The following is a 144,179-nucleotide window of genomic DNA, read 5'->3' as shown; positions in this document are numbered from 1 at the left end:
TGGATAAAAGAGAATCAATCACTGTGTTTTGTTATAGCAGCAAAAAATATGCTAAGACAGCCTGCCCAATCTATGTTTGGAACTATAGCCGTAGTTGTGACATTTTCTTTCAGTGACATTATGGGAAAGTCTTCATCTCTCTAAACATGACCCCTTTGTGAGTCAGTTTTCTTTGTTTGTACCAGGGTATTCTACTATTCTCTTCAACTCCAGCTTCCCTGCAGTTAAAACTGAATAAAAAAATAGTCTTTTCGTGTTTACTGTGTCTCAGAGAGGGCAGACAGGCATGTGGCCAGAGCTTGGATTTATAGAATTCTCTCTAAGCAGCCGCAATCAGTTGTCTCCTGAAAGCTTAGAGAATCTCCAGAGGACTGAAGATAATGAATGAGCTTTTGTCACTCTGGTAACTATTTTACAATGTATGCCTTATTCTAAGAAATTGTATAGGACTCTTTCCAATAATTTTTTTTCATGATTTATAGAACTGTGACCATCTTTGTGCAGACAGTGTATATGTGTCTTTCTCTAGGTTTGTCCTGCAATTTTACAGTAAGAAATTAGGTTTGTATGTTCTGGGGTGCCTTTGGTTTCTGTGCTTTTTCAAGGACATAGCATACACTTTTGAAGAATTCCTATTCTTCACTGGCTTGAGATTTAGTGGATCACGACTGCCTCTTTTCTCTGCCAGCATTGTGCCTTTCACTCCCAAGCCAACTGGTCTGGTCGGGGCTAGAGGTGATAAGGATTGTGGGTAAACTGAGCTCTAATTCTTCAAGTTCTTGCCTTCCTTTAAAAACAAACGTGAGAAAACTCCGAAGAAAAGAAAAAACATGGACTGACTTTCCTTCCTTCCTTCCTTCCTTCCTTCCTTCCTTCCTTCCTTCCTTCCTTCCTTCCTTCCTTCCTTCCTCCCTCCCTCCCTCCCTCCCTCCCTCCCTCCCTCTCTCCCTCTCTCCCTCCGTCTCTCCCCTGTTCCTTCTCCCTCCATCCCTCCCTTCCTTCCTTTAGAATTTAGCATTAGATAGTGATGAATACATGCACAAGATTTCAGAGGCTGGGGCAAAAGGGAAGAGGCCATTATACCTCTGTTTCCTCCTCTTTCTTGCCCGCACTTTCCCAAAGGCTGCGTGGTTTGCTATGGTGCCTCTGCATTTGTCCAAGGACAAGTCTGCCTTTAAGAGAACTTGTCATGGAGTACTGTGACAGAGGGCTCTCTGTTACCTGTGTGGTAGCCTTATGAAGCCAGCCTCCAGCCTCTGGAGCTCTTTCTCCTATCTTCTTTGCCAAAGTATGGTTGATTCCTTGTTTGCAAAACTCTCTGATAAATCTGGCTTTACAATATCTTTTCTGAAAAAAAATATGAGTTGTTTGGTGAGTTTGAGAAGGCTGGGGTTTTGCTTATTTTAGTCTTATCAGAATACTTTTGCCCCTGTTGCCTCGGAGGTCTGACATCAGAAAAAATGTCAAGACCTTAAACTCCATTCCTTTCCCAAGATCTGATACCCAAGATCTGATACCCAAGATCTCTTTCTGGGGGACCCTCTGGACCCAGCCTTTGACATAGATATTTTTTTTTGCTACTCCTGGGGCTTGAACTCAGGGCCTGAGCACTGTCCTTGGGCTTTCCTCAAGGCTAGAGCTCTGCTACTTGAGCCACAGTGCTACTTCTGTTTTTTTTCTATGTATGTGGTACCAAGGAATTGAACCCGGGTCTTCGTGCATGCTAGGCAAGCAGTCTACCACTAGGCCAAACTCGTGGCTCCCGTAGATGGTTTTTGACAGAGTGTTGTCTGCCATTTGAACTTGAAGGAAAGCCTCCCAAGCAGGCTGATAGGCCCCCCTCCCCCATTTTGTGGAAGCCTCAAGAGCTTGGCAGCTTCCCAAGGCAGCCTGAGAACTGTGTGTATACAGTTGGTTTGGGAAGGCTGGGCCTTGTTTCCTTTGGGGGAAATGGCAGCTCTGGCCAGTGTCCTGGTTGGTTCAGACAGAAAGTGGATGACTAATAGGCTTCTTGCTATTCCTTGTTTATAGTATTAATAACCAGCAGTGGAGTTCCATCAGAGGGGAAATTTTTTTTTTAAATGAAAGTAGTCACATTAAGCTGGAAGAAGTGGCCAGGTATGAGCTGTGTGGGGGGTTTGTGGCACAGGGCCTCCTCTCTGCTCTGCTCTGCTCTGCTCTGGCCTAAGCCAGGATACTTCCCACTGTGTCTCTACTTTCTTGCCTGTTGAATGAGGAGGACAGATCAGGGGTTGCCAGATGGGTAATTTAAACTAGTGAATTGGGTCACTAGAACATTCCTCTTGACTAGTTTCTTTTCTTGTTTTTAAGAAATGATTTTTATTAATACTGAGTTTTTTACATCATATTTCAAATGTCAAGTTTAACAAACAAGTATTCAAGAATGGAATCTCTATTTATGCAATCATTGGCACATACATTTAAGAATAAAATTAAAATTAAGCTGAGAGTTTGCATGTCATAGGTACATACCAATCTATATAGTATATCAATATGTCTATAGACTATATATCCCATCATGGATTTATGTGTCTATATAGTTATATCTCCAAGTTCATGTCAATGACCTTGAGTACTCGATTATGGAATTATCACTCTTGTACTATTTGGATCTAATATCCACATATCAAGGAGACCATGCACCTTTTGTTCCTTTGGTCTTGACTTACCTCACTCAACATGATTTGCTCTAGTTTCATCCAATTTCCAGCGTATGCCATTATTTTAGCTTGTCTGTAGAATTCCATTGTATATATGTACCATATTTTTTGTATCCATTCATCTGTAATGGGTTGTTTCCATTGCTTGGCTGTTGTGAATAGTGCAGAGATGAACATGGCTGAGCAGGTGTCCTTATCATTATCCTGAGTTATGGTGCTCAGGGTAGATTCCTAGCAGTGGTATAGCTGAGTCATAGAGAAGGTCTATTTTTACTTTTTTGAGGAATCTCCAGACTGCCTTCCCCAGTGGCTGAACTAGTTTACATTCCCACCAGCAGTGCAGTAGGGTTCTTCTTTCTCCACATCCCCACCAGCAATTGGTGTTGTCTGAGTTCAGAATATTGAGCAATTCTGATTGGGGTGAGGTGGTATCTTAGGGTTGTTTTTATTTGCATTTCCTTTATGACCATGGATGATGAGAATTTTCTCATTTTTACCTCTTCCTCTGATAAATCTGTCATTAGTTCCCTTGCCCATTTAGTGTTTGGTTTGTTAGGTTTGGTGGGGTTAGTTTCTTGAGTTCCCTGTAGATATTGGATATTAAGCATTTGTCTGATGTATTATTGATAAATATCTTTTCTCAGTTGGTTGGCTGTCTCTCTACTTTAGTAGTGTCTGTGCAAAAGCTTTTTATTTTTAGGAAGTTCCATTTGTTGAGTCTCTCTCCAATCTGTTGTGACCCTGGGACTCTGTTCAAGAAGATTTTGCCTGTGCCTATGAGTTTCAATGTTTCTCCTACTCTGTTGTATAGTAGTTTCAGAGATCAGGTCTTATATTGAGGTCTTTGATCCATTTTGAGTTAATGTTTGTGCATGGCGACAGGCTGGGATCAATTTTTAGTTTTCTGCATTTGGCTTCCCAGTTTTCCCAGCACCAGTAATTGAAGAGGCTGTGTTTATGCCACTCTATATTTCTGGCTCCTTTGTCAAATATAAGTTGACTATAGGTATGTGGTTTAATTTCTGGATCTTCTGTTCCCTTGATCTTCTGGTTTATTTTTGTGCCAGTACCAAGCTGTTTTTGTTATTATGACTCTATAGTAAAGTTTGTATTGTAATACCACCTGCATTGCTCTTTTTTTGCCTAGAATTGCTTTGGCATTTCTAGATCTTTTCTTGTTCTGTATGAACTTTTGTGCTACACCTTCTATTTCAGTAAGGAATGTCCTTGGGATTTTGATGGGGAATGCATTGAAATTGTATATCAATTTTGGCAATATGGCCATTTTCACAATGTTGATTATCCCTATCCATGAGCATGGGATGTCTTTCCATTTCCTGGTTTACTCTTTGATTTCTTTCTTTGGGCTTTTGTAGTTTTCATTAAATAATTTCTTTATATCCTTGGTTATTGACTAGTTTCTTAAAATGCATTGATACTTAACAATTCCTGTGCCTGAGTCAGGCCCATTATTTCTATGGTCTTGAAAGAATGAGTTTATAGACACACAGAGAGAAATAAAACAGCAAAGACCATTAAAGAAAAAGAGAAGCAGAGCCTGCTGCTAGACAGCAGGGGTTACAAGGGAGGACACCCTCCAGGGTGCATTTTACAGAAGTTTTTTTAATAAAATGTCTCTAGGAGAGAGCCCTGTGACTCTCAAGATCATTGGCTAGTCTGTGGGCCATATCAGTCCCAACATCCAATCAGAAGATCCATAGAGCTTGCCTAACCTCTTCGTTCATTGTTTAGCCTTTCTGATTTGGTGCCTTTTCCAGCACACAATCAGTCTGCTGTTTATGTCTTAGTCTCCTGGGAATAATAGGTCTTGCCATGTTTCGGGTTTCTCAAGATCATGAGGATGCTGTCTAGAGACCTGCATACAGGACTGCTAAAGGCCATGGTGAAAGAACTTGCATGTGATGGGAGGGGAGGGGGCCTTTACCTTTTGCCAAGCTAGATTCTTCTTTTTGTACTTCTAGTGTCATCCTCTGAATACCATAGTAACATGAGAACAGAGAATTATATTTCTACCACAAGAAAAGTTTCCAGCAGCATATAATTTTGATACATGGTCACTGCCATGTGTCCACTGACAGTGTTGAAGCCTTGACATCCAGTTGGTTTGGGAAGCCATCAGGTCTGGGGCCTAGCTGGATGAAGTACATGAGCAGGGTATGTTCTTAGGGCTGTATCTTGTCTTAGCCAGTCCGGGGTTTGAACTCAGGGTCTGAGGACTGTCCTAGAACTTTCTCAGGGCTAGAGCTCTACCACTTGAGCCTTAGCACCACTTCCAGCCTTTTTCTATGTATTTGGTATTGAGGAATCAAACCCGGGTCTTCGTGCATGCTAGGCAAGAATTCTACCACTAGGCCAAACTCATGGCCCAGCCCTGCCTTTATATTACTGTTTCCTGGCCATTATGATATTAATATCTCTGCTCCCCTATTCCTTCTACACTATTAGGGACTGAATACACAAAATCTTTCTTCCTTTTAAGTCATCTAGACCAGATTTTCTGTCACAGTGTCCAGAAAGCTAACTGATTCAAAACACATATTTGGCAGGGTATTGGGGAATGTGTGATTCCTTCTGTAAAACCACTACTTAGCACCTCCCTTCATTGGCATTCAGGGGGAAAAGAGCTCCCATGTCATGATAATCCGTAAAATTTTCTCAATTTCTAAACATGCTGTGAAGATCTAAGTTAAAAAAAAAACTTGTGTATGAACAGACTTTGAACAGTCTTCTGTCTTTGGGATCAAAATCATCTTGGCATTATTGTTTCAAGTTCAGGGAGCTTCTGCTTCCTTAACCTTTAAAACCAGACTGTCTACTCAAAGCGTGGTCTATGGGCTGCCAACTCAGCATCTCCCGCAAAGTTTCAGAGAAATGAAGAATTTCCAGCCTCTGCACTGACTTCCTCTACATTTTAACATGAATCCTGCACATTTCAGGAAAGCTCCTTATAAGATGTTCTGGAGCTGGGGAGACTGTTGGCATACCAGCATGTATCAAGTCTACAGATTAATTCACTGACCAGAAGAATGAACAGGTCAGAATATATGAAGATTAAACTTTTGTCAGTCCTGGGACTTGAACTCAGGACCTGAGCACTGTCCCTGGGCTTTTTCCACTCAAAGCTGGTACTCTACCACTTTGAGTCACAGCTCTATTTCTCATTTTCTTGTGGTCAATTGGAGATAAGAGTGTCATGGACTTTCCTGACCAGGCTGAATTCAAACCACAATCCTTAGATCTCAGCCTCCTGAATAGCCAGGATTATAGGTGTGTGAGCCACCAGTGCCCTGACCATGAAGACTAATTTTGATGAAGAAAATGAGATCTGAGACTTGATTGCAACATTGTTTGCATTCTCTGTGTGGCAGAATATGTGGCCAGCAATCTTTGAGCTTGTAATTTAAAGTCATTAACCTTACTAAGAATTTTAATCACCTACCCAATGGCATATTTTCTTGTAATTTATCTCAAGCGCTGGCAGCCATATGCTGTTGGAAGAATTTTTCAGCTGATTTTCTTTTTTTTGGATGATTCTTTCCCCCAAGAGAGAGAAATCCCAGAACAGTTGAGTTTATACTGCATTAGGCCAAACGTTGCCTTGATATGACTTTGCTGGTGGGTGAGGAGAAGAGGGACATTTGCAGATTTATTTGAGTTTGCCAGGTGAAAACGCTATTTGTAGAATTTTCAAGAATGAGAAAAACTAAACCACTGGCCTTGTACTGCTCCTCTAAGTTTGTTCATTTTGTTTTATTCTATGGATTGGTTTTTGGAAGAGCCTTTTCATACATCTTCAGTAGTGGATTTACCCAATAAAAAGTGAGAGCAACTATAAAATCAGAACTATTTGTCACTTCATAAGGACCAATTATTCTATTTTAGTAGTTGTTTCCTGCATTTAATCCAGAAAGTTGGTTTCTGATTTTGATTTTGAATTAGCATTTCAGTGGATAGCAAATTGGGAACATACATGCATTGCAGTCTCAGTGTTGAAAGGAAACTGAATGAGTGTGAATTTAAAAAGCATGCTCATTGTGCACCTTTTAGGAAAAATAGTCCTCTGTAGGGACCTCTTCACTTTAGTATTTAACATTTCAAAGGATTTTGAAGGACTCTGCTTTCTCAAAAGCCACTCCAGATTTTAGTTATTGTCATCATTAGATTTCAAAGCAGAAACGGTGGATTATTTTAGTGCCAATGCTTTTAATCTTAACCTTTATATTGAGATTAGGAGCATAAAAGACAGCCACAAGGGGGTAAGCTGGAAGTTTTTTTTCCCCTGTTTTGTTTTGTTTTTCTTTTCCCCAAAGAATTACAATGAAAGCTCCTTTCTCTGGAGTTCTTCTTTACTTATTGATAGATTTTTTTTTAAAAAAATTGAGATGAAACCTACACAGTGGTGTCTTGTTGTTTAAAAAGAAGCAGCTGTCATAAATAAAGACCTATAGATAGAACAACATCGTGTGCTCACAACCAGTTTCCATAAAAAAGATAAAGAACGCATAGCTCTCACATGATATATGTCATTATTTTAGTATTTAAGCCTAGACATATTTAAGGGGTTTTAGGGATTGATATAAATTGGCTGCCTCAGGCTGTCCTGGCTTTGTCAAAGAATCTTTCTGGAATGTTCTTTCTTACCACTTCATCCTTCCCCACCTGTGGACTCTGCCTATCACCTCTTACACAGCTGTCTCCTCTCAGTCACGTGCATTTTTGCCATGTCCCACAGAACAGAAACTCCCTAGAGACCTCTCATGGCTCTGTACTCCCATCACTGTGGAGAAATCAGCAAAGTTTTGTCAATGGGTTTCTTCACAACTGCTGGGATGTCTGGCAGGAGTTCAGATTGCTGTTGGATCTCCTTGGAGTTAGTCCAGCTGTTCCTTGCTATCCATAGCAAGGGGGGTCTACCACCCCTGAGGATACCAGAGTCTGGAGACACTCAGGTCTCTTGTGTCAAAATGACATAGTATTTGCGAGTCACATTTTCTCGTTACACTTTACGTCATCTCCGCGTTGCTAATATTACCTAATGCAATATAAAAGCCATGTTAACAGCGGTCATTGTGCTAGTTAATTCTTCATTGCTGTGACAGGATACCCGAGAAGGAGAAATTTAGATGTTTGTGTGCAGCTGTTAACTGTGTCTCATCGTTTGGGCTATTCATACTGTGGATTCCCAGTGAAGAGAAGCTGGAAACTTTCTCCAACGATAGCAGACAAGATGTGGTCCAGATTGCTGCAAGATCCTTTCTACCTTCAAGAAACTAAAGGGATTGTATTTTCTGAGCCCCTGGGGCGGATGGAATGACTCCTTAGCTCCAGTATTGTCACCCTAAAAATGTTAACAATTTAAGGTAGTGTTTAAGCTGAGTTCTGGAGTCTCATGCCTATAATACTACATACTCGGGAGACTGAGAGCCAAGGATTGTGATTTGAAATCAGCCTTGGCAGAAAAGTTAGTGCTACTCTTCAGTGAACCAGCAAAAAGGCTGAAATGGATGGAGAAGCTCAAGTTATAGAGCACAAGCCTTGAATAAAAAAGCCAAGCAAGAGCATGAGGACTTGAATTCAAGTACTGGGAATAAATAAAGATGGTGTGCAGTTAGCCAGGAAAAGTGGCTTTCTTATGTTCAGTCATGTGATGCTCACCCGCGGTTCCAGCCTACTTCCATGATTTTAAATTTCGCATCGGATTTAATTATTCTTGTGGTATATGAGCTATCAGCTCTGCGGCTCCACAACACCAAGAGAAAATGCGAAGAATTTTTATAGATCAAGATATAGTTGAGCATTATTCTAGGAGTGACTCTTAATTTGAACTAACAACTTGGAAAAATAACCTATTTTGGCTGCTTTGAACTAGAACTGACCTAGAACGGAATTATTACATGTAATGAGGGTCTCATTTTAAGTACCATTTTGTAATATGTTTCATGACCAATGGTCTGAGGATTTTGAGTGGTAGCCATTTACTGTTTTTTGTTTGTTTGTTTGTTTTTTAATATTAGTCCCTAAGCTCTTCTGCTCAAGGGTAGTGCTCTACCACTTTGAGCCACAGGGCCACTTCTCGTTTTCTGGTGGTTCACTGGAGATGAGAGTCTCACAGGCTTTAGTGCCTGGCTGGTTTTGAACTGTGATCCTCCGATCTCAGTCTCCTGAGCAGCCAGAATTACAGGCATGAATCAATGGTGCCTGGCCTGGCATAGCTATTAACTCTTTGGATCTAATATGCATAACTATGTACATACTACAAATTGTGCTGAAAATTCACAGTGAAAATGTTTTTCTTATCACCCATTCTAGCCTGGTTGTTCTTTATTTTTTTTTTTCTTCCTCCTCTTTTTTCAAATGAGAGTTACCCAATAGAATTTGGGAGTCTGAATCCTGAAGTGAAATGCCATTTCCTGATTTTAATTAGATCCTTTCCTATTGTTCTATTTGTGGAATTTTCTATTAGTTGACCTCTGACTTAGAATACCAACTGGTTTTTATGGGTTCCTGAGTGTTGGGTTCCCACTTTTTGAAGCAGATATAAAAGAGAAACAGATCATTTTCCAAACATAAAACAGTTTCTCATTTCTCAATGGATCAGTTAATCTTGGGGATACTGAAAGAATTCAACAACACCTAATGCAGTTAAATCCTATAACTCCACTCTGTCTTTATTCTGGAGTATATTTCTGGCTACATAAAGAGAAAGATGGGAATTTAGTCAATGTCAGAAAAAATGGTTCCTCCAATATTCAGGTGTGAAGTTTTGTTTTTGTAGTTGAACAAATGTACTATCGAGTTTTTGCAGCTGTTAGGATTTAGTATGCCTGAATTGCACTTTAAATGCTTGTCTGACCTATCCTGCTGCTTATTCTCAAGCAGGCTTCCCATTTCATTGAATCTTATCACTGGAAGAAATCTTGAACAACTTCCGGTCTGATGCACTCATTTTATATGAATTAAACAATGAAGCCCACAAAAGTTAAGAGACATGCTAATACATGGCAGTGCCAGACTAAGAACCCTAGCTTTCAAACTTTTGCTCCAGGACTTCAGAGAAATTATTTCTAAATAGAATCTGGATGATGTCTTTTACCTTGGTTCATATTCTTAGTGGAAGAATTTTTAAGAAGTACATGCTATTACAAATTTAACATTTAGATCATTTTGTTGTCTTGCTATGACTTTTTTCTTTTTATTATGTTCAATTTCTAACATATATAAAAGCAGAGAGAAAAACAAACCCAATAGCCAGCTTCAACTGTTTTCAATTTATTGCCCATCATATTTTATCTGTATTCCCATTCCCACTTCCCCCAGTTATTTTGCAGTGAACCCAGATATTATATTATTTGCTTCCTAAATGCTTTAATTTGCATCTCCAAGAAACAAAGATACTTAAAAATAACTACAATATGATTAACCTAATAACCCAAATAAATTAGTAGCAAATTGATTATGCTATTAAGTAAATTAAAGTCATTCTATTCGATCTATTATGAATATTTTATAGCCACTTTATTTTCAAATATGTTTTTCCTCTCAGAGGAAAGGCAAACTCTGTTAAGAAGAGTGAATATTTTAGGTCAGTGGAAAGAGACAGGCTCTGTAAACACTCATCAATATCAGTGATAGAATGAATTGTGACTTTAAAATTGTGGAGGAATTTGTTGCATGTAAAGTTTTGGAGTATTTTAATTATTTCTCCCTAAGTGAGTAACTTTTAATATTGATATTTTGCTTAAATGCTGTAAATATTTGTCTTGTTTTTCTTTGAGCTGCCAAACTATCAGTATATTAAAGAAACTTGTCATCCCCCAAAATGGGAAAATCAGGGTTAGTCCTGCTGGTGGGTCCTTAACTGACTTGTCCTTGGAATGAGATGATGTGGATATCTTGTGCTTCCAGAGTTCAGTTAATTAGCACGAGAGATAATGCACTGTAAGCTTAGAGCCGTGTTCATTCAGTACGAAGTATATTCCAAGAAGCATTTTAGGAGACACTGACCTTTGGTGAGGGGTCACGGCTCCCATGTGTTTCTTGTTACTTCACCTTCCTTTTAGTTTCTTCTTGGAAGCCAAGAGTGGATGCAAACAAATATCACATATCCTTAGTAATTTCAAATTGGTGTAGACTTTTGTGTTACTGAATGTGGAGGGAACAGAACAGTACTTCCCAAGACTGTCTTGACATACAACAGTAACCCTCATGCTCAGGAGGTAGAGACAGGAGGATTACAGTTCAAGACTTGCCCCTGGCAAAAGAGCAAGACCCTACTGAAAAATAAGCTAAAGCAAAAATATGGTATGGCTCAAGCTGTAGAGCAAGCACATGTCTAGCAAGTGTGAGGCCCTGAGTTCAGAATCCCAGTACTACCAAAAAAAACCCCAAACAAACAAACATGCAAACAAATAATAACCTTCTTCATTATTGGTCTACTTAATGTGAAAGCTATACATTTTGTCAAGTTGATTAAAACCAGAAATGTTTACCAAGATGTTCTTCCATAGATAAAAGTTAGGTCCTTGAGAGCAAGAAGCAGAAGAAAACAGAGGGGAAAAGGAAAAAGTGGAGGGGAAGGCAGAGGAGGGAAATTGCTTTCTCAATAAAGCTCACACATGGCTGGTCCAGCTGTTTTGTGACTAGGACCAAGCCCAGGCATGATAGGCTGGCTACATTGTGGCCTTTCTGTACCATGTGAGTTATGGTGAGAGCAGCTCCTGGTAGAGAGACAAATGAAGCTCTTCCTCGAGGGCTGTTCTGGGGCAAGCTGGGCACATTTGCTTTGTCAGAGGTGCTGAGAAGGAAGAGGAAATGATCGAGCTTCTGGAAGCTAAACAATGTGGACCTTCAGCCTGATGGATGAGACTGATTTCTGTATCTCCCTTTGCTGAGAGTTCATTTATTCTAGGATCTGCTCTGTAACTCCACTGCTGCTCAGCCAGTGCTCTGATTATGAGTGTTGTAGGAACTCCTTCTTTAAAATACCTCTGTGTTTTAAATTGCAGTGGGCCAGTAGGCAGATGGCTGAAACCAAGGAAAAATGATTTCAGGGTTACTGTCTCTAATCCTCTGAAATGCTGGGCAAAAAGATGGAATCTCTGCCTAGCTCCAAGAGACAGAAGGGTGAGTGACAGGATCTGCTAGGAATTGGGATTAAGGACCAGGGTGCAGTGGAAGGGATCCTACAGAGTATGAAGGTGAGAGAGCTCATGGGAGACCTTGAAATGATTGAGATGGCGGGGACAGATGCAAGAGAGGGCACAGCAAGTTTACTTATTACAAAACAGAAGGGATGGACCTTTCATCTGCTTTGTAAATGGAGTGTTTCTTTTGGGGACGACTTGGCTTTTTGAGAATAAATCCAGCCAGTGTGACTGGGAGTTAACTGTGGGCCTTTGTTAGAGTAGGGATGTATGTGGCTCTTGGCATTGCTATTATTCATCCAAGGTGCAGAATGAAGGAGGTCCAGGCCAGAGCGAGGCAAGTATTAACTAGGTGTGTTTCATAGCATGTGGCGCTTTCTATTTCTGGAGGCATTGTTGGAGCTCAAGAAGATGTAGGTTTTGGAGCATTTTTTACTTTTGAGTGAAGGGTAGTCCCTTTGAACTAACTCTCATTTATGGTGTTTTATCTTTTCTCAGACATGGTGCTAAGCAGTTTACATGTCACAACTTATATGTACTTGAGATTTCACAGTGTCCTCACAACCTATACTGTTACCTGATGTCACATTTGAGGAAACTGAGGCACAGTGCTACTCAAGACCTTACTCAAGGGCTGATCTGGCAGGCTGCTTCCTGGTTCTGCCCCCACCGTTTTCCTGACAATGCTGGATACCCTTATTCAATGAGCCCCACATGCTATTGTGCAGTTTCTTGAAGCCTGGAAGGAGCCCCAAGGAGGGGGCCTGGCAGCACTGATTCAGGGTAGCTTAATTGGGGTCGGAATGCATTCTCTCGCATGCTCCTTGCCAATCCCGTGGTTACTTCTTATTCTGACTTGCTTGTTTCTGGGCCCTGGGGCTTGGCAAGTAAGAGCGGGAGGTTCACATGGCTGCACAGGAATGAAACAGACTCTTGCTCCTGTTAATGAGTGTTAAACATCCTGAGAGCCACTTTCCCCACCCTTCTCCACTCCATCTTGCTGGATAGAATTCAGACCACACTGAGATGCCCAGTGGCAGTAGGCAGAGCTGCTTTACTGCATGTTCTTTTGGACTTGCTGGGCTTTGTGTAAGGAAAAGGGGCAAATTCTTTCTTTTCCTTCAACACAGAAATCAAGTTGGTGTCGTCCATGGAAGGGTAGTGTAGCTTTACTTTTACAAACTTGGGAAACAGTTGGTACATTACTTGGCTGTTTTCTAGCCAAGTAATGGGCTTTGATATAGGAGTCTAGAAAAGCCGAAGGATTGTCTTCCTTAACAAAATGGTTTGAATTGGGTGCTTCAAATTCTTTTGTTTAAGTCCTGAACACAGGAAGTTTGTAAATAGGATCATTGCTGGTTTAATGAATTGAGTTTATACTGTAGTACATTGGTCCTGATATTACATGACTGATGCCCCTTTAAAAGGGGCCACTTGGATATAGGTATGCAATGCCGGATGATACCATGTGAAGATACTGTGTGAGAAAAAATGATTTTTATAATTGTTCTAAAAAATGATTTTTATAATTGTTCTAGAGTACAAAAAATAAAAGGTGGCCTATTTGCTTCCATTCTCCCCAAATTAATAAAACAAAAATCACTAGATGACTTCTGGGTGAAATATTATGTGGTGGCATTTTTAGGTTCATCTGTTTCACAGCACACCAGTGCAGGTTTGTCTGCCTTTCAACACCATTAAGCTGGTGACTTTAGACCCAAGGGCACAGGCCTGTTTGCGCTGTGAAAAGGAACTTGTAAATGCCAGTAAATCTTAATAAATGCTAGATTATTTAAAACAGTGATAAAGAACTGAGGGCTGCGGCTGACACATGTAATCTAAGCCGTTCAGGAGACAGAGCATCTCAGTTACTCAGGAATATCAGGGTTTAGAGCTAGCCCAAGAGAAAAATTGGCAAGGCTACATTTCAACAAAGAAGCTAGGCATGGCTACATAGTCCTGTAACTCTGGCTACATGGAAGGTATAGCTAGAACTGAAGTGTAAGGCCTTCACTAGGGGAAAAAAGTTAGACCCTATCTGAAAAATGACTAACGTATAAAAGGATTGAGGATATGACTCAAGTGGTAGATAATCTGTCTAAGCTCAGGTCAAAACTCAATGGGGGGGGGGGAGGCATATATATGCATATATACATACAAATAAAACAACAGTAGGTAGAAGGAAGGGAGCTAGAAGATAGGGAAGAAGGAATGAAGGGAAGAGGGAAAAAAGGGTAAGGAAGGAGAAAAAAGGATGGAAGGGAGGAAAAATGTTAGGAAGGGGAAGAAAAATCAGAGACAAAAAAAAGGGAGGGAGGGAAGTAAAGTCTTGGTAGCTTTAATTTGTGAGTCTCTCTGTGTGTGTGTGTGTGTGTGTGTGTGTGTGTGTGTGTGGTGTGTGTGTGTATGTTTGTGTGTGTTCAGAATTAAATCATTTCAAAGTCTTTGTATTATTTGAATGATGGTAGAGATGATGATTAATTAGTTTTATGTTAAAATGCTTATAAGGCAATAATTGAAAAAAATGAAGAAGAAAAAGATTAGGAGGAGGAGGAGGAAGAGGGAGGAGAAAGGAGAAAGAGAGAAAGGAAGGAGTGTTTACTCAATATGACCAAATGTTGGAAGCTTTTTTGTTGGTTAACACCTGACCTGACAGTCAGAAGGTGTGTGTTCAGCCCCAGATTAAGTGTAATTATAATTGAACTTGAAAACAATTGATTATAAGCAGAGTATTCACTACTTACTAATCAGCTACTGTAATCCCTTTACATGTGTGCATCTCACTTATCCTGAGACTAACCAGAGGAGGCTGATGCTTCTGTCTTCTGTCTGTGGTAGAGGAGGGAGGGAGGGAGAGGGGAACAGGGTGTGTCCAAAGTTACCTGGCTAAGTGGTAGAGATATTGAGTTACACATGTCAACAGGGGTGTTTCAGAACATTCTCTTTAGCCTCAAAGCTGTACTACTTTAGCAAAATCTTGCAGGGGAATTCTTGCCTTAGTATAATTCTGAAGGAGATGTCAAGGCTTCCATTTCCTCTCCTCTGTGAGCCTTAAGAACTTGGTGTCTTATACAGCATAAGAGCAGAGTCCTGTGACGACCTCAGCAATGCCCACTGTTTTCCTTCCTGAGCCCTGGGAGCTCCAACGAGTGTATAAAATCACCTTCTGTTAAACTTCTGCATTTTTTAAATTAATTAATTAATTTATTTATTTTTGCCAGGTCTGAGCCTTGAACTCAGGGCCTGGGCACTGTCCTTGGGCTTTCTCAATGCTAGTGCTCTACCACTTGAGCCACAGCCCCACTTCCAGCTTTTTTTCTATGTATGTGGTACTGAGGAATCCAACATGGGTCTTTGTGCATGCAAGGCAAGCACTCTACCACTAGGCCAAACTCCCAGCCCTATTTATTTTACTTTTATTATTATTGTAAAGGTGAGGTACAGAGGGGTCACAAGTACATAAGTCAGGTAGTGAGCATTTTGAACAGGGTCACCCCTTCCATTGCTTTCTCCTAGTTTTTCCCTCATGCCCCCCTCCCCCCAGAATTTGTATAGCTCACTGCTGCATTTGTTCAGCCTTTGTCCTGCGATTTCTCTGTTCCTCCCATACCCTCCCCCAACCAGACAAACTTACATACATGGCCAAGGGTGCAGAAAACAGAAACAGTGACAAAGGAGAGAGGAAAAAAAAAAAACCCAAGTAACAAAAAACACCTTGTTTCCATTTTTTAGAGTCCATATTGATGAGTATTTTATATGATTATATGCACATAGTCATGGAACCTTTGTTATCCATTTTTTTTTGGTCGGTCATGGGGCTTGAACTCCAGGCTCTGTCCCTGAGTTCTTTACCTCGAGGCTACTGCTCTACCTCTTGAGCCACAGTGTCACTTCCGGTTTCCTGGTGGTTAATTGGAGATAAGAGTTTCACGGATTTTTGCCTGTGCTGGCTTTGAACTGTGATCCTCAGATCTCAGCCTCCTGAGTAGCTAGGATTACAGGTGTGAGCTACCCTCACCTTCTATCATATCCTACTTTAGTTTCACTGTGTGAATGTCCAGGGTACTGTAAAATTGATCATGTCCAAGCATATTTTTTTTTGACTTTTTACCATTCAGTGTGGTTACTTCTTCTCACCACAAATGAGGGAAACCATGCACCCCATGCTTCTTTGGGTCTGTCTTACATGACTTAACATAATTTTTCTGTCTTTCCATTTTCTTACCAATGGTACAGTATCATTCTTTCTCATGGAAGTGTAGAATTCCATTGTGTGTGCATATATATATCACATATTCTTTATCCATTTTCCATTGGGGGGCATCTGAGTTGATTCCATATTTCGGTTATAGTAAACAATACTGCAGTGAGAATGATTGTGCTGGTAACTTTTTTAGTGTTTTATTGGATAAATAACAAGGAGTGAAATTGCTGGGTGATAGGGAAGCTCTATGTTTAGTCTTTTGAAGAACCTCCATACTGCTTTCCAGAGTAGTTAAGCAAGTTTACATTTCCACCAACAGTGTAATAGCATTACTTTTGGGCACATCTCCTCCACCATCTGTTATTGTTAGTTTTCTTGGTTAATGATTCTAACGATGTGAGGTAGAATCTCAATGTAGCTTTGATTCGTGTTTCTTTTGTGGCCAAAATGTTGAACATCTTTTCATTCATGTGTCTATTGCCCATTCTTATTTCTTATTCTGAGAAGTGTCAGAATAAGTTTTTATCCCATTTATTAATTGGGCAGTTATTTCTTTGAGGGTTTATTTTTTGGGAAGTCAACTTCCACATTTTAGTCACTGAGGTGGTGGCCGTGTGAAACAATATACTATATGACACATAAAAGCGTTCTCAAAAAAAAAGTGTTCTCAATTTTTTTTTTTTTGCCCGTCCTGAGCTTGAGCTCAGGGCCTGAGCACTGTCCTTGGACTTTCTCAAGGCTAGAGCTCTACCACTTGAGTCTCAGCACCTCTTCTGGCTTTCTTTCCCCTATGTATGTGGTACCGAGGAATTGAACCTGGGTCTTTGTGCATGCTAGGCAAGCACTCTACCACTAGGCTAACCTGCCGGCCCACATTCTCAATTTCTTCTCATACTTAGGACATACTTATTATCCAACACTATTGTCTTTCCCTTGTTATAGGATCTAGGTTTGTGATACAACACATATAATTATTGCCTTCTCATTAGCATATATGTGGTGACTCTATGCATCTATTAGTTTGTCAAAACCAGCCATGGGTAGATTCTCTTACACCTAAAGCTTAAGTCATTTAAGGTTGTATGGTGATTTGAAAAATCTTTGAGAAACTTGCTCCAGTGGCTTGGAAATATGTAAACAGAGTCTGACAAGCCAGGAAGCCAGAACAGACATTTTCTGAAAATAAATACCTGAGATTTTGCAACAAAACTGTGTCCTACTGAATCTCTGTACTCAACTTTCTCCTTTTCATTATTGTCATGTGTCTTTGTCATGGCTTCAACTTCAAGCTATGCCTTAGCCCACTTCTAGGCTAGGCTCCCTCCAGTTTAAACAGAAGCACAGATAGTTTCCTTGGTGGTACAGAAGAGGGAAACCCATTCAGCCTGAGACTAGGATGAGCTGAAGAGCTAGTCTAGATTGTGTTGGGAAGAATGTTCATGTGAGAAGACTGAACTCTTGTCCCTTTCCTCTGCTTCTGGGTGCCCTGGTGGCTTGAAGGAAGTCATTGGCTTTCTTGGAACTTTACTTCCATAGTACAAGACCAACTGTGTGTAGATTCCCTTGGTACTGTGGTACCAAAAATTAACCAGTTGCTGTAGGTATTTGAAACTATTCTTTCTACTTGGGCTAGAGAAGAGTAGAGGAAATTCCTCCTAAACAACTAATCTTACTTATTAAAAATATAGTATCTGACCTGGACTTACTCTTGCATCCCTACTTGGATTGACCAACTCCCCTCCCCTCCCCTTGCTTCCCCTCTCCTCCCCTCCCTTCCCCTCCCCTCTCTCTGTGTCTCCCTCTTTGCCAGTCCTGGGGTCTGAGCATTGTCCTTGGGCTTTCTCAAGGCAAGTCTTGTACCACTTGAGCCACAATACCGCTTGAGCCATAGCACCACTTCTGGCTTTTTCTGTGTATGTGGTACCAAGGAATTAATCTCAGGGCTTCGTGCATGCTAGGCAAGCACTCTACCACTGGGCAACACTCCCAGCCCCCCCCTCTCCTTTTCTCCTTTTTCTTGATGCGTTTTACTTATGAACAAAACAGATTTTCAAACTTGCTTCTTCTTATTTTAAGTAAGATAATATCGTGTTCATTTTGCCCAGGAAGATACTGTCTTAAGCATTTTGTTCTAGACTCATCAACATCATCCTTTCAAAAAAATGATCGTAGTTGAACAAAATACAGCAATCCTAACAAAAGCTCCTGTGAACTGAGCATGACTAGCTTCTGTATTAGAACAGAAATAGAATTTCAACTGTATTTTAATATATCATATAATTAATAGTAGGAAGATTAAAATAGTTATCCATAAGGCTAATTACTTAAACTGCTAAATATTGAAACAGAGTGTTTAAATGGCTTTAGCAGAAGTTATTAAATAATAGTATCACTGTGTTAAATACAAATTTAAGCAGTTATAACAATTTGATAAGGTAGGAAATATTTTTATTTTCTTTTTTCTTTTTTTTTTATTATCGAGGTATTGCACAGAGGGGTTATAGTTACATTTGCCAGATAGTAGATGCATTACTTCTCAGACATTGATACCCCTTTTTATGTTTTTGTCCCCATTTCTCTCCCCCACCCTCTCCTTATCATCTTGTTTCTTTTTTTTTTAATTTTATTTTTTGGTAGGTTGTGGGACTTGAACTCTGGGCCTTGGCTTTGTCCCTGAGTTCTTCAGTTCAAGGCTGTTGTCCCACAGCACCAGATCGGGTTTTCTGGTGGTTAGTGGAGATAAGAGTCTCAGATTCTTTAGTGCCCAGGCTGGCTTTGAATTATGATCCTCAGATCTCAGTCTCCTGAGTAGCTAGGATTACAGGCATGAGCCACTGTGCCTGGCAATTTGTTTCTCTCTTTCTTTTTTTTTTGTTAGTTGCCTTTAATTGTTCTTGTATAACATTCCTCTAGGTTGCAGGAAGCTGCAAGTTAGATCAAGAAGCCATCCTTTAAAATCCATGTGTGTTGAAGTGTGGTTTCTCAAGCCTTGGGAAACAGTTCTATAGTGGCCTGTAAACAGTGCAGAAAAGAAAACTTTCAAGATTGATTAGTCTGAGGGAAGCATGTGGATTTAATTCTCCAAATTGCATGTACCATCTGGGTGAAAAAGCAAAGGAAATCAAATCCATCATGGATAAGTATGTCTTACAGTGCCATGCACCTATGTTTATACTAACTTACCACTAAGGCAATAAACATTCAGAGAATATTCTAGCAAGACAAAGATTTCTATGAACTTCATACTATATCCATGATGATGAGCATGAAGAATCTGAGATCTAACTACTCATATCAGACATCAGAGAAACAGTAGGGATAGAACAGGAAAAAAAATCTCAGACTAGGAATACTAATAATAGAAGTCTAGTTTTTCATTCGCTGTGTAACTTTGAGCAAATTGTTTGCTGTCCCCTAACTTCAGTTTTTTTTTTTCCATTTTCAATTCTGGTAACAACCCCTGCCTTTGGTTAGGCTTAGTAAACTACAAAATTATGTGTTAATCAGCTCGCAGCCACTATGACACATGCCTGAGACAATCAAGTTATAAAGGTGACAGATTTCCTTTGGTTCACTGTTGGGAAGTGCCAGTTCATGACTGATGGGCCCTGTTTTTGACCAGAAGTAAGGTAGCACATCGTGGCACTACGCTGTGGTAGAGCAAAACTTCTGCTTCCTGGAAAGGAAGGGCAGAGTGGAAGAGGCTAGGGCTTCCCAGTCCAACTTTGCATCACAACCTCTGTGACCTGAAGACCTCCCAGTAGACCCCACCTATTAAAAGTTTCATTACCTCTCAAAAACCCCTCCCTGTAGACAAAGCCTTTACACAACATAGATCTTTAGGAGACATTAGGATCTGAGCTATAAAATGCCCTATGCAAGCAGAGGGATTTTTTTTTGCCCCTTAAGATTGCAGGCCGTAAAGAAAAGGAACTAGACATAATATTTGTTCCTTTATGATCTGAAGTCCATGGCATCTTGTATATCTCTGCTGGGAATACAGGAATACAGAAGGCCTAAAATTAACTCATGGACGTACACATTTTTGAAGGTCTACTTTTTGGAAGACAATAGGCATGATATGATTAGTTGAAAATTAAATCTTCCCTGACTACTTGCTTCTTCCATAGTTGTTTGCTTTTGTGGTACTAGTTTTTGAATTCAGGGCTCTCGGCTTGCTGGATTAGATCTATTACTTGAACTGTGCCTCAAGCCCTTTCTCCTTTTGATTGTTTTTCATGTAGATTCTTGAACTTTTTGCTCTGACTGACCTCAAACTGCAATCCTCCTATCTCTGCCTCCCAAGTAGGTGGGATTAGAGGCCAGAGCCAATACACTAGGCCTCCTAGTCTCTTTTTTCTTAATTGCAAACTGTGTATTTCCAAAATGGCATTATTTTCCATCTCAGAAAAGGGCATCACTTTCTTTCATTATATCTGTCTTTCATATTCCATATAATTTGCTAAGTTGTGTACTTATTATTGCTTAGTATTGTCCCCTTTTAATACTACAGAGACTCTTTTATAACAGAAGATTTTGTTATTGTGGTTATTCTCTTGTTTTCTTAAAAAAAAACTTTTGCATTCTGGTACCCATAACCATTATTAACCTATAACAAGTGTCCAGTGAACATTTGGTCAGTAAACAGGTGTTGAAGGCATACCCAACCAGGAAAGCAAGCAGACATTTTTGTCAGGCATTGCCATATCTGACAATGAAATGAGGGCTGTGACAGAGTTTCTGTTAGGGAAACATACTGACAGAAAGGCTTGTGACTGCAGAGAAATGGAAGGCCAATGAGAGGGAGAAGCCACGTCTTTCAGAGAACTGAGCATCATTAGCTCTTCAGAGAATTCCTGGGAATTCTCCAGAAAGTCAAGGATGCTATAGATAACCTAAGCACACTTGGCAGTTTCCAGAAGGCTTGAGATGGGACATGACACTTTTGGGGATGACCATATTTCTACACTTCGTAAACATGGCGACAAGTGCCCATTGTGCCCTGTTGGAGAACCTGTGTTTAGAGAGATCCCTATATTTCATTGGGGGTAACTGTATTTATAGTGATCTTTTCAATGTCTACAAGAACTGAAGTCTTCAGAGTTGACACGAGGACCCATGCTGGTTGAGTGTGTTCCGTGGCAGTGCATTCCATAGGAACATGTGGGTGTACCCCGTGGTGGTGTGGCTTCTTCTGTGTGGCCCTGCACATCTTGGGGTCAATCTGTGGTCATCAAGTAGACTCACAGCTCCCATGATCCTCTCTGGGTTTTGCAGTGAGAGAGGAAGTAACCCACTGGTTAAATATTTAATGGCTTGTTCAATGGCAAGCTAAAGAATGTGTTTTTCTTAAAAAAGAATGAGAGTTATATTTTTCTTTCTTTTTTCCCTTTTTCTTTTTGCTAGTACTGGGGCTTGAGCTCAGGGCCTTGGCACCATCCTTGAGCTTTCTCAAATCTAGCACTCTACCACTTGAGCCACAGCACCATTTCTGGCATTTTCTGTGTACGTGGTACCAAGGAATCAAACCCAGGTCTTTGTGCATGCTAGGCTAGCATTCTACTACGAGGCCACACTCCTGGCCTCTGTGAGTTACATTTTCACTCACCTTTTCTGACTACTTCTAGTTACAGTCATCTGAGAAAACCATTCATGTTTTGGTGTTGGCTCATTTTGAGGTGTTATTTGAGTAAGCTACATTACCATCTTATGTACAATGTAACCCTAAAGTGTACATTTAAAAAAAACTTCTTCCTTAAAATAATTGTCTGTCATGTAAATCAGGCCACTGAATTCTTCCTTTTCCTCCTACACTTGTAAAAAAGTTTCATTACCTGTCAGATTTTATTTCATTGAGAGAAAGATGGGATTTCAAGAGAGGAAGTTTGGTATCTGTCTACTTGCATTTCAGAAGAGCATGGATCCTTGTAGAGGAAGCCTGTGTTCTGTGCTAGTCTTTGATTCATTCTGGCATTGTAAATGATCATGTATTCTGTGTTTTCTGTGTCTACTTGAAGCTTGGTGATGATAACTTTAGGTTCTACAAATGAACTCTCATAGCTAGAGCATGCATTATTTGCAAGGACAGGATTTCGGAATGAGACAGACTGCCAGGTGATTCACGGCTGGACTTGCAGTCTTTATACCAGGTCATGGTGGGTTGCTTTCTTTGACTTGGATTAACAACCTGATGATAAACTTCGGATGTTTCAGAAAACATTTAAATCATTTGAAAGACTTGGAAAGCTAGTAAAGAGAAGCGTATGATATTTTCTCAAGGAAGAAGACAGAAAGATGATTACATACATATGTAGTAAATAGGACACAGAAAGAAAATATTCCAGTGTTTACTTCCAGGCTAGACCAGGCAATGAGCAAGACTGTATTTACAAAATAACCGGAGAAAAAATGGCTGGAGAGCTTAAGGGAATCCTTTAGGGCAGAAAAAAATGAAAGAATGCTACACAGTAACTGAAAGCTGTAGGAAAGATAGCCTCCCCTTCCCCAGCTGGAAATAGGTAGTATCTGTCTTCTCCAAGTTACTATTGGTTTTTAGCCCTCATCTCAGATCAAAATTGGGGGAGTAAGCCTACATAATTTAATTACAATGATGGTAGATATGTCCACTTGGTAAAACACCTCCATGCCACTCCATAATGAGTATTTCCTCTTTGGGAAGGTAGTAAGAGGAAATAATTTCATCTTAAATAGTAGTTTAGCTCTTGTTCTCTCCCCCCTCCCCGCCCCCGTCATCCTAGGGCCTAAGCTCAGGGTCTGGACACTGTCCCTAGCTTCTTTTGCTCAAGGCTAGCACTCTGCCATTTGAGCCACAGCGCCACTTCCAGCCTTTTCTGTTTATGTGGCACTGAAGAATTGAACTCAGGACTTCATGCTAGGCAACCACTTTTTTTTTTCCCCTCATAATATTGCTTTCCTAGTTCCATCTCAGTTCACTACTTATTAGAACTAATTCAAATAGCATTTTCTTGCAGTTAACAATTCAGATGAATTTGATGTTATAGATATGATCAGATCCCGTCAACTGAACCAAATTTGACACTTCTAATAGTTCTTTCTATGTCTATAAACATTCAAGTACCGGGCAGGAATTAGTGCTTTTCTTTAAGCAAATTTCAGTTTTAGAGCTACCGTGACAATATTAGAAAGGCAAGAGCTACAGGAAAGGCATCAGCAAAGATCATAGGCCATGTTGCTTCTGAAATAAGTACCCAATCTTTGCCTTCATTGCCAGTGATTACACTGAAAAGAAAAAATCTCCCACCTTAGGAGTCTGGAAATGAAGGACAAAATATGTGCTGATGCTGTGGTCTCTATGTCATTTGCTGAGTTATCCTACCTAAATAGAAGTAATACATATTTCCTAACAAAGGGTAAGAAAAATTAAAGCAAGCTGTTTGCTCTGGAGGGTAAAATTTTGCCCTTTTCTCTGTGGATGAAACTGAGTTTACTTGAAAATCGAGAGGTGGATTATTGTTTGAGTCTTAGACCATCATGTGTCTGTTTCATCTAATTTTCCCTTTGGCTTGGATAAGCTCAACACATAATTCCTTTTTAATATAAAATTCATAAGTTTTACTTTTGTTCAAAGCAAATCACAGTGGTGCTGATTGTGATAACCACTATTGGGGAAAGTCCCATCCATATCCTGCCTGTAGCCATGCCAGTGGAGTGGCAGAACTAGTGACACCTGTGCCCCTTGTGGCTGGTGGAACACCACTGTTATGCGGACACTTTGTACATCAGGGGTGAGGGAGGGTTTTCTAGATTATGGGAGGGAGGGTAAAATTGGGATTTTGTTTTGTTGTTCGTTTTTGATGGGGTGTATAGTACTCAGTTTATGCCCTAAAATAACATGTAAAAACCCCTGAAGTATTGTATGGGTATGGGTGTGTGTGTGTGAGCCCATTTGTGTATGTCTGGCAATTAAACCTTTGTCTTTTGAAAAAAAAATCACAAAACAAGTTAACTGGATAGAAAAGTATAGGCATCTGCATCACTGTTCTTTTAGTTGCAGTCCTCTTTACCCTTGGCATATTTTTCATAAATCCATAACCATGAATATGATAAAAATAAATTCACTCTAGACTGAAAATACTATATTATTACATTACAGTGAAGAATGCAAACAGTAACTAATATATGTACATAATACATATATATGCACATACACATATGTATGTGTGTATCTATCTATCTATCTATCTATCTATCTATCTATCTATCTATCTATCTATCTATATGTATATATAATGGCTGGAAGCATGGCAGAGTGCCTGTATAGCAAGCATAAAGCTCTGCATTCAAATCTTAATACTAGAGGGTGGGAAGGAATCATTTTAAGAGGAGAGAACAGGCTTCAGTGTCAAACAAGAAATTATATGAGGATGGAATTCCTGAATGTATTTGGCAGGGAAGAGATTGCCATTTTTATTAGCCAGGAGAAAAAAGTATGTAATTAAGAAAGTTCTTTTTTTCATACATTTTATTATAATTAATAGAAGGGTTACATTATATTCACCAGATAGAAGGTACATTACTTCACAAATATTGATACCCTTTCTCATGTCATGATCCCCATTTCACTCTCCCCTCTCCCCAGAAAGTTCTTTTTTAAAGTATTTCCTTCCAAGATGCTTGATTTCTTTTGCAGTACTTTTTCCTTACTTCCCTGGCATTTTTCAATTGTATTTAGTGTTTTAATAAAGCAAAAGTAACCAACAAGCAATACAAATACTATTTCTTAAGACTGAAAAATAGTATGTAAAAACAGTGTCAAAAGTAAGTAGCCTTAATCACAGCTATTATAACATTCAAGATAAGGAAGGACCAAAATGTAATTGGCTTTCCAGTTTCTTCTGTTCATGAAATAATCTGTCCATAAGATTGGCAGTCTTGCTGACCGTGTGTCTTCTGTCCACCCTCACCTGGCTCTGGGTCTGATGACCTCAGAGGTCTCCAGGTTCTAATCCATCTCTTGTCTCCATTCTTTCTGTTGGAATTCACATTCAGACGTGCATCACCTCAGGTGAACCCTCTCACTGGCTAGGTGATCTTCTGCATTGTGGCCTGGTCATTTTTTTCTCACACAGTCCTATTGAGTCCTAACTTTAATGTTAACACCACAAAATTCATCCATTCACCCATCACAGTTTGATGGTTTTTTTTTTTTAAATACATTTCTGCAATTGTACATTTATCATTCCAGTTCGGTTTTAGGTTTCATTGTGCACAGATTTCCTCCTGACCGTGTGTTGCTGGATCCTATTGGATGAAAAATTTTAAGTATACATCCAGTTATATCTTTTCTTTGCTCAGTATTCAGTCTTCCCCTTTTCCTTTTGAAATGGGCCTCCAAATACCGACTTCTATCTGAGAAAGAATGATGTGGTTGAATAGTGACTCTTGATGTTTTGGAAGCCATTGGGAGGTAACAGGGCCAGCTGGGTTGTAAAAAACAAAAACAAAACATCAAGAAAACCCAAAGGGAAGCAAATAAAACAATCCTTTCCTCTCGCTAGTACTAGGTCAGAGGCCATAACTGTGGCCTGCTGACATCCTGTGTTGTCAAATGAGATCCCAGAGGGCAGATGGGAGAAGATCTCCCACTAGCAGGCATGACTCTCTGGTTGTATGAATCTAGGATTGTGGGAACTAGTGGGCACACACAAGGGGAAGAAGAGAGGATAGAGTTAAAATACTCTATGTAAATGTGTGCAGATGGAAAAAGGTAACTCAATGGGATTGGAGGACAGGGAGTAGGAGGAAAGGATGGGAGAGGTAACTGATCAAGATGCATTGTGTCCACAAACGCACATGTTAAAATGAAACATCTTTGTACAACTAATTGAAAATAATTGAAGGAGGAGGATGAGGAAGAAGAAAGAAGTAGGAGGAAGATGGAAGAAGAAGCAGCCGCAACGAGAACAAAGAAAATATTGCCCACAAGATCTTCAACAACAAAAAAGGATGAAAATCACCAGTCAGCCTCAATTCCGTTTCCATTGGCTGCTTTAAATCCAAAGAAGAGTAGTTAACATTCTATGAAGTATCCTAGATATTGCTGCTCTCATTGTACCCCTGTGTATTTTTCCTTACCAAGTCCTGGTATAGGGAAATGAGTGTCACCTGTGCAGATAAGGTGACGGACTTCCTTCCCCTTACACAGAGATTTAGGGAACTGTCTCACTCAGCAGCACACTTGTACTCTGTAGTGTCTGCACTAGGAATTAAGCTTTGAACATGTGGATGATGCAAGGCTGAGCAGGTTATCGGCTGCAGATCACAGAGCAGGACACTCTTACAGTTAACCTTTATCCATCTGGAAATGTGGGAGGGATTAGATTGGACCAGTACAAGTGACAAATGGGCCTGTCTGCAAACTCATAAGTGGGGTTGATCAAATGGGGAGGAAAATTTGATTCAGGTCTTTCAAGTCAACTAAATTTTAATGATAAATGTTTAGATTTATTTTGGCTTTTAAGCTGAATTAAGTACAGAGTAGATAACACTGCATTAAAATTTCAAAGGAGGATGCTTAAGAGACTTACTTCTTGAATTTTCCACTGTCCCCCAAGAGCTAAGTTGCAGACCAAGACTTTAAACACATATTGCCAACCCAACTGTATTAGGCAGAGAATACAAGTCTCCTTAGCATTTTATACTCAGCTTATTCTAGTTGTAAGTTTGATATTATAAAAATAAGAAACAAGAACCATAACTCTTGGGGTTTTTTGCAACAGCATTTGAAAGTAACTCAACCTGAAGACTAAATTCTCTTCACTCAACCATTAGGCCTATTTAGATACACAGTTAAATACATTATTTTAAGCACTTCAATTGTATGTGTAAATTTGATGTATTTAATTTTTAAATTTAGTTTTTATTAAGGTAAATACATATGACACAAGTTTTGCATTCTTAACAATTTTTAGGGTTATAGTTCATTGAAATTGAATATTCAGAATAGTGTGCATCTCTGAGGTCCATCTTCATCTGGCAATAACGAATCTCTTTTCCAACTAAACAATGCCTCCCATACAAACTACAGGCAACCACCATACTATTCTTGGTCTCTATGATTTTGACTGTTATAGATGTTGCATGTATTGTATTTTTTGTGTCTGACACTTCATTTAGCACAAAGTTTATTTCTCTTGTTGCAGTCAGAAAATCTTTTTGTTTATTGATTCATTCATTAATGGAGATTAGGTTGCTTTATATTTAATTGCATGTAAGGATGCTATCAGCACTGGTGTTCAAATTTCTCATTGATACCTTATTTTCATATATGTACCTCTATCCAGAAGTGGAATCAATGGATCTCATAGTTGTTCTAGGTTTAACTTTTTGAGAACTAGCCATTACGTTCCCCCAATAGCCATATTGCTATTTTGCATTCCTGCCCAACAGTGTAAAAGGCCCCAGGTTTTTCACATCAATGCCAATACTTGCTATTTTCTTTTCTTTTCAGTAATGATCACCTCAGTGAATAGTAATATTAAAGATTTTCAAGTGCTTGCCAGCCATTTGTGTATTGTCGTTACAGAAGTTGTAGCTGTGACAATTGCAAGAACCATGAGCAACCATAAATAGGACAAAGTGTCCCTAGCCCCATAGAATTCACATTTTTTTGGTAGCAAACTCATTTAATCATTAAAACTCTTACTTACAAAGTCTTAAGAGAATTTCAAATACAAATTTCTTACATCTCCCAATTTAAGATCACAAGTCTTAACTCAGTTACACAATTGAATTCAAGTTGTCAAACCAGTCTGCCTTATTAGCATCTTTAATATGATAAAGTCCACATATGCAAAGTGTCCTTAAGCCTGATTTAAAATTATTAATAGAGAAACCCTGATTTCTTTAGTAGTAAGCTTTCCTAGTATTGGATACTCAAGTCACAAGACTGAGATTACCTGATGGATAGTTTATAACCTGCAACTGAACACCTGATAGTCTCAGGTGTTAAATGAGAGGTGTCAAATGAGGACTTGGGGACCAGCGTTTCATTTCCTAGGACTGCAGTAAATGTTCTCCTAATGTGCGGACATGCTGAGTCAGTTTACACCTCCTGTCCCCATCCACTAGATTCCAGTAGCATTGACTTTACAATACACTGCCTGCTAGATGTCACCCTTCATAACTACACACCTGATTTGAATGAATGCATTTCTTGACTGTCCCTGCCTCCCTGCTTTACCATATCATCTGCTCTGATTCTTCTGTTTAGCCCATTGATGCTGCCCTTATTTGGCTTGAGCAGGATCACTTCCCTTAGGTAAGGTCTATTTTCAGAATTAGCTGGGAACAGCTGTAATTGTCCTCTCTGAAATGTTCAAAACAACGGAATTTTTTTTTCTTTCAATTTTAAGTTGAGTGATTTAAACAGCCAGATGTTGGAGCTTGTAATCTGAGCTGTTTAAGAGGCTGGGATCTGAGGATCCCAGTTTGAAGCCAGCCTAGGCAGACAAGTCTGAGATTCTCCTTCCTACCCTACCCCACTTCTCTCTCCAGTCCTGGGGCTTGAACTCAGGGCCTGGGCACTAACCTTGGGCTTTCCTCAAGGTTAGTGCTCTACCGTTTGAGCCACAGCACCACTTCCAGCTTTTTCTATGTAGTGGCACTGAGAAGTCCAACTATCACTTTTTCTTTGCTTCAAACCTTGTAGTGATTCAAACCGCGCACACCGCACTTGGAATGGAATACAAAGCCTTTAAATTCAGCCTGCAAGCCCTTGCATGCTCTGACTCTCCCTTTCCTCCGTGACCTCATCACGGACCTCACTCTTATTCCAGCCACACTGGCCCTTTTTGTTTTGTTTTGTTTTGTTTTTCCATTTCTTCTGAAGAAGCCAAACTCTTTCTTACCTCAGGCCCTTTGTACAGGCTAGTCCCTTGTACTGAAATCCCATCTCCCCCACTCTTTGCTTAAGTAGCTCCTTATTCTGTCTGCCTGTTTCCCACAGAGGGTTCCCTTCATTGAATTGAGCAGTCTATGCACTTACTGTCTTACTGTATCCCTTTTCTACAGACCACTAGCTTCAGAGGGCCAGGTATGGTCCCTGTTTGGTGAGTATCCATGGCTTATTCTAGACAGTGAATAATTACCTGCCAAACGAATCTCACCACAGCTATCACCAGTAGCTATAAAATCATAACTATTGTCCGTGGTATAACCGCTTTGGCTCATGGGAAGTTCTGAGTAGTTGTTGGTTTGTTGGGGTAGGGTTGTAACCTTGAGCGAAAGAGCTCAGGGACAGTGCCCAGTCCCAGAGTTCAAGCCCCGGGACCGATTTTATGCCTGTGAGTAACCCCGCTCCCTTTCTTCTTGGCTCCATCTGGAAACTCTTTGCCCTTCTTCCCTCATTCAATCCTTGGAACAGCACCGGATTGTACTAGAACCTTCCAAATCCTAACCATTTAGAATCTCCTGACTTTGAAAACATTTCAAAATGATCTTTGCCTAAGTATAAGTCTATCAAGCCTTAATGCCCCTGCCTCTGCCTCTTGAAAGCAGTATAAAAATGAGTGTGAACGTTGCGTTGTCACAGATTCCCTCCTCCGAAAAAATGAAATAAAAGATGAATATGAAATACGATATAGCATCGGAATGGAAATCAGATGTATGTTTACTTGTTTACAGAGCGAAAGCATTTTAGGCAACCCAAATGGGAGAGATAAGCGGTTAGGAGAAGAAACAATATGGCAGTGGCGGAGCGTGGTTGGGGTTCACAGTCGTGTGGCCCCGCGCCTTTAACTCGAGTGACCCAGGTCGGGGCGGCGGGCGGGCGCCCGGCTCGCCTTGCGCCTCGCTTGCCCCGCGCCCCGCTCGCCCCCTCCTTCGCGCCTGGCGCGCATTGTTGTCCGTAGCGATTGGCTGCTGGACCGGAGACCGCCGCGCCGAGCCCAGCGGGGCTCCGGGACTGGGACCTGCCGCCTAGCCGGCTGGCCGTGACTTCCACCCGGGACCGAGGGCGATCCCCTGTGGGGTGCACTGGGCGCCCCCCGAACGCGGCGGTCAGGCGGTCGGAGGAGCTCGCGGTGGCGCCCCGCCCTCTGCTCGTGGCTTCCTTTGGGGTCGTCGCAGGTGGGCCCGGCGGATCCCTCCGTTCCCACGGAGACTCGCCTTCCCCGCGAGGGGAGGGGCCGTCCTCACATATGTAAATCACCCGAGCGCTGTCTCCGGGCTGAGGCGCCGGCCCGGGTCCCCGGTTCCTCGCCTGCCGCAGAGTGTTTTCCCTGCAAATGAAAGCCTGACAGGATCGGCGGCGCTCCCACTCCCCGCAGATGGGTGATTAGCCGGAGCCGGGGCGGCCCTCCTGCTTCCTGCCATTTCCGCAGCCCTTCTCCCGCGCGCTCGCCACGGAGCCGTGCGCGGTGCCGCCGCCGCCGCGCGGGGGTCGATCGGCGGGTTCTGCATCCTTGGCAGCCATGGCTCCCGTCGCCGCCCGGGTCAGTAAGTAGGAGCATGCCGGTGGAGGGGGGCGCGTGCGTGTGGGCGCAGCCAGCCAGCCACCCGCGCATCCACGCGCACCGCCCGGAGCCTCGGGAGGAAGGAGACTGACGAGGCGCCGCAGTCGCCAGGACGACTCGGGCTCTTCCTGGATTCCGCAAGGAGCCCTCGTTTGCCGGGTTGCGGCTGCGATCTAAGGAGCCCGGCCGGATCCCTGAGCTTCCCCGGCCCCCCCTCCCCCCATCCCGGCCTCGGGAAAGGAAGATCTCCGCCCTGGGACTGCGGGGGAGGCCCAGCCGGTCGACACCGGGGCTGCTGCGGGCCGCGCGGCCCCTAGGCCCGGAGGGACACGGTTTGGACACTGTCATCCCCACGCCTCGGCGCAGATCGCCTCCTGGCGCAGTGGGACTGCCGCTGCCTCCATCGCCGCCGCCCCTGCTCCTCCGGCTTCCCGGGTGCCCGATCCCGGGTCAGCCCCGGAGGCCTCGGTTTCCTCATTTGTTTGGGTCTTTTGTGCCGTGGCTCACACAGTTGGCTAAGCACTCCTGCCGCTGAATCGGGCCATTGTCTGCGCTCCCATTGCTTTCACGCTGCAAGTCTCCGCGCCCCCACCCCACCCGCCCCCTCCCCGCCTCCTCCCGGCCGCCGAGTCTCCGAAACGTGCCTTTCGCCTCCCCCCCAGGAATCTGGAAGCTATAAGCCGAGCGGATTGCAAATGAAGTGTAATGCATTGTGGGACGTGTGTAAAACCGGAGCCTTCGCCGTGGGGGTGTGGGGGGGCGTGGGGAGGGCCGGACCCGCTGCTGGCGGTGTAGACGCCGACGACGAGGAGGGGCTGGGAAAATGTGCGCAGAGTCCGCCCGGGTCGTGCCCGCCGTAGACGGATGAAGCAGCGCGCTGAGCCCCGGCGCTGAGGCCCCCGGATCCGGGCCGGCAGGTCGCCCTCCGCACCATGAAGAAGACCCGGAGCACAACCTTGCGGCGAGCCTGGCCTAGCTCGGATTTCTCAGACCGGGCCTCGGACCGCATGAGGTCCCGCAGCGAGAAGGACTACCGCCTGCACAAGCGCTTCCCCGCGGCCTTCGCGCCCCAGGCTTCGCGGGGCTACATGACATCAGGTGGGTCGCGGCGGCAGGGCTGCCTCGGGGCCGGGTCTGCGGGGCGCGCTCGGTGCGCGGCGGCTGGGGGGTGGGGGGTGCTGGAGCCGAGGCCCCGCGGTGATGGATGCGCTAAGTTATGGGGAAAGCAGGGGAAAAATGAGCTCACATCCACCATTTTGTACCTCTGCAAGATCCACAGCAGGCCCTCTCCATATGGGGTTGGAGTGCTATTAGGTAAAATCGGGGGGTTGAGGGGGAGGGTGGAGGCGGGCAGGGAGGGGGCGGGGGATGAGCCAGGCGTTTGGGCTGCGGGGAGATAAATGACTGCAAGCCCCAAGGCAGCAGTAGCCTCCTTGGGCATTGTGCAAGAGCCCCAGTCTAGGGTCGCCTGCAGCTGCAGCAGGCTCGCCGGCTCCTGCAGTGTGGCCAGTCTCACCTTAGTGGGTATTTAAGCAACCTTCTTACCCCCTTTAGTAATAATAACTAATAATAGGAGCAGGTTCCATGCGCCATTCTGGATTCGAGTCAGGGTTAGAGGGGTGCACACAGCTATCTCAAGGCTGGTCGGATTTGCAGGCAGGGAACTAGGCTGGAGCCCATTGAATGCATTCTGTGGGGTTAATGGTGTGGATTGAAGACCCCGCCTGATTGTGCGTGGATTGAACCTATGTGGCTTTGAATTCGGTTGCTTGCAAAGAATGGAGGTTGGGTCGTGAATCTGCATGTCAGACAGGAAGGACAAACAAAAACGGTCAATGGAAGTGGAGGCCTCAACCTAGGTTTCGTCTTAAAAATGCAGAGCCCTGGAAAGCCTTTCTGACCAGGCCCAGTTCCCTGTGGAAATACGACAGAGTGGCTTTGGTTTGTGATGTGGGAACCCAGTGATGGTATATTTGAGATGCTGGAGGAGGAAAATCCAGGAAATCTTTTATTGCTTCCCCCCTCCCCCTTCCTTCTTGGTAACCACTTCTCTGTCATGATAGGGAAGATTTCAGACTTCTTTTTTTAAAATTTATTTTTCATTGTGAAAATAATTGATTTGCTTGTAGATCCAGTGTAATGGAAGAAACAAGGTTTTATTTTAAACCACATACTACACCAAATCACTCTAAGCCCTGTCTTCACTGGAAAGATTGTTTTAAGCTTGTGGTTGTTCTTACAGGCAAGCTTTTCTATCTGCCTCCTAAAACAGCAAGTCCTTTTAAACTGGGGTTAGTATCTCATGCTTTATAAAATGTCTTGTGACCACAGTTCCACGTATACAAAGGTGAAGTAAAATAACTTACCTTTTTTTTCTTTTAATTGAAAAATCAGGTGACATAAGGATGTTCTACTATTTTGGCAATAAGGCTTCCTTGATTTTCTCTTTCATGAAAAGCCAAATTTGTAAGGGAAGTGACAACTACAGTTTATACTTCAGTAATTTAAGTCACTGCTGTGGTTGCTGTGTTCTTTTGACTCGTGTCAGTAAATTCCAAAATATACATCGATCCAAATCTAACCGCAAAATACAAATGTACATAGATCCATGTCTGTACTGAGTGTTGAGTGAATCCAGGGTTCACATACTTAGGGGTTGAATGTCTTCATTCCATTTTGATCAGCTCCCTCCACCTCCTTCTGTCCCTCTTAAGTGCCTAAAGTAAGCATAAAGCAAGTGGAGGGCAAGTGGCCACCATTTCTTCAACAAATCTGCAAAATTCTTGGTAATTTCAGGCACATTCCCATGAGCCTATTTTTAATCTCTCTGGACATTGCTTCATTATGATCACATTTTCCATCTTTGCAAAAGAACTCTCTGCTGTTTCTGGTGCTGCAAGGCAATTTTTGAGAGCTTGAGGAAGATGCTTTTAATTTCATCTGCTTCTCTGATTTCAGCTCTTGACCTGTATGTGGCGAGTTGCTCTTTTGGTGATCATGAAAGTTAACCTGTTTCAGGTTGGTTCATCTATGTAAGGTTAGTGCTGAGAACACAAGAGCCCCTTGAAGAGCTTTGTCATTCACTCAGCATTTTATGAGGTGCCCTCTCAGGGTAAAGCACTTTGCTCTACATCCTTATGGGATCACCAGGTTGGATAGAATATATGGGTTTTATATAGGGAGAGAGATTATTTATCCTTTATTTTAGATGACAGTTAGGACATGGAATAAAGAGCAGGTGTTGCTGTTAAAATAGTAACTATGAGGACAAACACTAACAATGAACATTAAGAAGACTGGATGGGATCTTTCCAAGTTTTGGAAAAATGTAGCTTTGTGGGATGAGTATCCTACCTATTTTCTTTTAAAATAAAGTATCTTTTCAACATAAGAGAGTTGATAGAAGTCAATGCTGTATTGAAACAGTTGGAGACCATTTATAAGTACTCTTCCCCTTAGGAGATGTAAATGTATCAAATTAGTCACTTTGGGTATGAGCAGAACCTTTGACACATAAGATAGAAAAGAAGAAACTGTTAATTTTTTTCCTTTCTCTTTGTCCAGTCATATGATTTAGCAATTAATCATGTTTTCATACTTTGTTTTTTAATAGTCTTTCTTTTACTGTGGAAAGTATTTCTGTTCAAAGAAAAAGATAAACTGAAACCCAAAGAAACTTCAACTGAACCAAGAGAAACTTCAGCTAAGATTATTTCTAGAATTCCCATAGCAAATATTCCTGATCATTAAGAAGAATAAGGATTAAAAAAAAAGAACACTTGGTAAATGAGAAATCCTGAGGAATTTTTAGAAAAAGACATGACTCGCTTTCTCTTGGTACACCTATGTAGCACACAGTAGATGCTTTAGGCAGAATTGTAGGCATGTGTACGCCCTTGTTAATGAGACAGCACTATTTCTACCTAGTAATAAGTAATTACCAGTATGAAATGTGATTTATAGCAGTGGGCTTAACCTTTGGCCTTTAGCTCAGGAGGTAGGATCAGACAGCCAGGAGACTGAGGTCTTGCATGAGGCTGGTTAGATGGAAATTAGGAGGTTTCTGTCTCCAGGCCCATGCCTTCTATGACCATTTTTAGCTCTCCACTCCTGCCACCAAATCTAAAGTAATCCTAAGACTCCACCAGCCTCGAAGCAACCTAAAGGTGCAAAGAGCAGGAGAGGACCCCATTGTTCCTTTGGCATATTCATTTCCCAGTGATAGAAGGGGGGGGGAGGGAAATCTTGCTTTTTGTCTAGATTAAGATGAATAATAGAATCACGCATGGTATTATATGAAGAAGAAAAGGGATTGGTAGCGTCATTCTTCCACATTTTCTTAAACTAGAAAAACAAAAGAGCTATTAACAGTAGATTAAAGTAAAACTTCCACCAAGAGGGAAAGCCGTGTTAAAGCCTAGTACTTTGTAGAAGCTAGCCTAATGGTGTATCTCTTTGAAATGAATCTCAGGGCTTCAAATCTTTTGTGGATGAAGCCATAGCTCTGGTACTTTGGGAATAGCTTTGCTTGAGTCATTCATTCAAATGATGCTAATTCCTTCAAATGATGCTAACTTCTTCCTTCCCTGACCCTCCACAGAACTGGATTTGGAGCTTCTTTGTGTTTAGTGGTGTCTCCTTATTGATCAAGATTGAAAGTCAATTTTTCCAGTCTGCAGGTTCTATAGAATGTATTTCTAAAAGGCTTTACTTAGGAACCAGCAAGCAGAGTCCCTGGCAATTTGGCTTTGATATTTGTTATTTTCAGTAATGTCTGTTAAGGAATGAAGCAGGCATTAAACATATACTGTGGCTTTAAAGAATTTGAAAAGAAACATAAATAAAAGCTATAACTTATTTTTTTCAATTATTTTTTAAAAAGATCAATTTTGTTTGTTGCTTTAATGAAGATTATCAATACAAATGACCAGAAGATGATTTGATGGGTTTATTAGTTTTCATTTTATAGAAAAAAATTCTGGGGCATGTGTCCTCTTATGTTAAGGAGAGTTAAGATTTTTTGGGGGACTAGAAGATGAACCCTAAGCTCTAGTGTGGGTCTTCCACGAACCTCGTTTGACCTTCCTACATTTGGGCTCAATAATGGCTGTGTAGTGATTTCTGAGTGCTAACACATAAATGACTAGAAAACCCCTTTTCACTTTTCACCTTCTTGGGGTCACAGGCTTCTGTGTGTGGGAATAGTGCTCTGTTGCAGTGGGATTCTGTTTCCTGTCATCAAATTGTACATTGAGTGTTTGCATCTCAGGACTTGACCTGGTGGCTAGAGCAATGGGGCGTGGGGGTGAGGGGAGAAAAATGATAGATTATGGTCTTATAGGTTATAATCAAATGCCAGTTTTCATGAACAACATCCTGTCTCCCTCCTTTTCCCTCTTCCCAGAGATCCATTTTCAGCTTAGCTGCTCCAGCTGAGTTTTAATTTGAAACTACTTCTGTTGACTTCTTTCAGGCGACATGGAAGAGGAATATTACACTTGGTGGTGAATGACTTACTTCTTTATTTCCCAAGAACTTGAACATGTTTAGTAAAGGTCACCTCTCTTGGTATTTCAACATGTTACACTCTTTGTGAATGTTTTTATTTGGAAGTAGAGGTAAAAGGAATATGAATGTGACTGTATGGGAACCTAAGGGGTTTTAACATCCTTAGAGTGATTTGTGCTTTAACTTTCCTCACTCTAGAAAGTTAAAGCAAATCAAATAATGGAATGTTCTTTAGTACATATAACCAAGGAGCAAAAACTGGTTAGATGCTTGCCGGTGGGATAATTCACCAACTTCTGAATTGAACTTCTGTAGATCAACCATAGAGATGGTGAGATAGCTAATCTTTAGGGTATACAGTTGAGGTTCTTATGGTGTGTGAGAATTCAGATTGCAGTCAACTGTAAATTAACTCTAGATACAGTAACACATGAACTGAATGACATGGATGATTTTTAAAGTAGGTAATAAACTTTCTCTTAAGTAGTAAATCCCTAGACTATTTTTATTTGACATTGGAATGCCCACCAGTTGGCCAGAAAATCCTATTGATTTCTGCCGTCTAAACATCTCTTCATACCAGCAGCTTGAATCTTTTGTTCTTCTAAGGGAATCACATCTCCAGCCCAGTTCATCCTCTTGGTGTCTCCTTTGGCCCCAGAGATTTTGTGTGGTTCCTGTTATTTAATATCTTCTAAAGAAACGTTTGGTGTGTTGCTTCCTTTTTTTAATGTTTCTCAATGACATGAATTAAGTCCTATATAGATTATTGACCATGAACGTTTTTGAGGTATCACTTTCCCATTGGTTCTACCTCTACTGCTGTCTTGGGAACTCTCTGTACCTTCAGCTCTATCTTGTTGCCTTTGTCATTTTATGTGACACTACTTGGAAGTCTTAAAGGATTCCATTAAGCATTTCAGACAGCTGATAGATACACTCCCCTCCCGTGTCACTCCCCCCTCTCTCCTTCTTCCCCTCCCTCCTTGAGGTAGGGGTCTTGCTATGTTTCTCCAGCTACCTTAGACTTGGTGATTGTTCTGTCTCAGCCTCATAGCAGCTGGGATCACAGGGGCGAATCACCTTGCCCAGTCTCCCCCTTTCTCTTTTGGTCTTCCTTCAGATCCTTACAAGTGAATCACTCCTGTATGGTTTGTTGTATGCTGATGTTATAGCATCACAGTCACATTGTATTGCACTACCAGTTTACTGGTGCTCTTGCATGGACAGAGGACTCCCCCTTAACAGTACCTGTTGTAGTCATGGATCCATTTTGCCAACATCCACAAAACTTGGCATGTATAAGGACTCAGTAAATGTTTATTGGATGAATGACTTCTCTTTAAAAAAATAGTTGGATGCAGAGATGTCTTGAAGTCTTACTGTGAGTCATTTTTAAAAATAACTGTTGAAGTTATAGATATATCCCCTAAAATCTTCCCCTTGCAGGATCTCATTCTGGGATTGGTATATTGGACTGCCTGTCTGGGAAAGCAAGAAATAACAAGACATAGTGGAGAGTGAAGAATGGGTGTTTGATAGAGTTGGCGGAAGTAGAATAGCGCTCAGAGAAGAGAGGGATGCCACTTAGGAGAGGTGACTTGGAGGAGGATTTCTGAGGCCTTGAAAGAATGGGTAGGATTTGAAGATATGGAAAAGGGGAAGAATTTGAAGAGGAGTGTGGAAGTCATATGAGCCAAGGCATGAAGCTAGAAATAAAAATGCATGTGAAATTCCTTACACTGCAACTTGGAGAAGTAATTAGAAATAATATATAGCTAGGCAAGCGAGGATCTTGAAATTTGAGTGGAGTCAGGGATTATGGGGAAGCAACAGATTGGTGACACTTTGGGATGGAAGTGATGAAAGGGAAGGGTAGCTAACTGTGGCTTACCCAGTAGGTGACATCATGGATATTGAGCACTATGACATAAGACCCTTGTAGACCAAGTTTCTGAATGGTATTAGGCATTAACACAGTTCCCTAGGGATCATTTTTTTAAATCATGCTCATGTTCTCTCTTGTGGTAGACTGCTTTGTGCTGCTATAATAAAATATCTGGGCTGAGTAATTTGCAGAATGGTTTATTTGACTTAGAATTCTTGTGGCTGGTGGATCTGAACAGTGTGGTGCATGTGCTGCTAGAGATCATCCCACACTGTGCTACAACATGGCCAAAGGGCTGAGTGCAGAAGGAAGTGCACACAGGTTCTTTATAACAGCTGTAACACCAGTCCGGTCAGGTCTAACCCACTGCCCCTGGATGGGCGTTAATCTCTTTCCAGGAGCAGTCATCTCAAGATCTAATAATTTCTTAAATCCTCAATATCTTTCAGTACTGTGACAGAGACCTCCAAGCTCCCATCTAGTACATGAACCTTCGGGGAACAAACCTCACCCAAACCGTAGCATACCTGTACCCTGTGCATCTGTTATTTCCTTAATTTTTTTTCCCTTTAAGGTTGACCTACTTCCTGCCAGAAGTAGGGTAGCTCATGCCAACAATCCTAGCTACTCAGGAGAATTGCAGTTTGAAGCCAGCCAGGGCAAAAAAGTTGGTGAGACTCCAATGAACTACTCAGAAAAAGCCAGAAGTGGTGTTGTGACTCAAGTGGTAGAGTGTTATCCTTGAACACAAAGAGTCTCAGGGATAGTACCTAGACCCTGAGTGTAAGACCCAGGACTGGCAAGAAAAAAAAAGAGGAAATTCCCTTCTGTGAAATGGTGTGTTTCCCTTGACAAAATTATATATTTTCCCAAATCCTCACTCAAATGAATGTATGACTCAAAGATATTTAACTAGCCAACCTCCTAAGATGAATCCTTGGATTGATTGGAACCACACAGTGGATATGTGGGCAAGGAGGGCATGATGGGGATTCTTTGCAATTGTTTGAGTTTAAGAGGTGAAAGAGGGCTGGGCATGGTGGGATCATACTTATAATCCCAGGAGACGGAAACAGGAAGATGTTGGTCCCAGACCAGCTAGCCCAAAGCAAAATTGAGAGACACTATCTGAAAAACTAAAAAGCAATAGGACTTGGGGATGTGGCTCAAGTGGTAGAGCAGTTGTCTAGTTGTCTGTTATCAACCCTTAGTACTGCTTAATCGTGTGTGTGTGTGTGTGTGTGTGTGTGTGTGTGTGTGTGTGTGTGTGTATGCATATATACATGCAGGTGAAAGAGAAGATGTTGGAAAAACAAAAGAAATTCTGTGGAAATTAGGTAAAGCAGAGCAAATGATGAGTTCTATTTTGAACTAACAGATATATTGTCTGAGCAGGGAGGTGGGGAGACTGTTAGGCACATATGCATGGTAAAGGTTAGAGGCTGAGGTTAAAGGTCACTCATCCATAAAGCCTTGCCTGCTAAGAACATGAGAATAGCTTTGCTTGTTGTACTCTATGTTCCACTTCTTAGAGGGGAACAGATGACTTAGGTTATTTTTATTTCCAGCAGATGGAGGGTCAATTGCATTCCACCGACTCCGAGTTCTTAGGTTTTGAAAAACCCGGAGAACAGTAGTTACGATTGCTTAGCGATTGCTCTTCTCTTCCTAAGAACAAAGTACATTTTAATTTTTTTAGATTAATTTTACTCATGTTTGCATTGATTTCAAAGCTGTTTATTGTTTTGTTGGTAACAGGAATATGCTTTTGGTTTCTGCAGTCAGGTTTGAAACGAGTTAGAACTATGAAAGAAATTGCACAAAAGATGAGACCAGCTATGTAAGTAATGTATATTTCAAACATCTGTCATATACCTATTCAGTGAGAAAATTATGGCTTAGGTAACTCATACTCACAGTTAAAATCTCCATTTATCTTCCCACTTTAATCCATGATGGCCCCTCCAGGCCAAGTTTTCTCTTTTTGAAGATAAAAGGGAGAAATCTGGCAGGTGCCCATGGCATTAAGGGTGGCAGGATGTATGCCTGGCCTTAGGCTTCCGATGGCCACAAGTTTTTGAGGGAGGAACCGTCTAGCTTTGCAAGTAACACCCCCACCTCACCCCTACTGCAAATTCCTGTCTGGTTGGTCACCCTATGAGGGCTAATTGACTTTTTATGGCTTTTGGGCATATCCATCTTTTGCTTTGAAATAATTTAATTATTAAAGTGAAAGCCCTCACAGCGATTGGGGTTCATTAGATATTTGCCATTTTTCTTCATTTTTTAAAAAAAGATTCCTAGCAATGTGAAACTTCTTATGTTGGTGTAAGTTTTACCTCTAAAAGATCCATACAGACTCTAATGCCTGGTACTGAATTGAAAGAAACTTCACCAACAGATATAGTTGAGTTTTGCTTGACAACTATGTTGCCTTAATTTTTAAGAGAGTTTTCAGGGCTTCTTTCCCCCTCTTGTTCAGTAATAGCCTGTTCCCCTCTACTTTGCATTCTAGCTCCTAGTTAGTGTTAAAAACACAAGGAAGCCTGGGTGCACATCCCTCGTACATGTTTAAGATGATTGACACGACTGTCATCATCTTGTTTGACCTTCCTCTAAGACTGGAAACTCATGTCTGCCTTAGCTCCATGTTCTTAGTGTCTAGCAGGTGCCAAGAGACTTAACTATATGCCTGTAGGGACGGTCTTCTGGATATCCCCAAGTCCTTACATTGAGGTTTCTGGATTTCACTTCTTTAACCATAGGCATAGTTGGTGTCCTGGAGTGTTGTGTAGAGGCTTCTGGCTAATTGTGAGGAATCAGTAACCTAGCTGAACTCAACTTGGGCTGGAGGAGCAAGCTGGTGAGCTAGTTTGGGTAGCCACTGGGTTATAAAGATCTGGATTGTGCTTCTGTCTTAGGCATTTACAGAATTCCAGCATAGATCTTTGGAAAAACTGTACAACTATTTGATTCTTTTGAGTTCAAATGTCTAAAGTGAAACCTACTTTTAGATTCAGTGCTAGTACTTGTAGTTACAGGGGAGTTTCCAGGCAGACACATTGATTCTATTATTCCTATTAGTTGCCAAGTAATTGAGAGAAGTATTATATATATATATATATATATACACATACACACATACATAGAAATATACATATGTATTTGCATATATAACATAAACATAGAAATACATGTATGGATGGATATATATTATATTTCCTGTTTGTAAATATGTAGATGGAAAACTGATGTTGATAAACCTTTAGAAATGTTTATAGAAAGTCTGCCAGAGAGTGAACAATTCCAGAGGAGCAGAACACTGATGGTGGTTATTATGTCACATTGGTAGTAGTGAAGTCCTATGGCTTAGAGTTTGGAGACCAGAAAGTAATATGTTGCTGTCCTGGTGTCCTGTTGATGGCCATGGTATAATTGGCAGTTTATCGATCTAGCCTCTGTATCCCTGTCTGTAAGCTGAGAATAAAATAATACCTCACATATCTAAATTATGGTCTTTATGTGAAATTAATGACTAAATGAATGTGAAATAACTAGCACAATGATTGCATGTGGTAAGAACGCAATACATCTTTGCTATTATGTTATTATTCCTTTACTATGGTAGTATTATTACCATTATTATTATTGTATTACAATGTGGGATTGGGCATTATGGATACGAAAGGAGGGTTTTCACAGGCAGCCTGCCAAGGGTCGGATAAAGTTTAAAGAAACTCTTAAGTTGGATTCTGGTTGATACTCATTTAAACAGAAATCGAATATTCCATTTGTTATTGATTTTGATATGTGATCTTCTAATAAAACATGCAGAATTATTCCTTTACCTAAGTGGGCTTACTTTGGGTTGAGTTTCTAGCTTAGGAAAAGGATAGAGAATCTATGTGCATTCAATATTACTATGAAATATAAGTCTTAAGAGAATTTGGCTTCACTTAAAAATAAAGGAATTGTACACCAGGTAACCAGACACAGATCAATTTGAGATGCTTATTTTGACTTTTTAGTTGAAGGCAAAGGGAAAAACAAAGTTTCTTCAGAATAGAGAGTCGGGCTATATGTATGTATTTGTGTATGCGTAAAAGATGGATCTCACACACCAAAAGAAATATGTGAAACTAAGCGGCATCCTTCAGGGCCAGTTTTCAAAGTAAAACTTAGTGGAATCTCTTCTCTAAACCAAGAAAATTTCTTCTTCTCTGATGAGGTTGAAAAAGTAGAGAAGGCTGGACGCCACTGATTCATAGTTGCAATCCCATCTACTCAGGAGGCTGAAACCCGAAGCTAGATGTTCAAAGCTAACCTTGGGCTGATTAATCTAAGAAACTCTTTATCTCCATTTAACCAGCAAAATGCCAGAATGGAGCTGTGACTCAAGTGGTAGAGCACCAGCCTTCATGGAAAAAGCCAAATGAGGGTACAAACCCTGAAGTCAAGCCCTAGTGCTTGTACCACTGGAATCTCAGAGCTATGTAAGACTTAAGCCTTGTGTGCTTCAGTGTATGGTCTACTTTTCATAGGTTTTAATATTTCAGATATTTTCCTGATGGTAGATGGTTGGGATCCAAGTTGGGCTCCGAGATGACAAGAAAGCTGAGAAGAAGGGGGACACAGTTGCCAACTCATGTACTCCCAATCCAGCCAAGGTTTGGAAGCTCAGAGCTACCAACTTTTGCTGAAACCACTTGAGGTTCCTTTTTGTCTAGACCTTTTAGCCTGGTGCACTGCCTCAAATCAAGGGGGAAATAGCTGAAGAAAAGCCTAAGAGGTATAAGTAATGTATACCCTGTTTTTTATGGCCAATGAATTAAACTTCTAGCCCAAGTATACATATGGCACCCCAGTCCTAGCTTATGTCAGTGAAAGCAGAATTTCTGTGGAATTCAGATCTTGTCTTGCACACGTTGTACCCCACAAAGCAGCCAGTAATTACTATTTTAAGCAGCACAAATGACAAGAACTGAGACATTATGCACACATACACACATACACATACTATCTCCTACATATATTTGTAGCCATTACATGTTTGACTGTTATGCTCCCTGTTAAACATCAGTAAAAATTAACTCATTTTTTAGTAAAACATTGACTGTTTTCTTTCATTCTCCCAGTGATATTTCTGCCTTATCCTGAGGCGGGGGAATCCCACATGAGAGATTTGGCTTGAACAGTGGAGATTTCAAACTCCTCTGTATATTTCTAGTGAGTCTCACTTTAGCTATCACTGCATGTTACTTAATAGTCTCAGCCAATTGAAGTTCTTCTAAGGATTCTGTGTTTTCCCCAAAGAACAAGGTGGGAGTGGGTCACTGCAGTATTTCCTAATGCTATATCTTGTCCTCGTTGTTGTCACTGGAGGCTGGGTATCTTCTGGCCTGTTGAGCTTCTCTGCATTTTTTTTTTAAATTGAAAATTTGTAGATATAATTGCTTGGCTTAATATATATGTATATATAATCTTTAAATAGTTGTCACTTAATAAAGCTGTTTATAAATACACTGTGCCTTGATCTATGTCATCCCTTTCCCCAGCTCAATTCCATCCCTTCTCTCAGTTTTCTTGAATTTGTAGAATACATATTTTCTGATTGCATCCTCCCCTCTTTCCTCTCTTCCTTCATCATCTACTCCCCTTCCTATGACTCCACCCTCTCCTTTTGAGTGGCCATTGTAATGTTTGTTTGGACTTCTCTACATTCTTAATGAGCTGACCTTCGCATGCACTGACAGCCATGCCCGAATACTCCTGAATCTGAGAGGAGACCAAGTTCGAGGTCTTAACTTGCACAAGTTCTAGGTCTTAAACTTGTGTACTACAAGGATGTCTGGCAAAACGCTCAACTTCAAATGAAAAAGAAGTCTCACCCCAAAACACACAGTTTTATTCATTTGCCAGTTATTCTTTTCTTCTTGTGTTTACCTTGGCTTTTTTTAGTCATGATAAATTGCCAAATAATTGTTTGCTTTCGTGCAGTCTGCTAGTGTTAGAATTGAGGATTTTAGAATTTCTTTTTCCAGCAAGGCACCAGTGACTCAAGACTGTAATCCTAGCTACTCAGGAGGCCAGACTCTTCTCTCCAACTACTCAGAAACTGAATGTGGTATTGTGGCTCAAAGTGGTAGAGTGATAGCCTTGAGCAAAAGAGCTCAGATCACAAAACAAAAAACAAAACAAAACAAAACAGAGAGAGGGAGAGAGAGAGAGACAGAGGGCGGGGGCGGGTGGGGAGAGAGAGAGAGAGAATATTATGGTATTCAGTACCTGACTTATAAAATGGTAACCCCTCTATACATCACTATTGTAATAACACCAGATAGCATTGTAGGGGTTGAGAGAGGAGAAGGACTTGTTTGTAGCTCTGTGTAAGATAAGATTAAGTTAAATTCAAGGTCATCAGTAAATGAATAAATGGGGAGTTTTGATGAATGTGACAATGAAAAGTAGAGATGGCTAAATTGGGTAAATTAATGATGTCTTTAATAAGAATCAGCTAACCAGGTTAAAAGTGCATTCCAGTAAATATGTGTGGGAGGAAACCTGGTCCCTGTGACTCCCCTGGGAGGGTTACTTTATTTGAGCAAAACCCTTTACGGTTCCCTCCGGCCTTCCAGTCGTCGGGAAGGGTAAGCTGAGTAGCTATCCTGCCATAGTCAGTAGTCAGTGGGAATAGTGTGAAAGCAAAATCTTCATTTAGTTCTGCTAGTCACACTTTCAAAGTCTAGCACCTCCATAATCCCTGCACTTGGACAAATACAGCAAACACCTGCTCTTTCAAACATATAGGAAGTCATAAAGATTTATGGTATGTAGTATATTTTCCAAAAACCCCAACTTGCTTTTAAATAATATTTAATAGTTAAAGATTGTTTCTGATTAACCCTGGCCTATTACATGGCTGATTCTTAAATTCGGTGTGAGTGAAGAGCAAAAATACTTAAAAGATAGAACATGAAATTAACAACTCCTAAGTATAAACAGTGTGACGTATGTTGGTACTGATTGCTCATGCCTGTAATCATAGCTACTCAAAGGAGGTTGAGATCTGAGGATCACAGTTTGAAGTCAGCCCCAGCAGGGAAATTGTGAGGTTTTTTTTTTTTGTTTTTTGTTTTGTTTTGTTTTGTTTTGCCAGTCTTTGCAGCTTGAACTCAAGGTCCTTGGGCTTTTTCAAGGCTAGAGCTCTATCATTTGAGCCACAGCATCACTTTGTTTGTGGTACTTAGGAATAGAACCCAAGGCTTTGTTCATGCTAGGCAAGCACTCTACCACTTGGCCACATTCCTGGCCCAAAGTTGTGAGATTCTTTTATCTACTAAAACTATATTTTAAAAAAATTACCAGAAGTTGAACTATGGCTCAAATAGTAAGAGCGTGCTAGCCTTGAGCAAAAGAAGCTTAGGATAGTACCAGGGTCCTGAGGAACCAAGCAAAGCACCAAAGCAAAGGGGGGAAAACATGGCATAGTTTTTCTGCATTCTTAACTTTAAAATCAGGACATCAAAATAGGTAAGCCCACAAAATGTTAAGGCTCAACTTCAATTATATCTGACTCTGCGATTAAAAAATTTAAATTATCTGCATCTCTATTGCTTCAGCTTCCTACTTTCCTCTTTAATACTTTTTTTAAAAGAAAAAGTTGAACTATCTATAGGAAATTAAATGTATATTCATCTCAGAGAAGACATAACTTCAGTATCCCAAGTCCTTTGAGAAAATGGTTCATTTCTCAGTTGTAAATTTAATTCTGTAGACCTATTCCTTTTTTCTCATATATTTTTTATTGTAATTAATAGAAGGGTTACATTATATTCACCAGATAGAAGGTGCATTACTTCACAAACATTGATACCCTTTCTCATGTCTTGGACCCCATTTCCCTCCCCCCACCCCTGCCCCTCATCGTGTTTTCTCCCCTTCTCTATCTGATTTCTAATAACCAAATAAGCATATATACAATAGATTCCAATTTTCCCTTTCTCCTAGGCATTGGCAACAAACATTTAGTCTCAGTGAATCTGACTAGTGTAGATGCTTGTATATGTGACTGGCTTGTTTCACTTAATCATGCTATTATCGTTGAACTTCATGTGTCAGGATTTTCTTTTTTCTTAGGGCCCCATAGTATTCCAATGTAAGTGTACATTTCATGTATCAGTCAATGGACATTTGGGTTCTTCTTGACTTTTGTTTCTTGTGATGAATACTTCTATGCACATGGGTAGACAGATAATCTATTGAGACCTTGGCTCTGAGGCTTTGGGGTATGTTTCTAGAAATGGCTTCTTCAATAATTCTGCACAACTGAACCTTTCTATATTTCTCAGTATCCCTGACAACACTTTGTTATTATCTAGATTTTTTTGATAGTGCTGACCCTTAAAGAGGGCCGGACCACCCTGTTATTTCCCGGTATAGAGAAGTATCCCACATAAAGAAATCTTGGAGACTTTAGAAGAAGCCTATACTTGCCCAGTAATAACCACTGTGCAAGGTCATGGGTGAACAAACACCACAAAAGGCTTCTTAGTTTCTTGTGCTTTTACTTGAATACTGTTTTCTTCATACCAGTTTTTCCAAATGAGAACAACATTTAAATATGAACAAAGTCAACTTCTCATTACTCAGGATGTAATGATAAGAGCCCACAGACTGAAGGGCTCATAAAGAAGAGCACAGACCCTTCTTGGAGCTGAGCAGCAGAGGGAAAAACGTTGTGTTTGTCTACAGCTACAAGTTCTAACTCAGGGACTATATGCCAGGGATGACATGAAGTTTTTGGGTTGCCTTAGACAGGGTCGACATTGAATTGTTCCTGTCCTTCCATGCTGGATACACTGTGCAAGGGGCAAGACAGCAATATGTTGTGGAGACTGGAGTTCCTAGACGCCATCTGTGGACCAGCCTTGAGTAGGATCCTTTGTCAGAATCATCCAGGGAGCTGTGAAGCAGCCACACATCTTGGCTTCATTCCCCAAGTATTTGTAGACTTGGGACAAGGCCCAGAACTTTTAAGTTTTTTACAATTCTCTAGGTGATTTTGATGTATAGTGAGGGTTAGTAGCCACTTGTTTGTCATTGCCTAGGACAATAAGGCTCTCCATTCATCCACTTACATTCTCTTCTTCACACATCCAAAGAACCGGTATGCAGAGAGCCCATTTAAGGGTGTTGACATTTATGATTATGTTAGGGAGTTAAGGGCTGTTCTTGCTGAAGGTCTGATCCACAAGCAAACAATTGCCAGGCAATGGGATGAGTAAGAAGTTCAGGGACTCCCCAAAGCAAGAGTACTCTTCAGAAACTGAGGTGATAGGAAAGGATGTCAGGAGAGGTGTAGAGAGCCTGGAGTGGAGCCACCCTTAAAGCTTCAGTGGGAATCAGCCTTGCAGAAGGACAGGAAAGACTGAGGAAAAGAGGCTGAAAATGTCCCCGTGGAGGCTAGATAAATATATTGAGAGATCAAGACAGAAGAGAGAGGAGGCCAGGATCTAGAAGGGCCTTATGCTTCAAGCTGAGGAACTGTAGTTTTGAGCATAGGAGTCACCCTTTTTGTATATATTATTTCATTGTCATTATAAAGGTGATGTACCAGAGTGGTTACAGTCATCTAAGTCAGGTGCAAAGTATATTTCTTTTTGGATGATTTGCATTAGAGAAATTATCTTGGCTCAGATTAGAAAATGGGTTGAGTTGCTTAGATGAGGAGGTGGACAGGTACAAAATGGATATGGATGTGCCCAGTGGTGTCTGTGTTCTTCTCGGAGCATGTTTCCTAGGAAACGTGGAACAGGGGATGGTCAAGATGGCTAAATAGAGTCCAAGTAGTCATCAAGGGGACTGTATAAACAGACTAAGGGGCCGCATCAAGCCCAGCAGAAGTGGATACCAGGACTTTGTGGGGGCACCCAGTTCTTACCATTGACCCATTCTCCTAAATAATGCTTTATGATCTCAGTGTAAAGGAGAGAAAAACTTGGCCCTTGCATTTTTCTGGGGTTGCTGCTTTGCCAAGCAGAAGGATCGAGAACTATAAGGAAGCAGAGGCTGTTTCTCTCCACATACTGTGGCCTTCTACAGAAGCCAGGGCTCATGGGATGTCTCCTTTGGGGTTTGTTCTTGATGAAAAGATAAAGCATGTCAACGTGCAGGTGGATAAGGAAGTGATCTACTGATTCCACACAGTTTTCTGGATAATTCTCTGAGGATAATTTTCTTACTATTCAGTGAGGACAGTAGATGAGAAGGGAACGCAGTAGATAAAATTTTGTCATAAATTTTGCACAACTAAGTCCTACAAAAATCACTTTTCAAGTTGCATTAAGAATAATTCAGATCTAAGTCTTGTGCTGGTGGCTCATGCCTGTAATCCTAGCTACTCAGGAGGCTGAGATCTGAGGATTGTTCAAAGCCAGTACAAAAGTCTGTGAGACTCATCTCTAATTAATCACCAGAAAACCAGAAGTGGTGCTGTGGCTCAAGGGGTAGGGTGGTAGCCTTAAGCTAAATCAGGAACAGAGTTCAAGTCCCACCACTGACACAGAAAAAAGAATAATTCAGATTTGTCTATATCATTACTCAATTTCTTAAGGACAATTGGTGTTCAAATGGTGAAGAAAAATTGACCATCTCAGCTTTCGTCAGATGTGATTTGGTATATATAAAATGTCCTACTAGATAAGGTAATAAATATAAGTTGGACTAGAATTGCACTAATTTGGGATAATTGGGAGGAAGACCTGTCTAAGTTAAAGATTTAAATCCTATACAATGTTTAATGAAATGGAGCTTTATTACTTTCATGTCCTTGGGCTATCTAGTGAATGGATAAATTATTTATAATTGTCATATCAATTGTTGCCTTATAAGAGTTTGCTCCTTTAGCATTTAAAACCATGTTATGTTTTTAATCTTCAGTAATTGACGTAGTTCACTGAAATCTTATTTATACAACTTAATTGTAGTAACTAAAGTAAAAGTGATTTTAAACCTGTCGCTGTCTCAAAATTCTTAAATTCCAAATGGAAGATTTGAAATTAAAATGGAATATTGTTACATGAAAGGAAAATTTACATGTTGGACATTTTTTCTTCAAAAAAGGAAGTTATACTCATTATCGTTACATGAACGGATGAATTTTTAAAAATTGAAGATGACTTCGTACACAAACATTGAAGATAAATAAGTACCTATAACCCCAGGTACTCAGGCAGTAAAGATAGGAGCATCCGGCTATGAGATCTGGGCCAAAAGTGAGTGAGACTCTGCCACCATACTGGGAGTGCTGGTAAATTTCCAGGAATAAACAATAACAAATAAAAGCATATTTTGCTGAAGATCTATTAGTTGTCAGCTACAGCCTTCCTTTCTTTTTTTCTCCCTGCTTATTAATTAGTTAATAAAGTTTTGGTGCTGGTATGAGACTTGACTTTTGAGCATTATACTTTCATTTAGTTTTTATTTGCTTGTGACTGGTGCTCTACCACTTGAGCCATCCTTTCAGTTCTAGTTAATTGGATAGAAGAACCTCTTGGATTTATCTGCCAGGCTGATTTCAAACCGTGTTTCTGAGATCTCAGCCTCCTGAGTAGCTAGGATTATAACTACTTCTTTCATTCAGTACAACCAACCAGTCTTATAGGGTTGTGACTATGTGTATATCAATTTGCTGGTTAGGAATTCCTGAATAAGTACTAATCATATAAAAATAAATATCAAATAAATAGCAGAGCTAGGGTCTGAATCCAGAATTGTCAAATTTTCTTAGCACATTGTCCTATAGCTCAGCATTAACAGTGAAGCAGATCTGTAAGAGATCTCAGAGGTAGAGCGGGGACCACTAATTAAAGATCAACCAGAAATAAACAAGATAGGAATGGAGATAGAGCAGAAACATCAGTGTTCCTTGGGGATTCAAGCAACAATTCACAGGCTCAACTTGCTTTTCTGATTCTTTGCTGGCCTTTCCAGTACTTTTCTGAAAGTACAGCCAATTACTGAATAGTGGCTGGAGTTGGTTGTGAGAGAAGACTGCTTAAGTTGGAGTGCAGGTTCTGCCCATAACCACATGTATACAAGGGACCACAGACTGTATTGAGATTGTACTGAAGATTCAATGTAAAAACCTTAAGGATAGTAACTGCATGCAATGTGTATTACAGTAATAGCTCACGGTTATTATTATTCATATACTCATAGTCTGAGGTTGGCAATAAGCGGCTTCAAGGCTCTGGACAGGGGTCATTTGTTTGTGAGAACTTTTTTCTTTTATGTAGAGGTAGAGACTTATCTGCCTGTAATTGCGGTGGCCCCCCTGACCTATAGGAATGATTTGAAAGAGCAGGTTTTAAATAGATTGGCTTTACAGGATAGATGTTAGGACTCTTTTGATGAACGTGTTCCTGATCTGGAAGTAGCAATTAAGACTTAATAGTCATGAGGTTGCCAACTGATTTTTTTTTTTTTTTGATAGGAGGTAGGAGTGTGCGTTGTGCTGGTGTGACATCTTAATTATTGCCTTGTTTCTGGAACTTAACTCAGGGCTCCACATCTGTGAGGAACTACTATCAGTCTTCTCTCTTTCTTCTTAGGAAATACTCTGCTTTCTATTTGCAGATAAGTGGGCAAACCCTTCACCAAGGCCTGGATTTTCCTGCCAAGTTGCCTGGAAATGAGCTTGGTTCTGCACCTCTTCTTGCCTTGGATGGGTTTTCTTGTAGATGCTGTGTGTTTCCAGTTGGGTAGTGGCATTATGTTGCCCTCAGAGGGCATTGTACTTTCCAATGTGCTTATTGGCTCTGTGGAAGCTCTCCCCTCCCAGCCTCCCAGATTGTTTTTCAGTTCAGGTCACCTATCTTCAGTGTATTTGTTAGAAAAAGGAACAGCTCTCTTGGTGAAGCATTCTTTTTTTTAATGTTAATAAATTGTTTAATTAAAAAATAAAATAAAAATAAGCAATACCAATAAACCAGATCAACTGCAGTTGTAGTCTTTTCTGCCCAGGCTGCTTTGAACCATTATCTCAGCTTCCCAAGTAGCTAGGATTATATGCATGAGTCACCAGCACCCAGAAGTATCTCCCCACCCCCTCTCCCCCCTTCCTTCCCCCCTTGGTGAAGCATTCTTATATCTGATGTGGTCCTTCTATTCATCTCTACATCTTCTTAGAGTAGCCCAATAGCTTAGAGATTGGGATTGAAACCAAACACAACCATCTCATATACCTAAAGCTGCTTCTGTGTCTGCAGGAGTTTGGATTTGGTCCCTTGTAAGTCTTGAGAAATCCATCTTCCAGTTGGAGAATCTGGGGATATTCAGAAATTTATGAGAATTCATTTGTCCATGTGTGTTGGGGAAGGAGGTCTAAGATGCACTTGCAGTTCAGCTAAAGTACAAATGTACAAAATTAGCCTGTGTCTTCTCAACATGAGCCTCAGTGACCCACCCAGTGTGGTTCTGTGGGCCAGTTCTCAAAGGTTTCTAAGAAAGGAGGATTCAGAAAGCTTGATTCCCTCCCTCCGTCCCTCCCTTCCTTCTTCCCTTCCTCCCTCTCTATTTATTTATTTAGCCAGTCTTGGGCTTGGGCTCAGGGCCTGAGCACTGTCCTTGGGCTTTCTCAAGGCTAGAGATCTACCATTTGAGCCTCAGCACCATTTCTGGCTTTTTTCTATCTATGTGGTACAGAGGAATCGAACCCTGGTATTCGTACTTGCCAGGCAAGCATTCTACCACTAGGCCAAACTCCTGGCCCCGCCTTCTTTATTTTTGGAAATGGTCTTGAAAGAAAACATTGACCGCTGAATCTGGTGGGAGGAACTGAGAGACTGAAGAAGTCTGAGACAAAGTCGCACTTCTTTATTTGGAAGAAAGAAGCCTTGGATAAAGTTAGATGACACAGAATTTGGCTCTGATTTGGATTACCAGGAAAAAGTAACTTTTTTTTTAAAGATCAATATATTTATTTACCATACTAAGTTTCAACTAGATAACTCAGATATGTGGAGGTAACTTTCTAGCTGTGGGAAAGTTGCATAGGATATAGTAACAATCAAAAGCTTGGATGTTTAGCAGGTCTTGGAACCCCTGTGTTTTAAAAGGCTACTTTCTTTTTGTGCAACATAACAGCTGAAAGTCAGAGAGCTCAGAGCTGTGCCCTGCACATCAGGTTCTGAGCTGTGATTCAATCAGGTATGTTATACTTCTTTTTTCTTTTGTGATGGTACTTGCCTTCCCTTGAGTAATGTTATTCATAACTAGATAAATGTTTTGGAAATTCAGGGTAAAAAATAGTCTTGGTCTGGTGAATTTGGAAGAAGTAGGTATTTTCTCTTCATACTACAGAAGTGTAGTAAAGAGATTGTTATATGTAGATGTATTAGGGGCATAATGTATGTCAAGAACCAATTAATTGTTGGGTATAATTCAAACACTTTAAGTGAGACAAAGAAATTGAATTTCTAGCCAAAGATCTCACCAAATTCTTCTGGTTCTTTTGTAAACATTAAAACCCAATGCACAAGGAGGCTCTTGGTAAGGATTCCTAACTCTTATGCATACACCGAGCCCCCCAAAAGATCAGGTAACAGCTTTGTATGGTGAAGCTTATAACATGGCAACAAGTCTGAGGTTCAGCATTTTTTTCTGGTATTATGTTCACTGTTCTCTGATTTTTTTCTTCTTTTGCACAGCTAGAAAATGTTGCAACTATTTATTCTAGCTGTGTAACTTGTTTTAAAGAAGTCAATGAAGCCAAATCATAGTTTGAGGCCATCCTGGGAAAAATGTTAGCAAGATATCATCTCAACCATTGATGGTTGGGTGTGGGCCATATACCTGTCAACTCAGCATCATGGGAAGCATAAGTAGGAGGATCTTGGTTCACACCTGCTCAGACATAAACAGGAGACCCTATCTGAAAAATAACTGAAACAAAATGGGTGTATGTGGTCAGAGGTGCAGCTCAGATGATAGAGACCAGCCAGTGAGTGATAGTGTCAGATACTGAGTTTGAGTCTCAGTGTCAGCCAGAAAAAAAAAATGTGCAATTTGAGTGATATGGGACCTGCCTGGCAAGTGCAAAGCCAAGAGTTCAAACCCCAATAAGGAAAAAGAAGAAAAGAAATGAATCTTCAATATTGAGTTTTAAAGCTTACTAGACCAATATGATACTGTATTTTCCTGTTGGTGGGAGTGGGGGAGTGGAGGGGGACGTCATATTTTTTGGATTCTGAAAGTCTTCTCTTGTTTAAGTAGTTGAACAAAGGTGTTTCATCCCTACAACTCAGATTATGAACACAATGCATGTTGATCTGCGTTACCTCTTCCATTGTTCTCTGTTTCTTTTGAGATAGGGTCTTTCTATGCAGCCTTGGCTTGCATCAAACTACCCTCCTACCTTTATTTCACACATTCTAGAAAGTACTTTTATTTATTTATCTGCCTATCTGCCTGCCTGCCTGTCTGTGTATGTATGTATGCATCTGTCTGTCTGTCTGTCTGTCTGGTCCTTGTGTATAAACTCAGAACCTGGTCATTGTTCCTGAGCTTCATTTCCTTAAGACTAGTGCTCTTCCACTTGAGCCACAGCTCCATTTCTGGCTTGGGGATGATAGTTTCTTGGAGATACTGTTGATGCCCTCAAATCATAGAGACTGAGCATAAGTCATAACAATAAGAATAGAAATTTCTGTGGGGGAGGCTAATGAAAATGGCTTTATCAATGTCAGAATAGGCCTTTATAGAAGTACTCAGCTAGGAATTATAGAGTTTTTGGTAGTGATTGTGAACTCAAACTCTAACATAGTAAGCAGATTTTCCCTTTTTACCCCCTCAAAATATCTTACCATCCATTATAATGGAGTTACAATCTTTTTGATACTCTCTTGCACCGATTGTTTCAATGATATTCTAGAGTCTACAAGTAGACACCCTTCCAGTGCTCCATGATGCAGGACAGTGACAGACACAAGCTTCCCAGTTTTACAGAATGTAGAGACAATGGAGGGAAATAGCAGTGGAAAGGAATTCATGGTGCCTGCAAGGAAGTGATGTGTGAGGTAAGGAGGAACTGGAACTGAGACTGGAGAGGAAGGCTAGGAGGGAGGCCTTGTAGATAGGTGACCTTGTAAACAGGAACACCTCGATAGGGAAAATCGGGCACTTCTTAGTAGCAACAGAAGAGAAAGCACAAGCTGGAGCCGTCTCAGATTATGTAAGTCTATAGACCTCTACCTGCAAGCCTAAAGACTTGGTATACTATTCAAAACATGATAACCAAAAAACCCCAAGAGATTTTAAGTCTACAGAGTGACACCATAAAAAATGGTATTGTAGAAGACAGAGATGGATTGGGAGGACAAGAGGAGACCCTGGGAAGTGCTTGGGAATCCAAGTCTGAAAAGATGACAATCTAGAGCAGATGGGGGTACTAGAGGAGGTGAGAATGGAGACATACTTTAGAGAACCAGCTGATAGAGGATGGTGATTGACAGGATATGGCAAATGAACAGGAAACTGGGAGACAGGTGACACACAGTGACTGAATGAATGAGAGAAGTGAATTTACTGAAGTGTCTGAGTAGGAGCACTTTGGGGTACAGGACCAATTTGGGGTACAGCATTGAGTTGGCGGTACTTGTGTATATACTGAAGTGGAGATAGCTGATGGATTTTTTTTCCCTACATATCCCAACACTGTTGCTTATGATTTTTAATCTCTATAAAGATCTTGAGCACATAGATTTGCCCTGATTCACAGAAGAGCTCATGTTAGTCTTGAATAAATGGTTACTTTTCAGCTTGGTGAAAAATAGTGTGACTGCTCTTTTTGAAGCAGTTTAAATCTGGGTGACAGAGTGAATCCAGCCCCCTACAGCAATAGAGTTTCCCAGAACCAGAGAAGAGATGGCATGTATCCCCTGCTTCAGGATTCAAGAAGCACCCCACATAAGGATCCTCATCTGACCAGTATTTATAGCCTCTCACAGACTAGCACTTCAAAAATACCTTGTGTTTAATAAAGCACTTATTCTAAGTAGTTCTGTTTTTCCACTTTTCCTTAGAATATAATAGGAAGTTGGCAAGAGGTAGATTTGCATTCTTAATGACAATGGGAAATATAGGAATGTGACACTGTTTTATAGATTAACGTTTATATTAGCTGAATGCTGACATTTTAATGTACATCAATAGAAAAATGTTATCTACGCTCATGGAAAGTTTTCGAAGCAGATTGCCTGGTTCAGATCCAATATTTATTTGAGTTTGTAGACAGATACCTATCCCAATGTGTCTTAAATGATACTAAGGCTTAGCCAAAAAAATTATTGAGAATGGCTATATTTAAGCATGCCTAAGTCTTTCACAAGTGTCTGCATAAAAATACCTATAAAAAATACACCAAGGAAGTTATATGGTATAAAATAATGCCCAATTCAAGTGCAGTAATAATGATTTCAAATTTGAATGGTAGTTTAAAATGATAATATCATGTATTTGGAAGAATATTTATTATTTAGGGTGTGTGTGTGTGTGTATGTGTGTGTGTGTGTGTGTGTGTGTGTGTGTGTCTCGGACGCTTTGGTACCTAGTTTGAACTCAAGTCTTTGGACTTTCATTTCTCTTGTATTCAGGGTGCGGTGTGAGATAGGCAGTCTAGTAATTGGATTCAAGCCCTAGTGTTCTTCTTCTGTGACCCAGGAGTGTTTCTTAACTTGGTTGATTTGCCAAGTGACATCATGGTAAGGAGACACAGTATTCCTAAGAATTCGGAACAGTGGTGATCCATCAGCAGAAGGGACCATAGTTACAGATTGTAATACCGTTCACATTTGATCCTATTTGAAGTGAAGCTTCCCATCGAAGGCCACCCCTGGCTCTCTTACTTCGTGGATTCAGGGTAGCCTTCTGTGACTTCATAACTTTGTAATGGCACTGACACTTTGTAATAGCACTGACATGGCAAGAGAACTACTTAGCTGTTCTGTTAACTGACCAGGAATACCTGACTGGGTAAGTATATGTGTACTGCCAGCTCTTAGGCAATTGAGAAGTCTTTTATTATTATTTTTTTTTCTTTCTTTTTTTCTTCAGTCATGGGGCTTGAACACAGGACCTGGCACTGTCCCTGCACACATTTTGCTCAAGGCTAGTGTTCTGCCACTTCGAGCCACAGCTCAAGTTCCAGTTTTCTGCACATTAATTAGAGGTAAAGAGTCACACAGGGACTTTTTTTTTGCCCTGGCTGGCTTCGAATTGTGATCCTCAGATCTCAGCCTCCTGAGTAGCTATGGTTATAGTGGTGAGCCATGGGCACCTGGCAAGTCTTTTTATTTTTTGATTGGTTGTGGGGCTTGAACACAGGGCCTGGGCACTGTCTGTGAGCTCTTCAGCTCAAGGCTACCTCCCTACTCCTGAGCCTAGGCATTGTTCCTGAGCTCCTCAGCTGAAGACTACCACCCTACCCATTGAGCCACAGCACCACTTCTGGTTTTCTATTGGTTAATTGGAGATATGAGTCTCACTGACTTTAGTGACCCAGCTGGCTTTGAACAGCTATCCTCAGATCTCAGCCTCCTGAGTAGCTAGGATTACAGGTGTGAGTCACCACTCTGGGGTTGACAAGTCTTTTGATTAAGTACCTCCAGTTACTTGCTGAGGGACTGGGCCTACATTGTCATACTGCTAAACCCGAGAATTAGAACATTGCCGTCCTTTTTCCTGTTGCATACTGATTTTTGCACAGTACAGATTTTTATCACAGGAACCAAAAGCCAGCTTCACCAAGATGTTGTCATCAAAAGAATATAGCGTGGTCTAATTTGGAATGCTGAGACAATCAAAGGTGATTGTTTCCGTGATGTCCAAAAAAGGTCAAGTATCATTTCTTTCTAATTTGGTCCTACTGAATTTACTTTCCAATCAGCAATGTCGGAAAGTCTGATTTCCTTTTTTTTTTTTTAAACAAATTTCCATGTCCTCACAAGTGAATATTTTGCATGTTAGATTTTACTTGCAATCTACTGCTCTTTCTACAGTTAACAATTGCATTTATTTGAATACTTTAAAGTTTCATTTTCTAATTCCTATATAATGGTCCAATAAGTACTTTTTTTTTTTTTTGCCAGTCCTGGGCTTGAGCTCAGGGCCTGAACACTGTCCTTAGATTTTCTCAAGGCTAGAGCTCTCCCACTTGAGCCTCAGTGCCATTTCCAGCTTTTTTCTATGTATGTTGTACCGAAAAATTGAATCTGGGTCTTGGTGCATGCTAGGCAGGCACTCTACCACTAGGCCAAACTCCCGGCCCCAGTAAGTACTTTTTATGAAAATACTAGCAAGCCAACCACATTTCATTGAAGTTGGCACAGAGATGATACATTCAGGAGACATAAAGCTTCATGTGTATGTTGTTGTAGACATGTTTGTTCTGTTTTGTTTTGTTCAGATGTGTTATGGCTAATCAGATACTTTATAGAACAAACTTAGTTAATTTTTTTTATGGTCCTGAGACCTGGGTGCTGTCCCTAAGCTCTTTTTCTTTTATTTTTGTTTTGGTCTGTCCTGGGGCTTTGACTCTGGGCCTGGGCACTGTCCTTGAACACTTCAGCTCTAGGCTACTGCCCTAACCCAAGGCCTAGGTGTTATCCCTGAGCTCTTCTACTCAAGACTGCCACCCTACCTCTGGAGCCACAGAGCCACTTCCAGTTTTCTAGTGGTGAACTGGAAATAAGAGTCTCACTGACTTTAGTGTCTGGGCTGCCTTTGAACCAAGATCCTCAGATGTCAGCCTCCTGAGTAGCTTGGATTACAGGCATAAGCCACCATGCCAGGCTCATAGGCTCTTTTTCTCAAGGCTAGTATTCTTTATTGTATGTCAAATGCTCTACCAGAAAGGACACAAGTGGAATTTAAATGAAAAACTTGAACCACAGCACTATTTCCAACTTTTTTTTAGTGATTAACTGGAGGTAAAAGTCTCACAGCCTTTCCTTCCTGGGCTGGCTTTGAACTACAATCTTCAGATCTCAGCCTTCTGAGTAGCTAGGATTACTGGTGTGAGCCACCAGTGCTCAGTACTTCAGAATCTTTTACGTTGACCAGAGTAAAGAAAGAAGAGTTTAAAATTTTCATTCTTTAGCTCATCTCTTATGAAGCAACTAATTTACTGTTAGAAGATCCTGAGATGGAATTATACATTCCAAGTGCTTATGGAGTCTGTGGGTAATATGTTGTTCAGTTGTAATAGTCAATTTTACTTTTCTTCTGGTCTCAAGCCTTGTCCTTTATTCAAAAGCATTTCTTAAATACCCCAGTGTATTTGCACAAATTTTACATCAAGTACATTGGGTATATGGGGATAACTGAAGTATGGTACGTGTACTAAGTGCTTAAAGCACTTAATACAGTGCCTGGCATATCTTCCATCAACACGTGGTAGATGAAATGAATATGAATATTTCTAGGTACCTGTATTTTATGTCAGATGTTCTACCATAAGGAACACAGGTGAAATTTAAACAAAGAGTGGGGATTATTTTTTTTTAATTTACTGTACACTTTGGCTAGAAGAGGGAAGTGAGGTTTCTCTATGACAAGTGACTATCCTTTTGTTGACATTTCTCAAATCATCATGCCTGCCAAGCTATTCTGACTGTTCAGCTGTTAGCCTACCCATGTGTTGAAGGATCTGTCCTCAACCCATTTAAACTATGTCTGGTCCTTAGGGGTAGGTACTTAGTGCATCAAACATGTTTAATACCCTCAAGGATTAGTAAGTAATTAGCTCTCTTGCCTGGCATGTAAGCAGCACAGGGGTCTTTGATTTGGGCTCAATCAATGCAATTTTAATGTTAACAGCTCTGCGATCAGCAGCCAACAGTCAAATAAACTTTGACACCAAGAGCAGACATGTCAACAAAGGCACAATCTAATTTACTATTGATGGATGAACCATCTAATTTCCTTTTGGTTTAGACACTTGTGAAGCATTTATCTTTCATGTGTTCTATACACCTGTGAAAAGTTTCTTGTTTTTATTTTTTTATTTAACGCGCAGGGTTCACACTGTCAGGGCTGACTTTTGGTTACCACTTCTTGAGTTTCCTGTGGCATCAAAGGATCGCTAAGAGGCGCTTCTTTTCTTTCCTTCTTCATAACCTATAGACAAAAAGCCTCTAGTAGTCAAGTTCCCTTCTTTTCAAAAGGAACAACCATTCTATATTACACAATTTAGATCTGTATATTACTTTTGACACTCTAAAAAGAGATTAAATGGTATTCTTTGTGAACACGGGCCAGACTTCTATTTCAGTTTGAGAAAACAAATGACAGTCAAGAACTTTGTAAAGCTACATGACCAGTTCTCATAGAAAAGAGCAATAGGAGCCTACATGGAAAGCTTTTCTTTTTATCATATTTAAAATGCCTTTCTTAAAAGTTTGAAATCAATTTTTATGGACCTAAAGTAATAAATCTTTCTTACTCTTCTAGCCAAATATTTTCATTGCATAAGAAAATAGTCCTATGTGCTTTGTGTTGCTCTGTGGATGCCATTTATTGGTTGATCAATTTGATGGGTCTTTGAATTCCCAGTTGTGGCAGTACTGAGTCTGAATTTTTGTGGAAGGTCAGGATGCAGTCAACTTTCAGATTGACAGAAAACATGAGATTCCAAAGTTAGTAAAGTTGATGCTGAAAGAGCACTGATGGTTCATTAGTAAATGTATTTAACTATTTGGCTAGTATTAATTGTTAGTGTAGATTGTTATGTGACAAGTAACTACAAACTTCTTCATGAACACAAGTCAGTTGTTTAGTTGATAAACTTACTAAGGCAAAGACTTAATTTTTTAAAAAAGTATTTCAGGTATTTTGTCTTAACAGAAACCATCTTTTTGATGTAGAGCCAAGGATTCTCTTTTGAATATGCTTGTATAATTTTTCTGCATTAAGTCAAACCTGCTAAGTATCAACTATGATATCTAGTTTCGTTTCTATAAAGAGGGTTCACAGTGAATTAATTATTAAAGTTTCATGATAAACATCACAGGGTCAAGGAGATGATTGTGTGTTTGAAACTTCCCATGTTCAGACGTTTTCTAAAAGTATAAAAAAGAGGAAAGAGATCAAGAATTCCCAACATCTGATGAGCAGTGAAGTTCAGAATCATATTTGAGGTGTGTATGGTGTTGAATGCATCTGTCCAGGGAAAGCCTCTCCAGAGATGCTGCTATGGATTCCCAAGTGTCTAGGGGGAAAATAAGTATGTCCTTTTTGAGAAACCCAGGGATTGATATACAGAAGACTAACATGTGAATATAAAAACTTTATTATGTTTCACGAATGGTTCTCTTGAGTCAATATGAAAAGAGGAAAGAACTAAATCTTTGTAAGAAGTTGAGGAGTAGAATGGTTGATGGTACTAAGCCAAATTACAGTTGTAGTGATTAGTTGTAGTGATTTGCCTTACTGCTGAGTTGAGTGTCTTGGCCAGGTGTACAGAATGAAGATGGGTGTACTACCTTTCCATGTCCTGGAAAACACATCTTTTTGGGAATCTACTGCCTAACTGGACTAGTTCATGGACTACTGATTTCTGTTCTGTTCTGTTCTGTCAGAACTGGGACTTTATCTCAGAATCGTGAGCTTTCACTTGCTTTTTCTGCTCAAGACTGATGTTCCACCTCTTGAACCCTACCTCTCCTTCTGGCTTTTTGCTGGGTTAATTGGAGATGAGTCTCTAATTTATCTGCCCGGACTGGCTTCAAATCCGGATCCTCAGATCTCAAACCTCCTGAGAAGCTAGGGTTACAGATGTGAGCCACTGGCACCCAAAACTGCTCCTCTCCCAGTTTTCTCAACTCTGGTGAATATTATACTGAAGTACTACTTTAAGAATATATTATTAGTCATTGGGTATTTATTGAGTACACATTTAAACCACACAGATGAAAAAGTCATTTAGGTAAAAACTATTTGCATTTGAATACATCAGGCTGCCAAATAGTAAAGAATATTTGGAAGAATATATTTATTCAGCAAATTACAGAACTTCCTATTATAAACCTATCTTTTATTCATTCAACAAATATTTATCTTAATATCTACCATGTCCAAAGTTTATACTTAATACCACATGAACACAGAATGCAGACACGGTTGCCGAATGATATATTATAAAATGCTATTTATTTGAGACTTAGATTACACAGCTGTAACACCAAACATCGTTTGTGTATGCATTTACACATGTCAGAATGCTTTGAAAAGTTTTGGGAAAGATCAAGTTCATGAGAGTGATTGCCTCTGGATATGGAATGATAAATGTATTATCTTTACCCGCCCAAAAGGTTTCCTTTCTTCTACAGAGAAGACTATGGAAAACTTTCAGCATTGCTTTAGGATGGTAGCTGGGCAGATATTTGGTACATATATGTATACAACATTGTACTGATATTTGCTTATATTTAATTCTTTAATATTTAAAGTTTTTTTCAGGGACCCAGAGTTTGGCCTACTGGTAGAGTGCTTGTCTAGCATGCATGAAGATGTGATGCTGTGGCTCAAGTGGTAGAGCTCTAACCTTGAGGAAAGTCAAAGGACAGTGCTTAGGCCCTGAGTTCAGTCCCCAGGACTGGCAAAAAAATAGTTTTTCAAAACACAAAAATAGCAGTGACATAATAAACTGTAACCCCTCTATACACTATCCCAACAATAAATTATAAAAAAAACAATAACAGCGACAAAAAAGAATATCTCACTTGTAGATTTTAGGATGCTGGAAGTGGAAGAGATACAGACTTGTCATTTTAGCATGAGATCATGCTAAGGAGGGAGCTGGGGTAACATACCTATCTACTGGTGAGAAAGAAAAGAGATGTATTGATTATTGTTGATTAGAAATAATTTGTTTAGTTGGCATTGTACCAATAAATAAGTCCTTTGGATTCATAGGTCATTTTCATGTTGTCTTGTGTGTTGGAGAAAAATTTGGTAGGTGCTCAGGTCCAGGTTGGTGGATCCAACTTGTTAGAATGTCTGTGGACTGCATTTGAAATTCAATCTATAACATTTCTCTGGAGAAAAAACTGTGGGGGAAGTGGATTCTGGTTTTTTTTGGGGGGGAGGGGCTATTACAAATGTAGCACTGAGTTGGGGAAATCCAGTTAACAGAGTGCATAGTAAAGTTGTTTTACATTCCTGAAATCGAAGCATGGCGTTTTAATGACACTAAACAACACTTGTAATTTAGGATTTGAGTAAAGCCTCTCCGGAAGTGTTGGCTATCCTCATTCAGTTTGCTTTGGTAGGACAAATTGTTCCCTCTCTCCTTGCTAAGAACTGCAGTGTTCCTATCTTCTCCAAGAATAGATTTCTTTAAGCTGTTAAAAAAAAAAAACAGTCATGAAATGCTTAATGTTTTCAATCTGAATAAAACCATTTTGAATGTAGTTGCATAGCTACCTTAGGACCACAGTTTTTTTTTTCTTTTGTAATGGAACAATTTAAAATATTTTCTATGTGGATGAGCATTAGGGTAAATGATGCAATGAATGCAGTACTATTTCCTAGGTATAACTGGCCGATTCTAAAAACAAGTAAATCCAAGACTGGTAGGATTTAAGGAAACAAACACTTCCTAATTGTCTCAGATGACTTCTCAATATTTAATAAAAGGAATTCTAGTGTGGGAGGTATTTTACTTGGTTTCAAGTTCTGAATCCAGCATTTATTAACAGTGTGACCTCATGTCTTTACTTAGTCTTGATTTCTGGGTTTGTAAATAGCTATTGTAATAATAACTGTATCTGGAATTATTTTTTAAAATGAGGAGAAGATTGAATGAGATGATGAGTATGAAGAATACCAAACACATGGAAGAATTTAATCATAAATAATACTTATTGGCCATGTAATTTACTATTAGGTGAATTGTGTAGTTAGGGAATAAGATCACCCCCGCTCCTCCTTTATCTTTTTTTTTTTTTCAGTCCTGGGCTTGGGCTCAGAGCCTGAGCACTGTCCCTGAGTTTTCTCAAAGCTAGAGTTCTACCACTTGAGCCTCAGCACCACTTCTGGCTTTTTCTTTTTTTTTTTTTTTTTGGCCTGTCCTGGGCTTGAGCTCAGGGTCTGAGCACTGTCCTTGGACTTTCTCAAGGCTAGAGCTCTACCACTTGAGCCACAGCACCACTTCTGGCTTTTTTCTATGTATGTGATACCGAGGAATCGAACCCGGGTCTTCATACATGCTAGGCAAGCACTTTAACCACTAGGCCAAACTCCCGGCCCCATGGCTTTTTCTTATGTATGTGTTACTGAGGAATCAAACCCGAGTTTTCATGCACGCTAGGCAAGCACCCTTCCACTAGGCCAAACTCCTAGCCCTTTTGTTTTCTTTTTTTTTTGTACCAGTGTTGGGCCTTGAACTCAGGGCCACTGTTCCTTTGCTTTTTCCACTCAAAGCTACGACTCTATCACTTGAGCTACAGCTCTACTCCCAGCTTTTAGAGATGGAGTCTCATGGACTTTCCTGCCTGAGATGTTTCTGAGCTGCAATATTCAGATTTCAGTCTACTAAGTAGGTAGGGTTACAGGTGTGAGCCACTGGCACCCAGCAAAGTTTGATGTTTGCCTCTTATACAGCCCTCAACCCTGAACTTCCCTGATTTTGCTCATTGGTGTTGCATAGAACTTTACATTTCTAATAGGTATATGCATTATTTGATTTATATTTCTATTTCTTATCAATGGAAGGTTGTTGTATTAAAGTAATAGCTGTTACTCTTTTTTATACTTAGTATTTGGTTGTGTGTGTGTGTGTGTGTGTGTGTGTGTGTGTGTGTGTGTGTGTGTGTTTCTGCTGATTTCTTTGTAAAGCCTACCTCACTCCCCTTAACTCTTTCCTGAGTCCTTTTCCCCCATCACTTTCTCTGCTCTGTTTCTCTCCGTTCTCTCTAGCAGAGTATAATGACTCCCACTCTGTTCCAGTACAGTTTGCACATACAAATATTATTTCAGTTGGCGTATGGCATTATAATCAGATCGTTTTGGACTTGATTCTTGGCTGAGCTACAACAAGGCTCCATTGTAACTAACTTCTTCAAGAGTAAGTAGTGAAAGACTTGTGGCAAAATATGGAGGCTTGTTCTTTTTGAAAAGGAGAAATTAATAGAATATTTTGAGGTCAAATATTCATTATTCATCTTTAAAACTAATCCATTGCTTTCCCTTCTCCCTGCTCATTCCCCCAAAATGAGCTCCAGTCACAAAAATTAAGAACCAAGGTATGAAACAAATACGCAGGCAGATTTTAGACCAGTTATAATTTAAAATCTTTAGACACTGAAATGAAAGTTTGGTTCTTTTCTCTGTTGTCTTTTTCAAGAATATTGTGGCTATTTGAGGATCTCTTATAGTAGCAAAGTTGCAATGGTGGCTTTCTTCATGGTTCCGAGTGAATGGGAGAGGACAGACAAATTCAAGCATGAAGGACCTGCTTCAGGCTGGCACCAAATTCAGGAGAGTATGTGACGACCTAGGCTAGACAAGGTGGCAAGGAGGAGGTTAGTGGGTCTGAGTAGGCTAAGTGGGTAAACATCTCTGTACTGTGAGGTGGGATAACATGAAGCTAAATAGTTGGACAGGAGATTTGGCATCTCAGGAGCTAGGTGTGCTGGAGACCCCAACAAAAATAGTGCTTCAGCACTGTGCAGGTTGTAACAAGTTCAGGACTGATTTCAGAGTTTTGGGGAACAGAGTCTAAGGACTGGCAGCCATGCACTTGGAAAGTGGTAGTTGGGACAGTGCACCAAGGCCTTCAATCCATGTTGAAACGGTATTGGCTTCCAAAATGGCAGAACAGTATAGCTGGAAGTGCACATGATGGCACTTGACAAACTCATGTTCTCTACAGGGCAGGCCAAAAATTGGGGTGACTTGGAAGAGGAATAGGTCAGAAAAAGGTAACTGCCATCGTACCTCCTTATAGATATGATAGTCATGATTTAGAAGAACTGTCTCTTTTTCGATTTTTTAAAAGTAGGTAAGCAACTGTCTTCACCATTCGATGCTTTCTGAGAGCTCTTTTTAGTTTTTACACATTAAAGCAATTTGGTTTTTTTTGTGTGTGTGTGAGATAAACAACACCGGGCTTCCAGACTCTCAGAAACTCTAATATAGAAAGGATGTAGTTAGTAGTTTTCCCAAAAGGCAAGAGAGGCAAGTGAATATGAAATAATCCATGCATATTTCAAAATGGGATAAATGCTGTAAAACCTGTGTGCTTCTGGTTTTAAAAGATGTTCCAACAGAGAGCTTAGGATGTGAAATGTACTGCACTAGTTTCTCATGATTCACAGTATTCTGAATAAAAGAGTGAAGAGTCTATTAGTGATATTTCATTTGTTCTGAAAATCCTTAACTGGAGCTTTTAAACTTTTGTTTCCCGAACCAGCTATGATCATTTTCCAAGGTATGTACAAATCTCATTGATATGTTGTAGATTTCGTTTTACCAAAATAATGTAATTGATGAAGCTTTTGACCAGTTATCATTTTCATTATAAAACTTTGGAGGCCTTATGATGATGGGTGCTGTAGCTAATGACTATAATCTTAACTGCTAGAGAGGCTGAGCTAAGGAGGATTATAGTTCAAGGCCCACCCAGACAAGAAAAAGTTCTTGAGACTCCTTCACAACCAACAAAAAGCTGGGCCCTTTCTGTGTGAGAAGCCAACCAGGATGATGACAATCCAGACCCACCCTCAGGGTGAGGGGACTTGCTGATACTGAGGCCTCTCTAATGAAATAAAAACAGGTTCATGGGGCTGGGAGTTTGGCCTAGTGGTAGAGTGCTTGCCTAGCATGCACAAAGACCTGGTTTGATTCCTTGGTACCACATACATAGAAAAACGCCGGAAGTGGTGCTGAGGCTCAAGTGGTAGAGTGCTAGCCTTGAGAAAGTCCAAGGGCAGTGCTTAAGCCCTGAGCCCAAGCCCAGGACTGGCAAAAACAAACAGACAAACAAAAAAACCAAACAGGTTCATGGTCAGATTGGTTTGGGAACTGTTGGATTAAACAACACTAAATCATTTTCTTTACTGTGTTTCTTGGCCCCAATGTGTTGTTGGGTTTACTTTAGAAATGCCAATCTTGCATGCAAGGATAAGGGGAGGGGGGGAGGTAGGCTATTGAGAATATTTTTCCTTTATGCTTTTGTATTGTTTTTGCCCCCAACCTGTACCAGATGCCTCGGAGAGTAAGAGCTGCTGCTTGTGCATGTTGTACCTCAGTGGCAAAGCCAGGGCTCCATCCATCACAATATCAGTAAGGATCAGGTTGAAAGGGGCGTTTTCTCTGTGCTGCATGCTACTTATGAAATGTGTCATTCTCATTTTGTAGATGAGGAAACTAAACCGCCATCAGATGCGAAAGTTTTCTAAAGTCACACAGTCTAGTAATGAGGTAGCCAGAAGAGCAATCCTCAATAAATGCTTGCCAAACGAATGACTGCAGTGTGTCATACGCTGGTATGAATGACTAGCACTCCGGACGCCCTTATTTTCCTAAGAGGTTTTCGAAAGTAGTTTCATGCTGACAGATACCTCATTCATCACCATTAAGGTAAATATTTCAGTGATGGAAAAACACTTCCATAATTAATTTTTTAATAACATGAAGAACTAGAAACTCAGAAGGATATGGTAGAAAACAAAAGTGTCTACCACAGCACTAAGCAGTGCTGATTCTCACAGTGCAGGGCCTTTGGGAAGGAATCAGTGATGAGCTGACTAGTGGATTGGTGTCTAGAGCCTTAATTCAGTAGTTTGGCTTTTAATCATTTTTTTAACAACATAATTATGTACATAGTGTAAAAAGTCAAGTAGTGGAACCAGGCATGCACAGTGTCCCACATCTGTTAATCCAAGCTACTCAGGAAGCTGAGGTCTGGAGGATTTAGTTTTTTTCCAGCCCCTCCCTCCAAAAATGTTCATGAAATACAACAGAACAACAACAGCAACAACAACAAAAACTGGGTGTGATGATTCACCCCTATCATTTCAGCTATATTGGAAGCATAAATAGGATCACACTTTAAGCAGAGTATGAACCTATCTTGGACAGACAGACAGACAGACAGACAGAAAGAAAGAAAGAAAGAAAGAAAGAAAGAAAGAAAGAAAGAAAGAAAGAAGGAAAGAAAGAAAGGAAGAAAGAAAGAAGGAAAGAAAGAAGCGTGAGAAAATTAAGAGGCTGAAAGTATGTGTTCTTTAGCTTTTTCACTTACTGCTGGCACGCTACCGTTTGAGTCATACCTTCACTTCCAGCTTTTTGCTGGTTAATTGGAGATAAGGTCTTACAGTCAAGTGCTGGTAGCTCAGGCCTATGATCCTAGCCACTCAAGAGGCTGAGACTTGAAACTCTTTTTTTATTTTATTTTTTTATTGTAATTAATAAAAGGGTTACATGATATTTGCCAGATAGAAGGTGCATTAATTCACGTATATTGATACCCTTTCACATGTCTTGGTCCCCATTACCCTCCCCTCCACCCCCCCTCTTGGTTTTTCCCCCCTTCCCTATCCAATTTCAAATAACCAAATACAAATAAATCCAATATATCAGATAACAAAGTGAGATACTGTAACAATATGAGATAACCAAGGGACAGCAAAAGAGATGAGAGATAACAGTACATTAAGGACAACAATCATTCATTATATGGGTTTTGTTTCAATATCCTGGAGGTCTTTTCAATTAGCTTCATACTATATGGCCTTCTGTATCAAGGTTTTGCTCTATTGTAGATCTCTGCTAGTAGAGCCCAAGGTTTCTACTGATTATGACAAATGAGGGAAACCATTGAGCCTAAATTCCTTTGAGTCTGGCTTACTTCACTTAATATGATTTTTTCTAAGACTTTCCATTTCCTTACAAATGAGGCGATGTCGTTTTTTTCTGACAGCAGCATAGAATTCCATTGTGTACAAATGCAACAACTTGTTGATCCACTCATCAACTGAGGGACATCTAGGTTGGTTCCATATTTTTGCTATGGTGAATAAGCTGCAATGAACATTGTTGTGCTAGTGGGTTTAGTATGCCCTAGTTTCTGGATGGTTGGGTAAATGCCAAGTAGTGGAATTGCTGGGTCATAGGGGAGCTCTATGTTTAGTCTTTTGAGGAACTGCCATACTGCTTTCCATAGTGGTTGAATGAGTTTGCACTCCCACCAACAGTGTAGTAGTGATTTCTCCTGGCCACATCCCTTCCAGCATCTGTTGTTATTTGTTTTCCTGATCCTGGCCATTCTAACTGGAGTGAGGTGGAATCTTAGAGTTGTTTTGATTTGCATTTCTTTTATGCCCAGAGATGTTGAGCATCTTCATGTGTCTATAGGCCATTTTTGTTTCTTCTTCAGAGAAGACTCTCTTTAAGTCTTTGGCCCATTTTTTAATGGGATGGTTGTTACTTTGGAGATTAGTTTTGGAGTGATTCAATTTTTTGAGCTGTTGATATCAGAACTGGTTAAGCACCTGCAGAAAACTAAAGTTGGATCCTTCTTTGTCACCCTGCACTAGAATGAACTCCAAATGGATCAAAGACCTGGAGGTAAAAGCTGACACACTGAAAACTTTACAAGAAGGAATAGGAGATACACTAGGCCTCCTTGGCACAGGTCGAAACTTTCTTAATAAGGACCAAGAATCACAGCAAATAAGAGAAAGGCTGGATAAGTGGGACTGCATTAAACTGCAGAGCTTTTGTATGGCAAAGGACATAGCTAGTAAATTAATTAGGAAGCCTACAGAGTGGGAGAAGATCTTCACCAACCAAACAATGGACAAAGGCCTCATATCTGAGACTTGAAACTCTTATCTCCAATTAACGGCCAGAAAACAGGAAGTAGCCCTGTGGCTCAAAGGGTAGGGTGGTAGCCTTGAGCTGAATAGCTCAGGAATAGGGTGCCCAGGCCCAGAGTTCAAGCCCCATGATCCTCAGATCTTAATCTTCAGAGTAGTTAAAATTGTAGTCATGAACCATGGGTGCCTGGCTGAAATTTAAATATCTTAATATACCTCCTTACCTCCTCTTATCTTCTCAATGTGTCTGTATCAACTTTAATGTTAAATCGTTAAACAATGTTTATATTATGAGGCCTCTCACTTTTCTTTTTTAAATGATCAGATATTGTATTGTGACTACATTTGTAACCATTGTTTTGCCTAGAGTTAATGATTGCCTTTCTTTCTAAAACTTGCATCTGTTTTTAGATGTCTAACCCCCTCCAATACTCTAGTTTCTCAAATTATTTTTCAATTCTTCTTTCTTAAATGTTTTCTTTCAGAACACTTCTTCCTTGTTTGATTTGGGCCAATTACTTTCTTGGCTGGCTTACCATCATGGGCATTTTCTTTTTACCATTACTTAGTTGGCTCCAGTTTGCTTATTATTTTTATTTTTATTTTTATTGTGGGTTATGAGGCTTGAACTTGGCCTGGGTGCTGTCCCTGAGTTCTTCAGCTCAAGGCTACCACCCTACCCTTGAGCCAAGCCTCACTTCCATTTTCTAGAGGTTAATTGGAGATAAGAGTCTTGGGTCCTTTTCTGCTCAGGCTGGGCTGGCTTTGAACCTTGGTCCTCAGATCTCAGCCTCCTGAGCAGCTAGGATTACAGGCGTAAGCCATTGTACTCAGTTTTCCAGTTTTCTTATTGTGGGGTCTTCCTTCCCATGGTTTATTTACTTTTCTGGGTTACATCTCTACTTGTTTCTTAGGATAATTGATTTGAATTATTGTAATTAAGAATTGTAACTAATTTTAGGAGTTTGGGAGAGATCTTCTGTGTATCTTGTCCTCGTTTTATTTTCTCTTGAAGTTGTTTTCTAGTTTGTGTCTTGTTTTGATCTTTAGGGACAACAAAGTGCTATTGGAAAGTCTGTGGGAGGCAGGACTTGTTTCCTATTAGGTAAAGGTATAATTAAATCATTTCTCTGTGTCAATCATTTTCCCCCAAAAAGTCTCCCAGGTTCCAGGCTAGTTGGCATCATTCCAAAAACTCATTTTGTCTCTTTTCACATAATCCCATTTTACAGAGTGACTGACTTCCTCTATAAATAGGCTTGTCATCCCTAAGTTAACCTATATAGCTCAGTCTTTTTTAGGAGGTAAGATCTCTGAGAAGTCGTGCAGTGGCTCAAGGGGTTAGGGCAGTAGCCTTGAGCTGAAGAGCTCAGGGACAAGGCTCAAGCTAAGAGTTCAAGCCCTGTAATAGACATGATCGACAAAAAGAAGGAAAAAGTAAGATTTCTGTCATTTTCCCAGTTTGAGAGGTTGTATTGGAGAATTAGGGCTGTGTTAGATGCCTCTTGTAAAGATTTTCAGGCAGTGATCCGGAAATGACCAAGTCAGTCCTATCTTGTCCTCCACGTTTAATAAAACCTGAAGTTTACAGACCACCAACATTCTTTCCTCCCTTTAGTTTTGCAATGCAAAAATAGAACACCAGTATATGCCTCAATTTATTAATTGTCAACATTTTGTTAAATTAATTTCTCCTCTATCTACCTACTTACTTTCTAATAATTTGATGGTACAGTAGTTTTATATATCATGATAATTCGCCATTATATGTTTGACCAGTACATTTAGTAATAAAACATCATTATCTTACACGATGAAATGAAGATGACCAGATTCAGAAAGTGGACATTGGTCTATAATATTGTGATCCTGGATACAGTTCATCTTTAAATTTTTTCCTGTTATCCCAATAGTAATCTTTGGGTTTTATCATTCTTATTTTTATAATCTAAAGATCTGTGGATTAAATGTTATGTTTACTCTTTGTTTTAAAGTTGAACTGTTTTTAACTCTCTTTCCACTTACATGACACTGACCTTTTTGAACATTGTTGGATGGCACTATTTGTGCAGATTGTTCTTTAACTTGAACTTGTATGGTTTCTTATGTTTTGACTTAGATCAAGCATTTCTGTAATAAAAATAAAACTAAGAATACAGCATTCTGTTCTATAGGAATTATGTAACAATACTAGATAGATTGTGTTGTGTTTATTTCAGGTTCCTAATGCTAGGAAGCGTGGGTGTGGTTTTTTGTTTCATTGTTTCATTTGTTTTTTTTGGGGGGGGGAGGTTATGGTGCTATTGGCTAGGTATCTCCAATGTTTTTTTCTTTTTGAAATTAAAAATTAATCTGTTGATATTATGAGCTTTATAAATAGTGTGTTCTCTAACCTTTTACCTTATAGTTTTATCATGCATCAGTAATTCCAGCTTTAATCATTTATTGTAATGATGGTTACAGAAATGCAATATTCTAATCTTACAGTTTTATCTAAAAGCATAAATTATTATTTATATGCTTTCTACCTGCACATCCTGTACCTTTTATTTAGTTTTAAATCACAATGGATTCATGGGTTCTTTAATTTCAGTGGCTTTAGTCTATTGTGGATATGCTGGGGTTTTTTTTTTGTTTGTTTCTCTGTCAACTTCATTAATTGCTCAATATTTTCCATTTCTGTGGAAATACATAAATGGAAAGGGAACAGAAGATGTTTAAGATTTAGAAAAAAGTGGGAGCAGATAACCAAATGATTCGCTATTCTAGTTAATTATTTGTGACAAGAATCAGTAACTTGTATGTTATAAAGTGCCATTTTGTTAGATGTTATGAAGAACATGTGACTTATGGAACCAAGTTTATTACTGTACTTAGAAACTACTTATTAAACATTAAGATTTCATCTTCCTATAATGCTATAATACTATTTTGTTTTATTCTGGTGTTGGCAGAAGATAACTTACCGAATATTTACTGAGAATATTATTTTCCTATAATGATCTCATGACAAACTCACACAGCCTAAGAACTAAACATTATGCTTTCAACATAAAAGCGACTTCAAATAAATTGCATTACAAAACAACTGCCTTTCATAGCCTGTGTCGTACAGGAGGCTGCAGGCCTCCTCAAGTTTGGTGAAAGCTTGCCATCGTGCAGTTGGGATCCCATGTCGGTCCATGAACTCTTTGGCGAATCTTTTGCTGGACTCCAACTGAGCTGCTTCTGCTGTGGGGCCAAAGCACTGTACTCCTGCAGAGGTCAGGTCTCCAACAATTCCAGCAGCCAGAGGCGCCTCTGGTCCAACAACTACAAATTCAATTTTCTCATCTTTGCGGAACTGAGCAAGGGCAGTGTGATCGCTGATCGGGATAGCAGTATTTGAAATCTTTTCAGAGCAGGCGGTGCCTGCATTTCCTGGGGCAACCAAACTTGTTTGACATAAGACTGTGCAAGTTTCCAGGCCAGTGTATGCTCCCTTCCTCCACTGCCAATTACAAGTACTCGGCTGCCATCACTTCCTGCAAAGTCGGAATTTAAAAGAACAAATCGTGTCCCGCGGCCACGCTGCTTGCTCTCCACCACTGGATATGCTGTTTTATGCTCAACATTATTCCCAGTTTGATCAGAAACTCAATCTGTATGTAGCCTATATCTTTTGAAGTGTGCCATCAGATTCTGAGCTTTTTTGCTTTCTTACACAGAAAAGTTCTAGGTTTAGTTACACTTTTCCTGCCTTATACTTGTGATACTTGTGTGTCATTGAGAAGCAGTTACTCCTCAAAGGAACTGTGATTTCCTTTATTAAGACATGTATTTTGTTCACGGGATCGTGAATGCTGTGTACTCATTACTATAGAGATGATATTTTTAGAGCTACTTAGTGGAGAGAGCTGACAATACACACGTGTGTGAGCATATTACACACACACACGTAGAATATATAGTTGTATTTAAATACAGATTTCATGTGGCTCTTCTTCCTCTAATCTGTATTTCTCTTCTCTTCTCTTCTCTTCTCTTCTCTTCTCTTCTCTCTTCTCTTCTTTTCTCATTTTTCAGTACCACTCCTGAGGCTTGAACTCAGGTTCTGAATGCTGTCCCTGAGCTTTTGTGTGCAAAGCTAGCACTCTACTTTAAAGAGTCTTTCATACTTTTCTTTCCTTTGCTGACTTCAGACCATGCTCCTCAGAGCTCAGCCTCCTGAGTAGCTACAATTACATGTGGTAGCCAGAATGCCTAACTCCTAATCTGTATTTCTATCTTCCTTCTCCCACAAGGTATTTACTAACTGTCTCAGTCTTGCTATGCACACAGAATTACTTTAGAATGGTTACACCTATCCCATTATCCATGGTTGATGCTTCCTCTTATATGTATATTTAAACTTCCTTTGCTGTCATTTCAGCTACTTCTCATCACCCGCTTTTCTGACTTCTGGAATTATTTGATGTATATGTTCCATCTGTTGTTACTTGAGTAATAAGACAGGGAGAGTAAGCAGTCTTCACCTCTGGTGCTAGGTGACTGTTCATTGTCTCTTCTTCACTTTTTCTGGCTATGTCCCTCCTATGTCCTCCACAGACAAAGTAGAGTCCCAGATAGTCCTTGAAGTTTCTGTTTCTAACTGTCTCAGTGGGTGGGACTTCTTTTCAGTTGTATTTGGCAATAGACCTGAAAATTCAGGGATGTGGGTTGAGTTGGAGAGACTATAACCAGCCTGTCTCATTATATATTTGTTTTGTGCTTGCAGAGTTAATACTACAACCAGGCAGCTCTAGAAAAATTAGTAGATAAAATTAGTAGACAAACCACCAAACACGCGTGCGCATACACACACACACGCACACAAACACACACACACATCTTGCTTTTCTCATTGATTTGAACTTAGTGCAGACTTTTCTCATTGGCTTTAAGATCATGGATGTATATTACCTTTGCTTATTAGTAATGGACATAGTTTTAAGTTATAGTTTTTTTTCTTCTATTGAATATGTTAAGTAAGGAGTTGAAAAAAAAAGGGTACATTTTTACCTTTTAATTTTAAGATGCCAAAAGGTAGGATCACTGAGTGATAAAGGTCACTAACAGGGAAGTTTTCCAAAAGGTTATCTAGATGAGGTAGCCATCATTTGTTTGGGTGGTTTAATTTCTTTCTCTGTGCTTCGGTAAACAAAAGCTGGCATTTTCTTTCCATGGTGTCTCCAACTCCAAAGCTCTTATTTCTGTCCTTCTCTGGCTCAGGTCTATTTTGGTGGTTAAATGTAAGACATATAGCAGGTTCACAGACATGCTTTTTAACCCAAAATCTCTTTAGGCAACTGCTACATTGAAGCTTCCTTTCCTTCTGAGATGTATTTATTTAGTCAGTTAGTTATTCTGCTTGCACTATGGAATTATGGGTATCGCTGCTTTAAATCAGAATCATGGTAAATAAAATGATTTAAAAAGAGCATTTGACCAAGAATAATGCGAATCTTGCCACATAAATAATCTAGGCTGAATTAGCTTAGAGATTTCAAAACAGGAAGTGCATCTTTAGAGATGTTTATGGCATGATTTTTTGTTTTTTTGCTTTGCTGCAGATTACGTTTAGCGACAAATTCCATCTGGCTACAGCTACATGCAGTCTCTTTATTGATTGGTTATATTGGGACTTGATGGGAGTGTCCTTCAAGTCGCTTTTCCCAGCATTTCTTTTTAAAGCTCATTGAAAAAAGAGAGGGAGAGACAGAAGAGAAGAGAAAAAAAGGACCCTGCATTGTTTCAATTTGCATCCAACATGCAAAACATAGTTCTAAATTTTTAATTAGGTAAGTGAGTGGTGAAAAGGAAAAGTGATATAACAAGCCTGGGGGAGCAGCTGGGATGTGTTGCCATGACGACAAGTTCAGCAGGCTGCCAGCGAGCATGTCAATGGGTAATATTGGGAGAGGGCTTTGAAACAGCGCCTGCTAGCCACAATGTGATTGGTCACGCCTCTGTTGTCTTTGTGTGAACCGGTGGATGCTGGGTAAGACCTAGAGTGAATGCTCAGCTTGTCTCAAGGCTGCAATGAGGTAATGCTTCTGAATCTTTGGGGATTATGAGCTCCTGCCTCCAAAAGACTGCAGTCTAGAGTGTTTTCATTCCTATTTGGGTTAATTACTGGCTCGAACATCTGAGGAAGTTTTACAGCTGCCTTTATTCATTCTTGTCTATGTGTATGTGTGTATTATAGGTAACACGTGTGTACGTGGATCTCAAGCGTATTCTTAAAAAAAAGAGAGATAACCCTCCATATTAGTCATTCTGCAGAGAGCCAACATTTCACTTGATTTCTGGCATCAGTGTCAATGCCTCTTGGTGGATAAATGTTATGTTAAAGTGCAGTTCTGTTGGGTAAGCAAACTCATTCCTTTCTAGAGAATATTTTGGCATGGATTACTTTCTAAAATCTTTTCTATGATTAGTGTTTATAATAGTCATAAAAAAGGGGGTCGTAAAAAGGGTCCGATTGGCTTAGTCAGTAGGTTTAGCTCAATTTTTAGGATTCTTTGAACAGAATCTGATGGCTCCAAAGTTATCTAGTGAAGAATGCTTTGTAAAGGGAAGCTGTGTTTATAAATGCAGAGAAGTAGAAATGTTGATGAGTGGTTGGTGAAACAAATATGTCAAGGTGGCGATGCGACAGACACAATGAGCCAAGCCCCTAGACCGTGGTAAGCGTGGTTCTCTGTGACACATAGTGGCTTGGATCCTGTCCAGGATTTTTCGGGTGGTTAGAAAGTATTTTTATGACGTTCATCAATAGTAACCTAGTGCCCTGAGAAGGTAAGGCTTTGATCTGCATCTGTGGTATGTAGAGCAGGGGCGAAGCTGTATTGGCTGTGTGCATCCGGCCCCAGATAGGAAGCATGTGAGCCTGAGTGCGGACTGAGCTCGTGGAGCTGTCATATCTTGCCATCCTGCTGTATTTACCTTGCAAACAGTTCGTAAAAATTTATGTTTTTACATGTATAAACAAAGAACAAAGACACCTCAGACAACAAGGGATGGCTTCTGCTACTGTGTCAGAGTGCAGTGAACTCTGCCAGCCACCTTGCCTGATATGAGGTCAGGCCAGAGGCACAGCTTTGAATCTGGTGAATTATCTAGCCTGACCATCAGTCACCGTTTATGAAGTTCAAACTGTGTGGTAGGCAGGAGCTGGTAGCTAAGTACCACACTTTCTTTGGTCTTTTAAGGAATGTAAGATTTGTAGCCATCTGTATGGCTACTGTTTGTATGTCTTTGTAATGACAGACTTTACCAAAGATAAATGAGTGGGACACTATATCTAGTTTTTAAATAGTGAAGTGGCAAGAGTAGGCTCTTGGATTGGAACTTTTACCAACATGTTGATTCTGTCTTTGGCACTAATGTCTAACCACCTATACTTAGACCATGAGTGGAGAGCTCTTGAAGTAGGCGGACTGCAGTCCTTTGTCTAACATACAGCAGAATGCAGTGACCTCGAGAAGAAAAATCCACCTGTTGATAAGACAAACACTTTCTACTATAAATACTTGAATGTTCTCTTCTCTTCATTTCTCTGGGGAAGAGGATAATTGTGTCATTTCAAATCTTGCACATGCTTTGCTAATTTAAACAATTTTTAGGTTATGATTCAGAGTTTATATAAGATTGGATTCTGTCTAATACAGTCCAGTTATTATAGTCAAGATTAATTGCTTATATTACCTATACAGGTAATATACAGACTATACAGGTTTCCTTGCTTTCACTTGAGTTCATATTTACTTAACACAATATGAATGTGTCTGTGTTTTCTGTCTTGTGTACTAAGATGTTTCTCTTAATCAAGCAGCAAAATTCTAATCGTTATGGTCATGTGGTTTAGCATGTCTCATTGGATCAGATTTGATGTGGTGAAATCTTCATTATCAAGCCCTCTGAGAGTATTTAACACATACAAAATTCATATGTTCAAATTAAGTTAAATGATAGGTAAAGAAGAGTTCTGTCTGACAACCTGAATTTTACAAGCTTTCAGCTATTTCAAAAGCCCTCTTGAAAAGCAATTGCAAGTTCCAAACTAGTGTGAGTCATTATGTCCTGTGGCAGGTTGCACAATAACTGACTTCAGATCGATGTGCAGTCTGAAGTCCACAGATGAATCGCAGATGGAGTACTGTCGTGTTCTTCTTTCATCACTAATGGTATCAAATAAATAGTGCAGTAGCTTAGCAGAGGGCTGTGTCCAGAGGTGTGCTTGGTAATACTGTTGGTCTGTAAAGATTCCAGAAGGGTGATCCTGTAGGGAAATCAAGAAGAAAAAAAGAAATTACATTCGGAGATAATCCTAGTGGTTCAAAAAATTAAAAATGAAAGAAATATGCATTTTCTCCTGCCTTTCATGTTTGAAAAGACAGTTAATGAGTAGTAAAAGAATTTTTGTGGGGACAGCAGAATCTTAAAAGAGAAAGCAATACAGAAATGTAGGGGTTCTGGAAGGCCTGAGTGTCAAGAGTTCTAAGGCTGCAGAGTGAGACAAGTCTTATTTCTTCCATAATTCTTTTTTTAAATTTTTTTCATATATTTTTATTGTAATTAATAGAAGGGTTACATTATATTCGCTAGATAGAAGGTGAATTACTTCACATACTGCCGGGGCCAGCCGGCAGCAAACCAGGGTTCGCAGATTGGGATTCCTAAAATAGGGGGCAAGGACTAGGAAAAAATAGAAGAGAGACAAACAGATGGGGTTCAGGAGGGCTCCAGCCCAAATCAGGAGCCACAGCTTAAGAAGCCTGTAGCCCAAGACCGTCGCCCAGTTTATTTCCAGTTCTGATCTTAAATACACTTCTTTAGACTAGGGAACTGCCAGGGGCTACATTCGTGCAAACAGTATCAAGTCTGAAATAGGTTGAATGAGAAGCTATCAAGTCCCAAACAGGTTAAATGAGAAGCTATTGACACAGCCCAAAATCATGATAAGAGCTTACTTCCTTGTGTACTCAATTGTGCGGGTCCAAGGTCACTGACCCCACAGTCAGTCCCCAACAACATACATGGATACCCTTTCTCATGTTTTGGTCCCCATTTCCCTCCCCCCACCCCCACCCCTCATCTTGTTTTTCCCCCTTCCCTATCCAATTTCAAATAACCAAATACAAAATATATCCAATATATCAGATAACAAAGTGCGATACTGTAACAATATGAGATAACCAAGGGACAGCAAAAGAGATGAGAGATAACATAGTACATTAAGGACAACAATCACTCATTATACTTATTGTGACTTTGGATCACTTAATACTTTTTATGTGCTACTTTTCCCACATCCTCCAGTCATCATCACAGGGATGGAGGAGAGAAATGGACAGATTTGCACACTCAGAAACTGAGGAAATGCCTTCAGATGAACAGGAAATCATAGGCTCTATACAGTAGACTTTTCTGATGATATCAAAGATCACACTTGTAAAATACCGCTATCTTTAATCTATCTAAGTAATCTAAGTAATTTATTTTTTGAGTTTTGCTTGTTTGTTTCCTGAGTTAGGTGGCCCAGTCTGGCCTTGGATTTATAATCCCACTGCCTCCACCTCTTGAACACTTTGAGCGCTCTTACAGGCATGTACCTCCATACCTGGCTGAAATCATTTTTAAGCGACACCAATGATTGTCATGAGAGCATCACTGATCAAGATGCATTGTGTTCATAAACTACTTTGTTAAAAGGCATACCCTTTGTACAGCTACTTAAAGATAATAAAAATAAATAAATGAAAGAAAAAGAAACTCATCCCAGACATGGTGCACACAACTGTAATCCCAGCTCTTGAGAGACTGAGGCAGGAAGATAAGGAGTTTAAGGCTAGTCTGGGCTACCAAGGAGGACCCTGTCTCAAAAACTGTTGTGGCAATGGGGAAAGTCTAATGCCAATGTGCATTTTATCCTTATTAAAATGGTATATTCTTTTTTTTACTCCCCTAGTACAGGGGTTTGAACACTTATGTGAGCTCTACCACTTGAGCCATGCCCTCAAGACTTCAGTTTGGACCTCGTTTTTGAGATAGGAGCTAGACAGTTAATTTCACCTAGGCTGGCCTTGAACTTAAGATCCTCCTACTTTGCCTTTCAACTGGGATTATCATTGTGGGCCATCACCCTATTAGAATGTTATATTATTTTTACCCTATAGGGTGCTAATTCAGTATTTTATTTATTGAAAATAGGCTATTTTCAAATATGTATTTGTTCCACATATAAAAGGTTTTTCCATTGAGTCACTGGCACTAGAAAGCAGATGAGGTAGAGTATGTATTGCAACTTACTGTGGCTCTTCAGATGTGCAGCTAAATATTTAAATGTTATGTTTGAACAGAACTGATCTTTGTGATGTAGGATTCTTGTCTTTGTTTTTTTTTGTTGTTGTTTTTGTTTGTTTTTTTGGTATGGAAGGTACTGGAGATCGAACCTGGAGTTTTGCACCTGCGAGACAAGCACTTTGCCATTGAGCTACATCCCAGCCCCTAGAATTCTTTTTACTATGGCATACTGTACTCATTCATATCCTTTAAATGCATCAAATCTTTTCATAGTTGGAGCTGGTATTGTTGTTCTTTTATTTTTTAATACCTTTAAGCAGTTGTACAAAGTAGGTTCCATTTGACAAAGCAGTTTATGAGTACATTCACCTTGATCAGTGTCACCCCTTAAGCATTCTTGCCCCTCCTTCCATCCCTTCCTTTCCACACCAACACTTCTCCCCTCCTCCTCCTTTTGTCTGCCTACACCTCTTTGCTTGGCCTCAGCTGATAATATTTACGTTGGATACTTGGGAAAGTTGTGTGCAATAGGAAACTTGGAACTGGTAGGGCGGATGTGGTCTGTATGAATTCTGCTTCTCTATCTGGGTTTCCCCAAGTTGAAAGTTTGTTATTTACAGGCAGACAATACTGTGTTCCTCTTTCTTTTGTACTCAAAATACCAAGCAGAGTTTTAAGTATAAAATAAATGGCTTGGAAGAAGGATGTTGTGAGTGTTACAGAAGGGATGAAATGGGTCAGAATCCAGTGTAAGTGTGTGGAGAAATAACAGTGACATCTCTCCTCCCTCAAATAGCTGAATATAAGCCAATAATAAAATAAATAGATAAATAACCCAAATCAATTCTTATTTAGTTCTCCAAATTTGGTGGGGTTTTATGTTATTTCTGACCCCCAGAGGCAGGAAATTGAAACCCTAGACAGGTTTTCTTTTGACTTTTCTCTTTTCTTTTCTTTTTTGTGGGTCATGGGGTTTGAAGTCTAGGCCTGGGCACTGTTCCTGAGATCTTCAGCTCAAGGCTACTGCCAACCCCTGGGCCTGGGAGTTGTCCCTGAGCTCTTCAGACCAAGGCTACCTCCCTACCCCTTAAGCCACAGCCTCACTTTTCCTTTTTCTAGTGATTAATTGGAGATGAGTCTCATATTCTTTAGTGCCCAGGCTGGCTTTGAACCGTGATCCTCAGATCTCAGCCTCCTGAGTAGCTAGGATTATAGGCGTGAGCCATGGTGCCTGGCTTTTAGTTCCTTTATTATTATTATTATTATTATTATTTTTAAGATTATGGGGATTTGAACTCCAGGACTTATGCTTGCTAGCCAAAAGCTTTGCCACTTGAGGCATGTCCCAGCCCTATCTCTCCCCACTTCTTACACTCTACTGCCCCTTCCAGCAGCAGATTCTCTGAACACCCTTCCCATGGTGTGAACCCATACAAACATTAGAGAATAAACCTTCCAGCCCCATGACAGCTCCAAGTAGTGTAGATGCCTGTGGGAAAGAGTTCAACCACTTGATCTACAGCTCTAGTTCTAGCATTTTGGTGATTAATTGGAGATGAGAATCTTACAGATTTTCCTGCCCTGGCTGGCTTCCTGAATTGCCATCCTAAGATCTCAGCCTCCTGAGTAGCTAGGCTTGAGCCAGTTGTGACCCATCAGTGTCTGGCATCCCATATTCTTTTGACAGCTAGTGATACAAGCCAACGCTTCCCTCTGTCAGATTTTGCTTCAAAATTGTTTTCTTTTTCTTGATAGAACCATCAGTGTTATAGCTATTATGGTTACCTTCCATTAAACCTTTAAGTACTATGACCTTGGACAAGTTAACTAACTTACCTAGATTTTTGTCTGTACCATAGATAGAATAGAATTTATTTTATAAGATTTTGAGAAATCAGTAGCTTGTGTTTGTGAAGCTCCTTGGATAATGTGTGGTTTACAAGGGCACTCAATAGAGGACAGGGTTATTAGTTATAGGAGGAAGGGAGAAATATACTGGATTCCTAGATAGGTGTTGGAGGTAGAGGACAGGGTTTTGACACAGTGAGGATAGCTGGGTACTGGTGGCTCATGCCTGTAACCCTAGCTACTCAGGAGGCTGAGATTTGAGAGTTGCAGTTTGAAGCCAAGCCAGGTAGACTATGAGACTCTTATTTCCAGTTGACCACTAGAAAGCTGGAAGTGGAGCTGTGGCTCAAGTGATAGAGTGTCAGCCTTGACACTAAGAGACAGAGCCCAGTCCCTGCCTTCAAGCTCCAGTTTCTTTTCCCACAAATATGGTGGGGGACGATAATGTATAATGTTTGGTAAAGAAAAGAAGGATTTGAAGACACTGGAATGTACACTGGCCTTCAGGGGTGGTGTCTACATCTGATAATTGGGTATGTGGGGCTCAAGATATGTCTAACTTCAGTCGTTTGTTCTGTTCCTCATGTTTTCGTTTTGTGAAATCAGAAATAGTTATGATTACAGAGTATAGTAAAATAAATATAGTGATATGAAAAAAGAAAGTAGTGAAAAACTGAATTAAATTTAAGTTTTTTATTATAAAACATACAGTGCTAAAATATATGGGAATGTTAAAAATTAGAAACAAAAATTGATGATATAGTAATGGTAACTTTGGTAGATGAATCATAAATCCATTTTTTGTCAGTCCTGGGTTTAAACTCAGGGCTTGACCACACTGTCCTTGGTCTTTCTCAAGGCTAGATCTCTACCACTTGAGCTACAGTACCACTTCCAGCTTTTTCTATGTATGTGGTACCAAGTAATACAACCTGGGTCTTTGTGCATGCTAGGCAAGCACTCTACCAGTAGGCCCTAAATCCACTTTTTAATACAGAAGAAGGTAAAAGGAATGCAAAGAGTAATGGGAGATCTATTTGAAAAATAAATCAACTGATACACATTACAATAGCTGAAAATGGATATGAGCAAATGTTAGTGCTTTTGTTAATCAAAAGATATTAGAAGTGCAACACCTTAATTTTCAAAACTCTGGACATCATAAATGGAGTAAGAATATGAATTAGACCTCAAAGAATTAAATAACTAATAAGAACCTTTCCTCTCTCTTTATTTTAAACTTTTTCTGAAATCCTTGAACATCACACACCAAGAAAGCTTTAGTAATGAATTTGTGGCATTCAATACATTTGCCAACTTTCAGTTCTTGAAAATAAGGACTTAAAATCTTGTCATTTATTAGCATCTTTATTGCTTTAAAAGACAAAACATTTCACACACACACCACACACACACACACACACACACACTCACACACACACACAAACTTAAATCTCATTTTGAAACCAAAGTGTTACTTTTTATGAAGATTTAAGTTGTTCTTTTTTTCTTTTTATGTAGCCCAATGGAATAATTATACACACAAATGCAGACCTACCCACTGGAATTGGGATGTGCTGTGTGCGCCATAGTGACTAGCCTAGAACAGCTCTGGAGACAGAAATCTTACCTCCTTCACTGCTACCAAATCAGCACTGAAAAGCCCAGACCCCTTTGTAGTCCCCAGACAATTTGTCAAAAGGATCTTTGTAGCCAGGGAATTTTTTTCCCCCTTCCTTTTTAGAGAGGTGGTTGGGTTGGGGGTAGGGAGGGTAGGAAGGATAAAAGGTAAATAGCCTAACACAAAGTGAAATTTTTAAAGTGTGTCAAACTTGAAGCTGTGCAAGCCAGAATGTTTTTGATTCCAACATACAGTAATAGGATCCAGCGTCTTTCTTCATCAGCCATTTGTTCTATAGCCTTTTATTAGGTGTGCAACTTTAAAAGGGCCAGTTGTGCTGTTCTCCAGAGAACTGACTCGGGTATTAGAAAAGTAGGAACGTGGTAGACACACTGACTTGAGGAAAGGTAACAGAAAAGTTTTCCAATCTCAACAGATCACTCAGTGTATAATCACTTCTGTTAACTTGAGAAGGCATGAAAACCTTGGAATCACTCTGACTTAACAAGAAACGGTATAAAATGGGAAATGTGAGAGAGGACATTGCCCTGTGATTTATTTTAAGAATGTTTTCAGACAACTTCTGTTGCTGAACTTTCTAAGTTTAGAATTATATTACTGGCTTAATCTTCAGAATCATTTACAAATACAGCTACTTTCCTACTCAATATATTAACTCTAGTCTTAAATTTTACACAGTTTGTAGCTCATAGATGTTAAACATGTATCTGGTATTGGAGCAACTATTAATCCAAGATCACAATTTTGGTCAAGTTAAAGTCTGAAAAAGCTGATCAATCAACTCCACCTCTTGATGTAAGTTGTTTCACATTTCTTGGTCTAGGGATGAGAAAATACTTCCTATTACTTTGTTGTCAGTCTTCAGTTTCAGTCTTTAATAGACTGAAACCTGTGTGTGTGTATACCTGTGTATGCATGTGTTCACTTGAGGTGAGTGGGAGTTATAAGTGCTCTTTGGCTTGCTTTTTGTTGGTTGGTTGGTTTGTTTTTGTTTTTGTATGTGGCATACTGGAGCTTGAACTCAAGGCCTCATGCTCTCACTTGGCTTTTCACTCAAGGCTGGAGCTCTACCACTTGAGCCACATCTCCATTTCTGGAATTTTGATAGTTGACTAGAGATAGAGTCTCATTTATTTATCTGCCCGGGCTGGTTTTGAACTGCAGACCACAGGTCTCAGTCTCCTGAGTAGCTAGGATGACTGGTGTGAACACCTGTGCCTGGCTTTTGCTCACTCTCAGATTTCCCATGTTTTCACTAAGCATTGGGTAAGTATCTTATGCCAGACCTCATCAGTAACCATTGCTTTAAGTAATCAGTGATAGGCTCACTGATAGGTAATTCAGTTGAGATGGTTCCTGAGCCACAAGGCAGTGAACAGTAAACACTGTGATCTCAGTTGGGAAGGGGTGATCCTCAGGTGCCCCCTGGGTTGGATGAACCATATACAGTTGGTCACTCACTGAAGAGCACCCAGGAGCCCTGCTTCCTCCCTCAGGCCACATCACTCCCTCATGAGACCCATTTATTAAGTGGCCCTTCAAGTGTCATAAGAAACCACTTTGAAGAAAGGGTGACCTGTGCGCAGGAGCCTGTGTGGCGCTGGGCAGAGCAGGAGCATCTGTGTGGAGTGCTTAGAGCTGGATGGCCACCTTTGTCTGCCCCACACTCTCTTTCCACGCTGTCCCCTACAAAGTGCTGCTACCAGTAGCCAGAGTAAAAATGCTCCTTTGGCTTGATTAGGAAAGTTTATCTATTATATATAAGCCTTTCTACCAAATCCACTCATGCTGAGTGTATAATTTTCAGGAGATTTCCCCCTCCTCCCCATCTCGTAGAATTGCAAATATGGTCTCACTCGTTCATCTTGCTATCGACAAAGGATTTCTCTTAACAGGCATTTCCCTGTTCTACTATGAACAAACTTCCCTGCCGTATGTAATAAGCATTGTCACATTGTCTTCACAGGGATCTTTAAAGATAACTACAGGGTTATATGCCCCAGGAAGAAACCCATTAGAACTTGGGGTTTAGGTTGTTTATTTGTCACTTCACCATGCATTGAGTTGTATGGTTTGAATGGAAGAGTTTGAGTTGGTACAGGGTAGCATCCAGTCACACTCATGTACTGAGCATATATGAATGAAGGCATTCTTCTGGATTCCAATAGCAACTTGAAGTAAAAGAGGAGGAACATTCTTAGGGGAAAGTCTAGGCCATTCCCTATTTCTCCTATCAGTTGTAACGGGCTAGGCCAGGAGGAATTCTGTGAGCTCCTTCACTCAGCTCTGTGCCATGTAGATAAAAGGGAGAGGGTCAAAAAGGGAAGCGATGAAATCCATAATTACATGTGACGCTAATGATCTGGTTTGTGGCTAGGGTGGGTGCCTCAGTTCTCCTGGTCCATCGAACACTGATGACAAAGCTCATTAGTGTTTGTGCCAGAGGGTGGACTTGGGGAAAAGAGGTCGGCACTACTGTCAATTGGTTTAGCTACTCATTAGTAACTCGAAAGAACATATTGTGCCAAAGAGACCAGAATCACGATTGAGGAGATAACTTTGAAATAACTCTGTGTAGCCACTACCCTCACAGACATGGAGGAGGGAGTGTTTGGCTCATGGGGGGTGTGGGAAAGTGTGGGTATTGAGATGGAATCTCAACAACAACAACAACAAAAGAAACTGAGCTTCAACCGCTGTAAAATAAAAGTTAAGTCTTTATAAAAGGAAAACTGGAGTGAACATATTTGCTGCTCCTATGAACAGTGCTGTTTAAAACAATAATATACCAATTATGGATTTGGTTTCTCACAAGATGGAGCGAATGGAGCATCCCTTTCCTGTTCAGCCCAGAACCTGGCTGGAGTGCTGGCAGCAGCTATGGTGTGAATACAGTGGGGGCAGGAACCTGGGAAAGGAAATCCCCAATCAACAGACAGGTTTTTGCCTACCTGCTTGTCCGCCTGGAATAAACTTAAAGGCTGTCCCAAGCCTAGTTGCACCGTGGTGTGGACAGAAAACCTTCAAGACAAACCCCCTTTGCAGGAAGGGAAACTTCTGAACATAGAGTGCACGTCACTTCCTTATTTTCTTCTTCCTCATCTTCTTTTTGGTTGGTGATGAGGCTTGAACTCAGGGCCTGGACACTGTCCCTGAGCTTTTTCATTGGGCCATAGCTTTGGTGAATTGGTTTTAAGAGTCTCAGGAACTTTCCTGCTTAGGCTGAACCACGGTCTTCAAATCTTAGCCTCCTGAGTAGTTAGGATTATAGGCATTAGTCATTGGCGCCCAGCTATTTTCTTCTTTTGTTTGCCCCTTCCTTAATCTGTCCTGTGGAGTCCAGCAGCAGAACAGGGAGGTAATTCTCTGGGAGCTGCACTTCCAGTGATCCACATCCCCATCACTTTCTCTGCCCTTTCATCACATGGTATCACACTGAGGTACAGCGGCTGGAAATAGGTGGTGGCTGACAAGGTAACCATGAAAAGGGGATCTGGAACTGGAAAGTGTCAGGGAGATCACAGAATCAAGAGTGTTTTGTCTTTAAAAGAAACACTGCTTTAATTATCTTTATTTCCTTCCTTCCTTCCTTCCTTCCTTCCTTCCTTCCTTCCTTCCTTCCTTCCTTCCTTCCTTCCCTCTTTTCCTTCCTCCCTCCCTACCTTCCTTCCTTCTTCCTTTCTTTCTTTCTCTCTTTTCTTCATTCTCTTTTCTTTCTCCCTCTCTCTCTCTCTCTCTCTCTTTCTTTTTTGTCGTTATTGTAGACTAGATATACAGAGGGATTAAGAGTATTACTGCATAAAATATCATATGAATGCCCGAACTAACTTCTTAGAAGCTATATATGATTGGATCGGTCATACACATTCACATATGTACATTTGTACAGTCGTATACATTCACTTTGAGATCTCAAGGCAGAGCTAGACTAACACATAGAGCCCAGACTGATCACTGTGTTTTACAAATAGCATTGTGAAAGCTCTGAGCAGAGAATGGTCATGCTACTCAACCTGGTACAATTGCTTTGAATCTGCAGCCTGAACCTGTTGGTTACCTGCTTATAAAAATATACACTTAGCTAGGCGTCAGTGGTTCACATTTGTGATCCTAGCTACTCAGGAGGTTTAGCTTGTAGTTTGAAGCCAGAGTAGGAAGCAAAATCCATGATACTCTTAACCTCCACTTAACCAGCAAAATGCTGGGGTTGGAGCTGTAAAGTCCAAGAGAATCTTATCTCCAGTTAACCACCCCCAAACCAGAAGTGGAGCTGCTTCTCAAGTGGTAGAGAACTATTCTTGTGCACACAAGCTCCGGGACAATGTCCAGGTCCTGAATTCAAGCCCCAGGACTGGCGCACGTACATGTGTGTGCATGCACACAAACACACACATACACACATGCTGGAAGTGGAGCTGTGGCTCAAGTGGCAGAGTGCTAATCTTGGGCAAAAAAGCTTGAAGACAATGTCCAGGCCCCGAGTTCAAGCCCCAGGACTTTCACACATACAAATAAATAAATGTATATTCAGTTTTGTCCCTAGGATTCCAAGACTCAGTCTCACAATTCAAGTAATACCATTCAAAAGTACTGTATTTGAAGAACTAGATTGATCTCAAGTCCTGTACAAGGGAGAGTTAGCAATTATATATACTGATTTGGCACAGTTGATGGAATTTTCAGAAAGACACTTGAAATGAACTGTTACAATCATGGTCCCAGAAGTATGGGAATAGAACATACATTTCAAGACCAAATGAAGACTTAAGAACTGTCATATATAAAAACCAAAATTTAAAAGTTATGAATGGCCCCAGTGACTGAGTGGAGGCAACAGGAGAGTCAATGAATGTGAAACTATCCCGTGTCAACAGAGATAAGAAGCCTGAAATAGCGAGGGCACCAGCGGCTCACATCTGTAAGTCCGAGAGCTGAGGATCCCAGTTTGAAGCTAATCCAGGGAGGAAAATCCATGGGACTCTTCTCTTCAGTTAACCATCCAAAAACCAGAAATGGAGCCTGCTCAAGTAGTAGAGTGCCTGCTTTGAACAAAACACTAAAGGATGGTGCACAGGCCCCGAGGTCCAGCTTCAGTACCAACACAAAAAGATAAATAAATGCATTATCAGAGATGTTGGGACAGTACCAAAAATGTTTCACATTGTGCCATCAAAGTTCCTTAAAGAAATAATGGCAAGAAACTAAATTTGGTATTAGAGATAAACGTTTAGACTAAAGAAGCTGACCAAATTTCAACAGAATAAACTCAAGAAAATCTAACCAGATCCATCATAAACAAGGATAAAAATCTTAATTACTGGAAAAATGATAATACAATGTCTAATAAAGGGCTAATAATACATTTTCCTCCAGCTATCTGGGAGATGGAAATTGGGAGGAGGCAGTTCGGAGCTAGTTTGAGAAAATACTTACACTCCCATCTCAACAAATAAGCTGGGCTTGGTGGTATAAATCTGTATTCCCAGCTACCCCAGGGGTTGTGGGTATGAGGATCAGGGCACAAGGCCAGTTCCTAGAAGAAATGTGCAGCCTTTGCTCTAACTAAACAAAAATGGCTAAGAATATAGCTTAAGTACTATAGTATTTGTTTAATAACTATGAAGCCCTGAGTTCAACACCCTGGTATTACCAAAAACAGAACAAAACAAGACAAATAAAAACAACCTTACCGTGATCAGAATAGTAGTAGAACAATGTTTCTGAAATATCCAATGAATATATCCTCCAGATAGTAAAGTAAAGCCACTGTATTCTCCAATTAAGAAAACAAATAGGGCTGGGAGTTTGGCCTAGTGGTTAAAGTGCTTGCCTAGCATGCACGAAGACCCAGGTTGGATTCCTTGGTACCACATATATAGAAAAAGCCAGAAGTGGTACTGAGGCTCAAGAGGTAGAGCTCTAGCCTTGAGAAAGTCCAAGGACAGTGCTCACGCTCTGAGCTCAAGCCCAGGACTGGCAAAAAAAAAAAAAAAGAAAAAGAAAACAAATAGTTGACTGCCAGAGTCTAACTCTAAAAGAAAAGGGATATAATTTTAGCACTGGAAAACCTGGACCATGAAGAATAAAGCACAGAAGCAAAATTTCTTAGAAAATACAGTTAATTATTCCTAAATTCTTTCAAATGTAAATAATGATGTAAAGCAAATTATTGTTGCATGGATGAAGTTTTCCATGTATATAGATGTAATACATGGCATTATTACATAAAGGAAAAGGACAAGAGACCATTTTGGTGTTAAAATTTATTACTCAAAGTAGCAAAGTAGGCCCGGGAGTTTGGCTTAGTGGTAGAGTGCTTGTCTGCCATGCACGAAGACCCGTGTTTGATTCCTCGGTACCACATATACATAGAAAAAGCCAGAAATGGTGCTGAGGCTCAAGTGGTAGAGCTCTAGCCTTGAGAAAGCCCAAGGACAGTGGTCAAGCCTTGAGTTCAAGGCCCAGGACTGGCAAAAAAAAATGAAAGTAGTAGCCAGGTGTGGTGGCTCACGCCTGTAATCCTAACTACTCAGAAGGCTGAGATCTGAGGATTGTGGCTCAAAGCCAGTCCAGGCACTATGAAAAAGTCCATGAGACTCTTATCTCCAATTAACCACCAGAGTCGTAACCTTGAGCTGAAGAGCTCCAGGACAGCACCCGAGCCCAGAGTTCAAGTCTCATGACCAATTTAAGAAAAAAAGTAGTAAAATATTCTAAGTATGTCATGAAAAATTATGTATACACACTGAGAAATCTAGTACAAGAACTAAAGACCCTATACAAAGTACAGTAAAAGCTTAATAGATAAATGGAAATAGGAGTAATAAGTAGGAAAGGTAAAAAACAGGAACAAGATCAGAGAAAAACATTAAGTAATAAATGATATCTAAATCTAGTACAAGAACTAAAGACCCTATACAAAGTACAGTAAAAGCTTAATAAATAAATGGAAATAGGAGTAATAAGTAGGAAAGGTAAAAAACAGGAACAAGATCAGAGAAAAACATTAAGTAATAAATGATATCTAAGCACCAACACATAAATGATTACACGTTATCTAAACATAGCAAATAACAGAAATTGTGAAGATAGATTTTTTTAATGACTCAAGACTAGGCTATTTACATAGTAGATACTATTTTAAATATATGGTGATACATTTTAAATACAATTATATGAACAGGTTAAAAACAAAATATTATCATTTTGTAAGTCAGATAATGAGTACTTTTTTTGGACAATGTCACCCTTTTTTTCAAAAAGCAAACTATTTTAAAAATAGCATGCAAAAAACAAAAAAAGCTAGAGTGGCCATATGAATATCAGTAAAAGAAGACTTATGGTAAGGAAAATTACCAAGAATAAAAATGAGCATTATACAAGGAAAAAATGGTTAAATTCACTTAGGTGGCACAAGAAGCATAAAGCATATGCACCTAACAACAGATTCTCCAAGTACATACAAAAAAGGAAAAATACACAGACATATTTGGGTTGTTTAACACAACAGTAATTTTGAGAAACACCGAAACAATTGACAGTGCTATCAAACAACTTGGTCTTAATGACTTTTCTAAAATATTCCACCTCCAAATATCAGAATACACAATCCTTGAAATTCTCAGAGAACGTTCATTCATGAAGGTAACTTAGATAACTTGAGACCTGAATCTAAAAACAGTTGATTATTTTACCATAATAGAATTTAACTAGAAATGAACAACAGATAACTGATGAATAACCAAACATTACTCACTTAAAGAGTTTCCTTCTAGTAATTCATGGAGCAAAGAGGAAATCTTACAGAAAGTAGTAAATTCTTTTTTAAGTATTTTTGAACAAGAATGAAAGTATATTATCATTTGTATGAAACAGCTAAAAGCCAGGCTGAAGGGAAACACTTGAGTGTGAATGCTTAGAGAGCATGTAAAGACATACCATGAGCAATCTAAGCTTTTACCTAAAAGAAGTCTAGATTTGTGGATTATGATTCAAAGCCACTATCCAATTAACCACCAAAAATAGCTGAAAATGGAGCGGGGCTCAAATGGTAGAACCCCTAGCTTTAAGCAAAAAAGCTAAAGGTCATTGCCCAGGCCCTGAGTTCAAACCCTAGGATTGTTACAAAAACAAACAAAATAAATAATAAAATATCCCCACTTTATCAAGAAGAAAAAGATCCAGTGTGTTTTTAATAGACTTACTTATTAGAGATATTTGTTAAAATATGAAGCATCATTACTCTTCCCATTTCTGAAGTCATAACTATTATTTGTCACAAGAGTTACTTGTACTATCATTTAATTTCTTTCTAAAATAAAATGTTAATTTATGACAAATATAGCACCCAAATAATCCAGTGTCTTTTCAACAAATTTGGCTTATACTTTGCAAAAAGTTCAAAGTATTCCAGGTAGAGATGATTTCACCGAAGAATGCTACCAAACATTTGTAAGAGAAATAATAGGAAATCTTCATGATTACTTTCAAAAGTAGAAGAACAGGCAAGACTTTCCAACCCATTTTATGAAGTCAGCATATCTCATGCTCAAAGCAAAATACCCTAGAACTCTCCATCAGTGTTCTTACATAGTTGTGAAATGTTCTCTTCAGACATTAGCAAGTTTTATCCAGCAGTTTCTACAAAGAATATTATTTTAATTTTACCCTAGTGTGCAAAGCCTTAGGATGGAGGCTAATTCAGCATTTGAAAGTCAATCAGTATAATCTACCATATTATTAGACTTAAGGAAAAAATATCACAGAATAGTTGATTCAGGAAAAACAATTGATAAGATTAGCATATATTCTTTTGTTTTTGGCATATAGTCTGGGCAAAAAACTTCTTAACAATCTAGGAGAGGATGGAAACTTGTAATTTTTTTTAAAAAATTTGAGATGAAATCTTGATGTATAGTTTAGGCTGGCCTTCAACCTGTAAGACCTTGTGGGGTCTCCGTAGTCAGTGCTTCAATTACAGGAATACATCACTAGACCTACCATTTTTCATCATCATGATTGTTATTTCTATTCTCTTGCTGTACTAGGAATCCAATCCAGAGCCTTGTTTGTGCTGTTCGAGTCATTATATGATTGAGTTACATCCCTAACCTGAAATTCTATTATTTTACCCACTCATTAGACTTTTTCTAGTTTTATAAGCACTTCATTAATAAAGATGTGTTCTAACATCTACCAGTTGATTTATGAGGGCATCACAGATAATTAACCTAATTGCCAGTCCTGGGGTTCAAACTCAGGGCCTGCGTATGTCCTTGAACACTTTTTGCTTAAGACTAGTGCTCTGCCACTGGAACCATAGTGCCACTTCCAGCTTTTTCTGTGCATGTGATACTGAGGGATCGAACCCAGGGTTCATGCATGCTAGATGAGCACTCTACCACTAGGCCCCACTCCCGGCCCCCCAATAAATATTTTTAAGTCAACCAATACAATAGACCTTTATCTTTGGGAGACCTCTGGTAAGTGCCAGAACAAACCAAATACGAACTGTACTTCTTTCCTAATACTGTAATAAGGTTTCACTTTTGAGTTAGATACCATAATGAATAATATGAATAATAGCTAACAATAAATTACAACAATATATTGTGGCAAAAGTTATGGTAAGATGTAAGTTAAGGATGAAAAGACCTTATTGAAAGGATACATAGGGTCAAAATATCCTGTTGGCAAGTATGGAAACAATGAAACTTCCTGAAATTGTTTTAGGAAGGTCAAAGTGGAGATAAGGGAGAATGATAGATGGTGGCAGTACATTGTACACATGCAAAGAGATGTCACAATGAACTCTTTCCCTATATAGCCCACCTATGCTAACAAATCAACAAACCAAAATTTTTATTGTACTTTGGCCTTTCTGTTTATGAGAAGCATGTAGAGCTTGTCTTGAGGAATCTGAACTGTTAGAATCATAACTCTTGCTTTTTGGAGACATCAATAAGTAAAACAAGGGCTATTTGGACACAGGATATGAAAATAGACACGATATGAAATGAGTAACTAGCAGGGAGTATAAACAGTGTGGATACATTGAACACAGTTGATATCCCAGGTCACGTGGTGTAAATTCAGCCTGTCGTCATGTCCACAATTATGCAATGCAAAACACACATATATTGTTAATTTCTGAGTTTTCTATTTAATCTTTTGAGATGGTGGTTAATGTCTTGAAATTGTTGTGATAATTGAAACCTTAGAAAGTGAACCAGTGGATAAAGAGGAGCTGCTGGTTTGGTTGCTGGAAATAGAGCAGTGAACGCAGCATTCTGAATTTTGCTCTCATTCTAGGTGATAGTAATAAAGACAGTGAGATCCCATTGTGCAGGATGTGAGGAGATATGAGCAAAACAGCATGCTGGCAGCACCTCCCAGAGGCATGTGTGTGATTATAGCTTATTGGGTCTGTAGGTTCTGTTTGGGGCTACACATTGTTCAAATTCAGCCAGGGCATGCCAAGTTCAAGTGTATGGTAGAAGTGATTACACTGTCTGGACTTAGTTTGCAGTAATTTCCCCCTCTAGTCATAGCTGTTTGGGGGAAAATGTTATGACACCTGCTTTAAATGGGTGTTTACTTTTCATTTCTCAGTTAATTGGAAGCACCTTGAGGCCAGAGATTAGTTACATAGCTATGTCTTCTTTAAAAAAAAATATGGCAACCATTGCAGTCTTCAGATTCCCCCTTAATTTCACCTTCATAGGAGGAATGCAGCCCATAAGAGAGGATAACATGGCCATAATTAAATAAGCCAACGGTAAAGTAATTCAGCTTCTTAGCATTTTGACCTTGTAAGTAATTCCAGCTAAAACAGCTGTATGACTCAAGAATGGTGTATCTTGAAAGGACTGATATGCTGCTGATGGTTTTGGAAAAGAACGTGTTTAGATATAGTTGTTCCTTCTCAAACTGGGGCATATTTGCCTCCAAGGAATTGGGATCATGCATTGGTTATTTTATTATGTGGCCTCGATATAAATGTCCCAGACAGTATCCCCAAAGGGTCAGTTCACTTGTAACTTTTGGGAAGTAATGTTGAATTATATTCAATATAAGTTATTTTAGATTTGTTTTCCTATTCTCACAATCATCAAGTCAATATAGATTGGAATGTATGACTTTCAGAGATAGTCTTTTGAGCGGGATTTTATTTTTTTTCCTGCCATATCCAGGCATCTCGGGCATGCATCATTCTCCTTTGCTACTATACTATGTAGAAATATCTGAGATATACTAAAGGTGTGGTTGTCAGGTGTGTGTTTGTGGACTGGAGTTTGAACTCATAGCTTCATGGCTGGGAGGTCAATGTACATATGAGCCACATTTCCCGTCTTTTTGCTCTTGTTGTTTTTGTGATAGCATTTTGCTTTGGGCATGGACCAGCCTGGAAGCTGACCCTCCTATGCATGGCAGACGTGTCCTGCTATGTCCAGCTATTGATTGAGATGCGAATCTCACTAACTTTTTGAAGCTCAGCCTGGCAGTGCCACAACATTTTTCCAATCTGCACCTCTTGAGTAGCTAGGATTTCAGGCATGAGCCACTAGCACCCAGACTTCAATACATTGGAAAGAAATTATCCACATATCCAAATATTTTTATAATAAAATAACAATGGAGAGTGATGTTTCGCATGCTTCCCAGTGGGCTTTTTTATATTAAAAAAACATTTAGTATGAAAGTAAATCAAGAATTTGCTCCTTGTAACTGAAAGTCTACAAGTGCTCAGTTTTTCTTGGTTCACATTCGTCTTTTTCTTCCTTGTCTTCTTTGGACTTAGATTAAATCCAGTCAGGGTAGAAAAATAATGTGCACAATATTGCAGCTTGGAAAAATGGGTAACTGCATTTGTAATGTATTATCTAAAGTACTTCTGGAGAAACCCTGAAACTTAGCTTTCTTTGGATATATTTTACCAAGTGTTGGGGAGTGATAGGAAGGTTTCTACAATGAGAATAAGGAGATGTGGATGTTAATTCTGGCTTGGTTACAAACTCTTTGTCCCTATGGGCTACTCGTCTCCCCTGTCTGTGTCCTCCATTATCTACTATGAAATGCCAGTCAATGAGATGACTTTAGTATCTCCTCAAGCTCTAAAATCTTTTTTTTAAATATCTTTATTGTAATATATAGAGGGGTTACAGTTATATTTGCCAGGCAGTAGGTGCATTACTTCTCACACATTGATACCCCTTCTCATGTTTTTGCCCCCAACTCCCTCTCCCCCACCCCTTCCTAATCATATTGTTTTTCCCCCTTCCCCTTCCTATTTCAAATAAATAAATAAACATATATACAATATGCCAGGTAACAAAGTCAGATATTGTAACAGTATGAAATTAAACAAAGGGCAACAAAGGAGAAGAGAAATAACATAGTACATGAAGAAAACAATCACATGATATAAAGCTCTTGTTTCCTTCCATATCCTGGAGATCCTTTCATTTAGCCTCATCCTATATGGCCTTATGTATCTAGGTTTTGGGTTATTGTAATCCTCTGCTATGAGAGTCTTAGGTGTGTACTAATTATTGCAAATAAGGGAAACCATTGAGCCTATGTTCCTTTGGGTCCGGCTTACTTCACTTAATATGATTTTTTTCCAAGTCTTTCCATTTCCTTCCAAACGTGGCGATGCCATTCTTTCTGATGGCAGCATGGAATTCCATTGTGTATAAATACCACATCTTCTCGGTCCAATTATCTACTGAGGAGCATCTGAGTTGCTTCTATATCTCAAGCTCTAAAATCTTATCCTTCATCTTCTCAGTCTCTCCTGTGAACTGACAGAATCAAAGGACTCTTGAAGATTTTAGGAAGCGAAACTGTGAGAGATTCTTTTCTCGTACTGATGCTCCCTGATGCTTGCAAGGATGCCTTTAAATATTGGATTCCATCACCTGTACTCTGTTGCCTCTTGACATTTAATTGGAGTTGTTTCTTCCCCCATTACCCAAATGAATTTAATTCAGTAAACTCTGAGCTATAATGTACGGCCCTGGAAACTTTAAAATTGTGAAACTGCTTTGGTGAATTTTTAATTTGTATTTATTTGTCAGATTTTGTGCAATTAGGAAAATCTGATCTGTGTAGAGGATGTCTTCTCTTTTTGAAAATTCTTCAGGTTAGACAAATACCCTACCCTGAGCATTACTATGGCAAATATCAGGTTACTTTTACAGTATGGTTTGTTGGATGGATTCTGGACAAAGGTCTTCCTTCTCTCCTTCCATCCCTCCCCTTTCCTTCTTCTCCTTGTCCTCTGTCCTCTCTCCTCCCCATTTATTTCTCTTCATCCTTTCCTTTGATTTCCTTTTCTTCCTTTTTCCCTTTTCCATAAGACTGGGGATTTAATCCAGGGCCTCTGTCACAGGAGGCTGTGCTTTTTCCACTAAGCCTCCATCCCAGCTAGGAATGTATTTCCTGTGGAGTGTTTGGAACAGTGTGGTAGTGAAGAGGGAAAGGAAAGTTTCTCTTGTAGCTTCTGCTTCTCCTCTGGGATTTAATTCAGCCTTGTATATCCTGTTTTGTTTCTCACAATAGGCTTTTACCTTGTCTTAATTATTTTCTCTCTTTAGAGACATTGTATCTTCTTTTTTTCTTTCTGCCAGTTCTGGAGGTGAACTCAGGGCTTTGTACTCATGTACAACTTCTCAGCTTCTTTGCTCACGGCTGATGCACTAACCCTTTAGCCACACCTGTACTTCTCGATTTAGTTGGCACTACAAGTCTTGGAATTTGTCTGCAGACTTGTTTCAAATCAGTGATCTTCAGATCTGAGCCTCCTGAGTTAGGATTATAGGCATGAACCATCAGCACTCCACTACCCAAGGTGTATTCTGTTGACAGAAAAACATAAACAGTAAGAAGCAATAGAGTCACTCTGTGAAAACTTGTAACCTCCATTCTACCTGTTTAATGTTCTTTAGAAGCCTGTCTCTTAAGCTTTATCTTTGGCAATCTCTTTTGTATATATCCTTTCATCCAAGTCAAGCTAGGTAGACCCTCTAGCCATTATCCAAAGCATTGAACTTTATAATTACATCGCTTTCTATCCATTTTGCTGTTCTTTTTTTCTATGTGAAGAAATTTTTTCCATATATTTTTATTGTTATGAATAGAAGGGTTACATTGTATTTACCAGATAGAGGGTGCATTATTTCACATACTTTGATACTTTCTCATGTCTTTGTCCCCATTTCCCTCCCCCCACCCCGCCCTCCATTTTGCTTTTCTTCCTGGAAAGACATCCCCATTTTCTCTTTTTCTGCCTTTATTTACCCATCCCACCTTATCCATCCTTACCTTACTTATCATGCTTCACATTACCAGCACTGGAGCCATAGGGAGGGTAATTAATCACTTTCTTAAAGAGCAGTCATAACAATACTTACTTTCAGGGCCCTTGTGAAACTAGATGTTTCTGTCTATGAGCTAAATATTAGGTCCACATAGAGATGAAAAGACATGTTGGATATTAATTGGAGTACATTTGTATTTATAATGTACCATTCTTTTTTTTTGTTTGTGTGTATGTTACTTTTCATTTTTTTTTGGGTGGAGAGGGGGCAGTTCTGGGGCTCAACTCAGGATCTCACCTCTCACCTTTTTTTTTTCTCTCAACGCTAGTGCTCTATCATTTGAGCCACAATTTCATATCTGGCATTTTTCTAGTTAATTGGAGATAAAAGTCTCAAGGGCTTAGGTGCCCAGGCTGGCACCTAAGTGTCAGATCTCACGTTGGAAATAACTAGAATTATAGCCATGAGCCTTGAGTTCCCTGCTGGTCTCTTTTCTGTTTTTCTTAGTGCACGAGTTTAAACTTTCATATACCACAGGGAAATTTTGAATCGTCAACTATAGAGAGGGAATTCTATGACCCAGAGCTTCCCCAAAGCATCTTAAACTGCCAGGACTAGATATTACGTCTAGTTCTCTTTTGGTTTTAATTGTTTTTTTTTAAATTTTTTATTGTAATTAGTAAAAGGTTTACATGATATTTGCCAGCTAGAAGGTGCACTAATTCACATACATTGATACCCTTTCACATGTCTTGGTACCCATTACCCTCCCCCCCATTAATTGTAATACTTTTATTTTGCAGTTACATCACTGCGTTCTTGAGATGCTGGTTAGGTAACACTTTCTGATCTTACTCTGCTCAGACTGTGTCTGATAGGAGTGGACTCAATTCAGTAGATTTAGGTGGATTTATAATTAAGAGTCCAGCCAAACTCAAGGGGAGTTAATGAACTTCGAGCTTCTCTCAGGCCAGGTGCTGGGCCACACGCTCAAGGGACAAAGGTGTGACATCCTATTGTCAGAGGAAATAAGACTTTGCAATAGAAACATCATGTCCAAATCATTTCAGAGAAAGCATATGAGGTATAGATGATGAGAGTTTTCTCAAATGCATGAAGTAGAATCCAGAACAAGAGAAACAGGGAAAGTCCAACTGCAGTTCACACATGGCAAGCTAGAATCTAGTCACTCAGATCCAGAAAGGAAGGAGGTGGATGGACAGGGGTTTAAAAAGCATCAGAAGGTAGAAAGTGCTAAAGAGACTTTGTTTACTAATGTGCCTATCAAATGTCCCAACCTAGCAACAAATGCATCTATTCTGCATGTTTACTAGGCATTCCAAACCACTGGCAACCAGAGAAGAGTTGATATACAATATGGAGACCAGATTATTGTTTGTTTATCTGATGTAACAGTAGAGAGAAGAATAATAAAGATTATTGTTTTTGCAGCTTCCCAAGGACAGAATGGAAATCACTGGAAGGGATGAGGGAAGGGATTGGTTGGGGCTCAAAGAGGGTGCACCTGCCATGCACTGGGCTTGAGCTCCACGGTTGGAGGTGTTGGAGAACAGGCTGAATTATGGGAATCACGAGAAGCTATGAAAGGGTGGGATCCTGGTGGGTTTTGAGCGTGGGGGCCTGTGCGGGGACCTCCCATTTGGAAGAGCCTTATGGTGAGTTTCAAAACATGTTTGTGCTTCCACACTTCTGGCTTTCATTGCCCCACTCCTTTTATACTCATTGCAGCTTTGCTCTTGTCTTCATAAGGATGTTGTTGATTTTGCTGTAAAGATACCATCACATTGCCCAGACCCCTCTAGTTGCTGAGTTTGGGATAATTGGTGGGTGTGTATTCACTTCCCAAGGTGATGGAGAAAGAGGCTTCTTTTTAATGATATCGAGTTTGGGAGCGTTTGGACATTATAAATACTGCAGAATTCACTTCTTTCTTAATTTATTCTTTTCCTCCCGGACTCCATTTTTGTCTGTTTTGTGAGAATGCTGGTACTCCTGCCACTCCTTTTTCTTCTTGAAATTTTTGTGTGACTTCTTCTAGTGTAAACAAAAGATGGAATGTTTTCTCTGTACTTACGCTGCAATCAAGTCCTGTGTGTGTGTGTGTGTGTTGGCTGTGCGTTTGTTTCTGTGTGTGTCACATAGTCCCATAGACATGTATGTGCATGATATGCTCCGTGTACTTTTATGACAAGCATGATACAGACAGTGCAATGAAAAAGGACATTTTTTGTGCATCTGTGTGCTTGATTTTTTTTTAATCCTTTGCCTTACTTATCTAAAGACATTCTTTTTGATAGATGGAGCAGCAAGATAAAAAAAAAGAAAAAAAAATAGCCTGTGATTGTTACTCGTTGTAAGCTCTGAGGAACCTTAAGCTAAGAGCCAGCTCCTGACATAGTGCTCTCATTCCCAATGCGGTCTTAATCAGCAGCAGCAAGGCTACATTAGTTGCCCCAGGTTGCAAGCCTAACTGGGATGTGCTGGGGGTGTGTAGAGACCCCAGCCTGCAAAGATTTGCAGGGCAGCTGGAATTCATGACACTGCAGCTAAAGTTTGATCCAGTGTATTTTAGAACCGCCTGATATACATAAGACAGACATCCTCTCTGACAATGAAAAGCCAGCTCAAAAAATATTTTTTTTTAAAAAAAGGAAAATGATGGGCCAGGAAGTATATGTGCTGTGAGATCTGTTTTAATGTATGTGCATATGTTTCTTTCTTCAAGCATTTAGAGGAATATGTCCTTGTTGCTGTTTTGATGATTTAAAAAATATGAATTGGGGCTAATGCATGTGTGGGTGCCCATACCCCCACCTTGGAGAGGAGCATGTGTCCCTTGCAGCCTGGAACCTGGGCTCTGCCCAGGCCCTGAGTCTGTCCTAGGCTCCACACTGCCTAGACAAAGGAGCCACATAGCCACACACAGGCTGTAGCTTTTCCTGGAGCGATGACTCATTTCAGCTCACAAAGGATTGTGGGCTGGGTAGTGAGAAGTCAGGTTGGCTGATCCTTCCCTGTGACTTCACTTCACAGAGAGCAAGCAGAAGAGAAGTGACACTGCAGATTCCCGAGGCGTAGCAATGGGTGTTGGCTTTAATGGATGAGCTAGGTGTGGATCAGGATTCCAGTTGTTTCATGCAAATAGGATAAAGGATTGCTAAAGGAGAATTCCTTGTTTGTTTGGTATTTTTTTTTTCTTCCTACTATCATTACCAGCAGAGTATATTCACGAAGCCTTCTTAAGGGGCTGCTTTGTTAGTTTTTTGAACTGAACTCGTGCTAGTATCTCAAGCCCTGAATTACAAGAAGGCTTTGAGTTCTGAAGATTCCCTCTCTCCCCCCTCTCCCCCCTCTCTCTCTCTCTCTCCCTCCCTCCCTCCCTCCCTCCCTCCCTCCCTCCCTCCCTCCCTCCCTCCCTCCCTCCCTCCTCTCTCTCTCTCTCTCTCTCTCTCTCTCTCTCTCTCTCTCTCTCTCTCTCTCTCTCTCTCTCTCTTTAAGAGATCCAGACTAGGCATCGGATGCCTATAATCCTAGCTACTCAGGAGGCTGAGATTTGAGGATAGTGGTTTAAAGTCTGCCTGGTCACAATTGTAAGACTTTTATCTCCAATTAATCACCAAAAAAGCTGGAACTGAAAGCATGGTTCAATTGGGAGAATGCCACCTTTAGTAGAAAAGCTCAGGGATGGTGCCCAGGTCCCAGTACAGGCAGGCATATACACAAAAAATTAGATTTATCAGGCTGACCTGAATTGCTCATCTAGGATATCCTTACTGGAAACTTTACTCTTTCTTCTTATTGTAGATTTTAGGACATCCGTTTCTGTCACTGGCTCCTTCTTGGACTTGGATGCCAACCCCTTAGCATGCACAGGTATCAAAGCTATCTGCGGGGTGGAGCCAGTCCAGAAAGGACCAGGTATGTTTCCCCTGCTTTTTTTCCCCAAGAGTTACTGTGTGCAAAGAAATATGGTCAGATGTCCGCCAAATATGTGGTAAGGATCACCTGGCCTCAGCAAAGTGGTCTCATTGTTACAGTCCTTCTGCAGCCTTGCTCTTAAGCAGCCCAAACCTCGGTTGAGTCACCACATGTGACTCCACCAGTGTGAATCACCGTCAACAGCTGTGGGATTTGAGGATAGAAACTATTTCAAAAGCATCCTGTTTCTACCAGCTGTATATCTCCACTCCTCCAAGGGAGGCAGGCATTCAGCAAATATTAATGCAACTTTTTTTGCTTCTCAATTAATATATAGTCCCTGAAATGGTATGTGTTATTTGGCCTGTGATCCTACATGTAATACACTAAAAATCTGAGAAAACCTGATTTATATGCTCAGGAATCATTTCCAAGACTAACATCATATTGAGTCTGCTATGAACTCCTTAGGAAGTGAGTGTATTTCATTAGTCTGCTTGAGGATTCTGATTCTGACAGAGTGGTTTTCTTACAACATCCGTGGGATTTTCACACACAAGTTATTGCTGCTGTCGCTGCTTCTGTTTTTTTCTTCTCCTCCCCGTCCCTCCTCCTCCTCTTCCACTTTCAGCTCCTCCTGTTTCTCCTCTTTCTTCTTCTAGGATTAAATGGTACCTCAAAAGTACATTCTAAGTCAGGCACTGGTGGCTTACACCTATAGTCCTAGCTACTCAGGAGATTGAGATCTGAGCATCTTTGTTCAAACCAGCCTGGGTAGGCAAATCCCCCAGACTGTTACTGCCAGTTAATCTGCTGAAAGTGGAAGTGTGGTTCAAATGGTAGACTACTGAGCAATACTGAGAATACTGAGCAAAAAAATCAAGCAAGATCAAGAGTTCTAGACCCAGTACTAGCAGACACACACACAGACACACACACACACAGACACACACACACACACACACACACACACACACATGCGCGCGCACAACATTCCATGCCACAATGCCAATGGGAAATGTGATATATTGAAAATGGTTTTACCACTTCCTCAAATGTATGGTTTCAGCACTATATACAAGACACTGCAGAGTATTAAATCCTTTATGCAATTTGTAAGAATAATTGGAATATTTCTAAATAATGTAAACTCTATCTATCGCTAGGCCTCTTCAATTTCTCCTTTTTGTGCTCACTTTCATCCCATTACTCATCTTCCATAGAAGAAAAGAAATCATGTTTCTTGTCTTCATTCTTTGTTACTTATAAAGAAAAGATGAGGATGAGCGAAGATAAGGATGCTGAGTGTTTCAAAGGATGTTTGGTTAGGAGAAATGCAGGCCTCCTGTGTTGAGAGTATGACTGTCTTCTAGCTTCTCACTTTCAGTTTTACTCATTAAAGACTTAAAGACCCTATTAAAAAACCTTTCTCCTACCTAAAGTCTCCCAATAAGAGAGATTATCCCCAAACAGGAGGTAATTTTTCAGTCTTTGAAGTTCCATTATAGGATCAATTGTCTTGCCATTTCTGTATTTTCTTTGTATACTTTTCAAAGAATGTTTTGACCGCAAATATGAATATTTTAAAATTGCTTCCACTTTAATGGTTTTATATCTTATTTCCTTATCTAAATCATTAGCTCATTGAAATCCTCAGCTCAGAGAAGAACAGAGTGGTGGACCCTAGAGACTGGAAAGGGGCTGGGCCCGGAGACTGGAAAGAGTGTAGACAGTGAACATTAAAACACGGCTCATATGGTGAAAACTAATTCTGGAGTTATTTAGCACAGTTGAGTGACCGTACTCTGTCCACACTTAACGCTATATTTAAAAATAACTGGCGGGGTTCAAAGTTTTACAACACTTAATTTGGGAAGACAGAACTGTTGATCACCTTGGATATATATGTTAGATTGTTATAACGTATCCCATAAATATATATTATTATTATCTGTCAATTTAAAAATTAGAATAATAAGCCAGACCCAAAGGAACATAGGCTCAATGGTTTCCCTCATTTGTAATAATTGGTATGCATCTAGGATTCTCTTAGCAGAGGATTACAATAGCTCAAAAGCTATGCACGTAAGATCATATAGGATGAGACTAAAGGAAATGAACTCTAGGATATGGAAACACGAGGTTTATCCTGTATGATTGTTGTTCTTAATGTACTATGTTATTTCTCATCTCTTTTTTTGCCCATATGGTTAATCTCATGTTGTTACTGTATCTGACTTTGTTACCTGGTATGTTGTATATACGTTTATTTGTTTATTTGAAATAGGAAAGGGAAGGAGGGAAAACAAGATGATTGGGAGGGGTAGGGGGAGAGAAATGGGGACAAAGACATGAGAAGGGGTATCAGTGTGTGAGTAGTAATGCATATACTACCTGATGAATGTAACTGTAACTCCTCTATACATTATTCCTACAGTAAAATACAAATTTAATAATTAGATTACTTTGGTTTTTAAAAAGAATGTTCATAGGGCAGATTGCTAAATTATTTGTCACAATGAGTTAACATTTTCAATCTTTACTTGTCTAGTCTGACCATCTTTACTCTGTTTCATTCCTTCAAATTGTCTAACTGTTCAATAACAACTTCCGTGCCAGTTGGACGGAATGCCTGGGTGTTCAGATGCAGCTGGATATAGCAGTCATTCAATAAAACTTGATTGTAATTTGGAATGTATTTAGTTAAGCCTTGCTATTCAATTCCAATTGTCATTCACAGAAATCCGTCACAGTTCAGTCATGATATCTAAACAGATGAAGCAAGAGTACAAAGTTGAGGAAACAAACAGTTATGCGGATTCTAACAGAGTGAGGGGGAGGCAGTGGCCTTCGGAATGTTGGGCTGCTTTATTAACTTATAGTTGAGAAATATCATCAGTGGAAATTGGAGCATAAGCGTTAGGCTGGGTTCTGCTATTTTATGGAGATGGATGAGAAGTACACTGTGGCTTAAAATAGAAGTTAAGATTCTGTTCTCCTTGAGGCACTTACTCTAAAGAAAAAGAAAGCTGCATATTCCATGGGAATTCTTGTTAGCAAGGTGTCTTATGGAATTGCATGAGATCAGAGAGATCTTACTAATAGTTGTCAGCTAGCTTTGGTATTTTATCATGACTTCTATCCCAGGTGCTAAAGGGCTTTGACTTAATTGTGGTTGGAGGGACTAGCAAGCCAGGTAGCAGCTGGTGTTCAGCACATCTTGGCAGACAGCAGGGCTTCGCCTCATCTTGTCTTTCTGTGTAGGACCTTTGTATGCAATCCCACATTTGAGTGCCTGCTATGCAAGTCGCACTTGGCTAGGTTTTATTCCATAATGCCTCACCTACACCACCCTGCTAGTGGTTGTTGGGTTAATACGTGGCGCCTTAGCACACATTTGAAGTTAGTGAAGCATGTAATGGGCTTGATAGCTCCTCTTTGCACCCTAACTCTTCAGCTACCAATCTACTGCAGATAGCAACTGATCCAAAAGTTATGATCAGAGACATGTCAGTAGCATCTCCGGTAGTGTTGAGGGTGAATCTCTGGCCAGGAAATTCTCATCCATCTCTGCACTGGTGGTTTTCCTCTGCCTGCTTCTTTAGCCTCGCTGTCGTGTCTCCCTCCTGGTCTATGGTAAGTTGTCATCAACAGTCAAATCAGTACCGCAACTGATGATCAGTATGTCTAGAAAGGCTTCTGGACTGCGAAAATGGTAGGTTTTTACTAGAAACCAATGATTTGGTTGACTTGACCTTTAACCTTTGCTGTAACTCTACATTAGACAGACTGATAAGCAGAAAGATTCAGGTGACATTGGGGACTCCAGCTCACTTTACTATTCATGCCCAAAGCTACCACGATTACTGTTACCTTTCACTGAAAGTTTCTTAGCAAGTCATGGCCAGAGGACACCATTAACTTTAGTATTCTTAGTAGGCACCTCCTGTTCATGTTTTCATTGGAATTAAAATGACTTACTAGCCAGGCGCTGGTGGCTCACACCTATAGTCCTAATTACTCAGGAAGCTGAGATTTGAGGGTCGAGGATTCAAGCCTGTGTAGGAAAGTCCTTGAGACTCAGGGACTTGAGCAAGATAAGCTCAGGGACTGCACTTGGTCTGTGAGTTCAAGTTCCAGGACAGACCCTCCCTCTCCTTCTACCCACCCTCCAAAAAAACAAACAAAACAACTTACTGAAGCCAGGCAATGGTGGCTCATGCCGTTAATCCTAGCTATTCAGGAGACTGAGATATGAAGATCACAGTTCAAAGCCAGCCTAGGCAGGAAAATTCATGAAACTCTTAACCACCAGAAAGCTAGACGTGGTGCTGTGGCTCAAAGTGGTAGAGTTCTAGCCTTGAGCAAAAAGAGTTCAGGGACAGTGCCCAAGATCAAGCCTCAGAACTGACCAACCAACCAACCAACAAAACCTTACTAAAACAACAGCTTAGGAGTTATGGTTGATGTAAGAGAACCATCAAGTGTAGAGGTAAAATTATTAAGGAGTCTATCTAGAATTTTCTAAAAATCCTTTTTTTGTAAAAGAATAAATGATGTTTCCTTCCATTGCCTATTGCAATAAGAGCCCAGCTTTAATGTTTCAAATATCAGTGGCATTTAAAACAAACGTACAGTTAACTGGTCAAAGTGCTTTTTCCAATGTCAGTTTTCTTTCAGATTTCAAATACAAATATTTGAGAGTCAAGTACAGTAATCTGGTTTCAAAGGAAACTCAGCAGCATGGAGCTAATGGGAACCACATGCCCTGTCCTGCACCTAAAGGGGTTGTGGTCTTTGAGAAAGGGCATAGGAAAAGAATATGTGCTTTTCTACTATAGTATTTCTTTAAAATATTGTAGTAGACCTTTTGTTAAAAGAACCAAACAGCATTTATACCTAAAAGTGGGGTTAATAAATTGAGTTAAATTGTAAAACCTAAGATTTGTTTGATGTGGTACATCAGAGAGGTAGTTGATTTAACTATAACTTCGGAGAGCTTATTATTTTCCCAAACCGAAGGGCATTTGAGATAAAACTTGGCACGTGAGGCATTTGATGGATAGTTGGTTGGAAGGAAAACAGTTGCATTGTCCCTGTGGCCACTGAGCATTTTACAGGCACATTTCATTCGCTATTTTTATGAGGAGTCACAGTCTCTGCTCCATGTGGTAATTTTATTGGCATTCATAATTTTAAGTTGAGTGTTAATTTTGGCAGTGCAGAGACCAAAAGAGAAGCACACATTAGTCCCAAGGAACAAAGCTGAGTAGATTTTGCATAAAGAATTATAAATTATGAAGCCTTTATTATGTGGCAAAAAATTAATAGCCAATATACTTAGTCATTACTTTAAAAATTTAAGCCAACTCCTTCAGATCCGATAGGCTATTAACATAGTTTTCCTGTCACGTGGAAGTAAAGCTGAGTACCTGTGTTAGGATTTTCTGCCAGCTTTCTGCTGTATTCATAGAGGATCATAGAACACAGGAGGTAGAGGAATCCTTGAAATAATTCCACCCAAATCCTCATTTTACAGATGAGGAAACAGGCACAGAGGGGGTAATTGTATTTTTTTTTCCTTAAGAGACTGGATTCTCATCAACATCTCTCCCCTAGAGATTCCATGTACTGGGAATTTCCCAATAATAAAGTAGGATCCTTTCAGAATTTTCTTTATAGCCAGGCTGTTTTGGTTAAGTGAACGTCACTAAGTGTCAAAGATCACTCTTTAGCCTTAACTGTAGATTAAGTTAACCTCTACAGTGAAAATGAAATCAAACAAACCGGTACTTAAAAGTAAATGAGAAAACAAGAGAATGAATGCTGACTGCTAGCTTTGAGGTAAGGATGGGTTTTAACAGAGGCTGTTAGATGAACTGAAATAAGGCTATGTTTGCCTTTTTGGCTACTAGCTTTTAGAAAGCTATAGTTATCTTGGAAGGTGTGATTTTAAGTTGTAAAGTCACATCTTACAAGTTCTGTTGTCCTACCTACAGAACAGAAATGAATGAAAATAATGAAAATGTCTCCAAAATGGAACTGGAACAGGAACAGTTTTGGAACTTGAGTTCCTGAAAAAGTGTTTTACATGAAATAGTTATTCATATGTTTTTTTCTGTTCCTTTATTTTGGAAAGATGAATTATGCAATAATGCTTTTGGAAGTAACTGAAGTAAATAGTACAAAGGTATGTGCATAATAATGACAGCTCCAGAGAGAGAAGTGAGTCGCTGGAGACTGTGGGATACAGCAAGTTGGCATCGATACGATTTCCACCTGTAGCATCAGGCTTTCTGTGTCTTGTGAACCACTGTCATTGTCACCAGTTCATTCTCCATTAGTTACAAGTGATTTCTCTAACTCAAATACATTGTATGATGATTCTGTCTAAAAACATAGGACAGTGTTCCCTGATCATTGAGAATAAGATTTAAGCCTGGTCTGACAGGACCTGGACTCAGCTCTTCTCTCATCTCACCTCAGCCTGCTTCAGCTGAGCCCACACCCATAGCTTCCCGGGCTCAGCATGCTGCATGATGATCTGTACCAACTCTTGTCTGCTGTAGAGTAGGACTTTGACCCCCTGCCTCAACATTCCACTCCTTTATCTTTGTCATGCTGACAAGGAAAGTGGTTTATATGAAAATAGCATCAAGACTTTCGCTGACCTGCTTTAAATGTTAAGTACTCTTAAAACTGGTTTACTCACCATAAATAAATATGAAGACATTTACACATCTTCATGTTTAAATTCACCTAGCAGAAATTTACTGAACTTACCCTATCCAAGGCATTGTGCTTATTATCTGAATCATCCTAGATTTGACCAGTGTCCTGTGGGCACTATACTTATATGGGTGTTTGTTAAAAGAAAAAAAAAACAGAAATAAAACATAGTTATTCCTTTTGTCTTGCAATAGGAAAGAATGATAACCTAAGAACTCATTAGCTCAGAAAATACTGTGAGTTTATAGTAGCATTTCCTTTATAATTGTGATTAGAACTCATTGTGACATAAGAAAAAAAATCCGTTCCATCAATTACACACAATAGGTGATGATTTATTATTTATGCAAAATGTGATAGTATTTGTAAGTTATATAGGTTAATAACAACCCCTCAGTATCTTAGCAATATTTACATTCTCTCACTTTCTTCTTTGGTATAGTTGGTCGAAGAATTATCTAGTAGCATATTTTAAGAATGACTGGCTGGCTCATTAAGCAGGTTGATATAAGATCTATAGAAAAATCTTGATAAACCAGAATAATGTGTTGTGTGGTGTTGAGAGGTCTGAAATGCACTGTCTAAACCTCACTCAATGTGATACTAATGTAACTAGTATGTTTGGGGGAGTATTGCTCATGAAATTAAACAGAGGGAAGTTTTCAAATTACACAACTAAGAATATATTTTCTTTTGTTCATTGTGTAATTGTTTAGCAAAATATGAGAGTAAAATACCTTTAAAATACCCTACAAAACTCCTTGGATTATAATGTTGTAAACGGATATTCAGCCATTCAACAGACAGATATTAGGCCGCTGGTGTGAGCATTGCTTGGTGTAGAGACTGGGAATGTGGTGTTTCCCTTTCCTTCAGTCAGGGAACTTGTATTTAGTGAGTGTAGTGGGTGTGTCAGACAGTAAACTAGGAAACACAGTACACATGTGCAGGTTTAGAGAGTGAGGTCAGTGGACCTGAAGTCCTGTCGGGACAGCATTAGATTTAGTGGACAGGTATAGCTCCCTGTAGTCATGATGCTTCACTTGCAATTTAAAGGATGAGAAGGAGTTGGTCCTACAAAGGTCCACCCAAGGAACCTCCAGGCCAAGGGCAAAACAGAAACACGAAGACCCAGCCTGAATTTAGACAAAGCCTGACATGTTCAAAGAACAGAGGAGGCTGCAAGTGTGGAATAGAAATGGGGGTGGCAGGTAGACAGGATTGGTCCCAGGGGTGAGTGGGTAGGTGCAAAACCTAAGGCTGAGAAAGGAGTCAGATTTCCCTCTAAGTGCAGTAGACGTTACCAGAGGATTTTATGCCTGTTTTTTTTCTTTTCTTTCTTCTTTTGGCGGACTGGGCTTTTAACTGTTAGCTTTTCACTTATTAGACAGGCTTTCTGCCATTGAGACACACATCAAGCCCTTATGTTTTCTTAAGAGTACCTTGGTTTCTCTGTGGAGAAGAGAGAGGAAAGAAGGGTGGGAAGGAGAGAGGGGAAAAGGAAAAAAACGAGGGCATTTTTAGGCCATTATAATGGGCCAGGGGAGAGATGACAGCAGTGTACACTCCCATCACTGTGAATGGGATGCTGCAGTTAAAGTTGAGGGAACTGATCCAGAAAACATTGGAATGTAAACAAGATTGCTGATGGGATGGAGTTGGGGCTGAAAGGAGAGTGGGAAATTATTTCTCAACACAGCAAAAAAAATGAGATGGCATGGGATTCGTTCCTTAATTTTTTAATTTTTTATTGTTGGGGTAATGTATAGAGGGGTTACAGTTACATTCGCCAGGTAGTAGGTACATTACTTCTCACACACTGATACCCCTTCTCATGGTTTTTGTCCCCAGTTCCCTCCCCCTCCCCCTCCCAATCATCTTGTGGGATTTGTTATTTAGAGCATCCAAATTCTACTTGTATTCTTTATCTTGGGTTTAGTCATTGCACATGTTCATTATGATAGTGAAACTTCAGCCTTTTCAAAGCACATGCAGTTCATACACACTTGATCAAAAGCATGCTGCCTCTGACAGTTGCTAAAATGAATGAATGAAAAGAAATTAACTAAGAAGGTAGGGGTAAAACTAAACAAATCATTTCAGCTAGGAGCCTAAAAAACAAGCATGACCTAAAATAGTTGATTTTGCTAAATGTCATTTTCTTTTTCATAAAGTAGTTTCCTCTCATAGCCTATACAAAAATCAGGAAATCGTTTGACTTGCATTCTTAAGACCATATTTAGTAGCTTGTGTCTCAGTTTTCTGAGAAGTTCTTAATTACGACAGATGTTAGAGTCTGTGGCTGGGCTCAAGGCTCTTACAGGAAGAGAGGATTGAACAGGTTTAGTTCCCCTCCCCCCATCTCTACTGCATCTCACCACTAGCACTGGGTCATTTGTTACATACCAGACTTTCAAGTAAGATTTTGTGGGAATGAGAAGTGCACTAGTTCTAGGGGTTTAAATATAAGTTAGCAGTAGTTAACTGGCCCAGTCAGATAGACCCAGCCCATCTAATTCTATTATTCTTGAGTCTTCCATGAGCAAGATTCACAGTCCCCCAAGTTTCATCTGGTAGGTTCTCCCTGTTGCCACCCCACCAAATACTGTGTGTAAATTTCTTCAGAGGGCTTCTCTTACTTATATCTCCAGAGGCTCCAGAAGTTGTTGGGTTCTAGGATAGATGAGTTCCCAAGTTCTATTGATTTTTTTTTTTAATCTCCTTGGTCCTTCTCCTTTTCTGAGTACTTCCTGTTCCCTCTGAACATGAGGACAATGGCTGACTTCTGTCTGCATTTGGCAGAGCAGAGCTGTGAAAGGACTGGTAGAGCCCTGTGTGGTGTAAAGAGAGGGGAGTTACTATACTGAGCTGGACTTGGAATGGGACCAGACCTCAGCCTTGAACACTCTACTCCCATCACTGCTGATCTCCACACAAGTGATTTCCTGCCCATTGCCTGATTTCATCTATCACATAATTTCTCTTCTGGTCCTTCAAAGCAGAGTTCAGGTTCTTTGCCTAAGAACTTTATCATCTGTAAACTTTAGAATTGTAGCTGAGCTCAGCTTTCCTCTGACAGTGATGAGGCTCCAGTTATCTTCTGGGGAAAGTGTTGATCCATATAACCATGTTCCAGCTCCAGGCAGCCATGATAGCTTATCACATGGGAAATCATGCTGAAGGAGTGAAAGGGGAGAGAGTAGGCAAGTACATGCAAGAAAAAGGATTAAGAGCTCCAAGTTGTTCTGCCAGTAGTGTCATGTCTTTTTAAATACAGTCTTACAGAATCACAGAGTATAAAACAGGTGGCACTTGAGTATAAGGAGCAAACTTTCCCCCACTCTCTGTTGGTGTCAACGTGCCACAGAAATCTCCACGGAATTCTAGAGATTCTTCAAGTGTAACTAGGATTCCAGGGGTAGAGAGATAGTTTCCTTACACCCTGGAACCTTTTCAGGAGTCAACATATATCACCCCTTAAGTATTGAGTGTTCACTTTCTCCTGTCTCCATTTTCCTGTCTCACAGGAAAACATGTGAAAGAGGTCACAGTTTCTTAGTGTACTATAGTCTGTCTATCCTCTCTTACTTGTTGCAGCCCATCACACATGTAGCCATGACCATCGCTTGTCTGAACTGCCTGTCTGTTAGTCAGTCTTGAAATTCCATCCATGATTCACCATTCCCCATGGGACGAAGGCCTTGGACATCTGACCCTTCCTTCACGGCTGTCCATACATTGGGGTGCCCCTATACTACTTACTTGAAGGTCCTCCAACTCCTGATGCCTTGCTCACCTCCCAGCTGGCGGGCACCTTCCTGGGCCTTAGCACCAGATTTAGATTATAAAGCCTGGGGAAACCCTACAGCTCCCACCTTTTGTAGACCCCATGGCCCTCTTTTCTCTGTTCTGAGCTTGTCCAGTCTTTGCACCTGTCACATGACATAATGGCCTTGTCTGCTTGTCTGACTCCTCCACTCCAATAAAAACTCTTTGGAGGCTGAGATATTTGCTGAAGGGAACTGATTCACTTTCTGTCTCCAGCTCTCCCACCTGTCCCCCACCCCACCATAGGTACCTAACACATAAAGGCGCTCAACGTTTCAGAGAATGACTCACCCTTACTACAAATGCTTCTGTGAATAGCAGTTGTTAAATAAATCAGCTCCCAGTCAATTAAAGCAGAAAGCATCTTTCAAAGCTTCATGGCTGCTAGACTTCTAATACTCTTCCTAGTCAAATGAGGCCTCAGGTTTTAGAGGAAAGCATTCCTCTGTGTGTGGGCCTCTTTTTGCCTCTGTGGAATTGGCTAGGGCTAGAACCAATTTCAGTGTTCAGAGTTGATGAAATCCATAATGGTGGGGGGGGTGGGCAGGAGAGAGTCGGGAGAGGTGTGGACGTGCGAAGGTTATGGGGGTGACAAATGGCCAGGTGTCCTAATAAACCGCTCACTTGAAAATTGTCTTTCTGCAGGTGATGTATCACCAATCAGTATGTCTCCCATCAGTCAGTCTCAGTTTATTCCACTCGGGGAAATCCTTTGCTTGGCCATCTCAGCAATGAACTCAGCAAGAAAACCTGTCACCCAAGAAGCACTGATGGAACACCTGACCACCTGTTTCCCAGGTAATGAGAAAAGAAAGGAGCACTGTTCAAATGGATGTGCACTCTGGTGGCTCTAGGACTTCAAATGGACTGTTCTTCCCAAGTTTAAACATAACAGAAAAAGTCTTCACTCAAAGAGACCAGAAACTTATCTGTCTTCTGTAAGTAAAACAAATCAAAGCACCCATATTACATTAAAAAATTCTATTGCTCTAGGTTTAATATTCTTTTATTTGGTACTGAGCAAAAAAAAAAAAGGCGATAGAAACTCTGGCAAAAATGACCAGAATTCCATTCAACCTTTGCAGTCTAATCTTTCCTAAATAGGTGAACACGAGAAGTAGTGTTCACAGAAACATTTAGTCCTAAGAGTTTAATTACAGCAAGAGTAATGTCAGAAATAAAGCATATCTTCCATGTTTGTGTTCTGGCTTGATGAGCTTTAAGAAAACATTATTTGTTCTAGGTGTGAAGCCTCAAATCTCTAATCCTAGGCACCGTGAAAGGCGAAATCAGTAGGATTATAATTTCAGGCCAGCTGGGACAAGAAATTCTTGTAACTATCTCATTTAGTAAAAGGCTGGGCATAGTGGTACATGGCTGATATTCCAGTCACTCAGGAAGCGTAATTGGGAACACTATGCCTTCTGCCCAGCCTGGACAAAAAGCGACACCCTATTTCAAAAATAACTAAGGCAGAAGGGGCTTGGAGGACATGGTTTATGTGGTGGAGCACTTTCCTAACAAGTTGGAGGCTTTGAATTCAAACCATGATGCTTCCCCTCTCCCCTCTCAAAAAATGGAAAACAAAAAAATGTTATTTGTTAGGATTTCATATTAAAAGAAAATTCATTGCTTTTCTTTTAAATATTATAAAACAAAGACCACAGCCCAGCTACTTATATGAATGACATCTGACAATTCCAGTGCTAGAAGGTGTCAGGAATGCTGATAAACTAAACAATGTAAGCCCATCTCAAGAGAAGAACCCCATCATTCAGTTCCAATGTATTGTCATACCCTCTCCCTACCAAAATGTCATTTCCTGCTAGAGCGGCAGGAAAAAAATTTTTTTTTCAAGAGAATGTGGAAATTCAGTTTTATGTGCAATCTCTGAATTTGCTTAAATACTGGAAATGCACACGCACACACATTTTATGCTATATATACCAGCAACCTGCAGGTCAACTAAACAACTAAGATACAATATGGGGCTACTATCTTGGTAAGGACTGAATGTCTTCCTAGACTGAATTAAAAAATCATATAAAAATAAATGTTTGATCATACATACTGTTTACTCAGCTTAGGAGTGATCTTAATTAATAGAAGTTATAAGTTGTATCAGCTTTTACTATGAAAAATGCCCGATAAGAAACAAGGACAAGACTAGCAGGGGCATTCAACAGTAAGCATTTGTTTAGGCCCTATGTTGAGTTTCTCAGAAGTCAACTGATAGAAGCAGGCTGTGGAAGAACAGCCCCCTTTCCACCATCCTCTGTGGATAAAGGAGGCAGGTGGAGACCTCCTCTGCTCAAGGGAATAGTAGAAGTTCTGAAATACAGTTTGTTGCACAAGAGCTCTTCAACATCTTCAGTCATATCCCATCTATAAACATAGCATTGAGCAAAGTAAATATGTCCAAACCCAAGGTCATAAGAAGGTGTACCCCACATACAGGGAAAGGACAGAAGAACCAACTTGAAGCTGAGTCACAATTTAATCTCCCTTCTTGCATCTGCAGGCTTTCTTTTTGTCCCAAAGAAACTTTATGTTTCTCTTCCAGTGAGTTTGTCTTCTTTTTCTTTATTTTGTTTTTAGTCAGTGTTTTGATATTACACCACCATGAACTCACCCTTGAAACTTACAAATTATCTTAAGTTTTATAACATTTTATCTCTATATAGTCTTCCGTATTCATCTCCTTTTAGTAACTTCCTCTAGGAGTCAGATAAGCAGAATCCAGGAGGGCTGGCTAAGTGCAGGGGGAGAGAGCATATATCTCTTGGCAGATACTATAATCTGGTGAAACACAGCCCTTCCTGTCTTAGAGCTGAGTAACTGCTGCTGACGTTGGAACAACCCAGCAGCTTTTAAAATTCATATATATATATATATTTTTTTTTGCCAGTCCTGGGCTTGAGCTCAGGGCCTGAGCACTGTCCTTGGACTTTCTCAAGGCTGGAGCTCTACCACTTGAGCCTCAGCACCATTTCCGGCTTTTTTCTATGTATGTGATACTGAGAAATTGAACCTGGGTCTTCCTGCATGCTAGGAAGCACGCTACCACTAGGCCAAACTCCCAGCCCAGAATTATTACATTTTTATATAGGCTCATGAGAGATTATACAGCTTTTTCAGAATTGGTTACATAGCTCCCATTGTTGGTGGAGGAAAAAAAATGTAAAGAACACAAAGCTGTGTGTAAGAGTGCCAAGAAGCTGATAACAGTATCATTGGATTGGAATCATTTTAGAGAAACAAATCATTCCTACTTAATAGAATAACTGTTTAACTTGTGTTTAGAGTAGGTAAACTTTAATCCTAAGGCCTTGGTCTTCAGAGCACTGTGAAGAGCTAATTAAACGTTGTTCATCTGTCTGACCTGGTGACTTATTGGCCAGCCCCAGAAGTTTGCAAACTGTCCAGACTTGAATGGAGGCAGGGCTTTGTAACCATGGCTTGACAAGGCCCACCACCTGTTGTTGTCAAAAGTCTTATGAGAACATAACCAGGCCTGTTGGTGTATGTGTTATTTTCAGCTCCTTAAGCTGTAGTTGTCAAATGGTAGAGTTCCATTTGAAATCATATGACTCACAGAGACTAAAATATTTACTATCTGACCCTTTACAGAAAATGTTTGCCACCCCCACAACTAGGGCATGGTGGTAACTATTTCAAAGGTAAGAGTTTTTACTTCTTTTATGCGTTAATAAAACTAATATTATCAAAGTATTTAGCTATTCATATTTAATGCCTATTATTAAATCAACAAAAGATTCATTGATTGATGAGGTGCCTCTGATCTGATCATGATGCACTGCACAGAGGTGGACATGTTATGTTGAAATCCCTTTGTACAACTACTTGAAGATAATTTTAAAAATGAAATAAAAACCAACAGGCTGGGTACTGGTGGCTCTCGCCTATAATCCTAAGCTATTCAAGAGACTGAGATCTGAGGATCACAGTTCAAAGCTAGCGAGGCAATCCATGAGAATCAAATATCTGATTAAGTCCTGAAGCACCCCTCCCCCACCAAAAAAAAGGGCTGGAAGATGAACTGTGGCACAGGTAGTAGAGTGCTAGTCTTGAGCAAGAAAGAAACAATGCCCAGAATCTGAGTTCAAGCCTCAGGACCAACATCAAAAATAAAGTAAGTAGAAATAAGTAAATAAATGATAATAAATTATATAAGCATATATAATGCCCTAGGCACTGGTGGCTCTCATCTATAATCCTAAACCACTTAGGAGCCTGAGATCTGAGGACTGTAGTTGGAAGACAGACCAGGCAGGAAACTCTTTGAGACTCTGTCTCCCATTAACTACCAAAAAGCTGGATATGGAGCTCTGGTGACTCTAGTCTTGAGCACAAAAACTCAGGGATAGTGCTTCAGCCCTAAGGTCAAGTCCCAGGATTGGCATAAAAGAATTGATTATCTGGAATTTGACTTCTGTTTCTATTTTTGGACATTCATATTTAAAAAGAGGTATTTTGTTTTACTTTGTTTTTGCCAGTCCTGGACTTGAGCTCAGGGCCTAAGCACTGACCTTGGACTTTATCAAGGCTATTGCTCCACCACTTGAGCCTCAGCATCACTTTCGGCTTTTTTCTATGTATGTAGTACGGAGGAATCAAACCCAGGTCTTCATGCATGCTATGCCACTAGGCCAAACTCCCAGCCCTAAAAAGTATTTTTAATTGAAAAGTCTTCTGGTTAAAAATATCTGATCACTGACACAAACCTTATTATCATCTTATGTACAGGTTGAATTTTTGAAAGTGAGTTCAATAATTGTGTTTATCAGTTTCATGACAGAATCAAGAATTGTTTTCAAATTTAGAAAGAATGTAATACTTTCAACTTTAGAAAGAATCTAACACTTCTGGGACTTCCAGTCCACTAGAAGGAATAGATGATCATGAATGACATGATGATCAGTGAGTGATCATTTAAATCAAGCTTGTGCTGGTAGGAAGGATTGGACCTTTCCTAGAAGAAAGTTGACCAACCTTCTGGAGAGCTGAGTTACCTGTGAGGCTAGATATGGGGTTGAAGCTACTTTGGAGTTTGCTGGGAAGTATTAGTGTAACTACAGTCTATTCTACCTCATTCATCTTACTGAATCCCTTCAGCCACTGTTCTTCACAAACACACATAGAAAAAAAAAAACTAAAGAAATCCATGAAACATTTTTGATACAAAGCCAAATATGGTAACATATGTCTATAGATCAGCCACTCAGGAGGCTGAGATAGGGGAATTACTTGAGCCTGTGAATTCCAGACATACCTGGAAATATAATGAGACTGCCTAAAGATCGAAACAAAACTGTTTTTGCTCTAAAATGTTTAGCATACAGAATATGTACATGTGTTCTCTGTTTTGACACTTGGTAAATTTATAGGATTAAAGCAGTATGTGGGTTTTAAGTAGCAGCACATTGCCCTGCTGTGATTTTTCAATGTCTAATTCTGTTTTATAAGATGTAAAGGTATGGAAAAGGAGAAAGGCCAGGGCTGGGCCCTCTTCAAATGTGAAGTATATCCTGTCCTTTAAGATGTTTGAATCACAGTTGTTTGGGTCACAGTGTGATTCATGGTGAGCTTCAGGAGGAAATCTGGAAGTGCCAAAATTACAAACATCTGACATATACAAAGAGTATGCAAACATCTCTTCTGCAGGTGAACCCTACAGGTATCTGGAGGTACCCTGTAGCTTATAGACAGTTGAAAATACCAGTGGTTCAGACTAATTAATTATAATAAATAATCAACAACTTTCAGATAAATCTCCAAAAATTCACAGTAGATTGGACAAGGAGTAGAGATTATTTCCAGCCAGGCATGTAAAAAGGTAGGAAAAGAAAGAAATCAGTTCTCTGCCCTGTTAAAATGCAGACATGTCTCTGTTGTTTGAGATGCTTTATTTGGATCACAGCCCTAGCTGCTTCAAAGATAGAGATCAAGTGGAAATCAAGAATTGTGATTTGTAACCAGCCTAGATAGAAAAGTTAACAGAATCCCAATCTTAACACACAATATAAAGCTTATTGACATAGTAGGGCACACCTGCAGTCCCAGCAATGTGGGAAGTATGACTAGGGGTATGATGATTCAGGCCAACCAGGAATAATGTAAGTCCCTATTCCAAAAATAACTAAAACTTAAATTGCTAGAGGTATGTCTTAGATGATGGAGCATCTGTTTAGAAAGGGCAAAGCCTTGAGTTCACACCCTCCCAAAAGAAGAGACTAAAAAAATGTTTCTAATTTGTTTTTCTCTCAAGTTAAACTTTAATTGATATACCTAAATATCTAAAAATCCTCAGTTCAGGCCAAGCACTGGTGGCTCATATCTTTAATCCTAGCTTCTCAGGAGGCTGAGACCTGGAGCATCTCCATTCACAACTAGCCCCAGCAAAAAAGCCCAAGAGAATCTTTGCAGAAAGGAAAAAATATTCCATTCTATAGCCCTGAGTTCTGCAATCATTGGTAGACAGGCCTACAATCTATATAATTCTATAATAAGATTTTTGTTTGAAAGTAATGACTACTCTTGCCTAGAAACCATGATAAATTATGAGTTCTTATAAACCCACCTTACCATTTCAAGTATAGTCAGTGGTAAATATGGGTTTATTATCTTGTTTGCTGTGCCAGCTACTGAATCATGTACAACAAAGCAGATAGTGTGTTGTCTTAGATTCTATGTTCTCTTCTTTGTGAATGATATCTTCTGTCCTTTAGCAGAAAGCCCTGATTGTACTAGAGCTTAGCTGTTCTTATAAATTGCTTATCTTTTGAGTAACAATGTTTTGTTTTATGATAGTGTTCAAGGATGGTTCAAGTTTGGGTTAAATCACTAATTCCATTAAAGTGTATTTGTCTTGTAGGAAACTATCACAAAATTAAAAACCAGTTTTTATTATTCCAGCCTTAAAGTCATTTATACGTGAAAACTAATATTCATTTATCAACAGCAGAACATTAGATTAAAAGGATACTATGCAACTCAAAAATTAAGTACATTAATTAAGACATTATTTCCAGTTGCCAATGGCTCATATCTATAACCCTGGCTACACAGGAGGCTGAGATCTGAAAATCCTGGTACAAAGCCAGCCTGGATGGAAAAATCTGTGAGGTTCTTATGTCCTATTATTAAGCAAAAAACCACAGTGGCTCAAGTAATAGAGCACCAACCTTGAGTGAAAAAGCTATTAGAAAGCTCTTTGCCCTGAATTCAAGCCCTAGTATTAGCACTTAAAAAAGAAAGACAGTATCTATGAATCTTTTCTACATGTCTCAGGATGCTTTCTAAAGATGGTGAAGGTTATTATCCTACACTATAGTCATGGATTTTTCTCTCCTTGAGCATCCAAACCATTTTTATTGCCTATATAGCTAACTTTTGTGGTTTTGCTAAGTTTGGGGGAGCCTGAACTTCTTACCCCACCCACTGTTAAAGGCTGCTACATGATTCTTTCGAGCTAAGCTGGGTTTCCATGAGTCCCAATCCAAAGTGGAGGCTACTGATAGTATTTACTTATTATGTCAGGTACCATCTTCTAATCTCACCACAGCCGCATGAGAGCAAACACCATTGTTAAGGTGGCAGTTAACAGAAGCTTATGAGGTTATATTCTCAGCTGCATTAGTTTGCTAGCGATAGTGTAACAGAGTACAAAAGACAACAAAAAATGTGCCATTATACAGTTCTAGACCCTAGAAATCCAAAATCAAGGTACCATCAGAGCAGATTTGTCAGCCTGTTCTAAAGGCTATGAGGAAAATCTATTTCAAACACTCTCCTTGGCTTGTAGACAGCTATCTTCTACTTATATTCCTCCATATTGTCTTATCTCTGCATATCTGTGTCCAGATTTCCCCTTTATCAGAAGGATTCAGCTATTTTGGATTAGAGCCTACTGTAATGACCTTGTTTTAATTTGACTACTTCTATAAAGATCCCATCTTCAAATGTCACTGAGGAATACAAGTTGAAATTCTAGTGTCAACATATGAATATGGTGGGAGTAATTTCCTGTTACTGTAACAAATAGTTGAGATAGTTCAACTTGTGAAAGGAAAAGGTTACCACACATGGAGACCTGTGCCAGTAATTCCAGGTAATTAGGAAGTAGAGACAAGAGAATCATGGTTTAAGGCTAATGAAGTCAAGCTAGGCCTGGGAGGTCATATCTGAAATCCAGACACATGAGAGGCAGAAGTAGGAGAATCAAAGTCCAAGACTAACCTAGGTAAAAGAGGAACACTTTGTCTAAAAAATAAATAAGGCAGGGTCCTGGAGTGTGGCCCAGTGGTAGAGTGCTTGCCTAGTGTGCATGAAGCCTTGAATTTGATTCCTTGGTACCACATACACAGAAAAAGTCAGAAGTGGTGCTGTGGCTCAAGTGGCAAAGCTCTAGCCTTGAGGAAAAGTGCTCAAGGAGAGTGCCCAGGCCCTGAATTCATGTTCCAGGACTGGCAGAAAATAAATAAATAAGGCACAAGTGTCTGAGGCATGTTTCAAGACGTACAGCTCCTGTCTAACAGCACAAAACACTTGAATTCAAACTGTTGTACTATCAAAAATAAATAAATAAATAAATAAAAAGAGAAAAGGCTAATTTCAGTTCATCATTTTGGAGGTTTCCACTTGTGATTAGTTTGGTCCTGTTTGTGAAACTTAATGGTAAAAACACAGAATGGATCAAACTTCCCCACCTCATGGCCGGAAAGCAAAAAGGGATAGAAGAGCCTGGGGTTCCATAATCCTCTTGAAGGACACACACTCAGTGACCTGAAGACCTCACAGTAGACTCCACCTCATCAAAGTTTTACCAGCTACCTCAAGTACCAACCTGGGGACCAGACTTTTAATATAGAGGTCTTTGAGGGGCATTCCAGACCCAAATTATAATGGAGGTTGTACATAATTCATCCAGTGACACCAGTTCTCAGAGATAGAGCTGAAATTCCAACCTCTATAGTCCAGAACCCAAGTTTTCCATATTTACATGACACTGCTTTATCTGTATTAGGATTAGTCATGTGAAATTTCCCTCTTTGTGGGACATGTAGTTGTGTATTAGTAATGTGTATGATTCAGTCTGACTCCTCCCAAATGATACCAGACCAGTTTTAAAGTACACACTCTTTGTGTGTACTTTTTTTGGGGCACTAAGGAATGCAGAATACCCCCCAAATAAAGCAAATGGACTATACCTGGAGAATTGTACTCTGTTAAGAAATTTATATCCTATTCTGCTATTAAGATAAAGACAAACCTTCCCACAAGCCCTGTTGAAAACAATGTGTAAGTCATTGTCAAGAGCCACATAATGTGTGATTGTTGTTCTTAATGTACTATGTTATTTCTCATCTCTTTTGTTGTCCCTTGGTTATAGTATCTTACCTTGTTATCTGGTATATTGTATATACAATTATTTGTTTATTTGAAATAGGAAAGGAAAGGAGGGAAAACAAGATGAACAGAGGGAGTGGGGGAGGAAATGGAAACAAAAACATGAGAAGGGGTATCAATATGTGTGAAGTAATGTGAATTTAACTGTAACCCTTCTATTAATTACAATAAAAATCAATGTAAGTCATTGTATGAAGAAGCATCTATTAATTTGTCCTGGCATTTCTATTCTAGCAAGTGTGGGTGTTTTGGACTTAGTGATCAAACCAATACAGATTGGTTAAGCTTGCTAGTGTGTTTATTGGGGCTCGATGGCTAGAAAACAGTCAAACCAGCTCCAGCTGCTGTCTTATGCCAAAATGAAAATGTTCTTACTGATTTTTTTTTAACCAGTGCCATAGATAGTTAGATGGAAGGTGAGGATGAGCTCAAGATAGAGGGTATAACATAAACAAAGGCCAAGTCTAGTTTTCTTTTATATAACTTACAACTTTAGGTGAACTTCATTTTAAGAAAAAAAAAAGTGGCTGAGTGCTGACAACAGCTCACGTTAATCCTAGCTGCTCAGGAGGCTGAGATATGACGATTGCAGTTCAAAGCCAGCCCTTGCAGGAAAGTCCATGATACTCTTGTCTCCAATTAATGACCACAAAACAAGGTAGTGAAACTGTGGCTTAAAGTGGTAGGTTAACCTTGAGCAAAAGAGCTTAGGGACAGCACCCAAACCCCTATTGCAAGCCCCACAAATGACAAAAATAAAAGGAGAAAAGAAAAAAATAATGAGCACAGAACTGGCTGCCGTTGAGTCACACCTATAATCAACCAACCCTACCTACTCAGGAGGCTGAGATGATAAGGATGAAGGTTTGAAGCCAGCCCGGTCAGAAAAGTTGACTGGAGTCATCCCCCAAATAACCAGCAACAAGCAGGGCTGGTGGTATGGCTCAAGTGGCAGAGCATAAACCAAACAATCAAGCAAGTTTGGGTAAGTGTGAAGCTGTGAGTTCTAAACCCCAGTACTAAAACAAAAAAAAGCAAAAAGTAGTTATAATGAGGTAATTTCTATATATACTAGATACATTTTTCAATATGGAAAATTGATTCTCTAGCTATTTTTATTGAGTAATAATACTAACACAAACATGTTTATTATTCAACCTTCCCTACTTATTTTTTCATATATTTTATTGTAATTAATAGACGGGTTATATTATATTCACCAGATAGAAGGTACATTACTTCACAAATATTGATATCCTTTCTCATGTCACGGTCCCCATTTTCCTCCCTCTTCCTCCCCCTCCCCCCCCGCTTATTTTGATTTTCTCCCTTCCCTATCCTATTTCAAATACCCAATTAAGCATATATAAAGTATATCAGATAACAAGGTGAAATATTGTAACACTTCACTACTTATTTTTATCATAGAAGACTTTCCTCAAAATTCATATCATATTATGTAAAACTTGAAATTTTTCTCACAGATTCTGATTTAGTTTTTCACGATTTAACTTTAATTTACTCTCTTTCATGATTTAATTTATCATCTCTGTGTAACTTCTGTTTTTCCAGCTTTTGTCCATTTGATGCTGGGGCTCTAGGCAAGTGCTCTACATTGAACTCTGTAGTCCACCCTCTGCCTGTTACAATTCAGAGTAAACTTAACACCTCTGTCTGGGTATTGCTTACATGCCATGAAGTGAAGCTTAGTCATATTAGTAGTGTGTGTGTGTGTGTGTGTGTGTGTGTGTGTGTGTGTGTGTGCGTATGTGTACCAATCCTGGGCTTGAACTAAGGGTCTGGAAACTATTCCTGAAGACATTTTTCTTAAGCCTGGCACTCTACCACTTGAATCACACACAGCTTCACTTCTGAGTTTTTGGTACGTAATAAGATCCTCATGGATTTTCCTGACTCAGCTGGCTTTGAACCTCAACTCTTAGACTCACCTGGCCTTAATAGGATTTTGAAAATTGAAAGTATCATATGCCTGCCTGGCTTTCATGGTGTCTCCTTTTGTTTGTTGTAGGCGTTCCAACCCCAAGCCAAGAAATTCTGCGGCATACCCTGAATACACTGGTACGGGAGAGGAAAATCTACCCAACTCCAGATGGTTACTTTATCGTGACCCCACAGACCTATTTCATCACCCCGTCCCTCATAAGAACTAACAGTAAATGGTACCATTTGGATGAGAGGATACCTGACAGGTCTCAGTGTACCTCTCCACAACCTGGAACCATAACACCCTCTGCCTCAGGCTGTGTCAGGGAAAGGACATTGCCCAGAAACCACTGCGAATCTTGCCACTGCTGCCGGGAAGACATGCACAGCATGCACGCCTCCACGCTGCAGAGGAAAGCCACCAAGGACTGCAAAGACCCCTACTGCCCTCCTTCGCTCTGCCAGGTGCCACCCACTGAAAAAAGCAAAAGTACTGTCAATTTTTCTTATAAGACAGAAACTCTCTCTAAACCGAAAGATAGTGAAAAGCAGTCCAAAAAATTCGGGCTCAAATTATTCCGGCTAAGTTTTAAGAAAGATAAGACCAAACAGTTGGCCAATTTTTCTGCCCAGTTCCCCCCTGAAGAATGGCCCCTGCGTGACGAAGATACACCAACCACTATCCCTCGGGAAGTAGAGATGGAAATCATTCGGCGTATTAACCCGGACTTGACCGTGGAAAATGTCATGAGACACACTGCACTAATGAAGAAACTTGAAGAAGAAAAAGCGCATAGGAGCAAAGCAGGATCCTCGGCCCACCACAGCGGGAGGAGTAAAAAGAGTAGGACTCACCGCAAGTCCCATGGGAAGTCTCGGTCCCATAGTAAAACACGGGTGTCGAAAGGAGACCCCTCGGATGGCTCTCATCTGGATATCCCTGGTGAAAGAGAGTATGACTTTTGTGATCCCTTAACCAGGGCCCCTAGGGAGGGATGCTTCATCATCGAACACAAAGGAGACAACTTCATTATGCACAGCAACACAAACCTGATCGAATCCCACTTCCCCATGACACCAGAATGGGATGTGTCTGGTGAACTGGCCAAAAGGAGAACTGAGATGCCTTTCCCTGAACCTTCCAGGGGAAGCTCCCACTCAAAAGTGCACCGAAGCCACAGCCATACCCAGGACCGAAGGTCCAGGAATGAGAGATCCAACAAAGCCAAGGAGAGGTCCAGATCCATGGATAACTCCAAAGGTCCCCTGGGTGCTTCTTCTCTCGGGACCCCTGATGACCTGGCTGAAGGGTGTAGCCAAGATGACCAGACCCCCAGCCAATCCTATATCGATGACAGTACTTTAAGGCCTGCCCAGACCATTGGTCATCAGAGGGCTCACATCTCATCCACAGGCTATAAAGAGGTGTGCATTCCAGAAATAGTCAGTAGCAGCAAGGAACCTTCTAGTGCATGTAGCCTTTTGGAGCCAGGCAAAGCCCCTGAGAGTTTGCCTTCCTATGGTGAGCTCAACTCTTGTCCAACAAAAACAGCCACCGATGACTATTTCCAGTGTAACACCTCCAGTGAGACTGTGCTCACAGTACCCTCACCCTTGGGGAAGAATAAGGAGGACCATGATACACTAACCCTGGCAGAAGGGGTGAAAAAGTTGTCTCCATCAGAGAGGCAAGTCCCCCATTCCTCCAGGGAGCCTGCTGGGCACAAGGAAGAATCACCAAAGGGACCCGGAGGCGGCCCTGCCGCTTCAGGTGGAGGGGCCGAAGGAATTGCCAATGGACGCCTGATACAACACCATAGCGCTGAGCCCAGCAGCCTAGACAAGAGAAAAGAGATATTCAGCAAAGACACACTGTTCAAACCTCTTCACAGCACCTTATCTGTCAACAGCTATCACAAATCCAGTCTGTCCCTCCTCAAATCTCACCCCAAAACACCTACTGACACACTGCCAGGCCGATGTGACAAACTGGACCCTTCCCTTGGGACAGCGGCGGCACAAGCCATGCCTGCTTCCCAGCGCCAGCAGGAGTCCGGAGGGAACCAGGAAGCCTCTTTTGACTATTACAATGTCTCCGACGATGACGACTCTGAGGAAGGGGCCAACAAAAACACAGAGGAGGAGAAAAACAGAGACGATGTGGGCACCATGCAGTGGCTCCTGGAGAGAGAGAAGGAGCGAGACTTGCAGAGGAAATTTGAGAAGAACCTCACCCTCCTTGCCCCCAAAGAAACAGAGAGTAGCAGCAACCAGAGGGCCACCCACTCCGCCCGGCTTGACAGCATAGACAGCAGCAGCATCACTGTAGACAGTGGATTCAACTCCCCACGGTAGGGAGAGATGTCTCTCTGCACACGCATATACCTACCAGGGCATGGGGCTTTATGCGCATAGCTGGTAGAGTCTGGCTTCACAATCTGAGTTCTATGAAGGAGGGTTGAGAGTTGTGTGGGTTTGTATTGTTAACAACCTGTTTCTGACTTCTTTTGCAGGAATTGAAAAAAAAAATGTTTCTGCAGCTGTAGAGATCACCAATCTGGACTGGTGGGTTGGCGCCTGTCCCTCAAACTTGCCTCTGCCCAGTCTAAGATCATCACTTCCCCAGTACCTTTTTATTTATCAATAATAATATATATATATACATATATTGCCACTGGGAAGGGTAAGCACCCCCCAAATTAGCAACTATTTGAGTAGGATAAAGGTAGAGAGTAAACAAATGGATGCGAAGACCAGGGTCCCTCTACTGGGAAAGCAATAGCAGATCTTAAAACCTCTTCAGAGACTCTGGAATGTTGCTACCATTTTTGTTCCCACTTTGGGTATGGCCTGCCCTTCTTGCTCAAATACCTTGCTGTCCTTACTTGTGTTTCTATACAGAAATGGAAGCTGGTTAGGGGCCTCTTCTCTAGGAGATCATGTCATCATTTCTGTTTCTCCTCCTGTTGTATTGACACAGCCCATTTAGACCCTGTCATCATACCCTCTTTAGTTCTACACATTTGATAACACTGCAGAGTTGAAAATTGAGAATATAGCCTGATGGCCAATTGCAAAGCCTAGAATTTGTTTCAGGGTGATAGAAATTCTTTCTTTTCCTTTAAGAATAACTTGGGTCCTAAATCTCCTTCTCAGATCTATTCCAGATTGGTGACTCTAAGATGCAGAAATACCACTGAGTGACAGTCCTCATCCACCAAGATTTCCAAGGTCTTCTAATACTTATAATCTTAACATGTATCCTGTAGGATAATGTACTTCATGTATTTATTTTAATCATTAAGTATTAAGATTAATTTCTGAATAATTTTGGGATAGAATATCCCAAAGTCACAATTGGGAATCATTCATCTGTTTGTCCTACATCAGGCCTTTTTAATTTTATTTCTTAAAGGTTGAGGTCTTAATTACCAGTCTTACTGTAATCTGGAAGTATTGTTTAAAAGCTAGCATAGGTGTGGAAATTTTAATGACCAGTCAACCTAAGAGCTGGCACTCCAGTAAAAGTGCCTGATTAGAGTCACAGGTCCTGTCTTACCCTAGGAGATCTCAGAGAGCTATGTCACCTAGTCTGAAGACCACTGACCTAATCAGTGATTTTCCCAAGAAATTGGTTTTAGCCAGGCACTAATGGCTCATGCTAATAATCCTAGCTATTCAGGACACCGAGATCTGAGAATCAAGAAGACAATTTGGCCAGACTGTGCCTCCAGTGAACCAGCAAAAAATCAGATGGATGTGTGGCTCAAGCAGTAGAGTACCATCTCTGAACAAAACATTGAGCCAGAGCACAAGGCCCCGAGTTTAAACCACAGAAGCACTAGCATCAAAAGAAGAAAAATTCTGCAAATTTCTTAGTCACAAATCAAATTTTAAGCTATTTTCCAATTTATTTTTTTCTGTCCTTTTCTACTTATTTCTCTGTTCTGTGCTCTTTTTTTATTACTCTGAAATCCTAGTAGTAGATACCAGATAAGTATCATTGAAGGAGAAAGCCTTTACTTATAGAACAGATGGTTGATTTGCCTGTATCTTTAAATTCCATTTTTTCTCATTAACATAAGCTTAATACTTTTCATACAATACTTCCAAATTCCTGACATGGCTCTCTCAGCTCCTGGACTCCTATCATTAGAGAGACCAGTACTACAGAGATTGTTGCAAGGGAGAATTGAGACTGGTTCCATGGGTTCTGACTCGAAATACTACTAATGCAGTATATTTAAAGTTTTGTTTAAGAGTAAAACAGAAATAGTCATGTTATATTTGAACCAGAATCTCTGCAGAATTTATTACCTCAAATCCTGAGGGGCAGTATATAGGATTTATGACTGGAATTTATTTTTTTCTTTAAGCTTATTTTCATGTTTTAAATAATGAACTTTAAGAATAAAGTGCCTTGTCATGGTAGAAGGTAAAGCTGTAAGGAGACAACCTCCATATGAGCTACATACCTGCCTGCTAACATGAGGAATGGTTGTCTTTACAGGAATCTGTACAGAATTAATATGTAGAGAATTAGTTTTTGGCAGTTAGGATATCTGTGGAACAATTCCTAATTCTCTCCTTTTCATAGTTTACATCCTTTGGTTAGAAGCTAGGTAAACTTATTTTCTGTACACTCCAATGAATTGACTACATTGCCCCTCTAGCACTTCAGGGAATTCTGCAGAAGAGAATTTAAACTTACAAGTTTTGGTATGAGTAGCATTTTAGCTAAATAACATTATCATAGTGGTAACCTTTCCATTGCTATGAGACATGTAAATCTTATATGGGCCAATTATTCCAATCTTCCAGTAAAATAATTCATTAAATAACCAAGACTAGACCCCCCCCAAAAAGGTAATTTTTTTTCTCTCCTCTGGACTGAAAATCACATTAGCCACATTTCCAACATTACTTAGTTCTTTTTAGAACTAAAAAATATGAAAAAAAGAGAGAAAGAGGGGCTGGGAATGTCACTTAATGGTAGAGTACTGTATAAACAGAAAAGGCTGAAAGTAGCGCTGTAACTCAAAGAGTGCTAGCTTTGGGCAAAAGAAGCTCATGAACAGTGTCCAGGCCTTGAGTTCAAACCCCAGGACCGGGAACAAAAAAGTAGAAATGAGAAGTATACTAAAAGTGCATTATGAGATCTATTTCAAAGGTCTAAAATCTTGACATAAAAAGATTGCTGTTCAGAACTTGAGACCCACAACTGGTTGAGCAATAATAGTATGAAAATGACAGAGCCAAAAGGCTGTAAGGGACATGAGTGCCTAATGTGGAAATGACTATTGGCTGCTGACCAGAGCCTGGGGTCTCATTTATACCCAAGGATGGGCAGAGGAGCTACAGCAATCATTCTCTTGCCTATAAAGTCCCCAAATCTTATCTGTATACTTGTACTGCATTAGTGTTCTTTTTTAAAAAATTAATTTGAAAAGTATGTTTACTGTCCAAATAGCCATCTCCCTTAGCTTTTTCATCAGCATATCCAGAGTCCTCAATATGAATGTTATAAGCTGTACCCATTATTACCACAGTAATGAAAGATGTTCTTTGTGGGAAATGGAATACAGTATAATTTATTAGTATGAATATATTAGCTATAGTCAAAAAATGTTCAAGGACATCTTTGCTACAGAGTTATTTCCGAACTTCAATGATATATTACAGATATTACAGTTTGTGTTTCCTGTACTATACTTGCTGCAGACAGCAGGTAACTTAGGAAACATTAAACTAGTTTTAAAGGAGCCTTTAAAGGATCCTTTGGATTCTAAGATGCATTTTCCTATAAAAAAGATGTCATGGATGATGTATATATTCTCATGCAAACCCATAGAAACTGTGTAATTCATTGTATGCTCGATTTTTACAACAAAAATAAGTTGTTTCCTAGCTTTTAATGTACAAATTCTTCATGAATGCCTGTTACTGCTTCAGATTCACCCTGAGAGTAGGTAAATCACATCATAATTATCCCCATTGTAAACATGAAAAAATCAACTGTGCCCTGCATTCAAGAGAAGTATAGTCATCTTGGTAGTCAGTGAACCCATTGCCTTTTAAACATTTCACTCCTGGCTTCTTGATCAGAAATACAAGGCCCCAAGGGATCAGGATTAAGTCACCTGTTGGAAAGAATTGCCAGGGTATAGGATTTAGACAGGAGTCCTATGATTTATGGTGGGGATGAAAGAGAAGGACAAATTGTCTCCCTTGTAGTAGTTTGACCTGTTGATTACATTTAGCTAGCTTCAGTCAGTTACAGAGATCATAACTTTCCTAATAGTTTCTAAATTTTGTATCATTCCAATGGGGGTAGATATTTTGAGAATGGCTATAATTTCTTCACCATCTGTGTGTATTTCTTAGAGCCACTCTTAGGACTTTGATCATGAAATGTGAATTATTTATTTTCTCCTCATTCCGATTCAGTCATTTTATGTCTGCTATTACCCTACTAGATATTAAAATGCCAAAGGTCCTAAATCTCTTAAAGCTAAAAGATACATTCAAATATTTCAGAATTTTTATCAAGGAGAGACAGGAATTAATGTAAACTTCAATAGAGAAAAATATCTAAGCTCCTTAATCAGAAAATATAATTGTGTGTTAACTGAAGTGTTAGAATTTGAAACAAGTGTTTATAAGAATTTGATTCCCAGGGGGCCGGGAGTTTGACCTAGTTGGTAGAGTGCTTGCCTAGCATGCACAAAGGTTTGATTCCTCGGTACCACAAACATAGAAAAAAACCAGAAGTGGTGCTGAGGCTCAAGTGGTAGAGCTCTAGCCTTGAGAAAGTCCAATGACAGTGCTCAGGCCCTGAGCTCAACCCCAGGACTGGCGAAAAAAAAAAAAAAGAATTTGAGTCCCATCAAGACAGCAGATTAACAAGTGATATACTTATAGTTTACCAAAGTTTAAAAAAAAAGAAGGAAAGAAAGACATCTGTAATCAAAGACCAAAATGCAATAGATAATTGAGTTTATTCAAGAACAGATATATCCATAAATTTCCAGCTTGTGATAAAATCATTAGACATTTTGGAAGTAGTATGATAGCTAGCTATAAATCACATCAAATTCTGAAGTCATTTTCTTCAACATGGAAAAGGAGGGAAGGCATTTCAAAGTACACTTGGGGATTCCAAAGTTTTTATTTTTCCAGTACATTGAGGATCGTAATGTGTCTCATCTAAGAACTTGGAGCCCCAGCCGGAAGAGCATATGCAAATGATCAGTGGAGATGTGTATTGATATGACATGGTAAACCAACAGAGGAAATCCATTAACTACATCGCTTGCTCTTCCTCCGGGGCTCAACATATAATTATTTATGTTCAAACCAAAACCAAAACCAACCCTCTCTACTCTTTTAGTACTCGGGAGAGCCTGGCTTCCAACACATCAAGCATCGTTGAAAGTAACCGCCGTCAGAATCCTGCTCTGAGTCCAGCCCACGGCGGAGCTGGCCCAGCCTTCAACTTCCGTGCAAGTACAGATCCCCCAACCAATGAAGCTGAGAAATTACAGAAACCTTCCAACTGCTTGCAAGCTTCTGTTACTAGTGTGTGATAGTCCTTCTGCCTCAGATCTTCTGTCTCATTCGATACAGCAAAGTTTACGACACTGGGGCTGATGTTTACATCTTCAGAAAGACAAGCATCTCCAGTGCAGTTTGGGGGTTTACTTCAACTGTGCTGCTAAGTAGGCTAGGGCAAAAAAAAAAATCTTTATTTCAGAGTATTGCTCTTTTCACATTTATGGCTCTGTAGCAACCAAATAGCAGTAGGGGTGATATGTATACTTTTGCTTCACTAATTGTAGCTGAACCCACATAGGAAAGTCTAGACACTGTAAGTGGAATATGCATTTTTCAATGTCATGCAATTGCCAATTTCAGTTTTAAATGCCACAGATGCGTGTTGCTCCCAGTCTGTGGTTAAATGGGGACACAGAACTGACCCTTACCACTTCAAAAACAAAAAAGCCACTACAAAATATCGAGTTCAAGGTGTTCACCTTGAGGGAAATTAATGCCAAACTGACCAGAAGGACATTCCCCCCAACACACACACACACACACACACACACACACACACACACACACACACACACACCAGCCCCTTTGTGTGTGAAGTCTTCTTTATGCACCAGTCATTCTTCACTGTGAGTTTTCATGACACTATTTTTACAGGAGCCCGTTGAAGTATGTCAGAAAGGGTCATGATGAAAAAAACTGGCAGTGTTTGCTTGGGGGATTTTGTTTTCTAGTATATCAGATGCTTGTCTTGATTTTCTTAACCTTCCATAATCACAAACAGGAATATAGGCCTTTGAATCTGTGGAGGGAATTCCCAACCTGACGGGCGCAGTACTACGTGATGGAAGAGGCGATGTTGTCTTTTAAAAACCATCAGTCAAATATTGAAAGGAAGATAATTTCCTCCTTGTGATACTTATGATGATCCTATCTTACTCTAATAGATACAATAATTAGTTTGTTTAAAAGCAAAATGTTCTTTGTGATACAAATGAAGAGTGTGGCCTGAGGATGTTATTCTTTCTAATGGAAGGACATAAATCTATTTTATGTAGTTTTAAATAGAATGCCTAAATTAGGCTGAGGGAGATAATTTTTAGTGGTTATAGGAAAGAGCAAATTTAGGGAGAGTTGAATTTCAGGCCTTTTATTCCTGGGAAGATATCTATAGAGAAAACTTTTAAAGTACTTTTTGATTAGAAATATACATGTGCCCATGAAATGACAGAATGTGTTCATTCTGCTAGTGTGGTATAATCATAATTTGTACTCCCCTAAAATTTACCAGAATAACAATTATGCATTCATGAACTATGCCAGAGTAATGTTTACAGATACTTTGTAACCAATTTCAGGAGGTGTTTAATGTAGTCATTAGCCCAAGTTATTTCAAAATGGTTTGTTTGCATTGTGCTTTGGTTTACAATGTCATGTTGAATTGGAAGGCTTGCTGCAAAGGGATTACCAAACAATTAAGCTTCAGTCTTACATGAAAGAGACATTTCAAAGTTTCTTTTCCCCCTCCAAGAATAATGGAATACATCTGTAGGTAATGGAAAACTATTTGCAAAAGGGTTACTTCAATAGCTAGTAAATGATCTGACATAAACTTTTATTTAGTTTTGTGGCATGTGCTATTTGGAGCCATATGCTATAAATTATATATGTATAAATACATACATATATAGATCTAAAACTCTAAAATATTTTCACCTAAGATTTTCATAACTGGCATAAAATTTGTGAGACACTTCTGTTTCCATATCAGGATTAATTACTTACAATTCTGTTTAAGAGATGCATTCCTATATATATTCATATAAATTCTTGAAACATGAATACCCTCCCATGCTTTATCAGCTATTTTGAAACTATAATGAGGTCGACTGGACTCCTCAAAATTGGAAATTTCCTTTTGCGTGATTATTACACTAAAACTTAAACAATTTTCTTTAGTAAGCTGCCACATCATTTAGAGGCTTAAGCCAATTGTCTTTCATTCGCATGCCTTATTTCCTCCAAGGTGTGCCTCGATTGCCCAGAAATGAATTACTTATCTCATTGCTTACATATGTTGAGAAGAAATGGTCACCCACCTAAAGACTACATCCTCCGTTTCCTTAGGGAACTGTATACCATACAGTTGCTAATTTTTTTTCTATTTAAAATTCATTTCCTCTCCACCCCCCACAAAAAACCTGCTCTCAAATTCTTATCATACTCAATTCATAAATAATATAACCATTAAAACAATGCATCAGCCTCTGCTTGACCCTCTGAAAGTCTCCATGGAAACAATCAATGCTGAATGAGCAGGAAAAGGATATTATTACCTTTAAGAGAAGCTTTACAATAGGAATTTATTAATGTTTCACAAAGGAAGAGGTTACAAAAGATAATCTTCAAATGAAATGTGTATGCTAATTTGCTGGTGCTGAGGAATACATGGCTTCAAAAAACAAAAGCAACAAAGCAAAACTTGGGTAGACCAGTAGCAGCCATTAGCATAGAAATGATAGGCTTTAAAGATGCTCTACCATGTAAACACATGTTCTATGTAGAAATGCTCTCATCTGAATCCAGTCTGGCTTCTTCAATGGAGGAGTTGGTGGCAGGAGGCTACTCATTCACAGATGTGACATGTGGAGATGCACGTTTGCAAGAGAGTCTCACCAACATAGGGAGAATCAGGACCCTGAACTGTGGGGCTGTCTCCTAACTCTGTCAGTTGTCTTCTCCTCCAGTGGAACCCTAGCTTTGTATAACACGAGACTGCATGTCTAGTCTTAAGAGTTTCTCCACTGTAAGGTTTACAAAACTGAATCGGGTTGAATCTCCACGAGGTGTTCAACTTTAAAGGGTCAACACATCTGTCAGCATTTTGCACACTTATGTATTATTATGATACAGCATATTACTTTATGGTAATTTTTATTTTTACATATAACTACCTCCATGAATTTGATGAGATGGCAGCAGTGTGTTCAAAGGGTATTTGTTCAGAAGAGCAATGTTTCAAACTTCAACATTAGGCCATGGCATTTGTGTGTGTGTGTGTGTGTGTGTGTGTGTGTGTGTGTGTGTGTGTGTGACTGCCTGTGGGGACTCATGAGTTTTCCACCACCTATGGTTTCCTTCCATGGCCATCTTTGGCTTTCAGCTGTAATTCTGTCTTCTTTTCTTTTCCCCATGAAAGTGCACTTGATTTTGTCATGAACAAACAGAAGTTTAATAATTTTTGGTCTTCCCCATCTCCATTCCTGCTCAAAGTTTCCTCTGGCAAAGAGCCAATTTGTAAATATAATTTGGCCAACTATTTGCTCCTGTAGAAATCTGATGGGCTTGCTAGTATTTCAGCAACAGAAGACACATGAGAAATCTGGACTGCCAATTCTGAAGCACTTTGGGTCTCTTGGCCTTTCTCATATGCCATCCTGTGAAGCCCAGACTTCACTTTCCTGAAAAGAGCTGTGCTGAGCATTTCATGACTTCTGTTAAATAATTTGGATTCCATTTGATGTATTTTGCACATCTCAGGGGACCTTAATGAGCATATGAAAAGGGGATGTATCCAACAGAAAAAAATAAATAGAAGAGCTGAAAGGGGACTAGTTGGATAAAAATAACAAATTCCTACTTCTCTGATGTTGAGGAGCTCAAGTTCAGGAAGCATAAATTGAAAGTTAATCTGGAGTAACAATGATCTGAGCACCAGCTGTTCTCAACTCTCCCTTTTTCATAACCCAGCCAGCATTTCAAAAATGCCAATTTAAATTCTGTTGCACTCAACATCAAGAGAAGAAACCTGATGCATAGAAAAGGAAGCCCAGGTCCTCATTTAGGTTGGCACAGCTTTGTAAAGTTCTACCCCGGATAAACCACTTGTTACCACAAAGTGTACTTGAAACTAAAGTTTTTAGCATAAATGATAGGCATAGTTCTCATAATACAATAGGGGTCATTTTTGGAAAAGCCTCACCATTTTTAACATGGGTAGATCTGGATTTAAAAGCCAATGACAACCAATAATGCTTTCAGAGCACTAGATTCATGAACCATTGACTTGAAATGACTACACAAAATGAGTGACTTTACTCCAAAACACAATGGCAGCTACCAGTGACCTGTTTTCTATCTCTTTGATAGACCATCCTTAGAAATCACTAAATACAATGTCATTTTTCTGATGTGTGCTAATCCAGTCAAAACCAACACCACTTTTTACCTTTATCCATTCTCATTCCAGAAGTTTGGAAGCTCACACCACAGCACACCTTACAAAGTGAAAGATGAGCCAACTCACCTCAATGTTGCAGCCCAAGGCCAATCCAGACATTTGCCCTTGTTTACAGTTTTCTGTTGGGTTTCTCTAATTCCCATGATTAAACATTCCCATCTTTAGGAACATGACCATGTTAGGCAGTGGAAGATGCTGAAATTGAAAACTTAAAAACTTCTCAAGTACTCTCCCCCAGTGCTCCATTGCACAATAGAAATCAGTACACTATATTGAGACCTACTGTATGGGATCTAAGTTTCCAGGTTGATCCAGTTAGGAACTGTAAGATCCTCTACATGGATCTTGTCAGTTCCCACAAGTCAGTCCTAAATCCATCCAGCAGTGTGTTGTGTCCAACCACACTGAGCCAAACACAATTGATACTCACCCCTTCCCACCCTCCTGTACCACTCTTCCCATTGTCAAAGTCATTGGTATCTTGTGTTAGTGAGGGACTCTTCTGCATACATCTAGGCTTAGGAATCTAGAACATAGGGAAAAATTAAAGCCATGGGAGACATTTTTTTGCATTAGTACAATATGGGCAGGAAGAGATTACTATCCATATAAGCTCTGCTGAGTAAAATAAAAGGATAAGCTGTCACCCATCCCTTTCACAGAAGGTTTTAGAGTATTAAGGATACATTGAATATCTTTTCACAAAACTTACTTAGGAGACATTTTATAACATATGAGATATTTTATTGTTAAATAAAATATTCATGCAGGCATTAGCATCTCTCCAGTTGAGCTAATCTTTATTGTTGTTGTTTTTGCAGCAGTATCCCAGAGAGATTCCCGTGGCCACTCCTCTAACATAATCCTATGTTTTTACAGTTGTTCTATGACTTACAGTTGACAATTTGCAAGATTCAGAATTCTACAAAGCTCAAGGGGGCATTAAACCTTCTTACAATTGTATGTGATCTGTTACAGGGCTTTGCTAATTGCTGGTTACACATGTGAACACACATACTCCATGCCAACAATGCCAAGTGAGACAGCCATGGTCCTAGAAGGACGGCAGTGGAAGGTAGATGTGTGGCTAGCCCCGTGTGCAGCTGCCCAACTCCCAGTCCAAAAGCTGATTTTGGTACCCTGTGCCCTGGCTCCCACCAAAAAGAGGTACCAAATCTGAGACCTGAGCTCTCCTTCCATACCAGCCTTTTGCCCTTGTAGGAAGTTCATCATCTAGTATGTCCCACCCCTTCTGAGGGCCACTCTCCCTGCCTCCTTCCCATTACCCAATTAGATCCCTACAACCACAGTTTCCACGGTCGCAAGGACAGAATACTGTGCCATGCTTGTTAAGAACAGAGCTGCCCTAGGGTCACTTTCATGTAAGTATCGATAACTACAAATTAAAGTCCTTAGAGCAGTGACATAGATACTTCTTTGGAAGAGAATTAAATTTAAACTTCCAGTTTAAAAGGATCATAATTCTGCAGGTATCTTTCTCTGAGTGACTGAATGTGACTATTGCATTAGGGTAAATGAATTAAGAAGTGCAAGTGGGGTTTACTGTATGTTAGAAAGGAGTTTTGCAGCCAAGACTGCCTTGAATAAAATGTGTTTGCACTGAAAAAAAAAATAAATTACTTGGTCTCTGGTTGCTGTAAAGGTCATCCAAGATGGATGTTCTGTTTATATTGTATAGTATTTCATATGAAATAATTACAGTTCATGAAATGTCTTCCCTAATGTTACTGATTTATAACAGCACATTTGTAACATGGTTTTTATCGTGTCAGTGTACCATATTGTAAATGAAGATTACTTGTCATGCTTAGTATAATAACTTAAAAGAAAAAAAAAGGACAGGGATTTTTGTAAGTCTATATTTGAAAGTCCCTCCATATGGTAATATTGTGTTCATGTTGTTTATGTAGTGTTGTGTGAGATATCCATTTTGGATTGTGTTACTTTTTAAGATATTAAATAACATTTGGTTATATGTCTAAGTGGATTTTTTTGGTACATGAGACTTTCACTTGCGATCAGTTAATTTCCTTAATTCATGTGATTCCATTTAATAAATCTCTGTTGTGCATCCTTTCTTATTTGACCTTTGGAGTTAGCACTATTAAAAATGGAAATTTCAGGTCAAAACCAACCATTGAAATAATGGGAATATTGAGTCACTTTTGTTTTTTTGTCAGTCATGGGACTTGAACTTTGGGCCTGGACGTTGTCTCTGAGCTCTTCAGCTCAAGGCCAGCACTCTACCACTTGAGACTCAGCACCACTTCCAGTTTTCCAGTGATTAATTGGAGATAAGAGACTCATGGACTTTTGTGCCCAGGCTAGTTTTGAACCTTGATCCTCCTGAGTAGCTAGGATTACTTATTGAGTCACGTTTTTTAAACTGTACTTGAAACCAAACCAGAGTTTGAGGCATGTAATGGGGTCTTCTAAATGGAATCAGAGTCATATGGTGAGTTTTACGAAGTAGTAATATCACAACTTTTCTCCTAGTTGAATGTGCATGTTTATAGGCAAACACTAAGAGATGGCTCACACATTCTAGTGAAACACTTGTTTAAGTTTGGAACACCTCCATCTTTAGTCGCCTTCCGAATCTGTTAGTCAGCCTTCTCTGCGTACACACCCCTAATCCCACCAACAAACTGAAAATATCTTTTAAAGAGTGTATATTGAACATGTGTACATTTTTCCTTGTCATTCCCCACAAAACAGTCTAACAATTATTTTCAGACATTTACATTCCTGTTGGCATAAATAATCTAGAGGTGATTTGAAGTATATCGTCTTGAGACACAAATAAGTTGTATGCAAATAGTACACCATTTTACATGAGGGATTTTAGCATCAACAGGCTTTGGTATCCTTGATGGCCCTGAAACCAGTTCCTTGGAGATACCGAGGGACAGACAACTGGAAACTTTTCTTGCTTTGGAGCATAGACTCCATCATTTCAAACTAAAACTGATTTGCTGTCAAGTGTTTGATTAGTGTGTTAGGACGATATAATTGAGCCTTGTTTTCTTGTGTAATTAATTTCTAAAGCAGACTTCTTTAAAGTGATCTTGTCCTTTGATAACTGTGCCATGCCCAAGCGACAACACTGAAGAACAAATCTTACTTGTTCACATAAATTTGTCTATACATCTTAAACGTCACCAGTATACATACATGCTCACATTTTCAGGCCTGAAGTTGGGAAGAAGAAACACATTGTGAGTTTCACTCTAGAACCACAGCTGTTGTAGAAAAAGGAAGGGCATTGTGTGTTCTTTTCAGAATGATCCAATGAACTTGATGCCCAGAGGAAATGTGGTGACTTAACAGAAGATGGAAAGCAGGTTTCTGGCTCCTTTGAGAGAATGGTCACAGTTCATAAAAATCTTTTCTTTCCAAAGGAAATGGTATGGTTTTAACTTATTTTTAAGTGTTTAGAGTGGTGGGACATTTTTTTCCCCTTCATAAAGAAAATCCTAAGCAGAGTACTCAATATTTGCCTTCTACCCTGTTTGCAGCTGTGAAATTAAGAACTGCTGAATAATAAAAAGAGTTATTCACCTGACTTCCATACTTTTATTTCATTGTAAGACCTTAACCCTGCTGTGGGAGTACTTAGATTTACTGACAGTCCTGTTTTGGGGCTTGATGGCTCCACAGTTCATCTTGAACACATGGAAGAAGTATGTGCAAACATAGCACATTTGCCCCCATAGAAATCTTAAGGAAAGTTAAGCCACCTGCATGCATGATAGGCTGGGTAGAGTTTTATGGTCAGTCTTCTCCAAAGAATTGAAGTGGGACTGTGAGGTGTAAGAGGGAGAGAAAGTATGTCAAATAAGAAAAGTAAGGCCAAAGAAAAATTAGTTTGAAATCCAAAGGACAACGATGAACTACTGATACTGGATAAAGAACAAATTCTTCCTTTTCTGATCAGATTTACAGCTGTGGGACTGTGGTCTACTGTTAGAATGGGATGGAGATTCTACATCGTAGCTAGTGTGGGTTTGACTAGATGACCATTTATATAGATTAAACACTCCAAATGTTACCAAACAAATTCCTCCTTGGACTTTTAGTGAACACAGCATTTAACATGTTAGGCAACACTGTATAACTTGAACCATGTCTATTTTGGAGTAAAGATCTGACTCACTTTCCCCTAGCTAGCCTCCACCTCAAGAGCTTTCTGCTTCCATCTCCTGAGTAGCCAGGATTACAAACTTGCACAGTTGAGCCTGGGTTATTTCTCTTTGCCATAAAATTCCAGGCATTATTTTTCTTTGCAATTTCCTTGGATTTGTTTGTTTCTCTACTATTAATATTTGAACTCATTCCTGGTCACAATTATTGTTTGCACAACTGATTAGTAGTGTTTTTAATGTACAACTTAATGTCAAGGTGATGTACAGAGGAGCTAGAGTTACATAAGCTAATGAGTACATTTCTTTTTTAACAGTGTTACCCCCCCCATCTCCCCCTGACCTTTCTCTCCCTCACCCCTGGCTACCAGTATTTTAAATTTTATCTTTATATTGGTTTAACCCCTCAAGATCTATGAATCATCTATGGATCAATCTCATTTTCACATACCTCTAAGGCTTTTGGTCTCTAACATTTCTGTAAGAATCTGCCACCCTCAGACTTATCAGAGACCTGATAAATAGTAGGAAACTTGCAGATATGCATCATAAACAGACATAAACAGACGGCAGATGGATGGATGGATGGATGGATGGATGGATGGATGGATGGATGGATATGCATGTGTACACAGATAGTTATAGTAGAAGGAAAGATTTCTTAAAATGAAGAAAGGTTTCATTTTTTGTAAAGTTACTCAAAACATGATTTGCATTTTAACTCTCCAAGAATAGGAAACTATTTTTCATCCATTCATCTCTGAATTTCCTCTCTTCCTCCTCCCTCTCTCTTTCTTTCTTTTTTCTTTCTTGTCCTGGGACTGGAACTCAGAGACTGGCACCGTCCTTGAGCTTTCTCAAGGCTAGAGCTCAACCACTTGAATCACAACACCATTTCCGGCTTTATCTGTGTATGTGGTACCGAAGAATTGAATCCGGGTCCTCATGGTAAGTTAGGCAAACACTCTATCACTGGGGCATAATTCTGGCTCCTTGTCTCTGCATTGTTAGTCAGCAAATGGTAGAGGAATAAAAGATGACATGCACAAGGATATTCTTGAATTATTTGTGACTATCTTTAAAGATATGTTGAAAATACATCTCGGGTTTGTCTTATGTTTTGTTTTGTTTTGTTGTGCCAGAACTGGGACTTGAACTCAGCATCTGGGCAGCAAAGCTTTACCACTTGAGCCATTCCTCCACTCCCACTTTTTAATGGCTAATTGGAGATGAGTCTCTCCGATTGCTTACCAGGGCATGCTTTGAACCACAATCCTCAGATCTCATCTCCTGAGTAACTGATGCCTGGCTGTTAAGAATATATATTAGGAAATTATTTTAGCCTTTTAAACATGCTTTAAGCCAGCACCTGTCTGTCTTTACAATACATGTGGGGAAGGTTTCCATCGCCTCAGAGCTCCAGCTTTAAATAATTTAAATAATGGCTCAGTGGTCCTTACATTAAGCCTTCTGTGCTACAGAGCACAGCTTCATGTCATTTGTATGGTTTATAAGTGAGATGGATTCCATGTGTTGGAGAAGACCATGTTTTTCCTTTTCCTTCTTTTACCCTTCATGTATGATTTGAAGACAGTTTGTGGGAAAATGTGTGTGCGGAATGTCAAAGAATCAAAATGAGACTAGGCAAGTTTTGAGGTTTCCTGGGAAATAGCAGTGACCTTGGAAACAGAAGGTACCCCTTCCATGGCCATTTTCCCTTGGTCTTTACAAAGGACTTTAATAGGTACTTTGAGACACTGTAGATAGCCCTGTAAGAAGAGTGTCAAATGGACATAATACCTGTGACTTGCACCTGTAATCTAGCTAATCCCAAGAATGGGATCTGAGGATCACAGTTCAAATCCAACCCAGACAAGGATGTCCATGAGACTCTAATCTGCATTTACTGAAAAAAAAAAAGCTAGAAATGGAGCTGTGGCTTATACAGCAGAGCACTAGCAGTGAGCAAAAAACAAGCAGTGTGCTCAAGCCCTGAGTTCAAGCCCAGGCCTAGCACTAGGTATACACACACACACACACACACACAAACACACACACACACACACACCCTTTTGTAATTGACTTCTGCCTTGTCAATTATAGAACTACCCATATTTTAAAGAGACTTGCCTAAGGATTTCAGCCATGAGCACAATTTTCAGAGTTTTCAAAAGTAAAGTGCTTTCACTATTTTTTTTTAAATTTTGTTTTTATTGTCGGGATAATATATAGAGGGATTATAGTTACATTCACCATTACTTCTCACACACTGATACCCCTTCTCACGTTTTGTCCCCATTTCCCTCCCCACATCTTCTTGTTTCCCCCTTCCCTTTAATATTTCAAATAAACAAATGTATATACAATATACCAGGTAACTATAGGATTGTAAAGACAACATTGAAAGTTCTTATTTGCCCTATACCCAGTTTCTTTTATTAATATGTGACTATGGCATGTTACTGACCAAATATTTATTTTACTCTTTTTTTAGTTTGAGTCTTATCACTTTTCTGCTCCAGGAGCCTATCTAGGAGAGCAGGTTACATTTAGTTATCACATGTCCCTGGTCTAAAGATGATTTCTTTTCTTTTTCTTTCCTTTTCTTTATTTTCTTTAATCTATAGATATTTCCATATGGGTTTGTCTGGTCAGTATTAGCCTCTGATTTTTTTTGTGTGTGGGCCAACACTAGTGTTTAAACTCAGGGCTTCTAACTATTGCCTAGCTTTTCTGTTCATCTGACACTCTTATTACTTAAGCCACATCTCTATTTCTGGCATTTTGCTAATTGAAGATAAGAGTCACTAAGAGTTTTCTGACCAGGCCAGCTTTGAACCTCCATCTTCACATCTCAGCCTCCTGAGTAGCTAGGATTACAGATGTGAGACACCAGGACCCAGGCTACACATCTTCCTTGAAATGTTAAAATATTAAGAGATGAAGGTGAAAGCTCCCACCAGGCCAGCAGGCCCCCAAGGGCTGATAGCACATGAAGGGAACAAGTCTGACTCAATGAAACATGTGGATCATCTGTGGGGAAACGAAGCCTGAGTTCTGCAGGGATGCATCTAGAGGTGGGTTGGGGTGGGGGAATTCTCAGAGTAGTTGGAGTTCTTATGACCATGGTTACAATGTGTTTCCTTTTAACAATATCTTAAATCTAGAGCCAGCTGACTCATGTTTATATAAACTTTCCATAAATGTATAACAAAAATTATTTTCTCTCCCTTGATTTAAGTGTTTCCCTCCTCATCTTACCCATATGTTTTTCTTTCTGTTTCTTGTCATTTCTTTCCTAAACCTCTTGCTCTTTCTCACTGTTTTGGGTTTTTTTTTTGTTTTTTTTTTTTTTTGGATCATTGGGTATTTGCCTCCAGGTAATTTTTCACTTTAGTGTTCTCATTTCTCTCCCTTCATTGCACATGTTTAAAACAAGTCCTTGCATTTGCTTTCTCGATAACCATTTTTCCCCCTCATGCCTTTATATGACTATTTTATTGTTAGTCCTCATATGACTATTTTTAGAGCTTTATCAGATAATTCAGCTATAAATTACTTACTGTTACCCCTAAATTCTCAGGCTAGTTTTCTTTAAAAATTACAAGGCCTATACTTGCATCTTGTTGCCATAAGAGAAATCTCTCAATGCTCCTGCTCACCTGAAATACTGGGCTCAGGGTTGTTAATATGAAGTTTGTCTCATTGGCCCCTGGTTGGAGATAGTAGTTACTGCACTGGGGTTCGCTTGCAGATCAACATGAACTGAATGATTATAAAGTCACATTCTCACTTGGAGTCAGGCCTGATAGAACAAATGAAGAATTTAAAAATCTATGCCTATTGCATCTCCATGAAAACATGCCTCTTGATTCCATTGTAGGCTCCAACTTTTCCGCAATAAGCTCATTTATTTTAAAGTTGGAAAACCATTTAGAGTCAAGTAAAATATTTAAGATTACCATAAGCAGAAGGATAGCCACATATGGTGACTTACGTGCATCTTCCCTTCCCTAGTTCATGAGTAACACAGCCTTCTGGTTGGCTATGTCTGCCTTTCTCTACATTGGACTCAATCACTTCCCCTCTGAGGAAGGCAGACACATTTTTTCCCTTGTATATAAGAAGCTTTATTGACTTGTCTGAGTTGCAAATTGATAGGCTTCCTGTTATTCTGGATGAACTCTTCTCTGGGTCTTCATAATATACATGCAAGCATTTCTTAATATGAGTTAGGATAAAAAGGCAAAAAGATAGGACTGCTAGTGTCATTTCTTCATTTAGACACCAGAGTTCAATGTATTGTGCAAGGAAGACAAATGGATCAGTTGTAGCCTATGTAAATCCTTATGTATTATTTGAGGAATTTTTTCTTTCTTTCTGATATATGGCCTCCCTATGCTGTCCAAGGGCTTTGAACTTTTTGGTTTAGTGATCTTCCTGCTTCAGCCACCCTCCCCAAAAGCTGATAAACATGTGTATGCCACACAGTGCCTAGCCTGATCTTTTTATATTTTAGTACTTAAATATTTATCTTCAAATGATTTCCACAACTAACTCATTTCCCCTCAGAATCCAAGAGACAATCTTAAACAGTTCCTGACTACTCAGAAATCTAGTGCACCCGTGTTAGCTAAAGCTATGTTTAGTAATTATTATTCCTCCTCCTCCTCCTCCTCCTCCTCCTCCTCCTCCTCCTCCTCCCCCTCCTCCTCCTCTTCCTCCTCCTCCTCCCAGTCAGGAGGCTTGAACTCGGGTCTTGGGTGCTGTCTCTGAGCTCTTTTGCTTAAGGCTAGTGCTCTACCACTTTGAGTCACAGCATCACTTCTGGATTTCTGGTGATTAATTGAAGATAAGAGTGTCATGGACTTTCCTTCCCTGACTGGCTTTGAACCAGGATCCTCAGCTCTCAGCCACTAGTATCTGGTTTAGTTGCTAGGATTACTGTCCTGAGCCACCCATACCTGGTTTACAATGGATATATTTTAAGTAACAGATGTTTAGCATTACCCTACTTGCTGCTGAATGTTCTGCAGGTTCTAGGGACACAAATAGGATATATGACCATGGTTTTCTGAGGGATTCAGGGGGGAAGGTCACCTAGTGCATGGGAACACAGAGATGCATGGAAAAGCGGCATTGCCACAGGGCACACAATGCTCCATGCCATGGGAAAGTGCACCAGCAGATCCAGGGCCCAGAACTATCCCCCCTGCTCACCAACTATGGGAATTGGCAGCCAACATCACCCAGTGGACCACTGAGGCCCAGTGCTGTTACCAACATGAGCGGCTCTGCCCTCTAACTCTGGTGCTTTCTATGGAATTGTACAAGAGCCTTGAAAACTCCACACAGTAAGGAAGGGAAACTAGCTCCTATAATGTGTGCTCTGTCTCCTATA

At 40.0% G+C, this 144,179-nt stretch overlaps 1 protein-coding gene across 4 annotated transcripts; it reads left to right on the top strand.

Moving 5' to 3' along the window:
• Positions 1–31,358: 31,358 nt before the first annotated feature.
• On the top strand, positions 31,359–130,931 carry Stox2 (storkhead box 2). 4 transcript variants are annotated; one of them, XR_016539041.1, is made up of 6 exons: positions 31,359–31,642; positions 112,097–112,249; positions 122,910–125,175; positions 125,338–125,389; positions 125,981–126,055; positions 130,215–130,292. XR_016539041.1 is itself a non-coding variant. In XM_090354145.1 (5 exons), the coding sequence occupies exons 1-4, from the start codon at positions 31,477–31,479 to the stop codon at positions 125,342–125,344; spliced, it is 2,592 nt and encodes an 863-aa protein (XP_090210271.1). In that variant the 5' UTR covers positions 31,359–31,476; the 3' UTR covers positions 125,345–125,389; positions 130,215–130,299. The 4 variants fall into 4 exon arrangements, 3 of the variants coding, with proteins under 3 accessions (XP_090210271.1, XP_090210269.1, XP_090210270.1); XM_090354145.1 differs by lacking the exon at positions 125,981–126,055 and having other exon boundaries at positions 130,215–130,299; XM_090354143.1 differs by lacking the exons at positions 125,338–125,389; positions 125,981–126,055 and having other exon boundaries at positions 130,215–130,931.
• Positions 130,932–144,179: the final 13,248 nt, after the last annotated feature.

Source organism: Megascapheus bottae, chromosome 20 (genome assembly GCF_031878675.1).
Source record: "Megascapheus bottae isolate mThoBot1 chromosome 20, mThoBot2.hap1, whole genome shotgun sequence".
NCBI classification, from domain to species: Eukaryota; Metazoa; Chordata; class Mammalia; order Rodentia; family Geomyidae; genus Megascapheus; species Megascapheus bottae.
This window is presented reverse-complemented; position numbering and strand designations above follow the sequence as displayed.

What these genes read in the sequence shown, in the direction of transcription:
- Stox2 (XM_090354143.1), top strand. Translation starts at nt 31,477, where the DNA reads ATGAAGAAGACCCGGAGCACAACCTTGCGGCGAGCCTGGCCTAGCTCG. An exon ending in GCGGGGCTACATGACATCAG is followed by an intron (nt 31,643 to 112,096) that starts GTGGGTCGCGGC and finishes GTCTTTCTGCAG; the next exon opens with GTGATGTATCACCAATCAGT. An exon ending in CCTGACCACCTGTTTCCCAG is followed by an intron (nt 112,250 to 122,909) that starts GTAATGAGAAAA and finishes TGTTTGTTGTAG; the next exon opens with GCGTTCCAACCCCAAGCCAA.